General features: G+C 41.8%; 2 protein-coding genes and 1 long non-coding RNA gene across 9 annotated transcripts in view; 1 reads left to right on the forward strand and 2 right to left on the reverse strand.

Moving 5' to 3' along the window:
- The window catches only part of LOC138854581 (uncharacterized), a 38187-nt gene extending 14706 nt beyond the window's left edge, over nucleotides 1-23481 (reverse strand). Inside the window, exons 1-2 of the long non-coding RNA XR_011393762.1 lie at nucleotides 23424-23481; nucleotides 23222-23267 (exon numbers count right to left, since the gene is read on the reverse strand). This is a non-coding gene — a long non-coding RNA (uncharacterized lncRNA). The remainder of the gene's footprint in view (nucleotides 1-23221; nucleotides 23268-23423) is intronic.
- Nucleotides 23482-54434: 30953 nt separating this feature from the next.
- Nucleotides 54435-111090, forward strand: LOC128684275 (protein jim lovell). Of its 6 annotated transcripts, none has more exons than XM_070097226.1 (8): nucleotides 54435-54518; nucleotides 65964-66049; nucleotides 69075-69632; nucleotides 77587-77760; nucleotides 78456-78578; nucleotides 79733-79840; nucleotides 84844-85289; nucleotides 102191-102326. In XM_070097226.1, exons 2-7 carry the CDS (start codon nucleotides 65966-65968, stop codon nucleotides 85273-85275), a joined length of 1479 nt encoding a protein of 492 aa, XP_069953327.1. In that variant the 5' UTR covers nucleotides 54435-54518; nucleotides 65964-65965; the 3' UTR covers nucleotides 85276-85289; nucleotides 102191-102326. The 6 variants fall into 6 exon arrangements, 5 of the variants coding, with proteins under 5 accessions (XP_069953327.1, XP_069953311.1, XP_069953332.1 ...); XR_011393577.1 differs by lacking the exon at nucleotides 84844-85289 and adding an exon at nucleotides 110703-111090 and having other exon boundaries at nucleotides 54437-54514; nucleotides 102191-105433; XM_070097210.1 differs by having other exon boundaries at nucleotides 54437-54514.
- A 16148-nt stretch (nucleotides 111091-127238) lies between these two features.
- Nucleotides 127239-135000, reverse strand: part of LOC128684452 (synaptotagmin-5) — a 231414-nt gene continuing 223652 nt past the window's right edge. For both annotated transcript variants that reach the window (XM_053770617.2, XM_053770616.2), the window contains exons 9-11: nucleotides 132103-132223; nucleotides 129919-130049; nucleotides 127239-128956 (exon numbers count right to left, since the gene is read on the reverse strand). In XM_053770617.2, the coding sequence (XP_053626592.1) occupies nucleotides 128654-128956; nucleotides 129919-130049; nucleotides 132103-132223 (555 nt within the window). In that variant the 3' untranslated portion in view covers nucleotides 127239-128653. The remainder of the gene's footprint in view (nucleotides 128957-129918; nucleotides 130050-132102; nucleotides 132224-135000) is intronic.

Below are 135000 nucleotides of genomic sequence, written 5' to 3' on the forward strand. Positions count from 1 at the left end.
TCCGAACTGCCAATATCCCAAAACCCCTCCTTTAAAGTGCAGGCATTGTACTTCCCATTTCCAGGACTCAAGTCCGGCTATATAAAAATAACCGGTTTCCCTGAAACCCTTCACTAAATATTACCCTGCTCACACTCCAACAGCTCGTCAGGTCCCAAATACCATTCGTCTCCATTCACTCCTATCAAGCTCACGCACGTTTGCTGAAAGTCCAAGCCCCTCGCCCACAAAAATTCCTTTGCCCCCCTCCCTCCAACCTTTTCGAGGACGACCCCTACCCCGCCTTCCTTCCCCTACAGATTTATAAGCTCTCCATGTCATTCTACTTTGACCCATTCTCTCTAAATGATCAAACCACCTCAACAACCCCTCTTCAGCTCTCTGACTAATACTTTTAACTCAACACTTTCTCCTAATTTCCAACTCCGAATTTTCTGCATAATATTTACACAACACATTGCCCTTAGACAGGACATTTCCACTGCCTCCAACCGCCTCCTCGCTGCAGCATTTACAACCCAAGCTTCACACCCATGTAAGTGTTGGTACTACTATACTTTCATACATTCCCTTCTTTGCCTCCACAGATAACGTTCTTTGTCTCCACATATACCTCAAAGCACCACTCGCCTTTTTTCCTTCATCAATTCTATGATTAACCTCATCCTTCATAAATCCATCCGCTGACACGTCAACTCCGAAATATCTGAAAACATTCACTTCTTCCATACTACTCCTCCCCAATTTGATAAAAAAAATTGTATATCTAAATCATTTGATACCCTCATCACCTTACTCTTTTCTAAGTTCACTTTCAACTTTCTACCTTTACACACACTCCCAAACTAGTCCACTAACCTTTAGAATCTCCCATAAGCTCAGTACCATCAGCAAAAAGTAACTGTCAATTCCCATTTTGTATTTGATTCCCCATAATTTAATCCCACCCCTCTCCAGAACACCCTAGCACTTACTCCTTTCACAACCTCATCTATAAATATATTAAACAACCATGGTGACATTACACATCCCTAATATATATATATATATATATATATATATATATATATATATATATATATATATATATATATATATATATATATATATATATATATATATATATATATATATATGTGTCGTGCCGAATATGTAAAACTGATCAATTAGAAAGAAATCATTTAAAATTAATTCCTTTCTAAAATTTTCTCTTATACGTTTAAAAATATACTTTTTTCATTTTTGTTAATGTAAAAATTTTTAATTTTGCACCAAAAGAATCTTAGAAAACTTACCTAACCTTATTATAACAAGAGCAATTTATTTTACCCTAACCCAACTAAATCTATTTTAAATACGTTTACAATAATTTAGTACTAAACAAACACAATCAAATCTATTTTTTTCGTTGGGTTCAGAATGATTTTGGCGAAATTACTGCATACACAAATTTTCACTTGTCCTATATGGCAAGATGAGCGTTGCTATTTAAGCCAAGATAGCAAGTTCTGCCTATTCGGCACGACATATATATATATATATATATATATATATATATATATATATATATATATATATATATATATATATATATATATATATATATATATATATATATATAGTGAGGGAAAAGTTCAACAGATAGGAGTAGCGAGCGAGTATATGGTGACTATAGTTTGATTGCCCGGCAGAGTCAGTCTAGCTCCTGCTATCCCTCCCCCCCTTTTCTTCACCCCGAAAGGTGACGTGTGGGGCTCCGACCAAATGGAAATCAAATGACACACAGCTCCCAACAACTGTTGGAATGTCAGCTTGGGTCATCTGGTAACTAAAGAAACTGTTGAAGGAGACAAACTTTACACATATGGGGCAGGTACTTAGTACCACCGATGGAATGAGCAATTATGCTGATCATTGGTTTAGGGAGAATTTTAAGCAGGGGGAGAGAGGGAGGGAGAGATTCTGGGAGAAGGAATTCGAGGCTTTTTAGGGGAGGAGGAGAGAGCGGTAATGAAGGGTAGGATCAGTGAGGTGGTGAAGGAGGCGGTAATGGGCTTGAGTAGGGGAAAAGCCCCGGGCATTGATGGAATTCCTAATGATTTCTATATTACACATTGGGATTGTATGAAGGAATGTCTGGTCCTGTTGTTTAACTGTATGAAGGAAAGGGGAGTGTTGGGGGAATCGCAGAGCACGGGGGTAGTAGTTTTGGTCTATAAGGGACGGGGGGGGGGGAGACCTTGGGTGCTTTTATGGCGATCTCCCTCATGTGTGCAGATTAAAGTTTTTGCGAAGGTTTTAAGTAACCGTATGAAAAAAGTGCTTGACTGAGTCCTACATAGAGGTCAGTGTGGGATTCCAGGTCGAAGTATGCGTGAGGGGCATGGAAGAATTAAGGATTTTGTGGAGGGTAGACAAGGGGGAGGGATCTTGGGGATTGATTGGAAGCAGGCTTATGACAGTGTAGATAGACATATGTTATGGAGTATTTTACAAAAACAGGATTTTGGGGATGAGATTGTGCGCTGGGCGACTACTTTGTATACGCCTGCAACGGTCAGGGTACAGGTTAATGGGAAGTTAGGGTTGCCGGTGCAGATGGGGATGGGTTTGCAACAGGGTTGCCCCTTGTCTCAAATCCTTTTTGCATGCATGCAGGACCCTTTTTATAGGCTTATAGAGGAAGGAGTGTGGGAACAGGGAGAGGTGGGACATGGGAGATGTGGTATTGTGGGGTATGTGGATGACACCACAGTTTTGGTGGGAGGCGAAATAGGATTGGGGAATGTGGGACGTATAATAGATTTTTGGCGGGGCGACAGGGATGAGGGTTAATGGAGCAAAGTCAAAGTTATTAGAAGTAGGCACGTGGGTGGGGGGGGTTGGGGGAACAGTATGGGTGGAACGTAGTGGACAGAATTAAGATATGTGGGGTTGTGTATATGGCGGACGCTAGGGAGGCGCAGAGAATAAATTCAAAGGAAGTTGTGAGTAGAGCGATGGGTAGGATGCGCGGGTGGAGGGCTGGGGATGTAACATTGCAGCAGAGGGTGGTGGTAGTAAATACACTTGTGTACAGTAAGGTGTGGGGCGTGGCAGAAATATATCCCCTGAGGTCGTGCGATATTCAGGAACTGGAGAGGGTAGTTTTGAGGTATGTGTGGGGTTATGGGAAGCCATGGCTACGGAAGGAGGTGGTGATGATGGGTGTACGGCAGGGTGGGATGGGTCTTATACCTTTGGACACAAGAGTGAAGGCAGTGTATGTGAAGCAGCGGTATTTGAGGGTGGGAGGGGAGAGGGGCAGAAGGGTGGGAGAGGTCATGGAGGATGTGCAAAAATGGTGGAAGGGGAAGGCACTACTGGAGTGTGAAGATATGGTGCGAAATTTGTTGGCAGTAATGGAAGCAAAAAGTGAGGGTAAGTAGGCTGGGGAGGACAGGTTGGCAGGGTACAGTGATACAGGGAGCAGCTACGTACCCGATGTATGATTGGAAGGGCATTTGGGAAGACTTTCGGAAGATCAGATTATAGCCAAGGGTTCGTGAAGTGGTTTATAGATTCTTTATGGGAATTCTAGCCACAAGGTCAGCGCTATATAGAATGGGTTATGTAGGTGCTGGCACTTGTTTGCATTGTGGGGAAGAGGAGACGGCTTTTCATGTTATACATTTTTGTGAAAATTTGGGTTTTGTAAGGACATGGTTAGCGAGAGCTTTGGGTATAGTGGCGGGAGGGGGGAGAAACATTTCGACTGAGGGCTTTGCATTTTGATGTGGGAGGGGTTTCCAAGGACATTCGGAGGGCAGTGATGCATGTAGTGGCAGATTTTTTGTATGTGTCTTGGTGCATGCGGGAGGTGGGGGGTGAATGTAGGGTGCGGGCGCTTGCGGCGAGTGTGTACCGTACAGCATGCAGAAATAGGCTACTATATGGGAGGTTGTGGGTAAAAAGTTTTCCCTTGGGTTATCGTAATCTGACGGTAGGTGTAATGTTGGGGTTGGGTGTAGTTTAGAGCTGGATTGGGCTGTTTTCTCCCTAAACTGGCATTTTTGTTCTTTTTTGAGATTAGTGGAGGATGGAAGGTGGAATAAAAGTGTGTGGTAGTGGAGCATATGGGTGTAAAGTCGTTAGGAATGAGGGGGGCGTAGTGGGGGGTGAACTGGTGACATTTGGTTAAGAAACAGGGGTTTTATGACTTTCGACGTCAGGTACGAACTTGAGCATGGAAAGGAATGTGGTTTTGTGGTTTTTAATACAGATAGCATGGGGTCAGGGGATGGCTTTCTGAAGCGTCTTTTGTCAGGTTGGTTTTGTTAATGATTGAGGTAGTACTGCCCGGTACATGTTTTATTAGGAGCCTTAAGTTATGTTGTGTAACTTAGTGCGTGACAGAGTAAGTCTCATAATGCTCTGGAATATTGCTAATAAATATATACATCTTGTTGAACATGATAATACATAAAAAATGGGAATATGTATTAGTGTGTGAGTTACAATTTCTAGTGTACTGTTACCATATTAGTTGGTATTCTTTACTTTGTCAAATAATTACTATCTATATTTTGTTATAAGTTATTATGTTAGTTCTTATTTTATACGAACAAATGTAATGTGTTGTGACGTCAAGTGCAAGTGGCATTTATCTTGCACTGGGGAAAAAGAGAAATGTAATGTAAATATGATTGGATCATAACGAAAGGTCATTGAATATATGTACACTGTATTTAGAAGGCAGGAAGGATTGTGAGGATTGTCAATATATGTATTAATTCTTATGTAAATTTCATGGAAATCAGGGTGATAATAATGTACACTTATTAGTCGGATGATAAGTATTGATATTATTATGCTTATTGTAATATAATATTGATTGATGAAATGTATAATAAGGTTTTAGCTTAGGACTAAAGAGATAAAAAGCATAGGGGATGGGGGATATTTTGTAAGCCCATTGATTTCGGCACGGCAGCGGCAGCAGCGACTTCCAAGCTCCGTACTTTTCTCCAACTACCAGAGCTACCAATGCTCCTATGATGACCTAGTTACAAGCAAAACTGCACTACCCAACGTAGCACCCAGAATGACCAAAGATTACCAACAGTGAAACCTACAAATCGAAAATAATAGAGATCAAAGGAAGACTGCACACAAACCGAAAGCAACACCCCGCTGCCAGCCGAACAACGTAACCCTAAGCTTTGTATACTACAACTTCTTCTTAACAACAACAATTCCTGTAGTATTATGAGGCGCAATCTAAGAGGAAACAGCACCAAGGCCAGCAAGAAAACACCGAAAAATCAACTATTCAACAAGTGTAGTCAGGAGGACGCCGGCCCAGCAACCACCCCACTCACCACAACTCAAGGCGACACCACAACAATAACAACAAACATGGCTGCCACCAGCCCATCCTCCCCTCTCTTCCCCGGATTCAACCTACCAAGTAGTCTCTCAGGTATGACCAACGGTCCAGATACCCTAAAGTCATGCATCTCCAACTTAGTTATTGAAAATATGAATCTTCGAGAGACGCTAACAAAACAAGACACCAGGATGACACAACTCGAAAACAAAATCCTCAGTCTTGAACAAAAGTTATCAACACCTGGAATGACTAACTGTGACAAGACCATCCAAACAGTCATAGATAGCCATACCCAACAAATAATATCTCTTAATACAAAGGTTGAAGAAGCAGTAAAACAATGGAAGAACAACTTAGATAACCAGTTCAGTGACTACTTTGCTCTCCAAGAAGATAAAACTGAGCAAGATAAACTATCGGACGCAGTAATAGTTAACAGTCCACTTTTTCCCAGTGATATGAACCAAACAAACAGTAAAGAAATTACTCTGCAGATCATAAAGGACCAAACTAGTGTTATTGTACCAGAGTCTGAAATAAAAGAAGCCAGGTTACTAGGATCCCATGGTAGAAAAAGTGTTATGCTTAGATTCCACTCACATGACAGGAAAAAAGACTTAATTATTGCATCTATTAAAGTAAAGAAAGAGGTATACATAAACGAGTGTCTTACCAAAAAAGTCAGAACCTCCTGTATAGAGTCAGAAAACTTAAGCGAGAGAATAATGACACAATACACCAATGCTTCACACGGGATGGGAAAATTCTAGTTAGGAAAACAAATGTAGGTCAACTGTACACAATCACGAACGAGAATGATCTATCACGATTTCTCAGGGATACTAATCTTACAGAGAATAACTAAACAATGTCCAACTTAAAAGCCTACGTAGTGTAGTGTATGTTTTGCTCCATTATTGTTCAAATTTCATTGTACAATCTCTTAGTAATTAAATATTCAACTACCTCATTTTGTAATTTTACTAGTAAGCATAAATCACCTTATGTGATTTTCTTATTTACTATTGTTCGCTTGAACATTAGCTGAATTGATACTTTCTCTGTCCATATTACTACCTCTTATTTTTTTAAATACTGTCAATTGATATTACTTACTAAAATTAATAAATATCATTTTTACTAAAATTTCTATTTACCCTTAACATTTTTGACATTTAATAACCATTACTTGTCTAATTACCTTTACCTGTTTTAATACCACATTTACTATCCTAGATTACTCTTAATTACCTTGTACTGCCATATAACCTCAAGTATAACTACCAGTGCAATATTGAATGAAATAAACATTACTTTTTCACTTTTTTGTAATCATTATTACTTACTAAAATTTTATTAAACACCATATTTACTACCAGTCAATCTTACTTTTGTACATTAAACATTATTTTATACTTTCCATAACATTTTGTTGCCAAATTTTCAAGTTTTTATATTCAACCCCAACCTTTGTATTATCCTTTGTACCTGTGTACCTGGGTACCTGTCTACCATCTTACTATCATATTATAACCAAGACATTACCATTGTGATTTTTTACTATTATTCTTTTGGTACTTTAATTGTGAATTTTATTTTGTCAATTTAAATCTATAGTTATAATCTTGATCTTGTCAACAACCTATACCAGACTCTAGTGCAATTGCAAGTACCATTTCAAATTGTATTTTTATATTATAAGTTTATATTATAATTCCTACCATCTGTCCATTTAACTTTGCTTACCATTACTTAATTTTAGTCCCTTATATATTTTAGCTTTATATAACTATCCTAGTTTATATATCCACAATTTTTAAAATAATCAAGGTGCTATTCTCAGGTGGTAAAGTAGAATAAGTTCACAATTTTGCCATTATATTCCAAAGCTCATTTATTTGATTACCACTTTATTCTTCACCACAACCTATATTAGTCCCTTTTTATTATAATTTTAAACTATAATTCTAACTTTAAAAAATTACCTTTATAGTACTACCTACTATCATATTCCCAAGCTCTATTATATGATCATCACTTTATTTGTATTAGTCCCTTAGCTCATTATTTTTACATTTGTAAAATAATTCAGGTGCTCTTTTTTAGCTTAAGACTATTTACTTTGTTTTATACTTAATTCTAACTATAGATTCACTACAAATCTTATGATTACAAGCATTGATCCTGATACCAACCTCTTATTTAATGACTTAAATGAATCAAACAGTTACTGTAATTACTACACTGCAGAACAATCAAAGGCACTTCTCAGTGCCAACAACAACATAACTGTCTTTAACTACAATATCAGATCTTTAAGCAAGCATTACGATGACCTCATAGCATTACTAAATTCCTTACATGCCAATATGTCCATCATTACACTAACTGAAACCTGGCTAAAGCCTGATAGTACAGATGTCTATGCCATTCCTGGTTACACAGCCATACACAACTGTAGGCCAGACCAACAAGGGGGTGGCACAGCCATATACTACTCAGACCAACTAGAATGTATCACTAATACTTGCACAAGGGATGAACATGGGGAATATATAATAGCTAAATTCAAATCCAAATACCTACAAAAACCTCTCACATTGATAAACATCTACAGAGTTCCACAGTCAAACATTAGCCAATTTAGTCAAAATCTAGGAAGTATGATAACTGATGCACGCATGAACAAAGATCACTTACTACTCTCAGGTGACTTCAATATAAATCTCCTGCAAGACCAGGACCCACACGTTACTGAATTCACAAACACAATGAGTAACTGCATGTTACTACCAACAGTAACAAAACCTACAAGAGTTACAGAGACTAGTGTTTCCCTACTTGACCACATCTGGACCAACACCATATCCCCTTTAAAATCTGGCATAATTACAGATAATACCACAGACCACTACCCTACTTTCCTCATAACAACTCTTGGTAAACTACCCCAAGACACTACTAAAGTCACCTTCAGACTTCACAATGAGGCAGCCATTAATAACTTCACAACAGCATTAGCAAACATTGATTGGCACACTGAGCTAGAAATCTATACAGATATTGACGAATGTATTAATAATTTTCTAAAAAAGACCCAATACCTCTATAACAAGCACTGCCCTAAAAAAACTAAACAGATGACAGCAAAGAGACTGAACAGTCCCTGGCTAACACCCAGCATTCTCAAATCCATAAATACAAAACACCAATATGAAAAACAGTACAGAATGGGTCACATAACCAGAGACCAAACAAAACGTTACTCGTCAATCCTAACCAGCCTGATAAGAAGGGCAAAAAAATTGTATTATGAGAACAGATTATCCAACTTACGAGGTGATATAAAAAAGACCTGGAAAACCCTATCAGAAATTCTGGGAACAAAAAAAATATCACGAAATAGCGAAATAAAATTAGCAAAATCAGATGAACCCCAACTCCCACCAACAGAAACAGCAAACAGACTCAATGATTTCTTCTCCACTATAGGACAAAACCTTGCCAATAAAATACCAAGCTCAGATACCCCACCAAATGACTACCTCACCGGCAACTACCCGAACACACTGTTCCTAGCTCCGACTAACCCATACGAAGTCTCCCTTATTATCAATGCACTAAAAAACAAGGCAGGAGATTTAAGTACCTTACCACCCTTTATATACAAAAAAGTGTCACAAGTGCTATCTCCAATTATTGCAACACTCTTTAACAAATCCATCGAATCCTCCACCTTCCCTACAGTACTCAAAATAGCAAGGGTCACCCCGATCCACAAAGGAGGAGACCAAACAGAGTTGAATAACTATAGGCCAATATCCAACTTACACCCTCTCTCAAAAATCTTCGAAAAATTAATTCATAAACGAATCTACTCCTACCTTATCTCCCAAAACATACTCAACCCCTGCCAATTTGGATTCAGGCCTAATAAAAATACTAATGATGCTATTATACACATGCTAGAACATATATACACTGCAATAGAGAAAAAAGAAGTCCCACTGGGGATCTTCATTGACTTACGTAAAGCTTTTGATACAGTTGACCATGACTTGCTCCACGTAAAATTGTCACACTATGGTATAAGAGGGCACTCCCTCAACTACCTCAAGTCATACCTCAGCAACAGAAGCCAATATGTGTACGCAAATGGGGCAAACTCTTCTGCGCAACCAATTACAGTTGGTGTCCCACAGGGAAGTGTCCTTGGCCCTCTTCTCTTTCTCCTATACATAAATGACCTTCCAAATGCTTCGCAATTACTCAAACCCACACTATTTGCAGATGACACTACATACGTCTTCTCTCACCCGAGCCCAGTCACACTAGCCAATACTGTAAATACCGAATTACAGAAAATATCTACCTGGATGAGGACTAACAAACTTACACTAAACATTGACAAAACCTACTTCATTCAGTTTGGTAACAGAGCTACAGATGTCCCTCTTAACATAATGATAAACGGATCACCTATCACAAAGCTAACAGAGGGAAAATTCTTAGGAATCCACCTTGATAATAGACTCAAATTTCATACACATATACAACAAATTTCTAAGAAAATTTCCAAGACTGTAGGCATACTATCGAAGATACGGTACTATGTTCCACAGTCAGCCCTCCTGGCCCTATATCACTCTCTTATTTACCCCTATCTCACCTATGGAATTTATGCATGGGGCTCAACAACAATTAACCATCTCAGACCACTAATTACCCAACAAAAGGCTGCAGTTAGAATGATAACAAATTCTCACTACAGGCAGCACACTCCACCAATATTCAATACACTAAACCTACTCACCATACAAAACATCCATACTTATTACTGCACCTATTACATACATAGAACACTTAACTCTGATATTAACCCTCCCCTCAAACATCTCCTTGCCAACCTCAACAGAACACATGACCATAACACAAGGCACAGATCACTCTTTGATGTTCCTCGTGTTCATCTCACACTATGCAAAAACTCAATGCACATAAAAGGCTCTAAAATCTGGAATTCATTACCTGTAAATATAAAAGAAACACTACCTGTTTATAAATTCAAGTCTCTACTCAAAGATCACTTACTCACCCAAAACCAAATAAATACTGAATAACTGAACCTTATAAATTGTATATCTTAAATGTTTCTCACAATTATATCACATAAATGTTAAACCTAAAACCGAATCTAACTTTATTATTTTTTAAATACACTACCTAACAGAATCCTTCATATGACTGAATGCAACCATATGACCTGTCTTTGTAATACTCACTTGTGCTTTATAGTTATCTGTTTACATTAATGTTTTATCACTGACTTCATCATTGCTTAGTTAATCTTAAGTTAATTTTAAGCCAGCCCGTAATGCTATGCATAGTATAAGTGGCTTTGGCATGCTGCTCTTATCTGTATTTTTTTGTACCTCTGTATGTGTGCTCAAATTTATAATAAATAAAATAAATAAATAAAATAAATAAATAAATGTATAAGAGATGTCAATGAGTATACTAAGTGGTAGTTTTTCAAGGGGGGGGGGGAGTCTATATTTGTTTAGTCACTGAAGATTATCGTTTTACTGCTTGTATCTTGTTACATATTGACGTACCATTTGAGACGTCATTGCATACCTAAGTGTAGTCAACCCCAGGCAACTACCTCTCATCTTTGCAGTGGTGAAAGACCTGCGTTCCTATCATCTTGACGGACTATTCAAGGCTAGAGACTGAAGAACTAGTCGTTGGGTTGTCACTCAACATGTGAACCCCCCCCCATCAACAACGGCTACAATTTCTACAACACGCGGTGTCAACAGCATCAGACACCAGTCTAACTGTATATATTAGCGTTGAATTCGGATATTTTTATATTTCATTTTTCATTTCTCTTTCAAGTAGGACAAAAATTCATATTTAACTGTTTTATACTTTCATTTCTAAATAATAGTGTTTATATTTGACTTATTATTCTTTTTCTATTCATTAATTTTCCTGAGGAGCAGCCAGCCTTGGTAATACTTACTGAAGTTGTTACAGGGCTGAGTAAGCCTTCATATATATATATATATATATATATATATATATATATATATATATATATATATATATATATATATATATATATATATATATATATATATATATATATGCAATAAGATCACAGTAAACATGTGATTTCAGAATATGCAAAACAACCACTCTGAAAGAATAGACAAATTCCAAGCGCTTTCGTGACTACTCACATTATCAAGGAACTATGAAAGTAAAGCATCCAAGGAAGCTATATAAGGGGTCTGGCCGGCACCTCACTATCAGATCCCACAACGGTTTAAACACCTGACGCGCGCCGACCCAACTTGGATAGGTCCTTGGCACAACTCACCCCACAAACTATTCTACCCAAGAAATAAGAAATTTTAAAGATTATTTGTCCAGTGTATTATTAAATTCTTCCCAAATTCTATTAATTATAAATGGATCTAATTTATATAAACCAAAGGAAATATTCATATTATTGTCAAAACTGCTTTTTATGAAACAAGATTCAATTATATTCCTGTCGACCATGGACTTGCTTGATACTACTTTCTCAACTTTTCGAAAATCAATTGGATGGTTAAAATCTCTTACATGAATAAATAGAGCATTGGAATCTTGTCCAGTTCTAATGCTATGTTTATGTTGTTTTAATCTTAGTTCGAGATTTTTACCAGTTTGACCATAATAAACTTTATCGCAAATTTTACAAGGAATCTTATAGACACATCCATCAGCATTTTGGGGGGAATTCTTTATCAAAAGTTTTTTTACTGTATCAAGATTTTTGAATACAACTTTAATATTAAAAGTCTTAAGAAGAGAAGGCATATCAATTAAGTTTTCATGGTAAGGGAGAACCAACATATTTTTAGTTGAATAAGGCTGGTTGTCCCTTTTTGGATTGTAAAAAGTATTTCTAGCAACTTTAAAAGATTTATCAATTACATTTCTTGGGTATTTTAAATCATTACCTATTTCATAAATTTTGGATATTTCCTCATCTATGAACTCAGGACTACAAATTCGTAAAGCTCTCAGAAACATTGATGAGAAAACAGACAGTTTGACTCTTATCTTGATGCGAGGAATAATAGTGGACATAGGAACAGTTATTAGTAGGTTTTCTGTAAATTTTAAATTTGAATTCATTATTACCCTTAATAATTAAAACATCTAGAAAAGGCAATGAGTTATTTTCTTCAAACTCAACAGTAAAGTTTATTGAATGGGCTAAGCTATTTAATTTTCCAAGGAAATGGTGTATATCTACATTTTTGGGCATAAGACACAAAATATCATCAACATATCTGAACCATTTAGCTCTATTAGGGAGGATTGTGTTAAGTAACCTTGTTTCAAAAAATTCCATGTATAGGTTACTAAGAACAGGTGAAAGAGGATTTCCCATTGCCATACCAAACTTCTGAGTGTAAAATTTATCATTAAATACAAATTTTGCATCAACAATGCAAAGTTTAATAAGTTTAATGATAGTAGGAACTGGCAATGGTAAATCATAGTTAACGAGTTCTTCAGATAAGAAACTTAATAAATCATCAACAGGAACTTTCGTAAACAAGGAAGTAACATCAAAACTAACCATGTTAAAATCATTTAAGTCAGTCAAGGAGCTTAATTTATCAACCAAGTCTATGTTGTTTTTAACATTAAAGTTAGAAATTTTGCCAACAATAGGGCTCAAAATATCAACAAGCCATTTGGATAATTTATATGAAACTGACCCTATGGAGCTAATAATTGGTCTGACTGGATTCCCTGGTTTGTGTGTTTTTATTAGTCCATACATGTAAGGTAAAGATGGATTAGTGGAAGTAAATTGTTTGACTAATTCATCTTTGCCTTTCAGTAGAAGTTTTATTGTTTTATTGAAATTGCTGTTAACGGTTTCTAGGGGATTTTTCCTAAGTTTAGAATAGGTTTCAGTATCATCTAAGAGATTATTCATTTTTTCTTGGTAATCATTTTCTTTCATAATTACTATTGCATTTATTTTGTCTGCTTTAGTAAGGCGCAAATTTTTATTGTTAAGTGTATCATAAGACTTAAAGAATCTTTGAGGGCAATTGGGAATGTTTGGTTTTAACATAGAGCTATATACCATTCCTTTACTAATATTAATTTCATCAGAGGATAAATCAGAAAATTTTTCAAAGTTACAAAAGGCTTTTGCAATTTCAACATTATTAAGTTTTTTTGAAGTTGCAAAACTTAAGCCAAAACCTAGAGCAGCAGTTGTATGTTTGTCTAAAATTTCATCTGATAAGTTAATTACAATTAATGGATACCACACGACTCTTCAGAATGTTCTCGATAAACTTTCCTAATCATATATCTTTTGTTTCAGTTTTCTTCTGCACTGATCAAGTCCCACAAGTTAAAAATTCGACTTAATTTCTTAAAAAATTGTTTAAATGAACAAGTTCTGCCCAAGTCTTTTACCCAATAGACTCCTTGACATGAGAGATCGTCCTTTTGATGATTTTATGAGAATTATTCTTCAGAAACATTGAAATAACTAAAATACAGGAGAAGGAAGCATTCAAAATATTGAGAAAGAAAATTAGACATTTTAATTGAAAATAGTGATTGGACAAAGCATGCTAATAACAATTTTGTAATTAACTTATCAGATGAAATTTTAGACAAACATACAACTGCTGCTCTAGGTTTTGGCTTAAGTTTTGCAACTTCAAAAAAACTTAATAATGTTGAAATTGCAAAAGCCTTTTGTAACTTTGAAAAATTTTCTGATTTATCCTCTGATGAAATTAATATTAGTAAAGGAATGGTATATAGCTCTATGTTAAAACCAAACATTCCCAATTGCCCTCAAAGATTCTTTAAGTCTTATGATACACTTAATAACAATAAAAATTTGCGCCTTACTAAAGCAGACAAAATAAATGCAATAGTAATTATGAAAGAAAATGATTACCAAGAAAAAATGAATAATCTCTTAGATGATACTGAAACCTATTCTAAACTTAGGAAAAATCCCCTAGAAACCGTTAACAGCAATTTCAATAAAACAATAAAACTTCTACTGAAAGGCAAAGATGAATTAGTCAAACAATCAATTTACTTCCACTAATCCATCTTTACCTTACATGTATGGACTAATAAAAACACACAAACCAGGGAATCCAGTCAGACCAATTATTAGCTCCATAGGGTCAGTTTCATATAAATTATCCAAATGGCTTGTTGATATTTTGAGCCCTATTGTTGGCAAAATTTCTAACTTTAATGTTAAAAACAACAGACTTGGTTGATAAATTAAGCTCCTTGACTGACTTAAATGATTTTAACATGGTTAGTTTTGATGTTACTTCCTTGTTTACGAAAGTTCCTGTTGATGATTTATTAAGTTTCTTATCTGAAGAACTCGTTAACTATGATTTACCATTGCCAGTTCCTACTATCATTAAACTTATTAAACTTTGCATTGTTGATGCAAAATTTGTATTTAATGATAAATTTTACACTCAGAAGTTTGGTATGGCAATGGGAAATCCTTTCACCTGTTCTTAGTAACCTATACATGGAATTTTTTGAAACAAGGTTACTTAACACAATCCTCCCTAATAGAGCTAAATGGTTCAGATATGTTGATGATATTTTGTGTCTTATGCCCAAAAATGTAGATATACACCATTTCCTTGGAAAATTAAATAGCTTAGCCCATTCAATAAACTTTACTGTTGAGTTTGAAGAAAATAACTCATTGCCTTTTCTAGATGTTTTAATTATTAAGGGTAATAATGAATTCAAATTTAAAATTTACAGAAAACCTACTAATAACTGTTCCTATGTCCACTATTATTCCTCGCATCAAGATAAGAGTCAAACTGTCTGTTTTCTCATCAATGTTTCTGAGAGCTTTACGAATTTGTAGTCCTGAGTTCATAGATGAGGAAATATCCAAAATTTATGAAATAGGTAATGATTTAAAATACCCAAGAAATGTAATTGATAAATCTTTTAAAGTTGCTAGAAATACTTTTTACAATCCAAAAAGGGACAACCAGCCTTATTCAACTAAAAATATGTTGGTTCTCCCTTACCATGAAAACTTGGTTGATATGCCTTCTCTTCTTAAGACTTTTAATATTAAAGTTGTATTCAAAAATCTTGATACAGTAAAAAAACTTTTGATAAAGAATTCCCCCCAAAATGCTGATGGATGTCTATAAGATTCCTTGTAAAATTTGCGATAAAGTTTATTATGGTCAAACTGGTAAAAATCTCGAACTAAGATTAAAACATAAATATAGCATTAGAACTGGACAAGATTCCAATGCTCTATTTATTCATGTAAGAGATTTTAACCATCCAATTGATTTTCAAAAAGTTGAGAAAGTAGTATCAAGCAAGTCCATGGTCGACAGGAATATAATTGAATCTTGTTTCATAAAAAGCAGTTTTGACAATAATATGAATATTTCCTTTGGTTTATATAAATTAGATCCATTTATAATTAATAGAATTTGGGAAGAATTTAATAATACACTGGACAAATAATCTTTAAAATTTCTTATTTCTTGGGTAGAATAGTTTGTGGGGTGAGTTGTGCCAAGGACCTATCCAAGTTGGGTCGGCGCACGTCAGGTGTTTAAACCGTTGTGGGATCTGATAGTGAGGTGCCGGCCAGACCCCTTATATAGCTTCCTTGGATGCTTTACTTTCATAGTTCCTTGATAATGTGAGTAGTCACGAAAGCGCTTGGAATTTCTCTATACTTTCAGAGTGGTTGTTTTGCGCATATATATATATATATATATATATATATATATATATATATATATATATATATATATATATATATATATATATATATATATATTTTTTTTTTTTTTTTTTTTTTTTTTTTTTTTTTTTTTTTTTTTTTTTTCAACAAGTCGGCAGTCTCCCACCGAGGCAGGGTGACCCAAAAAAGAAAGAAAATCCCCAAAAAGAAAATACTTTCATCATCATTCAACACTTTCACCACACTCGCACATTATCACTGTTTTTGCAGAGGTGCTCAGAATACAACAGTCTAGAAGCATACACATATAAAGATACACAACATATCCCTCCAAACTGCCAATATCCCAAACCCCTCCTTTAAAGTGCAGGCATTGTACTTCCCATTTCCAGGACTCAAGTCCGACTATATGAAAATAACCGGTTTCCCTAAATCCCTTCACTAAATATTACCCTGCTCACACTCCAACAGATCGTCAGGTCCCAAGTACCATTCCTCTCCATTCACTCCTATCTAACACGCTCACGCACGCTTGCTGGAAGTCCAAGCCCCTTACCCACAAAACCTCCTTTACCCCCTCTCTCCAACCCTTTCGAGGACGACCCCTACCCCGCCTTCCTTCCCCTATAGATTTATATGTTTTCCATGTCATTCTACTTTGATCCATTCTCTCTAAATGACCAAACCACCTCAACAACCCCTCTTCTGCCCTCTGACTAATACTTTTATTAACTCCACACCTTCTCCTAATTTCCACACTCCGAATTTTCTGCATAATATTTACACCACACATTGCCCTTAAACAGGACATCTCCACTGCCTCCAACCGTCTCCTCGCTGCTGCATTTACCACCCAAGCTTCACACCCATATAAGAGTGTTGGTACTACTATACTTTCATACATTCCCTTCTTTGCCTCCATAGATAACGTTTTTTGACTCCACATATACCTCAACGCACCACTCACCTTTTTTCCCTCATCAATTCTATGATTAACCTCATCCTTCATAAATCCATCCGCTGACACGTCAACTCCCAAGTATCTGAAAACATTCACTTCTTCCATACTCCTCCTCCCCAATTTGATATCCAATTTTTCTTTATCTAAATCATTTGACACCCTCATCACCTTACTCTTTTCTATGTTCACTTTCAACTTTCTACCTTTACACACATTCCCAAACTCATCCACTAACCTTTGCAATTTTTCTTTATAATCTCCCATAAGCACAGTATCATCAGCAAAAAGTAACTGTGTCAATTCCCATTTTGAATTTGATTCCCCATAATTTAATCCCACCCCTCTCCCGAACACCCTAGCATTTACTTCTTTTACAACCCCATCTATAAATATATTAAACAACCATGGTGACATTACACATCCCTGTCTAAGACCTACTTTTACCGGGAAGTAGTCTCCCTCTCTTCTACACACCCTAACCTGAGCCTCACTATCCTCATAAAAACTCTTTACAGCATTTAATAACTTACCACCTATTCCATATACTTGCAACATCTGCCATATTGCTCCTCTATCCACTCTATCATATGCCTTTTCTAAATCCATAAATGCAATAAAAACTTCCCTATCTTTATCTAAATACTGTTCACATATATGCTTCAATGTAAACACCTGATCTACACATCCCCTACCCACTCTAAAACCTCCTTGCTCATCCGCAATCCTACATTGTCTTACCTCTAATTCTTTCAATTATAACCCTACCGTATATATATAATACAAACTTCTCTGTGCATACCCTTCTACTCAATGCACAAATATCAGGAGAAATATTCGTAAAATAATGTGTCCACTCACTATTATGAATTCATTTTAAGACATAGTGTTAAATAGAAGTTATATTACCAACATTAAAAAAAAAGTTGCAGGGAGAGCCGATTATCAAAACTAAGCGCTAAACCCAGAAGGATCATACAGCGCTGACAAGGAGACCTTGAACTATAGTCAAATCTCAAAGTTCTTACAATAAAACAAAAAACAATTGGTAAAATATCAGGAAAGCACGCAACTTTTTTTTCTTTTTTTTTGAAAATCCAGTCTACCGAGATTTCCCTTCAAGGAGAGGCCGGGGGGGGGGGGTATTTTTTGTTGCTGATTAAGGGCTCTTGATCAAAGGAATTAGAATTGCCATTACTTGCATTAAATCTGATTTTCTGATTACCTCTCACTGTCCATATGCTGAACAACCCCCTAGTGGTTTACCACTTGTGGATATATATTCATTCCCTAGGGGCTGTATGACCCCTTCTGGGTTACCACTTCGGTGGACAAATAATAATATAATAATCCTGGAGAAGCGTCAAACTTATAGGTGATATCTATACAAGAAAAAAAAAAAAGCCTTGAATTATTTAAATTACGAGAAGAGCTAAACCCGTAATCATAGAGAACCTGGGAAATGGCAGGAAATAATGTTTTACAGGAAAGAGGATTGCTTTAACTCTCTGCATAACCCCCCCCCCCTTTCCTGGTCAGGTATTCACAGCCAATTAGATTTTTAATCAGGGAAAGCGTTAATCCCCACTCCACAAAGGGGGCAGTAAAGCAACAGCAAAGAACTACAGACCAATAGCACTAACATCCCATATCATAAAAATCTTTGAAAGGGTCCTAAGAAGCAAGATCACCACCCATCTAGAAACCCATCAGTTACACAACCCAGGGCAACATGGGTTTAGAACAGGTCGCTCCTGTCTGTCTCAACTACTGGATCACTACGACAAGGTCCTAAATGCACTAGAAGACAAAAAGAATGCAGATGTAATATATACAGACTTTGCAAAAGCCTTCGACAAGTGTGACCATGGCGTAATAGCGCACAAAATGCGCGCTAAAGGAATAACAGGAAAAGTTGGTCGATGGATCTATAATTTCCTCACTAACAGAACACAGAGAGTAGTCGTCAACAGAGTAAAGTCCGAGGCAGCTACGGTGAAAAGCTCTGTTCCACAAGGCACAGTACTAGCTCCCATCTTGTTCCTCATCCTCATATCCGACATAGACAAGGATGTCAGCCACAGCACCGTGTCTTCCTTTGCAGATGACACCCGAATCTGCATGACAGTGTCTTCCATTGCAGACACTGCAAGGCTCCAGGCGGACATCAACCAAATCTTTCAGTGGGCTGCAGAAAACAATATGAAGTTCAACGATGAGAAATTTCAATTACTCAGATATGGTAAACATGAGGAAATTAAATCTTCATCAGAGTACAAAACAAATTCTGGCCACAAAATAGAGCGAAACACCAACGTCAAAGACCTGGGAGTGATTATGTCGGAGGATCTCACCTTCAAGGACCATAACATTGTATCAATCGCATCTGCTAGAAAAATGACAGGATGGATAATGAGAACCTTCAAAACTAGGGAGGCCAAGCCCATGATGACACTCTTCAGGTCACTTGTTCTATCTAGGCTGGAATATTGCTGCACTCTAACAGCACCTTTCAAGGCAGGTGAAATTGCCGACCTAGAAAATGTACAGAGAACTTTCACGGCGCGCATAACGGAGATAAAACACCTCAATTACTGGGAGCGCTTGAGGTTTCTAAACCTGTATTCCCTGGAACGCAGGAGGGAGAGATACATGATTATATACACCTGGAAAATCCTAGAGGGACTAGTACCGAACTTGCACACGAAAATCACTCACTACGAAAGCAAAAGACTTGGCAGACGATGCACCATCCCCCCAATGAAAAGCAGGGGTGTCACTAGCACGTTAAGAGACCATACAATAAGTGTCAGGGGCCCGAGACTGTTCAACTGCCTCCCAGCACACATAAGGGGGATTACCAACAGACCCCTGGCAGTCTTCAAGCTGGCACTGGACAAGCACCTAAAGTCAGTTCCTGATCAGCCGGGCTGTGGCTCGTACGTTGGTTTGCGTGCAGCCAGCAGCAACAGCCTGGTTGATCAGGCGCTGATCCACCAGGAGGCCTGGTCACAGACCGGGCCGCGGGGGCGTTGACCCCCGAAACTCTCTCCAGGTAAACTCCAGGTAATCCCGTATGAGTCGCATACCGCCTGTGACAAGAGGCATTATGGTTCAATCCAAGAAAAGTGACGACAAGTCCAGTTCCTTGGATTAAGTCTCTCACTGGCCTGGATAAAGCCTGAGGGTAACGGGGGTGATCCGAAGCCTATGGATTATACGTTCCTTATAGTTCCATATAACTTTCACCACCAGTCAAGAATAATACCTATATCAATGAAGTACACCTGGTGAATAATAATTAATAATAAATATAAGAAATCCATACTGTAAAAAAAAAAAGAGGCCCTCTGAATTAATGAAATTACGAGAAGTGCTAAACCCGTAATCATAGAACACCTGACAAATGGCATGAAATATATTTGATTCAAGCAAGAGAAGGTTAGTTAAGGTTCGTCAAGAAACAGAAGTGTTTCCTGGCGCAGGTCTCATTTGATGACCCGCCGTTGAAGCTTTCGATTATCTGACCGAGGCCTTCCTCTGGCTTGCCAGTCCAACCCTTTAAAAATTATGGTCAATTATAACCATAAGGATTACTTTAAATTCTTTGCATAAAGAGCCCCTCGCCCACATGAAGGACCCCCTCCCCGCCCTTTCCCAGGTTAGGTATTCACAGCAAATATTAATTTTTTAATTAGGGAAAACGTTAAACCCGTAGGAGTCAAATAGCGCCTGTGAAGAGGCATTAGGGTTCGATCCAAGGAAAATGGGGTTGGTTTAAAGCCTATCGATTACACGCGGATCCTAATGGCTCCATGAACTTATTCACGAACAGTTAAGAATACTTTAATACCCAAATTAAAGACCGAAGTACAATTGATAATTATAATTATAATATACATAGACTAACATAGCACCAGTAAATTATGCACCTGACACCAGTAATAACTCGTGCACTTGACACGTTATAAATCGTGCATGTGACGCCACTAATAAAACGTTCACACCAGTAATAAATCATGTACATGAAACCAGTAATAAATCATGCACATGAAACCAGTAATAAATCATGCACATGAAACCAGTAATAAATCATGTACATGAAACCAGTAATAAATCATGTACATGAAACCCGTAATAAATCATGCACATGAAACCAGTAATAAATCATGCACATGAAACCAGTAATAAATCATGCACATGAAACCAGTAATAAATCATGCACATGAAACCAGTAATAAATCATGTACATGAAACCAGTAATAAATCATGTACATGAAACCAGTAATAAATCATGCACATGAAACCAGTAATAAATCATGCACATGAAACCAGTAATAAATCATGTACATGAAACCAGTAATAAATCATGTACATGAAACCAGTAATAAATCATGTACATGAAACCAGTAATAAATCATGCACATGAAACCAGTAATAAATCATGTACATGAAACCAGTAATAAATCATGCACATGAAACCAGTAATAAATCATGCACATGAAACCAGTAATAAATCATGCACATGAAACCAGTAATAAATCATGCACATGAAACCAGTAATAAATCATGCACATGAAACCAGTAATAAATCATGTACATGAAACCAGTAATAAATCATGCACATGAAACCAGTAATAAATCATGTACATGAAACCAGTAATAAATCATGTACATGAAACCAGTAATAAATCATGTACATGAAACCAGTAATAAATCATGTACATGAAACCAGTAATAAATCATGCACATGAAACTAGTAATAAATCATGTACATGAAACCAGTAATAAATCATGTACATGAAACCAGTAATAAATCATGTACATGAAACCAGTAATAAATCATGCACATGAAACCAGTAATAAATCATGCACATGAAACCAGTAATAAATCATGTACATGAAACCAGTAATAAATCATGTACATGAAACCAGTAATAAATCATGTACATGAAACCAGTAATAAATCATGCACATGAAACCAGTAATAAATCATGCACATGAAACCAGTAATAAATCATGCACATGAAACCAGTAATAAATCATGCACATGAAACCAGTAATAAATCATGCACATGAAACCAGTAATAAATCATGTATATGAAACCAGTAATAAATCATGTACATGAAACCAGTAATAAATCATGCACATGAAACCAGTAATAAATCATGCACATGAAACCAGTAATAAATCATGCACATGAAACCAGTAATAAATCATGCACATGAAACCAGTAATAAATCATGCACATGAAACCAGTAATAAATCATGTATATGAAACCAGTAATAAATCATGTACCTGATCAGTAATAAGTTGTGCTCACCAGTAATAAATTGAGCACGACACCGGTAATAAATCGTGCACATGACCAGTAATAAATCGTGCACATTACCAGAAACAAATCGTGCACATGACCAGAAACAAATCGTGCACATGACCAGAAACAAACCGTGCACATGACTCCAGTAATAAACTGTGCACCTGACGAGTAATAAATCGTGCAATAAATAGTAATAAATCATGCACCTGACCGGTAATAAATTTTGCACACCAGTAATAAATCATGCACATGACAAGTAGTAAATTATCACCAGTAATAACTTAAGACTAATAAACTGTATCATACATGACAGTCGTACATCAGTCACCGGTAGTGACATTAATCTTATACACCAGTAAATTTACACACCAATAACCAATTTAGTGTTAAATCATTATATTTGACAGTACCCGGGGAATGGGAAGTAATGGGAGGTAATGGTAATGAGGTAGTGGGAAGTAATGGGAATGGGAGGTAATGGTAGGTAATGGTAAGTAATGGGAGGTAATGGTAATGAGGTAGTGGGAAGTACTGGGAGGTAATGGCAACTAATGGGAAGTAATGGGAGGTAATGGGAAGCAATGGGAATGGGTGGTAATGGTAAGTAATGGTTGCTATATTTCCTCGGGGTTAAAGCCTATCATCGTCGCTACCGGGATGCAGAACAAAATGGCGACTTTCTTCTAGAATTTCTAACGTTTCTTCTAAAATTTCTAACGAAGATAAATCTAGTCATATAAATTTTTTAATAACTTACGAGTTGATAGCGGAGAAAAACCTTCAGTCTCCAACGAAGCTATTTACTGGAAATAAAAGAAATGGGGCGTTAGGGCTTGGAAGTCGAAAAATTACAATCACTAATTTCAGGTATACCTTACATGGTTATTGCTTCAGATACATATGTAGCATATATACTACCCTGTACAAGTATTTTCAACTGTAAAGGACAAGTAACTTACAAGAAATTTGCACAAAAAGTGCTTACCAGGGTAGCGTCCTCCCCTCCGCCATGTTGTCCAGTGCGTGACTGAGGCGGCAGTTCGCCCGGGATCCTTCACCTCCTCACACTATGACGTCAGTTGCATTTTACGCATTCTGATTAGCTGATCATCAATGACGTAATGACTGCTGATTAGTCGGTTGATTTGGAAGTACTTTTCCATGACGTCATAAATTGAAATTCGGGATTTAATTGGTTATTTCTTCCCGCCAGAGATACAGATTGGTGTTTCATTGGTCGTGATCACAGCCATGATATGCAGTCGCCTGCTGAGGCAGGGCTCTTGATCCGAGGAACTGGATAAAGTAGTAATAGCAGTAGTTATTGTAGTTGTAGTAGAATAATAGTGGTAGTAGCAGAGCAGTAGTTGTAGTAATAGTAGTTGTGGTGGTAGTAGTTGTAGTAGGATAGTTGTAGTAATAGGTGTAGTTGTAGTAGTGGTAATAGTTGTAGTGGTAGTTGTAGTGGTAACAGTTGTAGTGGCAGTTGTAGTAGTGGTAATAGTTGTAGTGGTAGTTGTAGTGGTAACAGTTGTAGTGGTAGTTGTAGTAGTGGTAATAGTTGTAGTGGCAACAGTTGTAGTGGTAATAGTTGTAGTGGCAGTTGTAGTAGTGGTAATAGTTGTAGTGGTAGTTGTAGTGGTAACAGTTGTAGTGGCAGTTGTAGTAGTGGTAATAGTTGTAGTGGCAACAGTTGTAGTGGTAACAGTTGTAGTGGTAGTTGTAGTAGTGGTAATAGTTGTAGTGGCAACAGTTGTAGTGGTAACAGTTGTAGTGGCAGTTGTAGTAGTGGTAATAGTTGTAGTGGTAGTTGTAGTGGTAACAGTTGTAGTGGTAGTTGTAGTAGTGGTAATAGTTGTAGTGGTAGTTGTAGTGGTAATAGTTGTAGTGGTAGTTGTAGTAGTGGTAGTTGTAGTGGTAACAGTTGTAGTGGTAGTTGTAGTAGTGGTAATAGTTGTAGTGGCAACAGTTGTAGTGGTAGTTGTATTAGTGGTAGTTGTAGTGGTAACAGTTGTAGTGGTAACAGTTGTAGTGGTAGTTGTAGTAGTGGTAGTTGCAGTGGTAACAGTTGTAGTGGTAGTTGTAGTAGTGGCAGTTGTGGTAGTAGTAACAGTTGTAGTGGTAGTTGTAGTAGTGGTAACAGTTGAAGTGGTAGTTGTAGTAGTGGTAGTTGTGGTAGTAGTAACAGTTGTAGTGGTAGTTGTAGTAGTGGTAACAGTTGTAGTGGTAGTTGTAGTAGTGGTAGTTGTGGTAGTAGTAACAGTTGTAGTGGTAGTTGTAGTAGTGGTAGTTGTGGTAGTAGTAACAGTTGTAGTGGTAGTTGTAGTAGTGGTAGTTGTAGTGGTAACAGTTGTAGTGGTAGTTGTAGTTGTGGTAGTAGTAACAGTTGTAGTGGTAACAGTTGTAGTGGTAGTTGTAGTAGTGGTAATAGTGGTAGTTGTAGTGGTAACAGTTGTAATGGTAGTTGTAGTAGTGGTAGTTGTGGTAGTAGTAACAGTTGTAGTGGTAGTTGTAGTAGTGGTAACAGTTGTAGTGGTAGTTGTAGTAGTGGTAGTAGTAACAGTTGTAGTGGTAGTTGTAGTGGTAACAGTTGTAGTGGTAGTTGTGGTAGTAACAGTTGTAGTGGTAGTTGTAGTAGTGGTAACAGTTGTAGTGGTAGTTGTAGTAGTGGTAGTTGTGGTAGTAGTAACAGTTGTAGTGGTAGTTGTAGTGGTAACAGTTGTAGTGGTAGTTGTAGTAGTGGGAGTTCTTACCTCTCCTAGTGGCCTACGTCTCACCTCTTGGCGCTATATAAGCTCCATCCTTTCACTTCATCTCCATATTGTTTCATACTATGGAACAATGCTCTTCTCCAGACTGAGGGACTGACCACCTCAAAACTTTAAGGGTGATGGACTGATTACATCGTCTTCAAGTATCTTCTGCTTCTATCAACTTTTCTGTACTGGACTGAAGAAGCCTACTGTGTAGGCGAAACGTTTCATAATAAAGATACCTAACTGTTGCATATGTGTCTTACCTAACAACCTGTCGGTATTTTATACCATTTTAATGTTCAATCATTAACGTTGTAATGTTAAGTTTGAAGCCTAGCGACTGCACCATGATCATTAACGTTGTAATGTTAAGTTTGAAGCCTAGCGACTGTACCATGATCATTAACGTTGTAATGTTAAGTTTGAAGCCTAGCGACTGTACCATGATCATTAACGTTGTAATTCTCATGTAAACTGACATCAAGAATACTTTAATATATACAACAATGACATAAGTAAACCAGGGAATGTATATACCGAGAGATATACAACTTACGATGTATATTTTGTGAGATATATACCTGACAGTGTGTAGATACATACCTCAAGGTGTATATATTGATATACACACTTCGTAATGTATATACATACGCACCTCACAATGTATATACATTGAGATACACTCCTTATAATGTATATACATTGAGATACACTCCTTATAATGTATATACATTGAGATACACTCCTTATAATGTATATACATTGAGATACACTCCTTATAATGTATATACATTGAGATACACTCCTTATAATGTATATACATTGAGATACGCACCTCACAATGTATATACATTGAGATACACTCCTTATAATGTATATACATTGACATACGCACCTCACAATGTATATACATTGAGATACACTCCTTATAATGTATATACATTGAGATACACTCCTTATAATGTATATACATTGAGATACACTCCTTATAATGTATATACATTGAGATACACACCTCACAATGTATATACATTGAGATACACTCCTTATAATGTATATACATTGAGATACACTCCTTATAATGTATATACATTGAGATACACTCCTTATAATGTATATACATTGAGATACACACCTCACAATGTATATACATTGAGATACATATCTCACAATGTATATACAGATACCTCACGATGTATATACATTGAGATACATATCTCACAATGTATATACAGATACCTCACGATGTATATACATTGAGATACACACCTCACAATGTATATACATTGATATACATATCTCACAATGTATATACAGATACCTCACAATGTATATACATTGAGATACATATCTCACAATGTATATACAGATACCTCACGATGTATATACATTGAGATACACACCTCACAATGTATATACATTGAGATACATATCTCACAATGTATATACAGATACCTCACGATGTATATACATTGAGATACACACATCATTATGTATATACATTGAGATACACATCACTGTGTATACTGTGGGATACACACATCCCGATGTATATCCTCTGAGATACATCCCGATGTATATCCTCTGAGATACATCCCGATGTATATCCTCTGGGATACACACATCCCGATGTATATCCTCTGGGATACACTCATCCCGATGTATATCCTCTGGGATACACACATCCCGATGTATATCCTCTGGGATACACACATCCCGATGTATATCCTCTGAGATACATCCCGATGTATATCCTCTGAGATACATCCCGATGTATATCCTCTGGGATACACACATCCCGATGTATATCCTCTGGGATACACTCATCCCGATGTATATCCTCTGGGATACACACATCCCGATGTATATCCTCTGGGATACACACATCCCGATGTATATCCTCTGAGATACATCCCGATGTATATCCTCTGAGATACATCCCGATGTATATCCTCTGAGATACATCCCGATGTATATCCTCTGAGATACATCCCGATGTATATCCTCTGGGATACACACATCCCGATGTATATCCTCTGGGATACACACACATCCCGATGTATATCCTCTGGGATACACACATCCCGATGTATATCCTCTGGGATACACTCATCCCGATATATATCCTCTGGAAAACACACTTGGCAATATGTATACTGGGGGATATACACTTGACGATATACTTGCTGTGGTATAATCACCCCACTGTCAATATATTCTGGGATACATGTTTCACGTTGTATATATACTCACGGTATATACATTGTGGGATATACACCACACACTGTATATACTAAGATACTACATCTCAGTGTGTATATGCTGTGGATAACACTTCAGGGTGGTATACTGTAGGATACATATCTCTTTGTGTATATACGTTGAGAAATATGTATACATCCAAATGTATATGCACTGAGATATGTATATGCACGTGTATATACACGTGTTTTTATACTATGGAATACACACCTGGTCATATATACACATTTATATGTATACATCTCCAAATGCATATGCATTCAAATATATACATCAAGTGTATATATACTATAGGAAACACACCTGGTCATCTATATAAACATTATATACCTCCAAATGCATATACAGTGAAATATATACATTACTAGGTGTATATATACTATGGGATATACACATAGTCATGTATACACACTGAGATATATACCCTTTCAATTGTGTATATATATATATATATATATATATATATATATATATATATATATATATATATATATATATATATATAAACAGGGGTAGCCACGACCCTCTTCAGTTCAAAATTAATTTCATGGGAAAGCGCTAAGCCTGTAGGGACTATATACTGCCTGGGGAATGTAAAGTAACCAATTTTGATGTGAGGAAGGTGGAAGGTCACTCCAGTTCCTTGGATCAAGAGACCTTCAACAACAGCCTCAAGCCTAACCCTTGTTTTTAAATCAAACAAAATTAGGCTACTCAGTCGTAAATATACAAATAATTGAAGTAATTGAAACAATTTCAGCCTAAGAATTGTACTATTTGCTCTTTCTTAAGTAAATAATTGTTCGTAGAGATGTATGGAGGTTGATTTTGTATATTTTGATTTAAAATAAAATAAAAATGTGTTTGGGTACACATTTTTGTCATATAACAAGAAAGAGTCCCAGCACTAACGTGCCGCTACCAATCAAAACTCAATTACATTTTCTGGCGCGAAGACCCAGCCAATTAAAACCTGCAATTAATTAAAGACATAAATATATAGAAGAACAAGGTCCAGCAGCCAATCAGCGTTAGTTACGTCACTGATGTTCAGCAAATCAGCATGAACTATGACGTCACGGCCTGGAGGGAGATCAGAGGAGCGCGCGCGCGCGTCCTCACCTTCACAACCTCCCGCCAGAAAATGGCGTCGGTGTCGATGCTCTTCTTGTAAGTGCTGTATAGTCCTTGTGGCGTAGCGCTTCTTTTTTGATTATAATAATAATAATCTTCTTGTAAGCAATTTTAGAAATTCTTTGAAATTGTTGGTTAATATCGGTTAGCGATGTTTCCCACAGTGTAGTGCGTACGATGTTTATCCCAGATGATGTATATGTGAGATATGTGATATAAAGGTGATTATTCTGTGTTAATGTTAGCCATGACATTATTATTTTCAGAAAGTGCTGACCATCAGAGAGCAGATGTCTGCAGCATCACCTGACGTTATTATTGATGTTGACGTTATTATTGACACTGACGTTATTATTGACATTGACGTTATTATTAACATTGACGTTATTATTGACCTTGACGTTATTATTGACGTAAACTAAACTGGTGCTTATAAAGTATTAGTTTTATCCAAGGAGTTACTAACAACATATTTCACTGGGCTGCCAGTTTTATGTGCAGTATTATGGAAGAGTCCAGGTTACGGGGTTTTGATCCAAGGATTTGGAACCACTCGCCATCTTCGAATTAAATTGATTACCTCCTATTCCCCAGATGTATAGCCCATATTCCCCTCAAGGAAGGTTCCTTGATGTTGGTGAGGGGCTCTTGATTTAGGGAATTGGATCTGTGCTCCAGTTCCCAGAATTAAGCCTGAATGCCTTCCACATCCCCCCCCAGGCGCTGTATAATCCTCCGGGTTTAGCGCTTCCCCCTTGATTATAATAATAATAATAATAATATAGCCCATATTGGTTTAGCACTTCTCTAACATTATAATAATAAGCTTCTCTGACATAAATTACAGACCTTTGTACTTACTTAATTTACCGACGATTTATTTAATCTTTATAATTGGCCTTCAAGGGAGGTTCCTTGACGCCGCTGAGAGGCTCTTGATCTAGGGAAGTGGATCTATGCTCCGGTTCCCTGAATTGAGACTTGAATACCTTCCATCCTTCCCCCCACATGTACTGTGTAATCCTACGGGTTTAGAGCTCCCCCATGATTATAATTTATAATTAACATTTTATTTGCCATGGGGATCTGATCACTTGGGGACCTTGATTTTTGTGAAGCGAAGCTTGTAGTGCAGAATGACCCTTGTGGGTTTAGCGCTTGGTTTCCATTGTAATTGTGAAACAGGACAAGTGTTTCCTGACGCGGGTCTTAGATGACCCGCAGCTGGAGCTTTTTGTCATCTGATCGAGGCCTTCCGCTGGCTTTCCCTTCCACCCCTTTAAAAGTTATGTTCATATATATATATATATATATATATATATATATATATATATATATATATATATATATATATATATATATATATATATATATATATATATATATATATATATATATATATATATATATTTGGGGGGAAATCAAGCAACCTCCGTCCATGATGGGAATCAAGCAACCTCCGTCCATGATGGGAATCAAGCAACCTCCGTCCATGATGGGAATCAAGCAACCTCCGTCCATGATGGGAATCAAGCAACCTCCGTCCATGATGGGAATCAAGCAACCTCCGTCCATGATGGGAATCAAGCAACCTCCGTCCATGATGGGAATCAAGCAACCTCCGTCCATGATGGGAATCAAGCAACCTCCGTCCATGATGGGAATCAAGCAACCTCCGTCCATGATGGGAATCAAGCAACCTCCGTCCATGATGGGAATCAAGCAACCTCCGTCCATGATGGGAATCAAGCAGCCTCCGTCCATGATGGGAATCAAGCAACCTCCGTCCATGATGGGAATCAAGCAACCTCCGTCCATGATGGGAATCAAGCAACCTCCGTCCATGATGGGAATCAAGCAGCCTCCGTCCATGATGGGAATCAAGCAACCTCCGTCTATGATGGGAATCAAGCAACCTCCGTCCATGATGGGAATCAAGCAACCTCCGTCCATGATGGGAATCAAGCAACCTCCGTCCATGATGGGAATCAAGCAACCTCCGTCCATGATGGGAATCAAGCAACCTCCGTCCATGATGGGCATGACACTAGATTAAATTAAGAGGACTTTTTTTTCTAAAATATCACATGGGTGTTAGCTTTCTACAGATGCGTTTCCCATAATATATATATATATATATATATATATATATATATATATATATATATATATATATATATATATATATATATATATATATATATATATATATATATATTATATATATATATATATATATATATATATATATATATATATATATATATATATATATTGGTATTAAATGTCCTTAACTGGTGAATATATTGGATACAACTAGAATGGCTTCCGTATAGTTGCTAGACTTGAAGCCTAATTAACACTCGTTCAAAATTTAGGATGTATTGTCTTCAACCTTTTTTTTTCCTCATGTTTGATTATATCACTGGGTGCCCTTTGTTTTAATTAATGTAAAGCTAATTAATCTCCGAAAATTAATTTTTTATGCACTGAATATATTTTGATGATTTTGTAATTGAGTTTTTTATAATAAGGTGATGATAGTGGTGGTGTTGGAAGAAGTGGCTGTTGGTTAGGTTGTGATGGAACATCCTACTCTCTTCTGTTTTCTAGTGCCAAGAGTTCTTGATCTAGAGAATCTGAGTTCCCATTAGATCAAACTAGATCACTTCCCATTTCCCAGTATTGTATGTTCCATATGGGTTTAGGGCTTCTCTGCGTTAAATAATATAATTCTCATTCCTGCGTTTCCACTGTTAACCTCGTCTGCGCCATTTATGTATCTCCACTTCAAATGTTACCATATAAATAATTAACTTTACCATATTTTTTCTCTTTTTCAGACCGTTTTGTGTGCGCTCTCGACCCCAGGAAGATGTCAACAGTAACTTCACAGGACCATTAACAAAACTTTGGGCCTGGTCACAGACCGGGCCGCGGGGGCGTTGACCCCCGGAACTCTCTCCAGGTAAGTAATTAAACATCTGACAAAGAGGTATGAACATTCTCTGCAGTTATTACTTGCTTTTATTGTACAGTAACAGATATTGATTTTATGGTGTACGTAACATTATTGATTTTCTGCTGTATAGCCCTTGTGGCTTAGCGCTTCTTTTTGATTATAATAATAATAATGTTGATTTTCTGATGTAAATCTCCTGTTTATCTTCTTAACTCGTAAGTCTAACTATTATATTGATAATATATATTTTTTTTTAATTTTGCACCTAATTTACAACTTATCCCTGGGCTGCCATCACACCCTGGTAGTGACAGATTATGATAGCCCTGGGCTGCCATCACACCCTGGTAGTGACAGATTATGATAGCCCTGGGCTGCCATCACACCCTGGTAGTGACAGATTATGATAGACCTGGGCTGCCATCACACCCTGGTAGTGACACATTATGATAGCCCTGGGCTACCATCACACCCTGGTAGTGACAGATTATGATAGCCCTGGGCTGCCATCACACCCTGGTAGTGACAGATTATGATAGACCTGGGCTGCCATCACACCCTGGTAGTGACACATTATGATAGCCCTGGGCTGCCATCACACCCTGGTAGTGACAGATTATGATAGCCCTGGGCTGCCATCACACCCTTGTAGTTACAGATTATGATAGCCCTGGGCTGCCATCACACCCTGGTAGTGACACATTATGATAGCCCTGGGCTGCCATCACACCCTGGTAGTGACAGATTATGATAGCCCTGGGCTGCCATCACACCCTGGTAGTGACAGATTATGATAGCCCTGGGCTGCCATCACACCCTGGTAGTGACAGATTATGATAGCCCTGGGCTGCCATCACACCCTGGTAGTTACAGATTATGATAGCCCTGGGCTGCCATCACACCCTGGTAGTGACACATTATGATAGCCCTGGGCTGCCATCACACCCTGGTAGTGACAGATTATGATAGCCCTGGGCTGCCATCACACCCTGGTAGTGACAGATTATGATAGCCCTGGGCTGCCATCACACCCTGGTAGTGACAGATTATGATAGCCCTGGGCTGCCATCACACCCTGGTAGTGACACATTATGATAGCCCTGGGCTGCCATCACACCGTGGTAGTGACACATTATGATAGCCCTGGGCTGCCATCATACCCTGGTAGTGACAGATTATGATAGCCCTGGGCTGCCATCACACCCTGGTAGTGACACATTATGATAGCCCTGGGCTGCCATCACACCCTGGTAGTGACACATTATGATAGCCCTGGGCTGCCATCACACCCTGGTAGTGACACATTATGATAGCCCTGGGCTACCATCACACCCTGGTAGTGACACATTATGATAGCCCTGGGCTGCCATCACACCCTGGTAGTGACACATAATAACCCTGGGCTACCATCACACCCTGGTAGTGACACATTATGATAGCCCTGGGCTGCCATCACACCCTGGTAGTGACACATTATGATAGCCCTGGGCTGCCATCACACCCTGGTAGTGACTCATTATGATAGCCCTGGGCTGCCATCACACCCTGGTAGTGACACATTATGATAGCCCTGGGCTACCATCACACCCTGGTAGTGACACATTATGATAGCCCTGGGCTGCCATCACACCCTGGTAGTGACACATTATGACAGCCCTGGGCTGCCATCACACCCTGGTAGTGACACATAATAACCCTGGGCTACCATCACACCCTGGTAGTGACACATAATAGCCCTGGGCTACCATCACACCCTGGTAGTGACACATTATGATAGCCCTGGGCTGCCATCACACCCTGGTAGTGACACATTATGACAGCCCTGGGCTGCCATCACACCCTGGTAGTGACACATAATAACCCTGGGCTGCCATCACACCCTGGTAGTGACACATAATAACCCTGGGCTGCCATCACACCCTGGTAGTGACGCATAATAACCCTGGGCTGCCATCACACCCTGGTAGTGACACATAATAACCCTGGGCTGCCATCACACCCTGGTAGTGACACATTATGATAGCCCTGGGCTACCATCACACCCTGGTAGTGACACATAATAGCCCTGGGCTACCATCACACCCTGGTAGTGACACATAATAGCCCTGGGCTACCATCACACCCTGGTAGTGACACATAATAGCCCTGGGCTACCATCACACCCTGGTAGTGACACATAATAGCCCTGGGCTACCATCACACCCTGGTAGTGACACATAATAGCCCTGGGCTACCATCACACCCTGGTAGTGACATATAATAGCCCTGGGCTGCCATCACACCCTGGTAGTGACACATAATAACCCTGGGCTGCCATCACACCCTGGTAGTCACACATAATAGCCCTGGGCTACCATCACACCCTGGTAGTGACACATAATAGCCCTGGGCTACCTTCAGACCCTGGTAGTGACACATAATAACCCTGGGCTACCATCACACCCTGGTAGTGACACATAATAACCCTGGGCTACCATCACACCCTGGTAGTGACACATAATAACCCTGGGCTACCATCACACCCTGGTAGTGACACATAATAGCCCTGGGCTACCATCACACCCTGGTAGTGACACATAATAACCCTGGGCTACCATCACACCCTGGTAGTGACACATAATAGCCCTGGGCTACCATCACACCCTGGTAGTGACACATAATAGCCCTGGGCTACCATCACACCCTGGTAGTGACATATAATAGCCCTGGGCTGCCATCACACCCTGGTAGTCACACGTAATAGCCCTGGGCTACCATCAGGCCCTGGTAGTGACACATAATAACCCTGGGCTGCCATCACACCCTGGTAGTCACACATAATAGCCCTGGGCTACCTTCAGACCCTGGTAGTGACACATAATAACCCTGGGCTACCATCACACCCTGGTAGTGACACATAATAACCCTGGGCTACCATCACACCCTGGTAGTGACACATAATAACCCTGGCCTACCATCACACCCTGGTAGTGACACATAATAGCCCTGGGCTACCATCACACCCTGGTAGTGACACATAATAACCCTGGGCTACCATCACACCCTGGTAGTGACACATAATAGCCCTGGGCTACCATCACACCCTGGTAGTGACACATAATAGCCCTGGGCTACCATCACACCCTGGTAGTGACACATAATAACTCTGGGCTACCATCACACCCTGGTAGTGACACATAATAGCCCTGGGCTACCATCACACCCTGGTAGTGACACATAATAACCCTGGGCTACCATCACACCCTGGTAGTGACACATAATAGCCCTGGGCTACCATCACACCCTGGTAGTGACACATAATAGCCCTGGGCTACCATCACACCCTGGTAGTGACACATAATAACCCTGGGCTACCATCACACCCTGGTAGTGACACATAATAGCCCTGGGCTACCATCACACCCTGGTAGTGACACATAATAGCCCTGGGCTACCATCACACCCTGGTAGTGACACATAATAACCCTGGGCTACCATCACACCCTGGTAGTGACACATAATAGCCCTGGGCTACCATCACACCCTGGTAGTGACACATAATAACCCTGGGCTACCATCACACCCTGGTAGTGACACATAATAACCCTGGGCTACCATCACACCCTGGTAGTGACACATAATAGCCCTGGGCTATCATCACACCCTGGTAGTGACACATAATAGCCCTGGGCTACCATCACACCCTGGTAGTGACACATAATAACCCTGGGCTACCATCACACCCTGGTAGTGACACATAATAACCCTGGGCTACCATCACACCCTGGTAGTGACACATAATAACCCTGGGCTACCATCACACCCTGGTAGTGACACATAATAACTCTGGGCTACCATCACACCCTGGTAGTGACACATAATAACCCTGGGCTACCATCACACCCTGGTAGTGACACATAATAACCCTGGGCTACCATCACACCCTGGTAGTGACACATAATAACTCTGGGCTACCATCACACCCTGGTAGTGACACATAATAACCCTGGGCTACCATCACACCCTGGTAGTGACACATAATAACCCTGGGCTACCATCACACCCTGGTAGTGACACATAATAACTCTGGGCTACCATCACACCCTGGTAGTGACACATAATAAGCCTGGGCTACCATCACACCCTGGTAGTGACACATAATAGCCCTGGGCTACCATCACACCCTGGTAGTGACACATAATAGCCCTGGGCTACCATCACACCCTGGTAGTGACACATAATAGCCCTGGGCTACCATCACACCCTGGTAGTGACACATAATAGCCCTGGGCTACCATCACACCCTGGTAGTGACACATAATAGCCCTGGGCTACCATCACACCCTGGTAGTGACACATAATAGCCCTGGGCTACCATCACACCCTGGTAGTGACACATAATAGCCCTGGGCTACCATCACACCCTGGTAGTGACACATAATAGCCCTGGGCTACCATCACACCCTGGTAGTGACACATAATAGCCCTGGGCTACCATCACACCCTGGTAGTGACACATAATAACCCTGGGCTACCATCACACCCTGGTAGTGACACATAATAGCCCTGGGCTACCATCACACCCTGGTAGTGACACATAATAGCCCTGGGCTACCATCACACCCTGGTAGTGACACATAATAGCCCTGGGCTACCATCACACCCTGGTAGTGACACATAATAGCCCTGGGCTACCATCACACCCTGGTAGTGACACATAATAACCCTGGGCTACCATCACACCCTGGTAGTGACACATAATAGCCCTGGGCTACCATCACACCCTGGTAGTGACACATAATAGCCCTGGGCTACCATCACACCCTGGTAGTGACACATAATAGCCCTGGGCTACCATCACACCCTGGTAGTGACACATAATAGCCCTGGGCTACCATCACACCCTGGTAGTGACACATAATAGCCCTGGGCTACCATCACACCCTGGTAGTGACACATAATAGCCCTGGGCTACCATCACACCCTGGTAGTGACACATAATAACCCTGGGCTACCATCACACCCTGGTAGTGACACATAATAGCCCTGGGCTACCATCACACCCTGGTAGTGACACATAATAGCCCTGGGCTACCATCACACCCTGGTAGTGACACATAATAACCCTGGGCTATCATCAAACCCTGGTAGTGACACATAATAGCCCTGGGCTACCATCACACCCTGGTAGTGACACATAATAGCCCTGGGCTACCATCACACCCTGGTAGTGACACATAATAACCCTGGGCTACCATCACACCCTGGTAGTGACACATAATAGCCCTGGGCTACCATCACACCCTGGTAGTGACACATAATAGCCCTGGGCTACCATCACACCCTGGTAGTGACACATAATAACCCTGGGCTACCATCACACCCTGGTAGTGACACATAATAACCCTGGGCTACCATCACACCCTGGTAGTGACACATAATAACCCTGGGCTACCATCACACCCTGGTAGTGACACATAATAACCCTGGGCTGCCATCACACCCTGGTAGTGACACATAATAACCCTGGGCTGCCATCACACCCTGGTAGTGACACATAATAACCCTGGGCTGCCATCACACCCTGGTAGTGACACATAATAACCCTGGGCTGCCATCACACCCTGGTAGTGACACATAATAGCCCTGGGCTGCCATCACACCCTGGTAGTGACACATAATAGCCCTGGGCTACCATCACACCCTGGTAGTGACACATAATAACCCTGGGCTGCCATCACACCCTGGTAGTGACACATAATAGCCCTGGGCTGCCATCACACCCTGGTAGTGACACATAATAGCCCTGGGCTGCCATCACACCCTGGTAGTGACACATAATAACCCTGGGCTGCCATCACACCCTGGTAGTGACACATAATAACCCTGGGCTGCCATCACACCCTGGTAGTGACACATAATAGCCCTGGGCTACCATCACACCCTGGTAGTGACACATAATAGCCCTGGGCTGCCATCACACCCTGGTAGTGACACATAATAGCCCTGGGCTACCATCACACCCTGGTAGTGACACATAATAACCCTGGGCTGCCATCACACCCTGGTAGTGACACATAATAGCCCTGGGCTACCATCACACCCTGGTAGTGACACATAATAGCCCTGGGCTACCATCACACCCTGGTAGTGACACATTATATGTGCACTAAAAATTATATGAAATTTGTTCATGTTAATTTATAATGAAAATGATACATAATGATACATAATGATACATAATGTCGTTAATTTATTATTTGAACGACACTTGTTCTGTTTTGTGATGTTACTAGGGACCCTGGGGCCCGTCGTACTAGGGACCCTGGGGCCCGTCGTACTAGGGACCCTGGGGCCCGTCGTACTAGGGACCCTGGGGCCCGTCGTACTAGTGACCCTGGGGCCCGTCGTACTAGGGACCCTGGGGCCCGTCGTACTAGGGACCCTGGGGCACGTCGTACTAGGGACCCTGGGGCCCGTCGTACTAGGGACCCTGGGGCCCGTCGTACTAGTGACCCTGGGGCCCGTCGTACTAGGGACCCTGGGGCCCGTCGTACTAGGGACTCTGGGGCCCGTCGTACTAGGGACCCTGGGGCCCGTCGTACTAGTGACCCTGGGGCCCGTCGTACTAGGGACCCTGAGGCCCGTCGTACTAGGGACTCTGGGGCCCGTCGTACTAGGGACCCTGGGGCCCGTCGTACTAGTGACCCTGGGGCCCGTCGTACTAGGGACCCTGGGGCCCGTCGTACTAGGGACCCTGGGGCCCGTCGTACTAGGGACCCTGGGGCCCGTCGTACTAGGGACCCTGGGGCCCGTCGTACTAGGGACCCTGGGGCCCGTCGTACTAGGGACCCTGGGGCCCGTCGTACTAGGGACCCTGGGGCCCGTCGTACTAGGGACTCTGGGGCCCGTCATACTAAGGACTCTGGGATCCATCATACTACGGACCCTGGGGCCCATCGTACTAGGGACTCTGGGGCCCGTCATACTAGGGACTCTGGGGTCCGTCATACTAGGGACCCTGGGTCCCGTCGCACTAGGGACTCTGGGGCCCGTCATGCTAGGGACCCTGGGGCCTGTCGTACTAGGGACCCTTCGGCACGTCGTACTAGGGACTCTGAGGCCCGTCATACTAGGGACCCTGGGGCCCGTCATACTAGGGACTCTGGGGTCCGTCATACTAGGGACCCTGGGTCCCGTCGCACTAGGGACTCTGGGGCCCGTCATGCTAGGGACCCTGGGGCCTGTCGTACTAGGGACCCTTCGGCACGTCGTACTAGGGACTCTGAGGCCCGTCATACTAGGGACCCTGGGGCCCGTCGTACTAGGGACTCTGGGGTCCATCATACTAGGGACCCTGGGGCCCGTCGTACTAGGGACTCTGGGGCCCGTCGTCCTAGGGACCCTGGGGCCCGTCGTACTAGGGACCCTGGGGTCCGTCATACTAAGGACCCTTGGGCCCGTCGTACTAGGGACTCTGGGGCCCGTCGTACTAGGGACCCTGGGGTCCGTCATACTAGGGACCCTGGGGTCCGTCAATCTAGGGACCCTGGGGCCCGTCGTACTAGGGACCCTGGGGTCCGTCATACTAGGGACTGGGGCCCGTCATACTAGGGACCCTGGGGTCCGTCATACTAGGGACCCTGGGGCCCGTCAATCTAGGGACCCTGGGGCCCGTCATACTAGGGACCCTGGGGTCCGTCATACTAGGGACCCTGGGGCCCGTCATACTAGGGACCCTGGGGCCCCCTCATACTAAGGACCCTGGGGCCCCCTCATACTAGTGACCCAGGGACCCCTCACATCTATGTACCCCGGCTCCTCCAGGGTCTGCCACCCTGGCTACCCCAGGGTCTGCCACCCTGGCTACCCCATGGTCTGCCACCCTAGCTACCCCATTGTCCCCCACCCTTGCTACCCCGGGGTCCGCCACCCTGGCTACCCCGGGGTCCGCCAACCTGGCTACCCCGGGGTCCACCACCCTGGCTACCCCGGGGTCCACCACCCTGGCTACCCCGGGGTCCACCACCCTGGCTACCCCGGGGTCCACCACCCTGGCTACCCCGGGGTCCACCACCCTGGCTCCCCCGGAGTCCGCCACCCTGGCTCCCCCGGGGTCCGCCCCCCTGGCTCCCCCGGGGTCCGCCAACCTGGCTACCCCGGGGTCCACCACCCTGGCTACCCCGGGGTCCGCCCCACTGGCTCCCCCGGGGTCCGCCACCCTGGCTACCCCGGGGTCCGCCAACCTGGCTACCCCGGGGTCCACCACCCTGGCTACCCCGGGGTCCACCACCCTGGCTACCCCGGGGTCCACCACCCTGGCTACCCCGGGGTCCACCACCCTGGCTCCCCCGGGGTCCACCACCCTGGCTACCCCGGGGTCCACCACCCTGGCTCCCCCGGGGTCCACCACCCTGGCTACCCCGGGGTCCACCACCCTGGCTCCCCCGGGGTCCGCCACCCTGGCTACCCCGGGGTCCACCACCCTGGCTCCCCCGGGGTCCGCCCCCCTGGCTCCCCCGGGGTCCGCCACCCTGGCTACCCCGGGGTCCACCACCCTGGCTCCCCCGGGGTCCGCCACCCTGGCTACCCCGGGGTTCACCACCCTGGCTCCCCCGGGGTCCGCCCCCCTGGCTCCCCCGGGGTCCGCCACCCTGGCTCCCCCGGGGTTCACCACCCTGGCTCCCCCGGGGTCCGCCACCCTGGCTCCCCCGGGGTCCGCCACCCTGGCTACCCCGGGGTTCACCACCCTGGCTCCCCCGGGGTCTGCCACCCTGGCTCCCCCGGGGTCCGCCACCCTGGCTACCCCGGGGTTCACCACCCTGGCTCCCCCGGGGTCCGCCCCCCTGGCTACCCCGGGGTCCACCACCCTGGCTACCCCGGGGTCCACCACCCTGGCTCCCCCGGGGTCCGCCCCCTGGCTACCCCGGGGTCCGCCACCCTGGCTCCCCCGGGGTCCGCCCCCCTGGCTCCCCCGGGGTCCACCACCCTGGCTACCCCGGGGTTCACCACCCTGGCTACCCCGGGGTCCGCCCCCCTGGCTACCCCGGGGTCCACCCCCTGGCTCCCCCGGGGTCCACCACCCTGGCTCCCCCGGGGTCCGCCCCCCTGGCTACCCCGGGGTCCGCCACCCTGGCAACCCCGGGGTCCACCACCCTGGCTACCCCGGGGTCCACCACCCTGGCTCCCCCGGGGTCCGCCCCCCTGGCTACCCCGGGGTCCGCCACCCTGGCTACCCCGGGGTTCACCACCCTGGCTACCCCGGGGTCCGCCCCCCTGGCTACCCCGGGGTCCACCACCCTGGCTACCCCGGGGTCCACCACCCTGGCTACCCCGGGGTCCACCACCCTGGCTACCCCGGGGTCCGCCCCCCTGGCTACCCCGGGGTCCACCGCCCTGGCTACCCCGGGGTCCACCACCCTGGCTACCCCGGGGTCCGCCCCCCTGGCTACCCCGGGGTCCGCCACCCTGGCTACCCCGGGGTCCGCCACCCTGGCTCCCCCGGGGTCCACCCCCCTGGCTACCCCGGGGTTCACCACCCTGGCTACCCCGGGATCCACCACCCTGGCTCCCCCGGGGTCCACCCCCCTGGCTACCCCGGGGTCCGCCCCCCTGGCTCCCCCGGGGTCCACCACCCTGGCTCCCCCGGGGTCCACCACCCTGGCTCCCCCCTCCTGGCTCCCCCGGGGTCCACCCCCCGGGGTCCACCCCCCTGGCTACCCCGGGGTCCGCCCCCCTGGCTCCCCCGGGGTCCACCACCCTGGCTCCCCCGGGGTCCACCCCCCTGGCTACCCCGGGGTCCGCCCCCCTGGCTCCCCCGGGGTCCACCACCCTGGCTCCCCCGGGGTCCACCCCCCTGGCTACCCCGGGGTCCGCCCCCCTGGCTCCCCCGGGGTCCACCCCCCTGGCTACCCCGGGGTCCGCCCCCCTGGCTCCCCCGGGGTCCGCCCCCCTGGCTACCCCGGGGTCCGCCCCCCTGGCTACCCCGGGGTCCGCCCCCCTGGCTCCCCCGGGGTCCACCACCCTGGCTACCCCGGGGTCCACCCCCCTGGCTCCCCCGGGGTCCACCACCCTGGCTACCCCGGGGTCCGCCCCCCTGGCTACCCCGGGGTCCGCCCCCCTGGCTCCCCCGGGGTCCACCACCCTGGCTACCCCGGGGTCCACCCCCCTGGCTCCCCCGGGGTCCACCACCCTGGCTCCCCCGGGGTCCACCCCCTGGCTACCCCGGGGTCCGCCCCCCTGGCTACCCCGGGGTCCACCACCCTGGCTACCCCGGGGTCCGCCCCCCTGGCTACCCCGGGGTCCGCCCCCCTGGCTACCCCGGGGTCCACCCCCCTGGCTACCCCGGGGTCCACCACCCTGGCTACCCCGGGGTCCACCCCCCTGGCTACCCCGGGGTCCGCCCCCCTGGCTACCCCGGGGTCCACCACCCTGGCTACCCCGGGGTCCGCCCCCCTGGCTACCCCGGGGTCCGCCCCCCTGGCTACCCCGGGGTCCACCACCCTGGCTACCCCGGGGTCCACCACCCTGGCTACCCCGGGGTCCACCACCCTGGCTACCCCGGGGTCCACCACCCTGGCTACCCCGGGGTCCGCCCCCCTGGTTACCCCGGGGTCGTCCACCCTGGCTACCCCGGGGTCCGCCCTCCTGGCTACCCCGGGGTCCGCCCCCCTGGCTACCCCGGGGTCCACCACCCTGGCTACCCCGGGGTCCACCACCCTTGCTACCCCGGGGTCCACCACCCTGGCTACCCCGGGGTCCGCCCCCCTGGCTACCCCGGGGTCCACCACCCTGGCTACCCCGGGGCCCACCACCCTGGCTACCCCGGGGTCCACCACCCTGGCTACCCCGGGGTCCACCACCCTGGCTACCCCGGGGTCCACCACCCTGGCTACCCCGGGGTCCACCACCCTGGCTACCCCGGGGTCCGCCCCCCTGGCTACCCCGGGGTCCACCACCCTGGCTACCCCGGGGTCCACCACCCTGGCTACCCCGGGGTCCACCACCCTGGCTACCCCGGGGTCCACCACCCTGGCTACCCCGGGGTCCACCACCCTGGCTACCCCGGGGTCCGCCACCCTGGCTACCCCGGGGTCCACCACCCTGGCTACCCCGGGGTCCACCACCCTGGCTCCCCCGGGGTCCGCCAGCCTGGCTGCCCCGGGGTCCACCACCCTTGCTACCCCGGGGTCCACCACCCTGGCTACCCCGGGGTCCACCACCCTGGCTACCCCGGGGTCCACCACCCTGGCTACCCCGGGGTCCACCACCCTGGCTACCCCGGGGTCCGCCAACCTGGCTACCCCGGGGTCCACCACCCTGGCTCCCCCGGGGTCCACCACCCTGGCTACCCCGGGGTCCGCCAACCTGGCTACCCCGGGGTCCACCACCCTGGCTACCCCGGGGTCCGCCAACCTGGCTACCCCGGGGTCCACCACCCTGGCTACCCCGGGGTCCGCCAACCTGGCTACCCCGGGGTCCACCACCCTGGCTACCCCGGGGTCCGCCAACCTGGCTACCCCGGGGTCCGCCCCCCGTTTAATATTAATTTTTTTGAGCCAAATGTTTTAGCAGTTTTTTTTTTCTTTAATCCAGAAATTTTTTTTCAGTCTAGGAATTTTTTTTCCTCACGGTATAACTTAATTATTTTTCAGCATATTTTTTTTCAACTAATGCTATTTATTTTCAGCCTAATAATTTTTTCCTTTGAGCCCATTTTTTTTTTTAGCCTAATAATGTCTTTCCTTGTACAGCCTAATTATTTTTTCCAGATCAATTTTTTCTTCATTAATATGTTCAACTAATTTTTCGTCAAAATGTTTATTTAGGCCTAACAATGTTTATTTCGGCCTAATAATGTTTATTTCGGCCTAACAATGTTTATTTAGGCCTAACAATGTTTACCTTCAGCCTAAATAGTGTTATATAACCTTTTTTTTTCTGACAATGTTAATTTTATTTTTATAAATGAATTAAAATTGATTTCCTTGATGCAAAAACCAGTTCCAATAATATTAATTTCGTGCGGCAGGGCTAGGCCTAGGATATTAATTTTTCAGTACTTTTCCCTGCAGTTAAATTAATTATTGTTGTGGAAAATACTCTATATATTTTTCTTCTGTTATGTAATTGTGTATATATATAACCATTTATTATTTTTAATATACAGTCCACAAATTTATATATTTACCAGTATTCCTGGTGTATGTATATTTTATTTAATTAATATGTGGAGAGCAACTTGTGGTTACGACAGTGGTAGGTATCGAAGGGGGACATTTTTTGTGACCTAGGTGTGGTAGGTATCGAAGGGGGACATTTTTTGTGACCTAGGTGTGGTAGGTATCGAAGGGGGACATTTTTTGCGACCTAGGTGTGGTAGGTATCGAAGGGGGACATTTTTTGTGACCTAGGTGTGGTAGGTATCGAAGGGGGACATTTTTTGCGACCTAGGTGTGGTAGGTATCGAAGGGGGACATTTTTTGCGACCTAGGTGTGGTAGGTACCGAAGGGGGACATTTTTTGTGACCTAGGTGTCCAAACTTCCTACTTGTCTATGTAACATTGATAAATAATAATTATCTTTGTTATCATTTATTGTTATGTATATAATTAGTTACATTCAGATAAATGCAATTTTCCACATTTAAAATGATTAGACCTTTCAACCTTTTTTCAAATAAATTATATTCAAGTTATTTGCAATATATTTTTGCTACAATATATTTTGGTAAGGATATTTCTTTTACATTATTTTGATAATATGCTGTGATTTTTTCTACTAAAACTGTAATATATACTTTTAAAGAATAAAGTTAAAAGTACTCATACTGGTGACTAGTGATGAACTTAGGCCATTCAAATTATTTTCGATAAGTTACTTAACCTTCACCAGGTATAAATTTTTCTTACAAACAAACACACAATGGGAATTCCTAAATCACGGAATCATTTTGTTAAATAAGTGAGTCATTCAATTTAGAATTAGTGGAGGCTCGATCCTTTGCTGATTATAAGGTAAATATATAAGCTATTATGTATAGATACGGGAGAGGACTCACAAATGTCACAGATATATCCACACCTACTAATGGGGCATTTCAGATGTGATTCAAATGTTGCTGCCACGGTGTAACTGAAATACAGCTAATCTTTATACGGGTTTTCCTACACAAGTTAGATACCGTTTAAAAACATCACAAATGACACTAGGAGTCCATCATGTCTGCACCCTACAAAACTAGGAATTTGTTTATTCTAGGTTGTTAAATCAGGAACGTAAATTAGACAGGTAATATAAATATGGCCCTTAATCTAAAACACCCTTAGGAGTGGACTCTAGTTAAGAATGTCTTAAGTGAACCTTAGTTCACAGCACCTTTATAAGTAGACCTAAGACCAAAGTGTTTGAGTGGACCCTCCCCTCACACAGCACCTTCAGTGGACCCTCCCCTCACACAGCACCTTCAGTGGACCCTCCCCTCACACAGCACCTTCAGTGGACCCTCCCTCACACAGCATTAACAGTGGACCCTCCCTCACTCAGCACCTTCAGTGGACCCTCCCTCACACAGCACCTTCAGTGGTCCCTCCCTCACACAGCACCTTCAGTGGTCCCTCCCTCACACAGCATTAACAGTGGACCCTCCCTCACTCAGCACCTTCAGTGGACCCTCCCTCACACAGCACCTTCAGTGGTCCCTCCCTCACACAGCATTAACAGTGAACCCTCCCTCACTCAGCACCTTCAGTGGACCCTCCCTCACACAGCACCTTCAGTGGACCCTCCCTCACACAGCATTAACAGTGGACCCTCCCTCACACAGCACCTTCAGTGGACCCTCCCTCACTCAGCACCTTCAGTGGACCCTCCCTCACACAGCACCTTCAGTGGACCCTCCCTCACACAGCATTAACAGTGGACCCTCCCTCACTCAGCACCTTCAGTGGACCCTCCCTCACACAGCACCTTCAGTGGTCCCTCCCTCACACAGCATTAACAGTGAACCCTCCCTCACTCAGCACCTTCAGTGGACCCTCCCTCACACAGCATTAACAGTGGACCCTCCCTCACACAGCACCTTCAGTGGACCCTCCCTCACTCAGCACCTTCAGTGGACCCTCCCTCACACAGCACCTTCAGTGGACCCTCCCTCACACAGCATTAACAGTGGACCCTCCCTCACACAGCACCTTCAGTGGACCCTCCCTCACACAGCACCTTCAGTGGTCCCTCCCTCACACAGCATTAACACTGGACCCTCCCTCACACAGCACCTTCAGTGGACCCTCCCTCAAACAGCATTAACAGTGGACCCTCCCTCACACAGCACCTTCAGTGGACCCTCCCTCACACAGCATTAACAGTGGACCCTCCCTCACACAGCACCTTCAGTGGACCCTCCCTCACAGAGTACCTTCAGTGGACCCTCCCTCACACAGCACTTACAGTGCACCCTTCTTCCAAGTGCCGACTGCGGCGATGGAGCAGAGTCCCTGGAGAGCGTTCTTGGACCAGAGTTCATGGTGCTCACTAGCAGTGGACCACAGAATCCACAGCGGTGGACTGGTGACTCAGCGACGGTCTGGACCTGGAGAGTCCGTTGAGTGGCGAATGGAACTGGAGAGTCCGTTGAGCGACGGGTGGACCTGGAGAATCCGTTGAGCGACGGGTGGGCCCGGAGAGTCCGTTGAGCATCGGTGTTTACCTGGAGAGTCCCTTGAGCGACGGTTGGACCTGGAGAATCCGTGGCGCGGCGGGTGGACCTGGAGAGTCCGTGGCGAGGCGGGTGCACCTGGAGAGTCCGTGGCACGGCGGGTAGACCTGGAGAGTCCGTGGCGCGGCGGGTGCACCTGGAGAGTCCGTTGAGCGGTGGTATGGACCTTGAGATTACGTGGTGCGGCAGGTGGACCTGGAGAGTCCCTGGCGCGTCGGGAGGACCTGGAGACTCCGTTGAGTGGCGGTGTGGACCTGGAGAGTCCATGGCGCGGGGAATGAACCTGTAGAGTCCGTTGAGCAGCGGTGTTTACCTGGAGAGTCCGTTGAGCGACGGTTGGACCTGGAGAGTCCGTTGAGCGGCGGTGTGGACCTGGAGAGTTCTTTGAGCAGTGGTGTGGACCTGGAGAGTCCGTGGCGCGGCGGGTGGACCTGGAGAGAGTGTTAAGCGGCGGTGTGGACCTGGAGAGTCCGTGGCGCGGCGGGTAGACCTGAAGAGTCCGTTGAGCGGCGGTGTGAACCTGGAGAGTCCGTGGCACGGCGGGTGGACCTGGAGAGTTCGTGGCACGGCGGTATGGACCAGCAAAGTCGGTGGCGCAGCGGGTGGACCTGGAGAGTCCGTGGCGCGGCGGTGTGGACCTGGAGAGTCCATGGCGCGTCAGGTAGACCTGGAGAGTCCGTGGCGCGGCGGGTGGACCTGGAGAGTCCGTGGCGCGGCGGGCGGACCTGGAGAGTCCGTGGCCCGGCGGGTGGATCTGGAGAGTCCGTGGCGTGGCGGTGTGGACCTGGAGATTCCGTGGTGCGGCGGGTGGTCCTGGAGATTCCGTGGCGCGGCGGTGTGGACCTGGAGATTCTGTGGTGCGGCGGGTGGTCCTGGAGAATCCGTGGCGAAGCGGGTGGACCTGGAGAGTCCGTGGCACGGCGGGTGGACCTGGAGATTCCGTGGCGAAGCGGGTGGACCTGGAGAGTCCGTGGCGCGGCGGGTGGACCTGGAGATTCCGTGGCGCAGCGATGTGGACCTGGAGATTCCGTGGCGCGGCGGGTGGACCTGGAGAGTCAGTGGCGCGGCGGGTGGACCTGGAGAGTCCGTGGTGCGACGGGTAGACCTGGAGAGTCCGTTGAGCGACGGTGTGGACGCGGAGAATCTGTGGCGCGGTGGGTGGACCTGGATAGTCCTTGGCGAGACGGGTGGACCTGGAGAGTCCGTTGAGCGGCGGTGTGGACCTGGAGAGTCCGTGGCGCGGCGGGTGGACCTGGATAGGCCGTTAGGTGGCGCTGTTAACCTGGAGATTCCCTGGTGCGGCGGGTGGACCTGGAGAGTCCGTGGCGAGAGGGGTGGACATGGAGAGTCCGTTAAGCGACATGTGGACCTGGAGAGTCCGTTGAGGGGCGGTTGGGCCTGGAGAGTCCGTTGAGCAGTGGTTTAACCTGGCGAGTCCATTGAGCAGCGGTTGAACCTGGAGAGTCCGTTGAGCGGCGGGTGAACCTGAAGAGTCCGTTGAGAGGCTGGTGGACCTGAAAAGTCCGTTGAGCAGAAGGTGGACCTGGACAGTCCGTTGAGCGGTGGGTGGACCTGGAGAGTCCATGGCGCGGCAGGTGGACCTGGAGAGTCCGTGGCCCGGCGAGTGGACCTGGAGAGTCCGTTGAGCAGAAGGTGGACCTGGTGAGTCATTTGAGCGGCGGTTGGACATGGAGAGTCCATGGCGCGGAGGGTGGACCTGGAGAGTCCGTTGAGCGGCGAGTGGGCTTGTAGAGTCCGTTGTGCGACGGGTGGACCGGATGGACCGGGATGGACCTGGTGGACCGGATGGAGGACCGGATGGACCGGATGGACCGGATGGACCGGATGGACTGGGCCGCGGGGGCGTTGATCCCCGGAATAACCTCCAGGTAACCTCCAGGTAGAGTCCATGATGCGGCAGGTGGACCTGGAGAGTCCGTGGCGCGGCGGGTGGACCTGGAGAGTCCGTTGAGCGGCGGTGTGGACCTGGAGAGTCCGTGGCGCGGCGAGTGGACCTGGAGAGTCCGTTGAGCGGCGTTGTGGACCTGAAGAGTCCGTTGAGCGACTGGTGGACCTGGAAAGTCAGTTGAGCGGCGGTTGGACCTAGAGAGTCCGTTGCGCGGAGGGTGGACCTGGAGAGTCCGTTGAGCGGCTGGTGGACCTTGAGAATCCGTTTAGAGGGTGTAGACCTGGAGTCCGTTGAGCGGCGGTGTGGACCTGGAGAGTCCGTTGAGCGGCGGTGTGGACCTGGAGAGTCCGTTGAGTGGCGGTGCCACCTGGAGTGTTGAGCGGCGGGTGGACTAGGAAAGTCCGTTGAGCGACGGTGGACGTAAAGAGTCCGTGGCGCGGCGGGTGAACCTGTAGAGTCCGTTGAGCGACGGTGGACGTAAAGAGCCCGTGGCGCGGCGGGTGGACCTGTAGAGTCCGTTGAGCGGCGATGGACATCGTCCATTACCATTTATTGGATTGTCTACAAAATTATTGGGCTTGTCCAATATTATTGCTTTATCCAATATATACTAATTCATATCCTTCCCAGCATACACACTTCATAGTTTTCGTTGTATCGATGTTGTTTAAACATTATAATTGGTAAATTCCATATTTTAACGTTGACACAACATTGGTCGATCGTAGGTTATGCAGTGTTTGCTGGGGTTCCATCTTGTCTGTGTCCCCCTCCTTGTCTCTCTCGCGCCGCTCCTTGTGGGCTGGCCGGCAGCATATCATCAGCAGCCTGATGCCCTGGCTGTTGATGAGCGATTTCTGGTGGTAACCTAGCTACCACCGGTTATCAACCGAAGTAACCCTTGGTGTGTGGTTTGGGGTTCCACATAACTAAGGTTTTCTCTGAGAACCTTTGGACGAGTAACCCCGGTCCGGCTCGAAGATCGCAGACCTCAACGTGGTGAGCCGGTGGAACTTGCAATAGCATTTTATCTCTGTATAAAAAAACGTTCACTGATTTTCCATATCTTGAATATTTGCTCTTCAATGAGATAAATGCTGCTTCAAGGCTAGCATGCGATCACTTTGCTCTGAAAAACATTTTAATAATCATTAAAATTTCTTAGTCATTTTAATGACCTTAATAAACCGATGGCTTTAAATATAAATAAATGATTAGTTTAATATGTTTATTATGCACCCCATACCCATCCTGTGGGCGGTAGTCAAAAGATTACAGAGGTACATAATGGGTCCAGGGACTGGGCCTCAAAGTTTTGACAGCTGAGCAAGTTACAGAGGTGGAAATATAAACACAAATGCAGTATAATGTGATCCTTTATTGACTACGTTTCGCCCACACAGTGGGCTTTCTCAAGTCACAGAGGTAATGAACTCATAATTTACAAAGGTAATGAACTCACAATTTACAAAGGTAATGAACTCACAATTTACAAAGGTAATGAACTCCAGGTAGGTCTAGTCACAATTATGACAAGTTACAAAGGTATTTACAGATTACAGAGGTACACAATGGGTCCAGGGACTGGGCTCCAAAGTTTGATAGCTGAACTAGGTACAAAGGTAATGAACTCACAAGTTGCAAAGGTAATGAATCCTGTAAGAATGGTTACTTACGTTTATACATGGGTACAATCATGAACATATTCCAGAGTAATGAGCAATTCACACTTCCACACCCGGTCACAACTGTAGTGAGTTATTGGTGCAAATGTTGATTGTTGAGTCACACACACACACACACACACACACACACACACACACACACACACACACACACACACACACACACACACACACACACACACACACACACACACACACACTCACACACTCACACACTCACACACACACACACACACACACACACACACACACACACACACACACACACACACACACACACACACACACACACACACACACACACACACACACACACACACACACACTCACACACACACACACACACACACACACACACACACACTCACACACTCACACACACACACACACACACACACACACACACACACACACACACACACACACACACACACACACACACACACACACACACACACACACACACACTCACACACACACACACACACACACACACACACACACACACACACACAAACTCGTACACACACACACACACACACACACACACACACACAAACTCGTACACACACACACACACACACACACACACACACACACACACAGCCAGGAGCTGTGACTCGACCCCTGCAACCACAAATAGGTGAGTACACACAGGAGCTTGGACATAAATGATAATAGATGAAAATTTTTACTTTACCTAGCAGACTAAAACTTGCTTTTATACCTAGTAGGTAGATCCTAGTAGGTAGATCCTAGTAGGTAGATCCTAGTAGGTAGATCCTAGTAGGTAGATCCTAGTAGGTAGATCCTAGTAGGTAGATACTTGATACCAATCTGGCTCTCTGGCCCCTGGCGGTATATCGCTTTCCTCTTATTTAATAAATTAACCTGCTTACTGATTTTGTTTATGGATGCTTATGAGAGGCTATGCAAGGGATAGGACTATACCTCCCTGTTGATCTAATCTGATTACCAATTTTCAAGGTACCGTATAATCCCCAGGAGGTTATACAGCTTGGGCTGTTGAGTGTACACCACCCACTGTAGCTCTGGATCTAATTGTATTCACAGCTCTAGCTCCAGGGCTCTTGTATTCTTGTCCAGGTTGTACTTAATTATTCAGATGCAGGGAAATGTGGAAGTATGGTGCAATTTGTTTTGTGCGTGTACTCACCTATTTGTGGTTGTGTGTGTGTGTGTGTGTGTGTGTGTGTGTGTGTGTGTGTGTGTGTGTACTCACCTATTTGTACTCACCTATTTGTGGTTGCAGGGGTCGAGTCATAGCTCCTGGCCCCGCCTCTTCGCTGATTGCTACTAGGTCCTCTCTCTCCCTGCCCCATGAGCTCTATCATACCTCGCCTTAAAACTATGTATGGTTCCCGCCTCCACTACGTCACTTTCTAGGCTATTCCACGGCCTGACTACTCTATGACTGAAGAAATACTTCCTAACATCCCTTTGATTCATCTGAGTCTTCAACTTTCAATTGTGACCTCTTGTGTCTGTGTCCCTTCTCTGGAACATCCCGTCTTTGTCCACCTTGTCTATTCCGCGCAGTATTTTATATGTCGTTATCATGTCTCCCCTGACCCTCCTGTCCTCCAGTGTCGTCAGGCCGATTTCCCTCAACCTTTCTTCGTAGGACAATCCCCGTAGCTCTGGGACTAGTCTTGTTGCAAACCTTTGCACTTTCTCTAATTTCTTGACGTGCTTGACTAGGTGTGGATTCCGAACTGGTGCTGCATACTCCAGTATGGGCCTGACGTAAATGGTATACAGAGTCTTAAACGAATCCTTACTGAGGTATCGGAACGCTATCCGTAGGTTTGCCAGGCGCCCGTATGCTGCAGCAGTTATCTGATTGATGTGCGCCTCAGGAGATATGCTCGGTGTTATACTCACCCCCAGATCTTTTTCCTTGAGTGAGGTTTGCAGTCTTTGGCCATCTAAACTATATTGTGTCTGCGGTCTTCTTTGCCCTTCCCCAATCTTCATGACTTTGCATTTGGCAGGGTTAAATTCAAGGAGCCAGTTGCTGGACCAGGCTTGTAGCCTGTCCAGGTCTCTTTGTAGTCCTGTGTGTGTGTGTGTGTGTGTGTGTGTGTGTGTGTGTGTGTGACTCAATCAATATTTGCACCAATAACTCATTACAGTTGTGACCGGGTGTGGAAGTGTGAATTGCTCATTACACTATATTTGTTCATGATTGTAGCCATGTATAAACGTAAGTAACCATTTTTACAGAATTCATTACCTTTGTAACTTGTGAGCTCATTACCTTTGTACCTAGTTCAGCTATCAAAACTTTGGGGGCCCAGTCCCTGGACCCATTACGTACCTCTGTAATCTGTAAATACCTTTGTAACTTGTCATGATTGTGACCAGACGTATCTGGAGTTCATTACCTTTGTAAATTGTGAGTTCATTACCTTTGTAAATTGTGAGTTCATTACCTTTGTAAACTGTGAGTTCATTACCTCTGTAACTTGCTCAGCTATCCAAATTTTGGAGTCCAATCCCTGGACCAATTATGTACCTGGAGTTTACCTGGAGTTTACCTGGAGAGAGTTCCGGGGGTCAACGCCCCCGCGGCCCGGTCTGTGACCAGGCCTCCTGGTGGATCAGAGCCTGATCAACCAGGCTGTTGCTGCTGGCTGCACGCAAACCAACGTACGAGCCACAGCCCGGCTGATCAGGAACTGACTTTAGGTGCTTGTCCAGTGCCAGCTTGAAGACTGCCAGGGGTCTGTTGGTAATCCCCCTTATGTGTGCTGGGAGGCAGTTGAACAGTCTCGGGCCCCTGACACTTATTGTATGGTCTCTTAACGTGCTAGTGACACCCCTGCTTTTCATTGGGGGGATGGTGCATCGTCTGCCAAGTCTTTTGCTTTCGTAGTGAGTGATTTTCGTGTGCAAGTTCGGTACTAGTCCCTCTGTAATCTTTTGACTACCGCCCACAGGATGGGTATGGGGTGCATAATAAACATATTAAACTAACTAAACAGGTACACATGAATAGTTACATAAATGATCATACTTAACAGCATATGTAGATTACCTAGGCTACCCAAAGAAAGTCAGTGACTTAGTTCCAGTGGTGTCTTGGACTTATTTCCTTCATTGGTAGTGGCTGATCTGGGAAAACCTTAAATAACTTTGTAAGATCTATTCAGTCGTATATGGTAATAATGGAAGAATGTGTACGAGAGACAGAAAACAAGGAAATAGAGGATAATTAAATGACCTGAAAGGAAACCGTTCATCCAAGACTTGAATACTCCAGGTTCCAGCAGCTTTGGAGTTTCTTCCACATATCTTTCTCAGGATGTGACCTACAGTAGTCACCTATCAGCCAAGTACCTACTTACTGCTAGGTGAACATATTTAGATATGTGACGACGATGATGATCCTTTTCGAATCACTTGTTCTCTCTAGGCTGGAATACTGCTGTACACTAACAACTCCAAAGCAAGTGAAATTGCAAATCTAGAGAGTGTACAGAGATCCTGTACTGCACGTATAAGTTCTGTCAAGCACCTTAACTACTGGGAACGCTTGGAAGCACTTGACTTGTACTCGTTGGAACGTAGGAGAGAGAGATACGTATATCATAATCTACACTTGGAAAATCCTGGAAGGAATGGTCCCAAATCTGCACACAGAAATCACTCCCTACGAAAGTAAAAGACTGGGCAGGCGATGCAAAATACCCCCAATTAAAAGTAGGGGCGCCATTGGTACACTTAGAGAAACACCATAAGTGTCGGGGGCCCAAGACTGTTCAACAGCCTCCCATCAAGCATTAGGGGAATTACCAATAAATCCCTGGCTGCCTTCAAGAGAGAGCTGGACAGATACCTAAAGTCAGTGCCGGATCAGCCGGGTTGTGGCTCGTACGTTGGACCGCGTGCGACCAGCAGTAACAGCCTGGTTGATCAGGCCCTGATCCACCGGGAGGCCTGGTCATGGACCGGGCCGCGGGGACGTTGATCCCCGGAATAACCTCCAGGTAACCAGCCCGGAGATTGAACCCGCTACCCTTTTGGTTGAGATCCAAATTCTTAGTAGGCAGGCAATTGCATTATGGCCAAAAAGACGCCTAGGTACAGTTGAGGACATTTAATAAAGTAAACGTTTCGCCACAGGTAGTTTCTTAGCGATAATTTGAAGAAACCACTCTTGGCAAAACGTTTCCTTTAATAAATGTCCTGAAGTGTACATAGTTTTTTTTCTCCACATCTTGTCGGTATCACCATAGCATTTCTCAACTGTGTTATTGATATGATAGTTACACACTGTGGCATGCAATGATCAATAAAACTCGTCGAAACGTCAGAATACAATTTTAAAGGTATTTTGACAGGTATAGAGCTCATTCATATTTATATTCATTCTTTTTTGTATAAAGGAACATTTGTGGCGTTTTAATACACATATACAGTGTTCCCCGGTTAGTTAAAAGCTATGAATTATTCGCTTTCCTTACATGAAATATTTTACAAGAAAATGAGGACGATGAAGGTAAAAAATATATTAGATATATAAAGTTATTTAGTGTGTGAGATGAGTGGTGTTGATCCAGCGGTCGCTGAGGTGTTGTGATGAAGGCGACTGACCCCGAGTGTATTCTCACTATATTGATGTAGGTCTGTGGATACTCTCACTTTAGATGAGATATAACCATCACCATCCCGTCTTCTGGACGTGGGTGTGATAGTGTGAGTGTTGGGGGCAGCTACAGTGATGGGAGGACGCAAAAGAAAGGAAAATTGTTGTGTTGGAGCGAGTGATGGCGGTGTTGGTGGGCGAGCAGAAGCTTACAGGCGACGCTTAAATTGTTACATAGCACAGACGGAGAGATCCATGGCTGTGTTTCCTGGGTTCTTGGTGTCTACGGGCATCGTGCTGAAGGTTAGGCAGGGTATATGTGCCCAGGAGCAGCCCATAGCTGGGGTATTTGTATCACACGAGCCCAACTTTGGCTCCAGGGCTCAGTCTCCTCCCAGGCATGTTGTCTCTGTACACAAGCTTACTTCTTGGTGGCTCTCACGGTCTTCGTTACAAGGAATACTGGGTTATTTGTCACATTAGGTCCCTGGCTGTGTTGTTCTCTACCTGTTAAGTATGTTAAAAAGACAATGGTATTTTATTGATGTTTCATCTACCAGGGATTTCAGTTTTAAATTCGAGGAAAGTTGTTAAATCCCTGGTAGGAAACGTCATATCAGTAATATATCTTGAACTGCATTGTATTATTAATATATTTGTTGATGTAATCTACCATTAATATTCACTATGTGGGACTAGGCTGGAGACTACAGATCAGCAACTCAGGAGGGTTAATGACCCAGGAAAACCTATGAAAACCAAGCAGTGTGCTTATTTCCATTGGGGTCTTTTTGTGTCTTCTTCCAAGATGTAGGTGAGGGGGGCTTTTGATCAAAGGAACTAGATTTTTTAGCTCAGACAGAACTTCAATGCCTCAAAATGCCCCAATGGAAATAAGCCACCTTGACTTTTTGAGTTATTCTAGGTAGTCTACACATATGCTGTTATGTATGATAATTTATGTAACTATTTGTTTACCTGTGCCAGAATAAACTTACTCTACTTCCCCACTAACTCTGATCCATAAGGGCTTAGCACTTTCCACGATTAAAATAGATTAATCTCCTGGATGCCACCTCTTCAAAGGGGGCTCCTTGACATGGTGAAGAGGCTTTTTGTCTAAGGAATTAAACCCTTTGGTCTCTTTCCTCAGACTGAACCTAAGTACCACCCTATCCTCCCTCCCTTATCCCATCCTCACTATCCCCCCCTTATTCTCCCTCCCTTATCCCATCTTCCCCATCCCCCCCTTTTTTCCCCCTTTCCCCATCCCGTTTGTAGTCTCTGGGGGTTCTTCCCTCTGGAATTATGGTTTCTAGGTAGGGGGAAGTATGCTGGGATTCATCCCACTCCATTGGGTCCCTTGGGGGTGGTGTAGTTTGCCAAGGAATCTGAATTGCCTGGAGTTGTGCTGCTCCCTTCCCGGATCTCCAAGAAGTGGGCAGGGTGTCCTGCAGATGATGGGCGTATCTCCAGAGGCTGTCTGTCTGTTCTGGGAGGTGATAGCTGAAGAAGGTATGCTTTGTGGCGGGTTTGCGACCATCTTTTCTTTTGTCCACCGAGGTGGCTCTGTGGATGTGAGGTTGCTCTCCCAGAGCGCTGGTTTACTGGCATGAAGGGTATGGCACGGGTTCCAGGCTGCATCTGCACTGCTCGTGTGCTCGAGGCCCTCTCGGATGAGGGGAAGAACTTACAGCCCTTCCATACCTTCTAGTGACTGTTCTTCTGCTGTCCCTCTTTTTTTTCTTTCCTTTTTTTTTTTCTTTAAAATAACAAGAGGCACCACTGTCATGGAGCTTTGGTTCTGTGATAACCCTCCTCCTCCCAGGCCCCTTTCTGTTCCTACATCCTGTTCTGTAAGTAAGTTAGTTCTGACCCAGCTTCATTATTGGACCATTCTCTAGACTTCTCATACCCCTGTACCTTCTGCTGGTGTTGCTTCGTCACCTGCTCCACATGCTGAGGCGCCACCCGTTTCTGTTAATGCCTCTGCCTCTTGCACACCTTTAACAATGTGTCCCGCTTCCCAGAATGCGGTGCGAGACAGTTTTTGTATCGCCCACCTCCCTCAGGTCGGACCGCCCGCAGTACTACTACTAAACGTTCCAGACCATCTGCTGACAACGGTTCTTTGATGTCTACCCAAAAAAGACCTGTGACACCCACTCCCTTTGCGCGCCATGTTTACAAGTACGCAGTGGACTAAATTCTTTTCCCCACAACCGACATTTCCAATTGATTATCTTTCTGACCATAGTATTGGTAAAGCTCTTTTACAACATATTGGTCAAAATGTATGTTCTTTCACACTCTTCAAAGCGGTTTGTGCGTCATTACAGTTCAGAATTCAGAAAAACTCATGATCTTTCCCATATTACTTCCATAGATAACATTCTAATCACAGTTCATAAGCATGCTACTCTCAGTTCTTGCGGTGGTATGGTGGTTTTACCTCATACCATTGTACAAAGTGATTTTCTGTCTTGCAGTGATGATATTTTAGAGCAATTAGCCCTTCAGGTCCTTTCTATTCTCAAAATGGATACATACATCCTGCCCACTCGTGGGCAGAGGGGCTTTCCCAGTAACATAGCCCGCTTAACCTTCGACTGTCATGAACTCCTGTCCTCCATTTGTATTGTGGGCCATCGCCTTGAAATCTGTAAAGTAGTCCCTTCTCCCCAACAGTGTCGGAAGTGCTGGTGCTTCACCCCGCTAAATACTGCAGATCGGCGGCGGAGTGCCCTATCTGCAGTGCCACAGATCATGCCAATACATCTTTTATAATGAATCTCGTCCTTCCTTTTCATTCCGTTGTCAAGTCTGTTATAATGAACGAGAAATCTGTTACCTCAAAGAGAGTGAAGGCCTTACACTATGGCTGTCTCAGTTCCGCCTTCAGGGAAATCTTCCTTGTGGTCCTTATTCTTGAGTAGTTCGGAGACCTCCAACCTTAATGGTCCTCCCACCCACCAGCTCGTCTGCTACCATGTCTTGTGGGGTCACTCCCGTTTCTAATTCTTTTGTGGTTTTACCCTCTGAAACTCCTGCTTCCGTACCACTTCCTACTTCTGCTTCATCTCGCTTGCTAATTTCTCAGTCTGCAGGACCTTGCAAGCCTACACCTTCGTGCCTATCGCCTGTGAAGGTGAATCTATCTTCTGCCTCGGTGCCTAGTTCTCACCCCATTTCTAACTCGCACATGAAGGTGGAGGTTCACCCCCCCCCCTCCACATGTAGTCCCTTCTTCTCCTGTCGCCTCCCCCAAGTCTTCTTCCCTAGCTACCTTTCCAACCTCCTTCCTCTCCTGTTCCATTGCAGGACTCGCCTGCCTCTGCCAGCACATCTCTCCGGGTTCATACTCCCCGCCCCTCAGACCTCTTTGGTTCCCTCCAGGCCGAGGGTGTCCCACAAGGTTGTGTCCTTAACACTACCCTTTTTCTCTTGGCTATGAATGCCGTTCTTCTGTTCTTCCATTGCATATTTGGTCATCACTTTATGTGGATGACTTTGCTATAGCTTATGCAGGAGCTGACTGTTGCCCGGTAGCGGCCTCCCTTCAGGATGCGATCAACCGGGTTTCCCATTGGGCTACTTCTCGTGGATTTAAATTTTCTAGTACAAAAATCCATTTCATTACTTTCACTAGACATCCTCTTGTCCCAAATATTCCATTGTATTTACACAGTTCACGTATTCCAGAATGTGATATGGTCAAGTTTCTTGGCCTTCTCTTCGATTGCCAGTTGACAAGGAAACCTCACATTTCCTCTTTGAAGGCAGCTTGCCATGGTCAGCTGAATCTCCTGAAAATTCTTGCACATCAATCATGGGGTGCAGATCACCAGACTCTCCTCTGTTTGCATTCCACCCTAGTCTTGTCCAAGCTGGATTATGGAGACCAAGTCTATTCTGTAGCTTCTCCTACCACTCTCTCTAAGTTAGATCCCCTTCATCATCAAGGTCTACGTTTATGCCTTGGTGCCTGTCGTTCATCCCCTGTTGGAAGCCTCTATGCTGAGGCGAATGTCCCTTCGTTAACTGATTGTCCTGATGCTCATTGCCCTTGTTACTTTGTCTGCTCTCATGACCTTCATGTTCTGTGTACTGTGGCTCTGGTGGCCTGGTGGTTAACGCTCTCGCTTCACACGGCGAGGGTCTGGGTTCGATTCCCAGCCAGAGTAGAAACATTGGACGTGTTTCTTTCCACCTGTTGTCTATGTTCCCCATCAGTAAAATGGGTACCTGGGTGTTAGTCGACTGGTGTGGGTCGCATCCTGGGACACTGACCTAAGGAGGCCTGGTCACAGACCGGGCCGCGGGGGCGTTGACCCCCGGAACTCTCTCCAGATAAACTCCAGATATAAGTTGGTCTCATGTTAGCAAAAGCCCATTATTTGTTCTACGCCCCTGCTTACTCTGACTGTTTTCTTTTCGTCTTCACTCACTCCGGTCTTCTCTCCACTTGCCTCCCTTGTATGTCATTTAGTGTCTGCCTTTTCCTTTTCCCCTTGGCAGGTGCCAACAGTTCGTGTCTGTTCTCCACTACCGCCCTGTGCCAAAACTCTCCTACCTACGACTACTTCTCGCTCTCTTTTTCTTGATCACTTCCAAACGCATGCTCATACCATTGCTATTTATTCAGATAGTTCTAAATCTTCTGATGGTGTTGGGTTCGCGGCAGTGTTCCCTGACGATGTTGTCTGAGGACATTTGTTAGACTCGGCTAGTATTTTTATTGCCGAGTTGTATGCCATCCTCATAGTGCTTCTCTGTATCACATATATGTCTCTTTCACTGTCTGTGATCATTTCAGATTTCCTCAGTGCCTTACAAGCCATTAAACAGTTTGATTCCCCTCATCCATTAGTCCTTCGTACTCAACTATGGTTGCACCGTGTGGCTAGCAAAAGCAAAAGCGTTGTTTTCTGTTGGGTCCCTGGACACGTTGATGTGCAGGGCAATGAACAAACAGATGCTGCTGCACAGTCAGCAGTACATGAGGTTCCGGTTTCCTATAGGGGTATTCTGTTCAGAGATTTTCCAGTCATCTCTGCCCGTCTTTGCAGCCATTGGCAACAGTGGTGATCGGGCACGCACCATAACAAATTGCATTTTATTAAACTGCTTTTAGGTTTGTGGCCATCTTCTTACCATCATTGCCGTACTCGGGAGACTGCGCTCTCCTGTCTCCGCATCGGCCATACTCGCCTTACCCATGGGTATCTCATGGACCAACACCCTGTTCTTCTTTGTGAGGTTTGTCGGGTCCCTATTTTGGTTCTTTGCTTTCTTGTAGATTGCCTGGTTTACCAGCGAGCTCGTAGGATTTACCAACGCCGCTGCTGCCCTACCATTCTTACCTTATCTTTCCTTCTTGCAGACGGCCCTGCCTTTGACTTACAATCACTTTTTTACTTTTTGTCAGCACCTGCTTTACTATACAAACTTTGACACACCGCCCTTAGCGTCCCTTCCGCCCCTTTTCTCCCCTCACCTCTGATTCCCCTCTCCACCTAGCTGTTTATAGCCCCAGCACTATTTTCTGCCCTGCAGAGCTGTATGACCCTTGTCAGTTTAGCACTTTCTTTGATTATAATAATAATCCAGGATGTCACCTGCAACAAACGACTTACTTCTAGGTATCTGTTTACTGCTAGGTAATTTGCAGCAGATATACATAGAGGTAGACCTGCCCGTATGACCAAGGCTTGACCTACCTAAATGAGCTTCCACTACGCTTTGAGGTGGAAACCCCCTTTGGTGGGGTTACGTAGTGGGTGACTGATGAACCAGTGAATGCTGGACCAGGCAACATATACCCATGCAGGTTTAGGACTTCCCTGTGATTATACAGGTACCTTCCATTTGAAGGATGGGGTGGGGTAATGTGAATTGTGATGTCTACAGCCTTCTGGTGAGATTGTTATTGAATAGATGTAGAATGTGTTTCCGTTGGAGTCACCCTACCTTGGCTGGTGACAAAGCATATAATTTTGACCGCCAAGGGTGATCTACTGATTTAGCGTTTTGCCTAATTACTCTGGTGCTAATTTGTTGAAATTAAATTGTCTTTAAAATAATTTCAGTTTCAGATTGACTCAATATTTAAGGTTTGATTTTGCAGTTTGCCTTTTTATATAATTAGGATTTAAATACAGTACTCTTTTTGCCGTTCTAAAAATCTCTTGGTTGTAGTCTGCACATAAAAATACAGCACAGTTCTAATTGTTCAAGCAGTGAGAGTAGTGAAGTGTTCTGCAAAGCATCCTTGTCTCACACTGAGGGTCTGGCATCAATCCCCAACACAGGTCAAACACAATACACAGATAACCTACACACAGGGGAAAGGAACTCTTGATGACATTTTGGTGTGACTTGGACCATTAACTAGTCACACACTAACACACAAAGGGAAGGGAGATAGCATTTATACAAGAGGAGGGCAAGGACAGGAGAAAGAGAGAGAGAGAAAAATTAAAGGAAGTGGTATAGTATGGACATGTTTCTTTACACTTGCTGCCCTGGTTCACCTAGCATTAAATAGGTACCTGGTTGTTGGCCAAATGTGGGTTGCATCCTGTGGGACAGGACTAACTTTGGTTTTCCAAAATTCTCTGGCTTTCTATTTATTATGCCAATGTTAGCTAGGTCTGTATCAGTTATGTCATGTACAGTGGAACCTCAAAAATCGAACTGCTCCCAACACGACCAATTATGTAAGTGTATTTTTGTAAGTGCTTTTATAAGTGTATTTTTGAGGGTCTGAAATGGACTAATCTAATTTACATTATTCCTGATGGGAATAAATTCATTCGGTAAAGGCACTCGAACAGCCTTCTGGACCGAAGAAAGTTCGATATTTGAGGTTCCACTGTACTTGTAGCAATGGATTATTTTAGTTGACTGCTAGCCAGTTGCTCAAGTGTCAACAGGTGTTGAACCACATTTCCAGATGTACTGTGTTCATATTAGGTTTCCATGGAGGGATACCTTAAGGAGATTACCTAATTTTTTTTTCTTTCATCGATTCAATTTTATATTGCTCATAACTGACGGCTCCCTGGAGGGTGCTCCAGAGGTCACTGCCCTTGTGGTCCAGTACTTGACCAGGCCTCCCAGTAGATCAGGGCCTGATCAATTAGGCTGTTACTGCTGGCCACACAGAGTCCAATGTACAAACCACAGCCCGGCTGATCTGGTACTGTGTTTAGGTATCTGTCCAGCTCTCTCTTGAAGGCATCCAAGAGTCTATTGGTAATTCCCCATATGCCTGGTGGGAGGCTGTTGAATAATCTTGTGCCCCAGACACTTATTGTGTTTTCTCTTAGTGTACTAATGGTGCCCCTACTTCTCACTGGTGGTATGTTGCACTGCCTGCCCAGTCTTTTACTTTCATGGGGAGTGATTGCTGTTTGCAAATTTGGGACCAGCTTCAAATTTTTACTCATATGGTAATGACAAAATTCTTGGAACATTTGACACTCGTGTGCCCTATGACCTGGAGTGATTCAGATAGCTAACAAAACTCTAAGTGACATGGGTTCAGATGTTTAAAGAAAAGGTGTCAAAAATTAAATGCCAGTGGAGAGTGAAATTTGAATGTGTATGTGCAGATTTGACCGTATATGTAGTGTGAAATTTTTATTCCCATTAAATCATGTTAAATAATTTTTAGTTTACCTCTTCTTAACAGCTTCATTAATTAATGGCTGAAGCATCTTAGGGCCAGGATAGTACCTAATAAGTTTTGTTTGCATTCCAGCAAATTTATTTTATTAAAAAATAAAAAAAACTTGGAATCATTGGAACCCTTGCCATAATCGCAGAATGATTTACGAATTGGCTACAAATTTTCACCACTGGTGTGGTTTTCTGAGCAGAAGCCTTTTTCTGCTTGGCCTCATTTACCATTGGTAGGCTTGTGTCTTAAAATAAGAAGCATTGTATTTTGTATTAATTTTGGGCTGAGTGGCTGCAAATTTATTTGTTGCCAATTTTGTAAGATTGGATTTAAAAACAAAAATCCATTATTTTTCTTACAGGATCATAGAGAATTTTAAATTATAAACAAGAAAGTAAACTGGAAAAAATCCGTGGTTTCACTGTATTTTAAGTTTATTAAGGGGAGATTCCTATTTTGCAGAACATTCTCAGCAATATTTTTGTTTGATTTTTTTTTTTTTTCAAATATTTTTTTATTACTCAAATGCCTCATTCAGTTGTATTCAAATTTTCAGTGCTTGTGTAATGTATCTTGGTAAGATTTATGGGATTTGCAAGTGAGGGTACCCTATGGGTGGCCCGGTGGCCTGGTAGGGGTGGCCCGGTGGCCTGGTGGCTAAAGCTCCCGCTTCACACACGGAGGGCCCGGGTTCGATTCCCGGCGGGTGGAAACATTTCGACACGTTTCCTTACACCTGTTGTCCTGTTCACCTAGCAGCAAATAGGTACCCGGGTGTTAGTCGACTGGTGTGGGTCGCATCCTGGGGGACAAGATTAAGGACCCCAATGGAAATAAGTTAGACAGTCCTCGATGACGCACTGACTTTCTTGGGTTATCCTGGGTGGCTAACCCTCCGGGGTTAAAAATCCGAACGAAATCTTATCTTATCTTATCTTATCTTATAATGTTAAACCATTCCTAAATTTGAGTTCCATGTTATAGGGTGATATAGGTTCCTCTGATTGGCTTCAGAATGACGTGTATATGTATTGGAGTGCATATATGCCATTTTGCTACTTTTAATCTTGAAATGGTGTGGTATAATTTTATCATTGCATTATTTTGCCTTGATGCTGGTGAGGAGTTCTGGATCCAAGGATTACACTTGAATGCCTCCCATTCCACAGGTACTATCTGACCCCTACAGGTTTAGCACCTTCCTCTGATTAAAATGCATATAACAGTTGTGAAGCCTCAATCTTCAATGGCTGATGCATTGTATGAAATGGATGGAACATTTTGTGGGTTTAGGCTGTGTAGGAACAAATTAGAGAATATAACTTGATCAACTTTGTTCTTTTAGGTGTTTATAACATATGTGAGCTCTAAACCATTGTTAAAAATTTGTATGTTATGTACACTGAGCTTACATGAAAACTTAATTGTACTTGAAAGCAAGTCATTCTTACATAAAAAAAAGTTTTGATTGATTTTGGCCTGTGTAGTTTCTAATTTGCATTTTTTTTAACCCTTTCAGAGTCAAGAGGCCCTCTCCTAAACTTGTTCTCAGGGTTGAAAATTTTTCAGAAAAAAAAAAATTATTTTTTCTTATGAAAAGATAGATAATCTTTTCCTGATCATAATGACACCAAAAGTATGAAATTTGATGGAAAACTTACAGAATTATGCTCTTGTGAAGTTAGTGGTCTTGACGATGTTTACGCATCGGCGATTTCACCTACTTTGAGCCCTATTTTCGGCCAATTCCAGTCTACTAGTCAACAAAAATCATAACTATTTCGCTAGAACTCCATTTTTTTCTATTGAATGAGTGCAAGAAACCACCCATTTACCGATTTCAACTGTCCAATATAGTGGTCAGAAATTAGCAATTTTGCCAATTTCACACAAATTTCAGAAGATGCCAATTTCCAAATAGGGTCCAGAATAAACAAGAAAGACATTCCTGGCACTAAAATAACATTTCCTCTGTTCATTAGTCACATCCCAAGGCCCCTCTTACATTTGCTTTCCACTTGAATTTTTATTCTCACAAAAAATAGAAGATTTATAGTTATGCAGACTACTGCATTAGCGTAGAAATGGTATAAATAATATCAGCACACTTGTGAAAGAATATTAGACTCACCAGTTGATGTGTATTGGACGCATGGCATGATTTGTTTACATTTGAACTTTGGCAAAAATCGAACATTTCTGCTACTTTGAGCTCAATTTCAAGGTACTTTTCATTGTAAAACGAGTCAAAATCATCTCAATTTCTGTAATATGTCTTCCATTCTATAAAATGAGACAAAGAAAACTAGAATACTACCATAAATACCATAAGAAAATACAGTGCAAAGTCGCTGTTTTAAACCAAAAACACGGTCAAAGTTTTTTTTTTCTCATTACGCACCGTGTGCTGCAGGATTTTTTTTTATACTGTGCACACTAACCACATAGACCCATTCTTTCATATGTAGGCCTACCAGCTTTCTCTCGCTAGATTTGAAGGTGCTAGAATTTAGGCGTACTAGTAAAGTCAGTTCCTGATCAGCCGGGCTGTGGCTCGTATGTTGGTTTGCGTGCAGCCAGCAGCAACAGCCTGGTTGATCAGGGGCTGATCCACCAGGAGGCCTGGTCACAGACCGGGCCGCGGGGGCGTTGACCCCCGAAACTCTCTCCAGGTAAACTCCAGGTACATCAATAACCTTGGTGTGTAAGCCGTGCTATTACAATACATACCACACTTGATTTCTTACAATAAATACTACTTGTCTCACCCTAGATTAAGACTATAAATATTTTAAGGTAAGTAATGAGTGCACTATGTGTGTATTGTACTTTTTTATTGTTTTTTGATGCCTGGTTCTATTGCTAACATAATATATGTTAGTGTAAACTTGTTATCTAGTGTTTGTATGCATTTGTAAGTGGAAAAAAAGGGTGTTCCACTTTACAGCGGTTTCCGCTTTACGGCGGTAGCCTGGAACCTAACCCGCCGTATAAGTGGGGCCTTCCTGTACCTTGATAACCCTGAAAGGGTTAAGGAATTAAAAATATTGAAATATTGCTTTTCATGCAATGATTTCTGAAAGTTTCATCTGATGAGCTTCAACCTATCCACAGTTATTGCTTGATAGTGCAACATCTGAGTGCAACATCTGAGTGCAACATCTGAGTGGCTACATGGTTAATGTGCTTGTTTATTTTAGGATATTGCTCTCTCTGCTCCCTCAGAAAGATTTTAATTAGGTTTGGTCTGTATTCTAATATACCATTTTTATTGAAGAAATTTGGATATTTGTTTCCATATGATTTGTGAATACTACTTCTGATCCCCTTCATATCTTCGGTACTAATATTTAACTGCATTATCAAATTTTGTTGCATTCTGTATACTGTTCGTTGCATGCATTGAGGCACAGGATGGGTTATGGAATACGGGAATATCTTTCATGGATCGTGCAGCGACCGAAATGCATCTAGTTTTCAGTGTGCTTATTTCTGGTTAAATGTTTTTATAGGTTACTGTAATCTGTATCTCAGTGAGGGGGATCTTAATCCTGACCTTTCTTGTATCAAACCTGATTGCCTTCTATTCCTCCAGGCACTGTATGGCCCCTGCTGGTTTAGTGCTCTTCCATGAATATAATATGTAACCTATAAACTGGCCACTACCTAATTGCCATGTAAAGAGCCTTCAAACTGTTTATTACCCAGCTGCCAACTGAATATAGACATCCAGTAAACTACAGTATAGTGTATATAATATGCATATCATTACCCTAAGTTCTAGGTTCTTTCTTTTCAGTCATGATGGAAGCAGAAGTATTAGCCCTCAAATGGAACAATCACCAGAGTATATTTTATCACATCATCTGTGGGCTCCGAACTAAGGTGGGTGTTTTATCTCGTATATCTTAATTTGTCTTGGTTGTACCTTCTACATATGGAAAAAACCACTACATACACAGGTCATCAACATCAAGTTATCCAGGCGATGAACTATCCAACAAAGTTGTAATAATTTATTTTTATTATTATTACTACTATTATTATTATTATTATTATTATTATTATTATTATTATTATTATTATTATTAACACACTGGCTGATTCCCACCAAGGTAGGGTGGCCCGAAAAAGAAAAACTTTCACCATCATTCACTCCATCGCTGTCTTGCCAGAAGGGTGCTTTACACTACAGTTTTTAAACTGCAACCCCTCCTTCAGAGTGCAGGCACTGTACTTCCCATCTCCAGGACTCAAGTCCGGCCTGCCGGTTTCCCTGAATCCCTTCATAAATGTTACTTTGCTTACACTCCAACAGCACGTCAAGTATTAAAAACCATTTGTCTCCATTCACTCCTATCAAACACGCTCACGCATGCCTGCATGTTTTATATTATTAATATTAACTATTATGTATTTATGGCATTCTTTATCCCTTGATACTGAAGTGTTGTATCTGTATGTATTTTTGTGCAATATGTACTTCAATATACTTTTTTCAATTACTCGATGTTGAAGTGCGGTGTATCAGTGTATTAAGCGACATCAACATACCGTCTCTCCTCATTTAACGACTACTTGGACTTACGACCAGCTCTCTGACCAGTGTGCATAGCTAAGTAATGCATATTCAAAGTTGATTTCCTCTATTATGTTTATTACAGTATAAAGTACACTACTGTATAAACATTTAAAAATGTACTAAAAATGTTATAAATGGTGCAAAGGTGGTATTAAAACAGTGTCTAAAGATGGTTGACACAAACTCACTACTAGTATAATATGCTCCTCACTTAACAACGTATTCGCTTACCGACCTACTCTCATGAATGGAACTCCGTCATTAAGTGAGGAGAGAGAGTATATGTATTTTGTATGTTGCAGGTTTTCCAAGCCAGTAAAGAAAATTGTATGAAGGACAGTATTGTATATAGGTGTTAGTTGACTTTATGTTCTGGGAGTGGGAAGTACAGTGCCTGCACTCTGAAGGAGAATGTTATGGTTGTAGAGTCATCTGAACTGTGATATCAGTGTGCTTTGGTAATGATTATCTTTTTCAAGCCACCCTACCATGGTACGAGACTCCCAATGTGTTTAAAAAAAATGTCAGTTAAGACCACTGACTTGAAAAAACTTTTAACACCATTGAAATATTGTCATTATAGTATGTATTAGTTTTCCTAAACTAACAATTAACTGTACTCTTTCAATATGTACAGAATTGTAGTACAGCCCTGGGCCTTTTTGTTACCCATTCACCTCGATCAGCTTGTGACTACAAGGCCCACTGCCTGGGTGAAATATTTTCAAGGATTTTTTATACACTTCAGTTTTGGATGTTTTTTTTCAATAGAGTTTACACAGTTGCACTATGTGGTGTCATTTTGTATGAGGTTTTACTGTATTAAAGTACAGAAATAACAAATCAATGGCAAATCAATGGTAAAGTATAAAAAAATACATAGTCTTCATAATTCATTAACCCTTTGACTGTTGCGGCCGTATATATATGTCTTATGAGGTACCGTGTTTGACGTATATATACTCATAAATTCTAGCGGCTTCAAATCAAGAAGGAGAAAGCTGGTAGGCCCACATGTGAGAGAATGGGTCTGTGTGGTCAGTGTGCACCATATAAAAAAAATCCTGGAGCACGCAGTGCATAATGAGAAAAAAAAAACTCCGACCATTTTTTTTTAATTAAAATGCCGACTTTGTGATCTATTCTCGTATAGTATTTATGGTTGTATTCTCGTTTTCTTGGTTTCATTTGATAGAATGGAAAATATATTATAGAAATAGAGGTGATTTTGATTGATTTTACTATAAAAAAAAACCTGGAAATAGAGCTCAAAGTAGGGGAAATGTTTGATTTTTGCCAATGTTCAAAAGTAAACAAATGATGTCATTGTCCAATAAATATCCAACTAGCCATTCTAATATGCAGTCATGAATGGGTTGATGTTATTTATACAATTATTACAGTATTGCAGTAGTCTGCATAATAGTAAGTCTTCTATTTTTTGTTTGAATAAAAATTCAAAATAGAAAGCAAGAGTAATATCAGAGGGGCCTGGAGACATGACTGATGAACAACGAAAATGTTATTTTAGAGCCAGGAATGTCTGCATTGTTCATTCTGGACCTTATTTTGAAATTGTCATATTTTTTAATTTTCGTGAAATTGGCCAAATTGCAAGTTTCTGATCACGTTATTGGGTAGTTGAAATTGGTAAATGGGCAGTTTCTTGTACTCAAGAAATAGCTATGAGTTTGGTCGACTGAAACAATGGAATTAGCCGAAAATAGGGCTCAAAGTGGGCGAAATATCTCTGAGGTCGCTAACTTCGCGAGAGCGTAATTCCGTCAGTTTTCAAATTTCGTTTTTTTGGTGTCATTATAATCGGGAAAAGATTCTCTATCATTTCATAAGAAAAAATAATTGTTTTTTTTTTGAAATTTTGCGTCACCAGGAGACACCTCAGGATTGGGGGTTGCGACAGTCAAGGGGCTAATATTCTTACACTAATACAGGTATTATTATATTGTTTGATAACTCAGATATACAGCATTATACTACATGGATAATATAGTGGAGCATCACAGTGCTATGAACACTTGTCAGTAAAAGGAATCAGTCAATATTCTTTTATTATTGTGAAGATTTGTATATGTATTAGCCATTAGTCATATTAATATTGTAATACTGTACTTGTGTATATTGTTGAATTTTTCATATTGACTTCATTACTGTATTTATTGTATATGATTTGGCCATTTTAATTAAATAAGATATATTTATTGTTGTTATTCACGTTTTCTGTATATGGCATTCTGCTTTGAATATTCAGTATGAGGACAAATTGTTAAGTTGTATAGTATTTTTTAACAGTGGCCTTTATACTTCCAGGGCAACTACACTGATGTGACATTGGCATGCGAGGGCAAGTTTTATCCCGTCCATAAGTTAGTTTTGTCCACATGTAGTGAATATTTTAGTGACATATTTGACCGTACTCCATGTAAAAACCCAGTAGTTGTTTTAAAAGACATTCAGTGTCAAGATCTTGAGTTCTTGTTGGACTATATGTACATTGGTGAAGTCAATGTCAGACAGAGTGAACTGTCATCGCTCATTAAGGCAGCAGAATGTCTTAAAATTAAAGGATTGGCAGTACCAGATGAAGAACCAAATCACAAGGTTTCTGATGGAGGAAATTCTAATTCTGGAAGTAGGCATCGTTCAGCAGAGCAGCACTCTGGAGATTGCAAGAGTCCCCCACCAAAGAGACGACGTGCTGAAGACAGAAGAATAAGTGCTTCACTAACGCCAGAGCAGTCGGCAGATGTAGCGCATGGAGAGAAATCCCAGAGTGATCAAGCCAATGATGATGCCTCGCTCCCTACCCCAGACTGTCTTGAGCAGCAACTGCCAGAACCTCATCAGGAAAAGGAAAGTGTACCAGGGGTAAGTAGAACAATAGTTTAGACATAATGCTTATGTAATATATATATAATTGGGAATGCATTTAGAATATGTTGAAGTGCATAATAGGTGACATCTTGATTGAATTTTAATAATAAATAATAATAGGTAGTAGGTTGGTAGACAGCAACCACCCAGGGAAGTACTACCGTCCTGCCAGATGACTGTGAAACAAAAACCTGTAATTGTTTTGCATGATGGTAGGATTGCTGGTTTCTTTTTCTGTCTCATAAACACGCTAAGATAACAGGGATATCTTGCTACTCCTACTAACACTTTGGTCACACTTCACAGACACGCACATGCATATATATATATACATACATCTAGGTTTTTCTCCTTTTTCTAAATAGCTCTTGTTCTTTTTTATTTCTTCTATTGTCCATGGGGAAGTGGAAAAGAATCTTTCCTCCGTAAGCCATGCGTGTCGTATGAGGCGACTAAAATGCCGGGAGCAATGGGCTAGTAACCCCTTCTCCTGTATACAATTACTAAAAAAGAGAAGAAGAAAAACTTTATAAAACTGGGTTGCTTAAATGTGCGTGGATGTAGTGCGGATGACAAGAAACAGATGATTGCTGATGTTATGAATGAAAAGAAGTTGGATGTCCTGGCCCTAAGCGAAACAAAGCTGAAGGGGGTAGGAGAGTTTCAGTGGGGGGAAATAAATGGGATTAAATCTGGAGTATCTGAGAGAGTTAGAGCAAAGGAAGGGGTAGCAGTAATGTTAAATGATCAGTTATGGAAGGAGAAAAGAGAATATGAATGTGTAAATTCAAGAATTATGTGGATTAAAGTAAAGGTTGGATGCGAGAAGTGGGTCATAATAAGCGTGTATGCACCTGGAGAAGAGAGGAATGCAGAGGAGAGAGAGAGATTTTGGGAGATGTTAAGTGAATGTATAGGAGCCTTTGAACCAAGTGAGAGAGTAATTGTGGTAGGGGACTTGAATGCTAAAGTAGGAGAAACTTTTAGAGAGGGTGTGGTAGGTAAGTTTGGGGTGCCAGGTGTAAATGATAATGGGAGCCCTTTGATTGAACTTTGTATAGAAAGGGGTTTAGTTATAGGTAATACATATTTTAAGAAAAAGAGGATAAATAAGTATACACGATATGATGTAGGGCGAAATGACAGTAGTTTGTTGGATTATGTATTGGTAGATAAAAGACTGTTGAGTAGACTTCAGGATGTACATGTTTATAGAGGGGCCACAGATATATCAGATCACTTTCTAGTTGTAGCTACACTGAGAGTAAAAGGTAGATGGGATACAAGGAGAATAGAAGCATCAGGGAAGAGAGAGGTGAAGGTTTATAAACTAAAAGAGGAGGCAGTTAGGGTAAGATATAAACAGCTATTGGAGGATAGATGGGCTAATGAGAGCATAGGCAATGGGGTCGAAGAGGTATGGGGTAGGTTTAAAAATGTAGTGTTAGAGTGTTCAGCAGAAGTTTGTGGTTACAGGAAAGTGGGTGCAGGAGGGAAGAGGAGTGATTGGTGGAATGATGATGTAAAGAGAGTAGTAAGGGAGAAAAAGTTAGCATATGAGAAGTTTTTACAAAGTAGAAGTGATGCAAGGAGGGAAGAGTATATGGAGAAAAAGAGAGAGGTTAAGAGAGTGGTGAAGCAATGTAAAAAGAGAGCAAATGAGAGAGTGGGTGAGATGTTATCAACAAATTTTGTTGAAAATAAGAAAAAGTTTTGGAGTGAGATTAACAAGTTAAGAAAGCCTAGAGAACAAATGGATTTGTCAGTTAAAAATAGGAGAGGAGAGTTATTAAATGGAGAGTTAGAGGTATTGGGAAGATGGAAGGAATATTTTGAGGAATTGTTAAATGTTGATGAAGATAGGGAAGCTGTGATTTCGTGTATAGGGCAAGGAGGAATAACATCTTGTAGGAGTGAGGAAGAGCCAGTTGTGAGTGTGGGGGAAGTTCGTGAGGCAGTAGGTAAAATGAAAGGGGGTAAGGCAGCCGGGATTGATGGGATAAAGATAGAAATGTTAAAAGCAGGTGGGGATATAGTTTTGGAGTGGTTGGTGCAATTGTTTAATAAATGTATGGAAGAGGGTAAGGTACCTAGGGATTGGCAGAGAGCATGCATAGTTCCTTTGTATAAAGGCAAAGGGGATAAAAGAGAGTGCAAAAATTATAGGGGGATAAGTCTGTTGAGTGTACCTGGTAAAGTGTATGGTAGAGTTATAATTGAAAGAATTAAGAGTAAGACGGAGAATAGGATAGCAGATGAACAAGGAGGCTTTAGGAAAGGTAGGGGGTGTGTGGACCAGGTGTTTACAGTGAAACATATAAGTGAACAGTATTTAGATAAGGCTAAAGAGGTCTTTGTGGCATTTATGGATTTGGAAAAGGCGTATGACAGGGTGGATAGGGGGGCAATGTGGCAGATGTTGCAAGTGTATGGTGTAGGAGGTAGGTTACTGAAAGCAGTAAAGAGTTTTTACGAGGATAGTGAGGCTCAAGTTAGAGTATGTAGGAAAGAGGGAAATTTTTTCCCAGTAAAAGTAGGCCTTAGACAAGGATGTGTGATGTCACCGTGGTTGTTTAATATATTTATAGATGGGGTTGTAAGAGAAGTAAATGCGAGGGTCTTGGCAAGAGGCGTGGAGTTAAAAGATAAAGAATCACACACAAAGTGGGAGTTGTCACAGCTGCTCTTTGCTGATGACACTGTGCTCTTGGGAGATTCTGAAGAGAAGTTGCAGAGATTGGTGGATGAATTTGGTAGGGTGTGCAAAAGAAGAAAATTAAAGGTGAATACAGGAAAGAGTAAGGTTATGAGGATAACAAAAAGATTAGGTGATGAAAGATTGAATATCAGATTGGAGGGAGAGAGTATGGAGGAGGTGAACGTATTCAGATATTTGGGAGTGGACGTGTCAGCGGATGGGTCTATTAAAGATGAGGTGAATCATAGAATTGATGAGGGAAAAAGAGTGAGTGGTGCACTTAGGAGTCTGTGGAGACAAAGAACTTTGTCCTTGGAGGCAAAGAGGGGAATGTATGAGAGTATAGTTTTACCAACGCTCTTATATGGGTGTGAAGCGTGGGTGATGAATGTTGCAGCGAGGAGAAGGCTGGAGGCAGTGGAGATGTCATGTCTGAGGGCAATGTGTGGTGTGAATATAATGCAGAGAATTCGTAGTTTGGAAGTTAGGAGGAGGTGCGGGATTACCAAAACTGTTGTCCAGAGGGCTGAGGAAGGGTTGTTGAGGTGGTTCGGACATGTAGAGAGAATGGAGCGAAACAGAATGACTTCAAGAGTGTATCAGTCTGTAGTGGAAGGAAGGCGGGGTAGGGGTCGGCCTAGGAAGGGTTGGAGGGAGGGGGTAAAGGAGGTTTTGTGTGCGAGGGGCTTGGACTTCCAGCAGGCATGCGTGAGCGTGTTTGATAGGAGTGAATGGAGACAAATGGTTTTTAATACTTGACGTGCTGTTGGAGTGTGAGCAAAGTAACATTTATGAAGGGATTCAGGGAAACCGGCAGGCCGGACTTGAGTCCTGGAGATGGGAAGTACAGTGCCTGCACTCTGAAGGAGGGGTGTTAATGTTGCAGTTTAAAAACTGTAGTGTAAAGCACCCTTCTGGCAAGACAGTGATGGAGTGAATGATGGTGAAAGTTTTTCTTTTTCGGGCCACCCTGCCTTGGTGGGAATCGGCCGGTGTGATAATAAAATAATAAAAATAATTGGTATTGTAAGGGGTAACAGTAATTATTATAATTCTCTGAAAAGGACATGTCTTGATGCTGGTGAGAGGATCTTGATCCAAGGAATTAAACCTACCCTGTTCCTTGCATAAAACTTGATTGCCTCCCATTTCCCTAGGCACTGTATAATCCCTACAAGTTTAGTGTTCCCCCATTAATAAATTAAGAATTCTTTCTTTCAACACACCGGCCGTATCCCACCCAGGCGGGGTGGCCCAAAAGGAAAAACGAAAGTTTCTCCTTTTACATTTAGTAATATATACAGGAGAAGAGGTTACTAGCCCCTTGCTCCCGGCATTTTAGTCGCCTCCTACAACACGCATGGCTTACGGAGGAAGAATTCTGTTCCACTTCCCCATGGAGGTAAGAGGAAATAAACAAGAATAAGAACTAGAAAGAAAATAGAAGAAAACTCAGAGGGGTGTGTATATATATGCTTGTACATGTATGTGTAGTGTGACCTAAGTGTAAATAGAAGTAACAAGACGTACCTGAAATCTTGCATGTTAGTGAGACAGAAAAAAAGGACACCAGCAATCCTACCATCATGTAAAACAATTACAGGCTTTCGTTTTACACTCACTTGGCAGGTCGGTAGTACCTCCCTGGGCGGTTGCTGTCTACCAACCTACTACCTAGGAAATTAAGAATTATGGTTAGAATTATATTTCATTTTTCAAAAAGGTATCTTAAGTGTTACAGGGATGTGCTAAGAGAATACTTGTACCCTTTAAAGAGAAGATCATTATTATGCACTGCATTTTGGGCAGACTTGATCTAATGTAATGTATGCTAGGACTTTAAACTATTATTTATTTTTTATTATCACACTGGCCGATTCCCACCAAGGCAGGGTGGCCCGAAAAAGAAAAACTTTCACCATCATTCACTCCATCACTGTCTTGCCAGAAGGGTGCTTTACACTATAGTTTTTAAACTGCAACATTAACACCCCTCCTTCAGAGTGCAGGCACTGTACTTCCCATCTCCAGGACTCAAGTCCGGCCTGCCGGTTTCCCTGAACCCCTTCATAAATGTTACTTTGCTCACACTCCAACAGCACGTCAAGTATTAAAAACCATTTGTCTCCATTCACTCTTATCAAACACGCTCACGCATGCCTGCTGGAAGTCCAAGCCCCTCGCACACAAAACCTCCTTTACCCCCTCCCTCCAACCTTTCCTAGGCCGACCCCTACCCCGCCTTCCTTCCACTACAGACTGATACACTCTTGAAGTCATTCTGTTTCGCTCCATTCTCTCTACATGTCCGAACCACCTCAACAACCCTTCCTTAGCCCTCTGGACAACAGTTTTGGTAATCCCGCACCTCCTCCTAACTTCCAAACTACGAATTCTCTGCATTATATTCACACCACACATTGCCCTCAGACATGACATCTCCACTGCCTCCAGCCTTCTCCTCGCTGCAACATTCATCACCCATGCTTCACACCCATATAAGAGCATTGGTAAAACTATACTCTCATACATTCCCCTCTTTGCCTCCAAGGACAAAGTACTTTGTCTCCACAGACTCCTAAGTGCACCACTCACCCTTTTCCCCTCATCAATTCTATGATTCACCTCATCTTTCATAGACCCATCCGCTAACACGTCCACTCCCAAATATCTGAATACATTCACCTCCTCCATACCCTCTCCCTCCAATCTGATATCCAATCTTTCATCACCTAATCTTTTTGTTATCCTCATAACCTTACTCTTTCCTGTATTCACTTTTAATTTTCTTCTTTTGCATACCCTACCAAATTCATCCACCAATCTCTGCAACTTCTCTTCAGAATCTCCAAAGAGCACAGTGTCATCAGCAAAGAGCAACTGTGACAACTCCCACTTTATGTGTGATTCTTTATCTTTTAACTCCACGCCTCTTGCCAAGACCCTCGCATTAAACATCTTCAACACACCCAGAGAAGACACTGCCGAGAAGAGATACATAGTCCTCCCCACCAACTCCATTGCCAAACATGTTTCCAACATCTTTTCCAATACCTCATTTCAAGTATCTACCTCCACAACCATGACCATCAAGGACATTACCAGTGATAGACAGGACAAGCTTCCACCCTCTGCAGGGGTATACATAATCCCTTGTAATGACTGCAACAAGTTATATGTGGGCGAAACATCAAGGGACCTCCAAACACGTATTTCAGAACACCAATACGCAAGCAGGTCTGACGACACAAGGAATGCCTGCGTACAACACCGTAATTCACACAACCACTTGATAAACTACAGAAACTCAAGACTTATCGCCACAGAAGACAACACTCAATACCGAAGAATCCTGGAATCGTCACTTATTTCTATATCCGACAACTTCAACCAGAATAGTGGCTTCTATAACATAGCTGAACCACTTGCCAAGAAACTTCTTCATCGCTATCCCACATAAGAACACTGTAGAAGGTCTGCTCACAAACTTATCCAATCTCCTTTCCAAGCTACCCAAGATTTTAGACTCTATAACCCCACTCGGTACATCATCAGATGCAGCATTCTCCACCTGACCTCAGCATTCTGAACCTGACTATAAATACTCGCGTTCCTTCCACCCCAGGTAGTTCTGTTTGTGACTTGGAAAAGCCCACTGTGTGGGCGAAACGTAGTCAATAAAGGATCACATTATACTGCATATGTGTTTATATTTCCATTCCCTCTTTCCTACATACTCTAACTTGAGCCTCACTATCCTCGTAAAAACTCTTCACTGCTTTCAGTAACCTACCTCCTACACCATACACCTGCAACATCTGCCACATTGCCCCCCTATCCACCCTGTCATACACCTTTTCCAAATCCATAAATGCCACAAAGACCTCTTTAGCCTTATCTAAATACTGTTCACTTATGTGTTTCACTGTAAACACTTGGTCCACACACCCCCTACCTTTCCTAAAGCCTCCTTGTTCATCTGCTATCCTATTCTCCGTCTTACTCTTAATTCTTTCAGTAATAACTCTACCATACACTTTACCAGGTACACTCAACAAACTTATCCCCCTATAATTTTTGCACTCTCTTTTGTCCCCTTTGCCTTTATACAAAGGAACTATGCATGCTCTCTGCCAATCCCTAGGTACCTTACCCTCTTCCATATATTTATTAAATAATTGCACCAACCACTCCAAAACTATATCCCCACCTGCTTTTAACATTTCTATCTTTATCCCATCAATCCTGGCTGCCTTACCCCCTTTCATTTTACCTACTGCCTCACGAACTTCCCCCACACTCACAACTGGCTCTTCCTCACTCCTACAAGATGTTATTCCTCCTTGCCCTATACACGAAATCACAGCTTCCCTATCTTCATCAACATTTAACAATTCCTCAAAATATTCCCTCCATCTTCCCAATACCTCTAACTCTCCATTTAATAACTCTCCTCTCCTATTTTTAACTGACAAATCCATTTGTTCTCTAGGCTTCCTTAACTTGTTAATCTCACTCCAAAACTTTTTCTTATTTCAACAAAATTTGTTGATAACATCTCACCCACTCTCATTTGCTCTCTTTTTACATTGCTTCACCACTCTCTTAACCTCTCTCTTTTTCTCCATATACTCTTCCCTCCTTGCATCACTTCTACTTTGTAAAAACTTCTCATATGCTAACTTTTTCTCCCTTACTACTCTCTTTACATCATCATTCCACCAATCGCTCCTCTTCCCTCCTGCACCCACCTTCCTGTAACCACAAACTTCTGCTGAACACTCCAACACTACATTTTTAAACCTACCCCATACCTCTTCGACCCCATTGCCTATGCTCTCATTAGCCCATCTATCCTCCAATAGCTGTTTATATCTTACCCTAACTGCCTCCTCTTTTAGTTTATAAACCTTCACCTTCTCTTTAAACTACTTAGTAAATTATACAATTGAAGTCCTAACAATTTAGATGATGAGTTACACTGTTTAATTTGGGAGATTTAGAAATAATATTGTGAAAATCAGTCAAGTGTTAATTTAGTTCATGGTTCACTTGTAGTGCTTGCAGTTGTTTCACTTTTGTTGTGGAACTTGTAGAGAATGAAAATTTTAACATACTGCAAAAGAAAAGTAAAATGTAAGTTAGATATTTTAATTGTTTTCACCTAAATGTGATTAAAAAATACACACTGATGCTGTTGTAAACAGTTTTTATTGGCATCTCAAGTGGTTTTCCTTTCACTGTCATCAGGGTGTGAGTGGTGAGGCAGTATTAGAGGAAGTAGAACATCCACCTTTGCCACATATTAAAGAAGAGCAAGATATAACTTATCACGATAATTACGATGCCCCTTTACACTCGGTTCAATCGAGTTATGATGGCGATTCCTACATGCAAGAGAAAGAAGAAGAAGGAGGCCCTAAGGTATAAATTAGAGTTTATATGTTGTGAGAGTTTTATGTTTTGCTCACTTATGTATTTACATATAGCTTTAGTTAACCCTTTCACCACGTAGATCCTGATACTGAATGGAGCTGTGTTTCTTTAAAAATTAATTATTTCATTCTGGGCATTAAAAAATGTTTTTAATATCTGTACTGTGCTTTGATGACTTATGGACCATGAGGTGCAATGGAGTTGCTCCCAGCCAGTGGCTTCTTCAGTCCTGTACGGAGAAGAGCAGTGGAAGATGAGGAGTTTGAGGAAATTAGTCCCTCAGCCTGGAATTGGACTGAAGAAGCCACTAGCTGGTGAAATGTTTCCTCAGTAAAGGTTTCCAAATGTTGCACAAGTGTCTCATTCTTCAACCTGGAGTTTACCTGGAGAGAGTTCCGGGGGTCAATGCCCCCGTGGCCTGGTCTGTGACCAGGCCTCCTGGTGTCAGTTTTCTAAACCCTTTACATTTTCCATTTTCCTGGGTTGATAAAAAAATAGATACAATAGTGAAAATAAAAACAGTTCATGAGTTTCATTGAATTGTTTGTTTTTTAGTCATGTGACCTAGACTTTTCTTTGTTATTCACTTATTTACAATGCAAAATATAATACAATATTTTTGTTACTTAGTTATGTACATGTACTGTGCTTTTACCTTCGAGCATTTGTTTAATTTTTTTCAGGTGGAAGCAGAGGACTCTTCAAGTGTGATGGGGGAAGATCTGGGAGTAACCTTCTCGAACATGTTGCAGTCAACTTTCCCAAGTGCAGATGGTGTTGATCATCACTCTTGTCTGCCTCCACATGTATGTTGCTTTTATTTTGTTGACTTACTGTGGAAAGTAAGAAGTTTATCCATAGAGACAAAAGGAGGAATGTAACAGTGTAGTGGTACCAACACTTTTTGTATGAGTGCAAGGAATGGGCTTTAAATATTGCAGCAAGGAGGTGGCTAGAGACAATGGAGATGTCATGTTTGAGAGCAATGTGTGCTATGAATATTATGCAAAGAATTTGGATCATAGAAATTAGAAGAGTAGGGGCTATCAAAGGTATTCAGAAGCCTGAGGAGGATTGGTTGAGGTGGCTTAGACATTTAGAAAGGATGGAGCTGATGAGGATGACCAAGAGGGCATATAAATCTAGGGTGGAAATAAGGAAGGAGTAGGGTCATCTTTGGAAAAGCGAGAGGGGGGGGGGAAGGACCTATGAACTTTTGCATCCAGCAGGCCTGGCTTGATGTTTATTTGGAATATGAGCAAGTTAATATTTATTTAGGGATTCAGGGGAACTGGTTAGCTGGACTCGTGTCCTGAGATGAGAAGTGCAGCACTTGTACTCTGAAGTTGTCCTCCTTTTGTGGTAGACTGCCATTGTGTTAAAAAATCATTAAATGCAGTAGTAGGCACTCTTGATGGGTGTGTCAGCTTTTAAAGAAGTTGAATTTCTAAAAAAATTGAAAGAATGGAGGGAGCTGCTTCTTAGCATTTTTTCTTTAAGTAAGCAATCTCTGTAACTGTTTCGTGCTATATGAATAAATGATTAATGCAGTAATAGACGTATGAATTTGCCACTTTAAAACTGAGGGTATGTAGTGTATATTTGATCATCTTGTTAAGAAAGGGGCACTGGGGACTGAGGTATTGAATTAATGCCTCTAAAATATTAAGTAAAGGCAGAGGAGTGACTTCCAAACAAGGAGATAAAGCTACAAGTGGGGAAATCAATTTTTGATGAACATTTGGATGGTACAAGATATTTTTTCTAATGTTTTAAGATTATATATAAATACTATTGTTAGTATCTAAAATGGTTTTGGGTTAAGGTTTGTAGGAAATTTAAGTTTAAATAATACTGATTGAAAATAATGTTGGTAGAAACTTGTGAGAATCCATTCCCTGAAAATTGAAGTTTTTGATAATCATAATGAAATTTTAGAACAAGAATGTTTCCTACCTAGGTGAGCTTAGATCCATGGGATGGTGGAACAACAGCTCGCAGTCTCCCTGGTCACAATCTCCAGACAACTGCTGCCTCACACAACCCTCTCAGTCACCACCAACAGAAGGTGAGTCACTTTGCTTTATGGGTTATGGCCTATTCTTGTATCTTATTTGCTACACTAGATGCTTTGAGTAGCAAAGGAAAGTTTTCACCTGGAAATAAAATTGTGGGCTAGAGTATTATAAAGGTGTGAAATTCTATACCGACACCTTGACGTCTAGATTCAAATACAGTACATGAATGTTAATTTTGTTTTTGTAATTGTACAGTATGTTACTTTGTGTGTGTGTGTGCATGTGTGTGTGTGGGTGTGGGTGGGTGGGTGGGTGGGGTTTTTAAACAGGATACGGATGCTTAGTGACTTTCAAACTTCAGAGTTAGAAAACGTGGTACATACTAGCAAGGTGCATGATAAATATAAAAAAATAGCTAAATAGTATTGATAATACTGGTCCACAGTCCAAGCATAAGAACTTTCAAACAAAGTATGTGAACTACTTACGATGGGGGAGTAGCGGCTCATAGTATGCATTAGTGCAAAAAGCAGTAGTATTCCAGTATTTTATTCTAGCCATCTTTAGTTCATAGTTTATCCTTTAATTAACAATCCATGTGTGTTATAAGAAAAAATAACTTTCATTGAGCAAGACAGCACCAGCATTGTAAATATTTTTGTTTCATTAACCTGATAGGATTGCAAAGAGTACTGTACCATGTGTTTGTATTGCCTTTATTTGCAACTGAATAGGCACAACACCTAATATAAATTAGGTAAATATGCTTTCTTATCTAATGTGGAACAATACAGCTTTTATTCTTTTGTTTTCTAATGGGAAATAAGTTTCATGTTCTGAATAGCCAAATTACATATGACCTATAAGAATGCAGCTCGTTCATACATTTAAGAATGCATATATTTGTATTAAGAGAATAATTAACCCTTTCAGGGTCAACAGGCCCTCTCTAAGACTTGTTCTCAGGGTCGCCCAAAGTTCCAAAAAAAAAAAAATTTTTTCTTATGAAAATATAGAGAATCTTTTCCCGATCATAATGACACCAAAAGTATGAAATTTGATGGAAAACTTACAGAATTATGGTCTCGTGAAGCTAGCGGTCTCGACGATGTTTATGCATCGGCGATTTTGCCCACTTTGAGCCCTATTTTCGGCCAATTCCAGTGTACTAGTCGACAAACATCATAACTATTTCGATAGAACTCCATTTTTTCTATCGAATGAATACAAGAAACCAACTATCCAATACAGTGGTTGGAATTTAGTAATTTTTGCCAATTTCACACAAATTTCAAAAGATGCCAATTTCCAAATAGGGTCCAGAATAAACAAGAAAGACATTCCTGGCATTAAAATAACATTTCCTCTGTTCATTAGTCACGTCCCCACGCCCCTCTTACATTCTTTTGCTTTCCACTTTGAATTTTTATTCTCACAAAAAATAGAAGATTTACTGTTATGCAGACTACTGCTTTAGTGTAGAAATGGTATAAATAATATCGGCTCACTTGGGAAAGAATATTAGACTCACCAGTTGATGTGTATTGGATGCTTAACATGATTTGTTTACTTTTGAACTTTGGTAAAAATTGAACATTTCTGCTACTTTGAGCTCAATTTCAAGGTACTTTTCATTGTAAAACGAGTCAAAATCATCTCAATTTCTGTAATATACCTTCCATTCTATAAAATGAGACCAGGAAAACTAGAATACAACAATAAATACCATACAAATATACAGTGCAAAGTCGCTGTTTTAATCCAAGAACACGGTCAAAGTTATTTTTTTCTCATTACGCACTGTGTGCTGCAGGATTTTTTTTATACTGTGCACACTGACCACACAGACCCATTCTTTCATATGTAGGCCTACCAGCTTTCTCTCACTAGATTTGAGGGCGCCAGAATTTAGGCGTACTAGTACGTCAATAACCCTGGTGAGTAAGCTGTACTAGTACGTCCGAAACCCTGAAAGGGTTAATAGATTATTTAAAAAAAAAAAGGGGGGATTTAGCATTCAAAGGTATGACAGATAAATCTGTAAGTGGAAAATTAATCTTGGTCTGATCTTCTAAGATGGTACAGTACCAGGGGTATTAACAAAATCCAAACATTTCAAAGGAAAAATCCTTCCTTTATTGCCAACATTTGGTTAAAAAGATATATAGTTAACTATTTTTATAAGTGGTCTTCTCACAGAAGATAATGCAAAATTTAGAACATTTACAGAAACACATACATGGAATGTTTTGGACATTGCAATATGGGGGTGAAATTACAATATCCTGTATATAGATATGAGAGAGTAAGTTAAGGAGTAGCAGCACTCTTTGTAAGAAATTTTTTTTTTGTACCAAACTTAAATTCATTGATAATACAGTAGAAGTATTGTGTATTTAAGTGGAGAATAAGTATAGTATGTGGTAATTATCTTTGTATATAAACCATCATCGTCAATGACTAAAGAATTCGTGAAACAGATGAAGAAAGGTAGCTGCCTTGAGAATCCTTTACTAAATATTGTCCTTGGAGATTTTAATCTTTGAAATGTTAAATGAAAGATGGTAGACAAGTATTGTACAGTACTAGAAATGTTCCTGGAATCATATTAACCCAATAAATACTTGCCAGAGAGCTATAGGGGCTCTGTGAAAAGTTTGCCTTTAACCAACAAATATTAGAATCATTCTACTGGAGATGGAAATACAAGATTTGCCCTTCAACAGCAATTTGGAACTAATCAGAGACATAGCAATCTCAAATACAATATACAGTTCTTTGATCATAATCTCACTGTAGTACAAAAAATGTACAAGTTCAGGAGAAATCTTGAAGGGATTTTCAGTAAATTTAACTTAAAAAGTCGGAGGAATGGCAGACAAAATAGTTCAATTAAAGTTTCTTTAACTAAAAGTCGTAGATGGGTTGCTGCCGAGAAGATTTGCCACAAATTGCGTTAGATCACGCCAACAAACTTTTATACAGACTATTTATGCTGTTATTTATGCTTACAATGTGAAGGTCTTTCATCATCATCGTCATCCTCATCGTCTTTGTTACTATGACCATCATCATTGCCATCACCATCACCAGCATCATCATTGTAATGAGGTGTGGTACACCATTTCCGCTTCACAAGGCATAAAACAAAACATTGTAGTGCTTAGTTGTACAGGCAGTTGACAGGGAAGCTTGGCTTCAGGTTGTCCTACGAGAACCCTCAAAACCAGTCACAGGTATGTCATACACAGGTATGATGATGATATATGATCAGCTTTAAAGTGGCAAATCCCTGAGATAGAAATAAAGTTTTACTGCAGCTTCTTATTATATACTTATTAACACTTTACAAAAGTATTTGCGAATTGTTGCAGATCTTTCTAAATAATTGTCATTTGTAAAGCTGTTAAAAATTACTCATTTGCTTTGAGCAATGGGGATATCAGTTAAAAATTTTAATTTATTTTTTTTAGAGCAAGGAGGAATTAGTTTTGAGTTGCTATGATTGTATGAGCTTGTTTCATAGAAAGTCATAAAACTGAATTAAATACAGTGGACCCTCGGTTATCGGCCATAATCAGTTCTAGAAGCTCGGCCTAAAACCAAAATGGCCGAAAACCGAAATAATATTTCCCATAAGAATTAATGTAAATACAATTAATCCGTTCCAGACAAAAATATTCACAAAAACTTTTTTTTAACACGTAAATCAGTATTACATACCTTTATTGAAGACTAATGCTGGCTTCTAGAATGCCTGCTACACTTTCTGCATGTCTACAACACTTTCTGCATGCCTGCTACACTTCCTGTATGCCTGCTACACTTCCTGCATGTCTGCTACAGTCCCTGCATGCCTGCTACACTTCCTGCATGTCTGCTACACTTCCTGCATGCCTGCTACATGTCCTGCATGCCTGCTACACTTCCTGTATGCCTGCTACACTTCCTGCATGCCTGCTACACTTCCTGCATGCCTGCTACACTCCTTGCCACTATGTCTGCCTGCTTTGAATTCTATCATGTTTCTCACTTTCTTTACCAAAGTACCTTTACTAAGAACTTTCTTTGGGGCCATGGTGACTTATTTCGCAGTTGCACTTGATAAATAACCACCAAAAACAATGGTTTATAGTGAAATGCTTGGATGAAAGAGCAGAAGCTTCCTCACTCGCCCTGAGACACAGCCAGACTGACGTGAGCGGCTGCTGGCAGGTGGGTGTGTGTGTGTCCTCTATGGCCGATAAGCGAAATAACGGCTGATAACCAGAAGCCGAAAAACTGGCCTATAACTGAGTTTTAACGTGGTGGTTCCAGTTAAATAGTTGTCCATAAGTGAGGCACTGTATCTGTGGCATAATTTGTTGCAGGAAGACAAATTTTATATTTATAGAAGCCCATTTTATATACACATATATATTAACATTGAGTTCATTAAGCATGAGCACTGTGGTTCAAGGAAACTTCAGTCCCTAGTAAAGGACTCTTCTAAAAATTATGCAGTACAGAATAAAACTTCAAAAGTACCTTTTAATATAGGTACTGTAATATTTTTCTTATGCTGTATTGAAATTATTTGTATACTTGATATGTATATGATTTAGGTAGGTTTGCAACACCATTTGACTATTTTGATAATCACATTCTGTAGAATATCTTGCTAAATATTGGCAAGTACAATATTATATTCAATATTTCAATAGTTAATTAAGATTTGTGCATTTTGCTTTATAATCCAGTTATACAATATCATCAGATAGTGTCTAGTTTAGCATTTATACTTGGTGCTTCAGTCAAGTTGATCTTTGCTTTTGTCAGTTTTAAGGTACTTTTTGCGAAGCTTGCTAGTGTGAATCTCAAAGCACAGTACAGTACAGTATTGGGAAGATAGGGAGGAAAATAAATATTTAAAAGGATTTTTTCTCAGTTATAAAACTGATATTTTAATTACTTCATATAGTACATGAGCAATATGAAGCAGACAGTCAAGCTTATGACAAGTTTAAAGAGTTAATGAAAGTGGACCGAAGGTGACTCTCCCGTCCTCCCTCAGGCTGCTGTAGCTGCTCTGGGCCTCCTTCACTCATCAGGGGACTCTCAGCCACCACTTCGCCTCCTCCCACAGCAGCATCGGGGCACTGGAGGTTCGCCTTTTGCGCATCAACAGAATGTGATGGTGGGTGAAGGCCTTCTTCCTGGAGAATATCTCCAACAAAAGGATAAACCACAGCGAGATTATGTGTGTCAGTTCTGTGGGAGAGAATTTAGCCACCGGACTAACTTACAGGCCCACTTGAGGATACACACTGGTGAGAAGCCATTCCACTGTCTGTACTGTCCTTACCGTACAGCCCTGAAGGGAAATCTAAAGATGCACACTATCTCCAAGCACAAAGCCGACTGGAAGACCATCAAACACTTAGTACAACCTGTGACTGATGAGAAAGGTGTATGGAATGTGGCCAGGGAGGAGGAGGTCACCTAAGGTCTTACTTTATGGTATGTTAAGTCATGATGTATCTGATGGCATGTGTATTACTGGAGTAGGATGTTTTAAGTGACGTACTACTTTTAAAAGAAGTATTCAGATGTAGTTGCTTTTAATGGGATCAGGTGCACTGGATGTTTATCAAGAAAGTTCCTTACAGTAGTAAATTTAGGTAAGAAAATGTTACCTAATGGTATGCTGGTCTTGTGGGCATTCAAATTAGGGCTATATTTCAGAGTTGATTGTGGAATAGTGTTACAAATGAAGATCTTGTATGTAATAAGCTTTATGTACACCACAGTTTGTTGTGAAGTACATTAACTTCTACCTCCCAGAATATAAATGATTAGTTAGCTTGGGGTGGTAAGAACTCATCTTAATGCACACACTGTATATATGTAGATCTCTTGGATTGGAATAGAAATCCTGAGTACGGTGTTTAATTGTTTTAATGTTTTTTCTAGCTCTGATTATTAGTTTTCTCTTCAGCAAGAAAAGATTACTTAGTGGGAACAGTATGGAATAGTGTGTAAAATGTGTTGTCAGATATTTGGTAATAAACAGTCTTACTATTTCCATAAATACAGTATTCTATTAATATATAAACTTGAAATTAGTGTGTAAAGTGCAAATATAATAAGTTTCCATGTGGAGTTGACAGGAAAAAATTACAGACCTACTGTGTTATGTCTGTTCATCAGCAAAATATTTATCTGCATTTAGTACCATACTGTATTGGGAGTACTTTGTCTTGTTTATTTGGAAACTTTATATGTATTGTTAGTGGTATCACAATTTTTAATATAATCAGCCTTTCTTATTAATTCAGTGTTATTGTACTGTCTGTAGTTCAAGAACAATTTATTTATTTCATTGATTTAATTTATTCTTAAAATTGTTGTTATTATGCACTGCATTCAGAATCCTTGCTGGAAATGTTTTTAACGAGCACCAGAATTTGCCTAATCTTTTCATTATTTTACAGTATACTAATTAACTGTTAATAACAGCTTATATGGCAATTTTACAAGTCATTAAAACTGTACACATGATGCAACTATGTACATTACTGCAATAGAGTGCCAGCCATAAGGTGATCTTGATCTTTAGTTGGGTGTATACCTGGAGACGGTTTTGGGCATCAGCATCCCCGCAGCCCGGTCTGTGACCAGGTCTCCTTGTAGATATAGAGAGAGAGAGAGAAAAATACAAGTGCTAAATCCACTAGAATCATACAGCACTGATGATAGAGAGACCTGGTCATTATATGGTTCAGCTAGGAAGAGGTGAACGGGAGTGGAGATGCCATGTTTGGGAACAATGTGTGGTGTGAGTATTATGCAAAGGATGTCCTTTTCCCCCAAAATAATTTTTCTTGCCATAAGTTGAGGGGAATTCTTTTCCTCTGAAAGACATTGACATTAGTGATTTTTAGTTGTGGTTAGGTTTGTCTTTCAGTTTTGTTTAACCCTTTCATTGTCAGTCCCATTGTATCACAGCTTTGAAGCCAGTGTAAATCCTGTAGTATGATGCCATGAGCTCGACTCACTCAGATAAGCTGTGAGAAGTAAATTTGGGCCTAGATGTGAGAGAATGGGTTTGTGCGGTAAGTGTGCAACACACAAAAAAATCCTGCAGCACGCAGTGCATCATGAGAAAAAACTTTGCAGTGTATCTTTGTATGTTTTTTATGATTGTATTCTCAGTTTCTTGGTCTCATTTGATAGAATGGAAGATATATTACAGAAATAGAGATGATTTTGATTAGTTTCAGGACTGAAAGCAACTTGAAATTGGGCTCAAAGTAGCAGAAATGTTTGATTTTTGCCGATATTCCAGGGTATACAAATGACATCACTTGTCCAATACACATCCAACTGGCCAGTTTAATACACATTTAAAAATGCACTAACATTATTTATACAATTATTGCAATAATGCAGTAGACTACATAACAGTAAATCTATTTTTTGTGTGAATAAAAATTTGAAATGAAAAGCAAGTCTGTTATAAGAGGGGCCTGGAGACATGACTAAGGAACAGGAAATGTTTATTTAGGGCCAGGAATGTCTACATTGTTTATTCTGGACCCAGTTTTCATATTGGCAAGTGTTGAATTTTGTATGAAATTGGCCAAATTACCAATTTCTGATCATTTTATTGGGTAGCTAAAATAGGTAAATGGGGGTTTCTTATACTCAGTCGATAGAATAAAAGAAATACTTGTGAAATAGCTATGAGTTTGGTGGACTGGAACAATAGAATTGGCTAAAAATAGAGCGCAATATCAGCGAAATCACCGATACATAAATATCGCCGAGAGTGCAATATTTACGCAACGATATTAATGGAATTAAGCGAGAGCATAATTTCGTAAATTTTCCATCTTATTTCGTACCTTCATTGCCTTCAGAACAAGATTCTGTGTCATTTCATAAGATTAAATAATATTTTTTTTTTTTAAATTCAACACTGAGAGCAAGTTTGAGAGCAGGGGCCTTGACAGTGAAAGGGTTAACCCTTTCAGGGTTTCTGACGTACTAGTACGGCTTACGCACCAGGATGATTGATGTACTAGTACGCCTAAATTCTAGCACCTTCAAATTTAGCGAGAGAAAGCTGGTAGGCCTACATATGAAATAATGGGTCTATGTGGTCAGTGTGCACAGTATAAAAAAATCCTGCAGCACACAGTGCGTAATGAGAAAAAAAAAAACTTTGACCGTGTTCTTGGTTTAGAACTGACTTTGCACTGTATTTTCGTATGGTATTTATGGTTTTATTCAAGTTTTCCTGGTTTCATTTTATAGAATGGAAGATACATTACAGAAATTGAGGTGATTTTGATTGGTTTCACAATGAAAAGTACCTTGAAACTGAGCTGAAAGTAGCAGAAATGTTCGAAGGTAAACAAATCATGCCAAGCATCCATGTCAACTGGTGAGTCTAACATTCTTTCACAAGTGCGCTGATATTATTTATGCCATTTCTACATGAATGCAGTAGCCTGCATAACATAAATCTTCTATTTTTTGTGAGAATAAAAATTCAAAGTGGAAAGCAAAAGAAATGTAAGAGGGGCCTGGGGACGTGACTGATGAACAGAGGAAATGTTATTTTAGTGCCAGGAATGTCTGTCTTGTTTATTCTGGACCTTATTTGGAAATTGGCATCTTTTGAAATTTGTGTGAAATTGGCAAAATTGCTAATTTCTGACCACTTTATTGGATAGTTGAAATTGGTAAATGGGTGGTTTCTTGTACTCATTCGATAGAAAAAATGGAGTTCTAGAGAAATAGTTATGATTTTTTTGACTAGTACACTGGAATTGGCCGAAAAGAGGGCTCAAAGTCAGTGAAATTGCCGATGCGTAAACATCATCGAGACCGATAACTTCGCGAGAGCATAATTCTGTATGTTTTCCATCAAATTTCATACTTTTGGTGTCATTATGATCGGGAAAAAATTCTCTCTTCACAAGAAAAATTTTTTTTTTATTTTTTTTCTGAAAGGGTCAATTTAGTAAAGGTTTCAGTTTCACTCCTTGGATTTTCCTCCACAAGTTCTTAGTCACTGACCACAATTGCTCCATCTGTATGGGGGACCTTTGATCCGCCAGAATAGACAAGGCCAGTGACAGGCTGCAAAATGGCTAAGAATTAAACAAAATTTGACTTTAGAAAGACTAAAATTGTTATTATTATAATCCAAAAAGAAGTGCTAAAACTAGAAGGGTCAAAGAAAGGCTAAAAGCATTAGACTTGATCTCACTGGCTAATAGGTGGAAAACAGGAAACACAATAACAACATACAGTACTACATTATAAAATGATGCAAAAGAAGATTTAGGGATTACAATATTTCATTCCAAATATATACAATATCACTGTAGAAGGCATAGTATAGCTCCATATAAATTATGGCATTAACCCTTTGACTGTCGTAACCCCCAATCCTGAGGTGTCTCCTGGTGTCGCAAAATTTAAAAAAAAAAAAAAAATATTTTTTCTTATGAAATGATAGAGAATCTTTTCCCGATTGTAATGACACCAAAAAAATGAAATTTGATGGAAAACTGACGGAATTATGCTCTCGCGAAGTTAGCGACCTCGGCGCTGTTTACAAATCGGCGATTTCGCCCACTTTGAGCCCTATTTTCGGCTAATTCCATTGTTCCCGTTGCCCAAACTCATAGCTATTTCTTAGAACTCCATTTTTTATATCGATTGAGTACAAGAAACTGCCCATTTACCGATTTCAACTACCTAATAATGTGGTCAGAAATTTGCAATTTGGCCAATTTCACGAAAACTAAAAAATATGACAATTTCAAAATAAGGTCCAGAATGAACAATGCAGACATTCCTGGCTCTAAAATAAAATTTTCTTTGTTCATCAGTCATATCTCCAGGCCCCTCTGATATTACTCTTGCTTTCTATTTTGAATTTTTATTCAAACAAAAAATAGAAGACTTACTATTATGCAGACTACTGCAATACTGTAATAATTGTATAAATAACATCAACCCTTTCATTACTGCATATTAGAATGGCTAGTTGGATATTTATTGCACAATGGCATCATTTGTTTACTTTTGAACATTGGCAAAAATCAAACATTTCCCCTACTTTGAGCTCCATTTCTAGGTTCTTTTTATAGTAAAAGCAATCAAAATCACCTCTATTTCTATAATATGTTTTCCAATCTATCAAATGAGACCAAGAAAACGAGAATACAACCATAAATACTATACGAAAATAGACCACAAAGTCGGCATTTTAATTAAAAAAAACGGTCGGAGTCTTTTTTTTCTCATTATGCACTGCATGCTCCAGGATTTTTTTTATATGGTGCACACTGACCACACAGACCCATTCTCTCACATGTGAGCCTACCAGCTTTCTCCTGCTTGATTTGAAGCCGCTAGAATTTATGAGTATATATACGTATATATAAGTTAGCATATGAGAAGTTTTTACAAAGTAGAAGTGATGCAAGGAGGGAAGAGTATATGGAGAAAAAGAGAGAGGTTAAGAGAGTGGTGAAGCAATGTAAAAAGAGAGCAAATGAGAGAGTGGGTGAGATGTTATCAACAAATTTTGTTGAAAATAAGAAAAAGTTTTGGAGTGAGATTAACAAGTTAAGAAAGCCTAGAGAACAAATGGATTTGTCAGTTAAAAATAGGAGAGGAGAGTTATTAAATGGAGAGTTAGAGGTATTGGGAAGATGGAGGGAATGTTTTGAGGAATTGTTAAATGTTGATGAAGATAGGGAAGCTGTGATTTCGTGTATAGGGCAAGGAGGAATAACATCTTGTAGGAGTGAGGAAGAGCCAGTTGTGAGTGTGGGGGAAGTTCGTGAGGCAGTAGGTAAAATGAAAGGGGGTAAGGCAGCCGGGATTGATGGGATAAAGATAGAAATGTTAAAAGCAGGTGGGGATATAGTTTTGGAGTGGTTGGTGCAATTATTTAATAAATGTATGGAAGAGGGTAAGGTACCTAGGGATTGGCAGAGAGCATGCATAGTTCCTTTGTATAAAGGCAAAGGGGATAAAAGAGAGTGCAAAAATTATAGGGGGATAAGTCTGCTGAGTATACCTGGTAAAGTGTATGGTAGAGTTATTATTGAAAGAATTAAGAGTAAGACGGAGAATAGGATAGCAGATGAACAAGGAGGCTTTAGGAAAGGTAGGGGGTGTGTGGACCAGGTGTTTACAGTGAAACATATAAGTGAACAGTATTTAGATAAGGCTAAAGAGGTCTTTGTGGCATTTATGGATTTGGAAAAGGCGTATGACAGGGTGGATAGGGGGGCAATGTGGCAGATGTTGCAGGTGTATGGTGTAGGAGGTAGGTTACTGAAAGCAGTGAAGAGTTTTTACGAGGATGGTGAGGCTCAAGTTAGAGTATGTAGGAAAGAGGGAAATTATTTCCCAGTAAAAGTAGGCCTTAGACAAGGATGTGTGATGTCACCGTGGTTGTTTAATATATTTATAGATGGGGTTGTAAGAGAAGTAAATGCGAGGGTCTTGGCAAGAGGCGTGAAGTTAAAAGATAAAGAATCACACACAAAGTGGGAGTTGTCACAGCTGCTCTTTGCTGATGACACTGTGCTCTTGGGAGATTCTGAAGAGAAGTTGCAGAGATTGGTGGATGAATTTGGTAGGGTGTGCAAAAGAAGAAAATTAAAGGTGAATACAGGAAAGAGTAAGGTTATGAGGATAACAAAAAGATTAGGTAATGAAAGATTGAATATCAGATTGGAGGGAGAGAGTATGGAGGAGGTGAATGTATTCAAATATTTGGGAGTGGACGTGTCAGCAGATGGGTCTATGAAAGATGAGGTGAATCATAAAATTGATGAGGGGAAAAGAATGAGTGGTGCACTTAGGAGTCTGTGGAGACAAAGAACTTTGTCCTTGGAGGCAAAGAGGGGAATGTATGAGAATATAGTTTTACCAACGCTCTTATATGGGTGTGAAGCATGGGTGATGAATGTTGCAGCGAGGAGAAGGCTGGAGGCAGTGGAGATGTCATGTCTGAGGGCAATGTGTGGTGTGAATATAATGCAGAGAATTCGTAGTTTGGAAGTTAGGAGGAGGTGCGGGATTACCAAAACTGTTGTCCAGAGGGCTGAGGAAGGGTTGTTGAGGTGGTTCGGACATGTAGAGAGAATGGAGCGAAACAGAGTGACTTCAAGAGTGTATCAGTCTGTAGTGGAAGGAAGGCGGGGTAGGGGTCAGCCTAGGAAAGGTTGGAGGGAGGGGGTAAAGTAGGTTTTGTGTGCGAGGGGCTTGGACCTCCAGTAGGCATGCGTGAGCGTGTTTGATAGGAGTGAATGGAGACAAATGTTTTTTAATACTTGACGTGCTGTTGGAGTGTGAGCAAAGTAACATTTAAGAAAGGGGTTCAGGGAAACCGGCAGGCCGGACTTGAGTCCTGGAGATGGGAAGTACAGTGCCTGCACTCTGAAGGAGGGGTGTTAATGTTGCAGTTTAAAAACTGTAGTGTAAAGCACTCTTCTGGCAAGACAGTGATGGAGTGAATGATGGTGAAAGTTTTTCTTTTTCGGGCCACCCTGCCTTGGTGGGAATCGGCCAGTGTGATAATAAAATAAAAAATATACGTCAAACACGGTACCTCGTAAGACGTATATATACGGCCGCGACAGTCAAAGGGTTAAAGGTAGCTAGCAGGGATGATCATTTGTACAATGTGATTTTTGTTATTTTACCATCTTTGTTCCTGTTTCAGTTGACCTAAGGGTTTCCAGCTGTTTAACACTTTAATGATTTTATGCTTTTGCAAAATAAAAAATTGAATAGTATTTAAGTTTTGTAATGCAGCATTCTATAACTTCACATTAACAGAAACTATGTACAGTATATTCTTAGCTTTAACATTATTAAGTTATGAGTTATGACAGAAGTGTGGCTGGCATATGTATGAAAACCATGTGTGAGTTATGTTATTATCAGGTGCAGTAGGTAATAAATGGATTGTTTTGTGGAAATCCTTGTACAACACAGCTGGAACTTACTGTAATTCACAGGTCATGAATCTTCTGAACTTAGTCATTGGTACAGTGGTTAACATGGTGGCCTTTGATTCCTCAGCACCCAAGGTTAAATCCTGCTACTTTTCTATTTTTAAAAATCAGCCCACCAGCATTTGTGCATTTAAATCTCATAAAGTGCAGTGCAGTTTAAGAATATTTAAAACCAGCATGGATTCTCAATGGCCCAAAAGATCTTGTTTTTTATTTAAATTTTAAATTTAGATTTCATTTACCAATGCAGCTTCGTTTTTATACTGAATAAGAGAGCGAGAACAAGATGATGATTGTTGAATGCTAATACTTTTTGTTTTAGAGTGTTTTATTATTGAGGTACAGTGCTGTATCAAACTTTTTTATGCACTTGTCATTGTATAAATATTTTAAAAAATTATGAACAGCTCTACTTTTGTTAAAAATTAAAAACTAGTATGAAATAAAGAAGATAAGTTTAAAAATATTTTCAGATACTTTTAACCTTAAAAGTGTACAGTTTTGACTAGATGTACTTGAACACATAGGCTCACCCAATGTTGACAGTCTTTATAGATAAAAAAAATGTTAGCTTGCCTGTAATATATGTTTACCTTAAATCCACCTTTATTATTCAGAGTGTGATTTAACTTTTATAGGAATTGACACTGAACTTTCCTTGCTTATTCAGTGTGGTGCAGTTAAAACGTATTCCTTTATATCAGATTTTCTCCAATACATTATCCTTTTTACATATTGAAACTTGGTTTAACACCCCACACATCAGGAGTTGGCTGGACCATGTCCTCTTAAGGACTTGTACTGTCCATATCCTTGAAATTTTAACTTTTTGCTCATTTCAAGTTTTTTAAAAACACAGCCACTACTATTGTAACTTAATGGGAAGGGGTCACTTTCAGTTTTGAGTTTTACCAATTGCCCTGACTGTGTTGCAGGAAATATAGGTATAGAGTCTGTGACCATTGAAAAAAATTGGACAACAATTAACTTTTGCTTGTAAAAGATTCCAGGGAAATAAATGGAAAGGAAATTAAAATGGGAAAAGAGTGTGCTTGTTTAAAGTATTTCCAGCATAGTGGTAACTTTAATTTAAATTAGACATTCTCATTGCCATGGATAAATAAAAACAAAGTTTAAGATTAAAACTTTGAAGTCTTGGGATCAGACTAATGCAAAGGCTGAAAAGGAAGGAAGCTTAAATTATATATATATATTTTTTTTTTCAACAAGTCGGCCGTCTCCCACCGAGGCAGGGTGACCCAAAAAAGAAAGAAAATCCCCAAAAAGAAAATGCTTTCATCATCATTCAACACTTTCACCACTTTCTTTCAACACACCGGCTGTATCCCACCGAGGCGGGGTGGCCCAAAAGGAAAACGAAAGTTTCTCCTTTTACATTTAGTAATATATACAGGAAAAGAGGTTACTAGCCCCTTGCTCCCGGCATTTTAGTCGCCTCTTACAACACGCATGGCTTACGGAGGAAGAATTCTGTTCCACTTCCCCATGGAGATAAGGGGAAATAAACAAGAATAAGAACTAGAAAGAAAATAGAAGAAAACCCAGAGGGGTGTGTATATATATGCTTGTACATGTATGTGTAGTGTGACCTAAGTGTAAGTAGAAGTAGCAAGACGTACCTGAAATCTTGCATGTTCATGAGACAGAAAAAAGGACACCAGCAATCCTACCATCATGTAAAACAATTACAGGCTTTCGTTTTACACTCACTTGGCAGGATGGTAGTACCTCCCTGGGCGGTTTCTGTCTACCAACCTACTACACTCGCACATAATCACTGTTTTTGCAGAGGTGCTCAGAATACAACAGTTTAGAAGCATATACGTATAAAGATACACAACATATCCCTCCAAACTGCCAATATCCCAAACCCCTCCTTTAAAGTGCAGGCATTGTACTTCCCATTTCCAGGACTCAAGTCCGACTATATGAAAATAACCGGTTTCCCTGAATCCCTTCACTAAATATTACCCTGCTCACACTCCAACAGATCGTCAGGTCCCAAGTACCATTCGTCTCCATTCACTTCTATCTAACACGCTCACGCACGCTTGCTGGAAGTCCAAGCCCCTTGCCCACCAAACCTCCTTTACCCCCTCTCTCCAACCCTTTCGAGGACGACCCCTACCTCGCCTTCCTTCCCCTATAGATTTATATGCTTTCCATGTCATTCTACTTTGATCCATTCTCTCTAAATGACCAAACCACCTCAACAACCCCTCTTCTGCCCTCTGACTAATACTTTTATTAACTCCACACCTTCTCCTAATTTCCACACTCCGAATTTTCTGCATAATATTTACACCACACATTGCCCTTAAACAGGACATCTCCGCTGCCTCCAACCGTCTCCTCGCTGCTGCATTTACCACCCAAGCTTCACACCCATATAAGAGTGTTGGTACTACTATACTTTCATACATTCCCTTCTTTGCCTCCATAGATAACGTTTTTTGACTCCACATATACCTCAATGCACCAATCACCTTTTTTCCCTCATCAATTCTATGATTAACCTCATCCTTCATAAATCCATCCGCCGACACGTCAACTCCCAAGTATCTGAAAACATTTACTTCTTCCATTCTCCTTCTCCCCAATTTGATATCCAATTTTTCTTTATCTAAATCATTTGATACCCTCATCACCTTACTCTTTTCTATGTTCACTTTCAACTTTCTACCTTGACACACATTCCCAAACTCATCCACTAAAATTTGCAATTTTTCTTTAGAATCTCTCATAAGCACAGTATCATCAGCAAAAAGTAACTGTGTTAATTCCCATTTTGAGTTTGATTCCCCATAATTTAATCCCACCCCTCTCCCAAACACCCTAGCATTTACTTCTTTTACAACCCCATCTATAAATATATTAAACAACCATGGTGATAATTACACATCCCTGTCTAAGACCTACTTTTACCGGGAAGTAGTCTCCCTCTCTTCTACACACCCTAACCTGAGCCTCGCTATCCTCATAAAAACTCTTTACAGCATTTAGTAACTTACCACCTATTCCATATACTTGCAACATCTGCCACAGTGCTCCCCTATCCACTCTATCATATGCCTTTCTAAATCCATAAATGCAATAAAAACTTCCCTACCTTTATCTAAATACTGTTCACATATATGCTTCAATGTAAACACTTGATCTACACATCCCCTACCCACTCTGACACCTCCTTGCTCATCCGCAATCCTACATTCTGTCTTACCTCTAATTCTTTCAATTATAACCCTACCATACACTTTTCCTGGTATACTCAATAAACTTATTCCTCTACAATTTTTACAATCTCTTTTGTCCCCTTTCCCTTTATATAAAGGGACTATACATGCTCTCCGCCAATCCCTAGGTACCTTCCCCTCTTTCAAACATTTATTAAACAAAAGTACCAACCACTCCAACACTATATCCCCCCCCTGCTTTTAACATTTCTGTCATGATCCCATCAGTTCTAGCTGCTTTACCCCCTTTCATTCTATGTAATGCCTCACGTACCTCTCCCACACTTACATTCTGCTCTTCTTCACTCCTAAAAGATGGTATACCTCCCTGACCAGTGCATGAAATTACCACCTCCCTTTCTTCCTCAACATTTAAAAGTTCCTCAAAATATTCTCGCCATCTACCTAATACCTCCCTCTCCCCATCTACTAACTCCCCTACTCTGTTTTTAACTGACAAATCCATACTTTTTTCCCTAGGCATTCTTAACTTGTTTAACTCACTCCAAAATTTTTTCTTATTTTCATTAAAATTTCTTGACAGTGCCTCTCCCACTCTATCATCTGCTCTCCTTTTGCACTCTCTCACCACTCTCTTCACCTTTCTTTTACTGTCCATATACTCTGCTTTTCTTATAACACTTCTGCTTTGTAAAAACCTCTCATAAGCTAACTTTTTCTCTTTTATCACACCCTTTACTTCATCATTCCACCAATCACTCCTCTTTCCATTTGCCCCCACCCTCCTATAACCACAAACTTCTGCCCCACATTCTAATACTGCATTTTTAAAACTATTCCAACCCTCTTCAACCCCCCAACTACTCATCTTTGCACTAGCCCACCTTTCTGCCAACAGTCGCTTATATCTCCCCCGAACTTCCTCCTCCCTTAGTTTATACACTTTCACCTCCCTCTTACTTGTTGTTGCCACCTTCCTCTTTTCCCATCTACCTCTTACTCTAACTGTAGCTACAACTAAATAATGATCCGATACATCAGTTGCCCCTCTATAAACATGTACATCCTGGAGCCTACCCATCAACCTTTTATCCTCCAATACATAATCTAACAAACTACTTTCATTACGTGCTACATCATACCTTGTATATTTATTTATCCTCTTTTTCATAAAATATGTATTACTTATTACCAAATCTCTTTCTACACATAGCTCAATTAAAGGCTCCCCATTTACATTTACCCCTGGCACCCCAAATTTACCTACTACTCCCTCCATAAAATTTTTACCCACTTTAGCATTGAAATCCCCAACCACCATTACTCTCACACTTGATTCAAAACTCCCCATGCATTCACTCAACATTTCCCAAAATCTCTCTCTCTCCTCTACACTTCTTTCTTCTCCAGGTGCATACACACTTACTATAACCCACTTTTCACATCCAATCTTTATTTTACTCCACATAATCCTTGAATTAATACATTTATAGTCCCTCTTTTCCTGCCATAGCTTATCCTTCAACATTATTGCTACTCCTTCTTTAGCTCTAACTCTATTTGAAACCCCTGACGTAATCCCATTTATTTCTCTCCATTGAAACTCTCCCACCCCCTTCAGCTTCGTTTCACTTAAAGCCAGGACATCCAGCTTCTTCTCATTCATAACATCCACAATCATCTCTTTCTTATCATTTGCACAACATCCACGCACATTCAGACTTCCCACTTTGACAATTTTCTTCTTCTTATTCTTTTTAGTAATCTTTACAGGAAAAGGGGTTACTGGCCCATTGTTCCCGGCATTTTAGTTGACTTTTACAACACACATGGCTTACGGAGGAAAGATTCTTATTCCACTTCCCCATGTGTGTATGTATGTATGTATGTATATATATATATATATATATATATATATATATATATATATATATATATATATATATATATATATATATATATATATATATATATATTTATTATTATTTTTTTTTTTTTTTTTTCAACAAGTCGGTCGTCTCCCACTTCCCCATGGATATATATATATATATATATATATAGATATATATATATATATATATATATATATATATATATATATATATATATATATATATATATATATATATATACAGTGGACCCCCGGTTAACGAACTTTTTTCATTCCAGTAGTATGTTCAGGTGCCAGTACTGACCGAATTTTTTCCCATAAGGAATATTGTGAAGTAGATTAGTCCATTTCAGACCCCCAAACATACACGTACAAAAGCACTTACATAAATACACTTACATAATTGGTCGCATTTGGAGGTGATCGTTAAGCGGGGGTCCACTGTGTATATATACAGTGGACCCCCGGTTAACGAACTTTTTTCATTCCAGTAGTATGTTCAGGTGCCAGTACTGACCGAATTTTTTCCCATAAGGAATATTGTGAAGTAGATTAGTCCATTTCAGACCCCCAAACATTCACGTACAAACGCACTTACATAAATACACTTACATAATTGGTCGCATTTGGAGGTGATCGTTAAGCGGGGGTCCACTGTGTATATATATATATATATATATATTATTATTTTTTTTTTTTTTTATTTTTTTTTTTTTTTTTTTAACCAGCCGTATCCCACCAAGGCCGGGTGTTTTTCTTTTTAAATTTGATAATTTATACAGGAGAAGGAGTTACCAGCCATTTGCTCCTGGTATTTAATCGCCTCTTACGACATGCATGTCTTATGGAGGAAGAATTCTTTTCTGCTTCCCCACAGAATTAAATTATTTTATTACTGTATATTTTCTGCAGCTTAACCTGTATTAGTTAAACTGTGAGTGAGTGCATGAAGCTGTGCATGACATAGGCTATTTGCAACACAATTTACTGCATATAGGTTGGGAGGTGGGACATGCTTAAAGTTATTTACAAGTAGCAAAGAATCATGTGAGTCACAATGCCTTACTTGTTCTGCTAAAGCTCTGTGACCTAAAGAAGGAAACTTATTCACTATCTGTTATCAGTAGCCTTGCATCAGGTTTTTCAACCAATTGCAGGTTGTTTTCATGCCAGAGACAGTAAAAGACATGGAAAATTAATTTGAAGAAGTTCACTCCCATACCTTTGATTAAAAGTGTTAGTGCAGGTTCGAGAGTCGAAAAATGAGGACTTGCAACCAAGAACAATTGAATTGCCTTTGTTCAAAGAAAAATGACAGCAGATTTAAGAGGTCAAGACAAGATAAGAGTGTCAAGAAGGGTGATGATTCTTAGAAATAAAGGCTATCATATACAGGAGGGCCCCACTTATACGGCGGGTTAGGTTCCAGGCTACCGCCATAAAGCGGAAACCACCGTAAAGTGGAACACCCTTTTTTTCACTTACAAATGCATACAAACACTAGATAACAAGTTTACACTAACATATATTATGTTAGCAATAGAACCAGGCATCAAAAAAACAATAAAAAAGTACAATACACACACAGTGCACTCATTACTTACCTTAAAATATTTGTAGTCTTAATCTAGGGTGAGACAAGTAGTATTTATTGTAAGAAATCAAGTGTGGTATGTATGGTAGTCAGCCAGGCTACCATACCAGGCCACCCCACCCACATATACTATTCTATGATATTTAAGCATCCTAGAGCGATAAAATGTATATACAGTTCACTCATTACTTACCTTAAAATATAGGGTGAGATGAGTAGTATTTATTGTAAAAAATCAAGTGTGGTATGTATGGTAGTCAGCCAGGCTACCATACCAGAGAGAAAGAATGAGTGCATGAGAGAGGACAGGCGCAGAGTTATGTAAACAAACCAGGCGAAGGTAAGTTTTGTAAACAGTGTACATGTCTGGTTTGTGTACAAGTTACATTGTGTACAGGTTGTCTCTACATTGATACGGTAGAATAAATAAAGAAGAACACTCCCATTCTCATGTAACATCATTTTGAGAAGAAATGATGCTCTGAGTGAAGGCAATGGAAGTAAGTCACTCTGACTTTTTTGGGTTATCCTAGGTTCTCTACACACATGTTGTTATGTATTTATGTTATGTATCGTGTTTATTATATAATTTTGAAAAAAAATATCACGGATGGATTAATGAAAATGTGTATATTAACGTAATATACAACATTTAATGATACACCGAGCTCAGACAGTGTAAACAAACAAACTGAACAGGTTGTGGACGATCACTCGGTCAGGCGAAATAGACGGTATTAATACGTGTCCAGTTTTAGTTCATTCATGTACATTTGTAAGAGTTTGTGAAACTTTTACCTTATAATATTTTTATTATTATTATAATAATTAAATCACGAAACAAATACTCTTACACTGTGTACAAGTTAGTACAGAATTATAGCTATAAAGTGAAGGCATACGAAAGGAATATTTTTCTACAGTTATCCCTAGTAACAGGTGACGGGCTAGAGAAAACGTAATTCTTCCGACACTTCTACAAACCGTTTGGTAAACATCTCATATATATTTGTATAAATTTTTATACTGTGGGTGCATGTATCATGTTTGTGTGTTACATAATGTGTTTCTTATATAATTTTGAAAAAAATATCATAGATAGATTAAGGGAAATGTCTATATTAATGTAATATGCGACATTAATGCGCCCAAGAGATTATTATTATTGCATCAAGAGTAGAGAGACTCTTAGTGATTTTAATGTGTACCTACATGCCAGCACAGTGTGTAAGTTTATTTAGGTACAGGTGTACACAAGTTTAATTATCAAGTACAATACATATAAAATATACAATAACTTTAAAACACTTGAAATTTTGGAAAGTTTCCAGACATAATAAGGAGATGTGCTCAGGGAGAATGTAAACAAACTCGGTGGGCCGCTGTGACCGTATTAGAAAGACAGGTGGGGGGAGCCGTATAGCGAGTTTTGGTCATAATTTGAAATGTCCGTATTAGCGGAACGCCGTAAAGCGAAATGCCGTAAAGCGGGGCCCTCCTGTACAGGGATGAGAGCACCACGAATGGTAGACATGTCATGAATACCATGAAAGTGATGATCGTAAAAGCTGTACATCTACAAGTTACACTTTTTTTTTCTTTAACCACATCATTTCCCATCAAGGTATGTGACCCAAAGAAGGAAATAAGGTACATTCACTACTTGCCAGAAGTGCAAGAACTCACAGTTCAGGTGACCGTTTGAACCACATCATTTGATTCTCATTTTCAGAACTAAAGTTTGGCTAGCTCGAAAAAATATTGCTAAAAAACACCACCTGAACTTGATGTATAATCAGCCCTGACTCGCTGCACATGTTTAACATCTTTAATACAACCGTGCTAAATGTGCCTCACATAAGCTTTCGTATTCATATCTCAAATGTCACCACTATATTTCTACCCTAAGTTATTACTGCTACAGATTTTTAAATGGACACTACTGCTAATTTATCTATTTTACTCAGAATTATTGCTTCAGATATTATAAATGTTAATACTCATTATCTTAAGATATGCATGCATTATTCTCATAATTTAAATACCTTTACATCCATTGTTTAACTGTACTGTATTAATTATTAAGTACTCTTAGCCCTAGTTTAACCCTTAGACTGTCCAAACGTATATATACGTTCACTCGCGTAGCGCCCCAAATTTTTTGAGGAAAAAAGAAATCTTTTCTTTTAAAAGGAAAAAAGAGCATATGGTACCCAGGCATCCCCAATTATTTTAATATGGAACACAGTGAGTGCACACACCCATTCTCTCATGTCTAGGTGCCTCAGGCTTATTGTGGCAATGTTGAATGAATGACAAAGAAAACGTATATATACGTTTGGGGCGCTACATGCATGAACGTATATATACGTTTGGACCGTTTAAAGGTTAAATCTATCTGAAATTCTGTATAAATATAGGTTTTTAAAAAACTGTAGAAAACATATTGCTAACTTCAATCTTGTAACATTTATGTACATTTTCTTAATAAAATTGTTAATATTTATTATTAAAATTATTTTTGTTATGATGCTTTCATTTTTAAGTATTGAAGCTGGGTAATATTTTCTTGATAAAGCTTCCAGGAGCTTATCTTTCATTTTTGGCAATCACTAACCATCACAGATTTTATTATTTTTATCCCAAATATTAAAAATTTCCAGTTCGGTGCTGGTGGAGAATTACATTGCCCCATCTGTGGCAGAGCGAGTAGTCGACGCGACAACTTGGAACGTCATATCCGCAGTCACCTGGGAGACAAGCCTTTTAAATGTCCCTACTGTACCTTCCGTTCTCAGCTAAAGTGGAATATGAAATCTCATATAGAACGAAGACATCCTCACACCTGTATAACTTCTTCACAATGACATTCTTTTAATAAAAAAAACTGCAAAAATTCCACATATTTTTCAAAGCTCACTAAGAATATGTAAAGTTTAAGGTATTTAAGATACTGTAATTATAGTTACAACTTTCAGTGGTAGAATAAAGTAAACCCTCGATTTATCGGACTAGATTGTTCATTAGTTACAATGATAGCAAAACAGTTTTGAGTTTATCCACCACAATTACCACTACTAGCCACCTGATCCCCTTTATTAGGCCATTAAATTGAGGGTTTTCTGTACTTGTAATTAATCAATGATGGAGTCCACATAGGTTCACAGCTGACCTAGAAATTGTTGACGAAGCTAGTTTGACACTCGGTCCATTCTGAACCATTACTGTATCGAGAATCAGGGTGGACAAGCATACTAATTCAGATTCATTTCCAATTTGTGGGTTAGCTGTGATTTGTTTTGGTCATGGTACTGACTTATTTTTTTAGATGTGTTTTTCTTCTCCTAACAGTGTCATGCAGACTTCTAAGTTTCTCCAAATTTATAAACAAGACTGATGTACCTTAGTATACCTTACCTTTTTTTTTATTGTTATCTTGCTGTGTAAGTACCGTATTTGTGTGGCATTTGACCACAGCACATTTGTTTTACATCACCAATGCTAATCAAATATTTGTTTTTGTCCATTTGGAAAATACTGTACCAGTACATTTCCTCGTTTTCATTAAGAGTAAAATTATTCTCAGTATCCACAAATGCTGATTACCACATAGCATTACTTGCTTGGATATTTAGAGAATGTAGTATTGTAAATTCTCAGGGTTTGTGTTTGATTAATAAATTTACATTATCTTTTAAGTTAGTGTAATATTCATATTATTACATGAAAACAACTTGGGTTTTCTTTCATAAATTCTACAGCAGTTATTTGAATTTTAGTATTTTAACACTTGTAAAAAAAAAATTGTATTCTGGTATACACTTGTGTACTTATATTTTAACTTAATGTTCAGGGAGATCAAATTTATTTACAGATAGTGAAGGGTAACTTCAGTTAATATTTTTTTTACATTCCAATGTAAACTGTTTATCTTGAAGTGCATTTGGCATGGATTTTTTTAAAAAATGCTGACATACTTCATTATGAAAGCTTCCAAAAATATGAAGCATAGGCAAGACTAACAACAAAGATGTAAATAACACATGTGATCACCTGGGTATTTGTTTTGATATACATTTCACTTGCACAGCAGACTTTATCAAACTAATACAGAAGCATGAGGATGAAGAGTTTTATATTGGAGTTGAGAGATGCAGCAATTGCAGACATGGTCACGTGTGGGTGATGCCCATTAGAGAAAGTAGGTCAAACCTATAAGATTTAGCTATGGCTTGTAGATCATCTGGAGAGATGCAGCAGTTGAAGTTGTCACATAGGCAATGCCCACTAGTAAAAGTAAGTCAGGCTCCATAAGGTGGTCCAAAGAATTAGCAATAGAATTGTAGAATATTTTCTCCACCAAGATTCTATGCTGTTGCTGTCTCAAACAGGTATGACAAGATAAAAGTATAATACCAACAAGTTTTTTGATGACTAGACATGTGTGCAATACTTGATTATTGAGAGACATTTTGTCTTCTCAGCATTCTTTCTCAATCTAATAGATTATTTGATAATGCCTGCTCTGCAACTGAAACATCTGAATGAAGCTACCCAGGTGTTGCACATCTCTTAGCCATATACTTATTGGCATTATACCTTTGATTTAAAAGAATGTAAATAAAAGCCATTATACTGGGGCATGTCTTTATTGTTGACTTTCTCTCTTGGGTAAGCTTCATAAAGCCAGTTGAAAAGAATAAAAAAATCAAGCTTATATATATGATATCTTGTTATAGGAGAAAGTAGATTAAGTGGGTGAGGGTATACTAGGTTAATTAAGAAATTAGTGTTCCTTGTTGATCACAAGATAGATACTAAAGAAAATTGGAGTTTCAACACTTTAGAAAAGAATCAATTGGCACTTAATATTGATGTGCCTATTATAAAACTACTGCAGTACTGAGCAGAGTTAATGTAATTAGTTTGATGCAGCAAGGACCAGTGAATCCCTTCTCACCTTGTTTATCCCTCATTATGGCATTGTACAGTAGGCATCATACATGTGCGTGCTCATTAATTCTTCACACACATAATGAGCAAGCTCTCCATAAATTATTGGTTTAAACATAAAATATTGAAATATGTATGGGCTACCTACCCTAGTATTTTATAGGACTGCCCTTCCTCATGATGCACTGTTTACATCTAAAGTATATATTACTATTATTATAATCAAATAAAGCACTAAACTGTCATCTAAAGTATAGAGGATAGTAGTTTAATACTTTCCCACACCTTAGTTGTATATCCTTGCAGTTTAGCGCTGCTTTTGATTATAATAATCCCACACCTTAACCACACTCAAGAGTTTGGGGAGAGTGGACACGTCCCTGCCACAAAACTTATGCTTAATCAAGTTCAATATGTTCTCTATTGAAGTCCGGTGAGTTACCAGGGCACTTATTAAAGATTGAAATTTCACAATCATTACCTAATTGTCTTCAGCAGTATAGCATATAAAAGTTGCCCTGTGCCCTGGCACTTTTCAAAACTGTCAACAAATAGTCTGCTAAAAGAGTACTTGTATGTGTGCATATTTATGATACCTACTGTGTAAACTTTATGGGTACATATTTTGTTTCCCTGTGAATTTAACAATCAGTCTCATTGTCCACATCCTACCCCTGATACATAAGCCTGTATTTTGCTGTACTTTTCAGTTATCTCAGTAGGCTTATCCCAGGTGAAATGTTCACATTAAAGACAGGCTTTGTGTGGTTTTTTTTTTTCACATAAATAACATGACATTTTTTGTACCTTTGAATGCAGATTAACAGTTGTAATGAAATATTCTTAATACAATTAGCATCGTCTGATGTTAGAGTTGACTACAGTTATTGCCAAGCAAGGACTTCAGCCAAGGGTTCACCTGTTCTCTTGACTGGGACCAGTTCTTCCTATAGGTAAGGGAAATTCTCTTTACTGTATTTGAAACAAAAACTTCCTGTGACAGCTAACTTATGCTTATGGTGAACTAAATTATAACTTGTGTAGACAAATGTGTCTTGCAGCTGAGATAGATAGTACACAAAATGTATATTGTCACAGTACTTAACATTACCAATTAATTTATTTATGACCTTTATTTATGGTAAATATTTTCTAGCATTTAAATACGTACTGACCATAGAATATGTACAATTGAAATGTATTCACAGACATTGTAATCTATATGAAGAATTCAAGTACAAGGAATAAATTGACTGGCATTGTTACGTTTAAGGTTAGGAAGTTATTAATATTTTTATATTAATGGGAAGTGCTAAGCTCATAAGGGTCACACTGCATCTGGTAGAGGGATGTTTGGTGAATAATCACGTTTGACCCCAGGAAGAGGCGTGTAGTTTAAAGTAATATTCACATGGAAGTGCTGAACCTGTAGAAGTCATCATGCCAGGAAAATGGGAAGCAATTATGGTTGATCTAATTAAGGGAAGGGGCAGCTCCAGTTCTTTGAATCAAGAGCCTTTCATTAAGCCTCCCCCCCTTTAAAGGGTGTAGATTCAGTTCCTTGGATCAAGAGTTTCACAAGAATCCAGGCTTTCTTGTCAAAGTGTAAGGTTAGGGAGTTGAAACTGGGAGTTTATTAGTACACTGCAGCTAAAATCAACAAAAGAAACATTGATATACAAATATTTATTTTCTAATTTATAAATATTAGGTATTATAATTACATATAAAAATTATTCGTAACCATTATGTTTTCTTATTAAGGCTGAAGTATAAGTGTTAATGATGAAGTTAAGCTCTGTTTCTTGATGTTATTCTGCCAAGAGTAACATTAGAAGGACGAAGCTTTTTATGATGTGTTCACACTAAGTAGAAAAGTTTTTAATGACAAAAAATATATTGGAGACCTACAGTAGCTGACAGCTTATACGTGTTTTTTTTTTTTTTTTTTTTAAACTTGTTAGAATTTTCCTTTGTAAAGAGTTTTAAACATAAAGTATTTTTTGCTACCAGCCTATGTCACTGCACATTGATGTTAATAGCTTTGGAGAGTATAAGACTGTTTTTAGTTATCATTATACTCTTTAATATTTCCCACACTTTCTGCATTTTTACACATCAGTTCTTACCTTTTTTCTTACACTTTGCAAGTCATGTAGTCATGAGCTCATAAGGAGAATGACAAAACACTTACAAGTGAAAAATTCTTTCATTGTCTGTTGGTGCTTTGTATTACCATACTTTACCATTAATGTTATTTTGACACAAAAAATGTCAAAAGCTCTGAACTGCCAGTAATACTAGCTAAGATCCCACAAGGTGTGAAAACCAGTCTAGAACAACAGATTGTTGTACATATATTATCTAGTGGTTTATTTCTTTTGGTCATGTACTGTATAATGGCACTTCTTCAAATCCTAAACAACCAGATCAAGAATCTTTTAAAGTTTTTCCAAAAAAATTTTAGTTCATTGGTTTTGTAGGGCAAAATTCTATTCTCATATATGCATACACTCGCAGCATCTTAAGAGTTATTCAAAATCAGATCCCATAATGTTTTATACAAACCATACCACGGGTGGGGCCACTGGGTCAGCTGGCTACAATAAGATTCATCCAACTATTACGTTTTTGCGAATCATGTTTTATACAAATTTGTGCTTGTGGTGATTTTCTTAGTGTTTAATTGGAAATAGAATACAGTATATTGACATGTGAATAATGCTGAAACTGTTCTCAATTCCTAAGAGATACTGAACATAATTTGCCACTGGTGCTAATTATTTTCAGGTAATGCAGTAGCACAAGTAAATGTTTGTTAATAGCGTAGAGGAATACTTCACTTATCCAGTACTAGTTTAACAAATATCATTGATAATGTAATGTTATAGTTTTCTCACAGTATAGCATTGGAATAGAAGTATGAACATTTACTGGTTCCCTTTTAATTTATATTACCCTGACTCTGTCCTGCTCTTAAAATTATTTATGCAACACTGATTTTCCTGCACCTCTGGTTCCTGAGCTTTGCTGGTATGTTGATTTTGTAAAGTAAAAGGACACAAGTGCAACTAATGTGACATTTATTGTGGCAACGTTTCACTCTCCAGGAGCTTTATCATGGCTTGATAAAGCTCCTGGAGAGCGAAACGTTGCCACAATAAATGTCACATTAGTTGCACTTGTGTCCTTTTACTTTACATATTGTCGGTAATTCTACCAACTTTATTACAATGTTGATTTTGCCAGACCAACAGAGGTCATGTATTAATAATTCAACAATATACCTCTGACCCACCATGGTCTGCTGCAAACTTAAATTAAACATTAGCATAAATAAAATAGATTTATTTAGTAGTGTACTTAGAAAGAATGTTGAAGTTCTACCACTCCCAAAGTGGTAAATTTTAGAGTTTTATTGGATCTGCAGAGCTAATCACTAGCTGTAGAGTTAATTGTCAGCAAAATATGCTAATAATTGCATAGAATTAAAGGATCCCTACCAACTGCAGTGTAAACAATAAAGGTGAGCACACACTTCATACAATATCATCTGTGGCTGCCAGGTCAACTGTTTTGGGGACAAGGTAGTCTCGTAAATTTATCCAGACTAAAAGAGGTGCTGGCTGATCTGTTGCTGGTAAATCAGCGTTGAACCTATATTGCAGTGTGTAGCCTCTAATGATAATAGATTATTATTATTATTATTATATTAAAGGAGGTGCTAGATCTGTACAATCATACAGTATTTGGGGAATGAAAAGTTATCATTTTTGATAAGAGGAAGGGAACAGTAGCTCCAGTTCTTTGAATCAAGACCTCTTCACAAGCATTAAGACACTCCCTTAATCCTTAAATTGTCCAAACGTAGATATACGTTCACGTGTGTAGCGCTCCGACTTTGATTTTCCCCATTTGAAAGCATGTAAAAAAAAATAGATCTATGTTCGGAGACCCCTGCACGTAGACGTAGATATATGTTTGGACGGTTTAAGGGTTAAAAGTATTGCTATTTGTTGCTTCTCTGATGGACTATTTAGAGCTACTTTTCACTTTTTCAGATCAAACCTGATTTCATTTTTATTCAAAGGGAAGCAACGCTGTATGACTTTGGTGGCTTAGCACTTAGTTTTGATGATAATATAATTAATATTCAAAGGGAAGTGCTAAACCTGTAGGGGAGATCAAGCCTTCCATTCACTAGGTGCTGTATGACCCTTAAGGCTTAGGATTTCCTATGATTATAATTATAATAACCCTTGTAGCTTTGAGTTTGAGAGGCATTCTTAAAACATATTAATACTGGATGAAATGCTGGAATTATCATTTTAATTTAATGCAGTAGATGTACTTTTTTGTTTTGTTAGTAACTGAGAGGCTGTGAAAGCAAGTTTGATTAAAATTTATGATAATTTATGTATTTCTACACAATATAACATCAATTGTCTTATAGGCATATTGTAGCTAAAATGCCATACATGTGAGAAAAGCCAGAATCTGCTCTGAAATGTCAGAATACGCAATAAAACTAAGTTGTCTCATATTGTTCTAATTAGAGAAGTTATGCACATAACTGATAAATATTCCTTTGAAGGGATCCTTCCAGGGTTGGCACAGACGTGGGTAACCCACTTTTCCCCCTTCACTTTTTTTTTTTAAATAACCCATTGGAAAAAAAAATCAAATAACTGATACAGGCTGATTTTTTTTTAAAAGGTTTCTGCTTTTTCAATGGCTGACTTTTTGCAAGAAAATATTTATGAATTTGTTTTTAAATTTAAAATTACCAGTTTATTTTATCTGCAGGACACAAATTGGTCTGGTCAGTAGCAGTTCAGATGTATACGTATTTCCTAACTTATGATGCTTCAAAAGTCTTTATCAGGCATAAAAAAGGTAGCATTGAAGTTACCATTTACCAGCCTAGGTGGGCTGTTTTTTTTTTTTTTTAAATCCTTAAACTGTCCGAATGTAGATCTATGTTTTCATGCGTAGCGCTCCAAACTTGATTTTCCCCATAAGAAAGAATGTAAAAAAAAACGTAGATGTACGTTCGGAGTGCTATGCGAACGAACGTAGATCTACGTTTGGACAGTTTAAGGGTTAAATAAGTGGACAGTTATGCCAACCCTGGGACCTACATTAGGTATATTACTGTCAGCTAAATGGGATGATGTACAAAGTATAGTTATGACCTAGCTAATGGTGTACTTAAATTAGATATAGGTAACAACACAACTTTTAAGTAAACCCAGATACTCAACTTCAATGCCATTTTTTATTTTAATATTTTTGTATATTTTTTTTTTACCATATTCCATGTTTCGTGGTAAACAAAATACATTACAGTACTAACCCAACTTACATTTGCCTGAATTACGCTGATTTGCACTTACAAATGAGGACCAATACTGTATTTTTTTATGAATGAAAATTTGCAGTGTAACACAACAATTCTAGAGGTTGATGAGCTTGTAAGGTGGGGTAATACTGTATATTTTACCAGTACAGTGGACACCCGGTTAACGAACTTGTAAGGTGGGGTAATACTGTATATTTTACCAGTACAGTGGACCCCCGGTTAACGAACTTTTTTCATTCCAGTAGTATGTTCAGGTGCCAGTACTGACCGAATTTTTTCCCATAAAGAATATTGTGAAGTAGATTAGTCCATTTCAGACCCCCAAACATACACGTACAAACGCACTTACATAAATACACTTACATAATTGGTCGCATTTGGAGGTGATCGTTAAGCGGGGGTCCACTGTATAGCTAAATACCACTTTAAGTGATTGATCTTATTCACCTACCAAATCATTAATCTTTTTAATATGTGGTTAGTTTCCCCCATTTTATTGTATACCATTTAAAAAGTTCTAAATTTGTGCGAGTCAAGTTATTTTTCCCATAAAACATTACTCTCAACACTTTGAATACAGTGGCGTTTTTATCTCGCTTTTATTTTGTTTTCTTTCACTGCAGAATATTTTTTCGAGAAGTCTTCATTGATTTTTCATATTTTTAAGGCACTTATCTGTTGATTGCTTCATTTGTGTGATCAAGCCTTTTAGGATGCAGTAACAATATGCATAATATTAAGTAATATTACACATATTGTTCTTGAAGAAGGAAAAAATTATGATCACTTTTCCCTTTATCGTATTAAATCTCACATTCATAGTGTGTGAATGTAAATTAATTTTTTAAATAATTTTTCAGGTACAGTATCTTGAATGTTTGTAAATTTTGAGGCATGAAACGTAGAAACGAGGAAAATTATGTCCTAGTTTATATGTAAGGGATATAAATCTCATTTCATTAGTGAAGGTAAGCAGTACTTTTGCAGTTTTATGCAATAGAAATCTTGACTTTCAAGCAGCAGTCTGCTTGTTTAAGGATACCTTTCAAAATATGGTTGTAATATTTGTTAACATTTGTACACTTTCAAATAGCATTGTACAGGTTGCCCATTATGACACTTAACAATGGAGAACATGTAGTGTACATGTAGCGTAGCTGTGGTTAACACGCTGTTTCAGTAATTTAAGTGAACATTGATGAGATGTAATAGGTAGTACAGAGACAATAAGGTTTAAGAACATTTTTATTATTTGTTTCACTATACCTAAAATTAATTGTAGTACAGATATACATATTAAACAGAATTCTAGAAAACTCTAGAATTATGTTACTTATTACCAGTCTATTAAAAAAGAAACACAAATGCATTGTGGGTCATTAAGCTGCTATTAGAATAAACAAGAAAGCTTACTCTTGTCAAGTTTATTTGAAGGTAATATGCTTCTATTTGATGTTGAGAAATTACTGAACTTGTCATTATATTCACAAAAAGAGTTATTACATTCTTAGAGCACTTAACTCGGGGGTAATATAGTGCCTGAGGAAACAGTAGTAAGATTCAATACAAAGCAAATTAGTCATTGTTCAATTCCTTGGATCAAGAACCCCTCACTGGCTTTAGTAAACCTTTGAGGGGGGACACGAAAAGCTTGTGTGTGTGTGTGTGTCATTCCCCCACTTCCAGGTGTTGTTTGTGACAGTTTTGTTTGTTCTCTTTCTGATTATAAAATATAAACTTACCAGGCACTGTAAACAAGTTATGGTGAACATCAGGTGCCTATACAGTATTCCATGTTCCGGAAAGGTGCATCTCTACGTACACAGTTTACTTTTTTTAAAGAATTAAAGTATCCATGCTGTAAGTAGGCTAGCTCCATTTCTTTGGCTTCAAGAGCCTTTCACCGCTATCCTTTAAGGAATTTCAATTTTAACCCTTTGAGGGTTTTCGTCGTACTAGTACGTCTTACGCGTAGGGGTTTTTGACGTACTAGTACGCATAAATTCTAGCGGCCTCAAATCTCGCGCGAAAAGGCTGATAGGCCTAGGTGTGAGAGAATGGGTCTGCGTGGTCAGTGTGCGCGGTAGAAAAAAAATCTGGGACCCAGTGGTGCATTGTGGGAATGCCCTCTTAGTAAACAATGTCCACCATGCCTCGCGGTAAGAAGCTCCTCACTCCTCGGCGAATTGGGACACTTTTGTTCCCCAGTGACAGTTCTAATAGTGATGGAAGTGCCAGTGAAGATGAGTTTCGTGGTTTTAGTGAGGTTTTGACCGAAACTAATGACCATAATATCGGTAATAGTGAAGAAAACCCAGACGACCCTCAGCCTTCCACCTCTGGTGCTGGGCCCTCGTGTTCACGTTCAGTTGTTCCAGAACCCAAGAGGAAACTTCTATTTTCCCAAATCCCAGACTCAGATGAGAGCATGGGTGATGATAGTGATAGTGAATATGAACTACAAGCTCTTCAAACTAGTTCCAGTAGTGATAGTGAAGTGCAATATTCCCCAGTGAAGCGTCAGTATATACGACGATATATGCGCTCTGGAAGTGTGCCATATGCTATTCCAAGGGGAAGGAGTGTATCTCGGAGTACATCCCGTGGCTGTACAACAGGAACAGACAGTGAAAATGACGAAGATACTGTTGCAATTGGGATGGAAAATGTGCGTGGTGGTAGTGGTGCCGGCGGTGAGGCACCAGCAGTGGGCCATGCTGCCACCCACGCTGCCACCCACGCCGCTGCCTCAGCTGATCTAGAACAAAGGCCACCATCCCCCACTCCCCCACCACACCAGCCTCCACAACCACAACCTCCACAACCACAACCTCCACAACCACAACCACCTGTCATTGTCCAGTACCCACCAGCAGACCGCACCTGGGATTGGCAGGAAGCTGTCAATTTTGTTCCAAATCCCCACCAGTTTGATGGCAGCCAAAGTGGAATACGGCCATCTTGTACACTTGGGAACAATGCCACTGAACTGGAATGTTTCGAGTTATTCTTTGACGAACCACTGATGAAAAGTATTGTCATGGAAAGCAACACATACTACGAGTACACCATGGCAAACACAATACTTTCACCAAAATCACGTCTACACCAATGGAAGGAGGCAACTGTGGCTGAGCTGTATCTTTTCTTTGCCACAATAATGCTTATGCCACATGTGTATAAGCACAAAGTGAAATCATACTGGTCAACAGACCCCCTGATTGCAACACCAGGTTTCAGTGATATAATGCCAGTGAATCGATTTGTGCTAATGTTACGTATGCTTCACTTCTCAGATAAAACCAGGCCTGACAGAACTGACAGGTTATATAAGATTAGGAATGTGTTTGTGTATCTGAAACAGAAATTCAGTACTCATTTTTATCCCTTCAGGAAGCTTGTAATTGACGAGTCTTTGATTCTGTTCAAAGGAAGACTCTCTTTCAAGCAGTACATACCAAGCAAGAGGAAACGCTTTGGTATAAAGTTGTTTGTGCTTTGTGATTGTTACAGTGGTCTGGTATTGGATATTATTGTGTACACTGGAAGTTATACATTGCAAAATACCAGGAAGTTATTGGGCATCTCAGGTGATGTGGTTCGAACAATGATAGAACCATACCTTGGTAAGGGGCATATATTATATACAGATAACTGGTACACAAGCCCCTCACTCAGTGATTTTTTGCGAGTGAACATGACAGATGTGTGTGGCACAGTGCGTGCAAATCGAAAACATATGCCCAGGTTTGATGCTGGCACTCGCAGAGGTGAGGTGCAGGCGTTTGCTGCCAATGACATCATGGCATTTCGGTGGCATGACAAACGAGATGTCACACTGTTGTCATCAATTCACCCTAATGAAATGGCAGACAGTGGCAGGCAGCATAGAGAGAGAAATGAACCCATTCTAAAACCTGCAGCTGTGATTGATTACACCTTCAACATGCGTTCAGTGGACAAATGTGACATGCAGATTGGGTTTGCTGATTGTGTTCGCAAGAGTTATAAGTGGTACATCAAACTGTTTTTCCATCTTCTGGACATTTCCATGCTCAATGCTTATAATATGTATAAGATGAGCACCAGAAACAAACCACAGTACGGCGAATTCTGTTTGTCTGTCATCAGACAAATAGTATTCAAGTACCAAGGAAATGCACCTGCAATTGACCGCCCACCAAATTATCAACAACTACCTGCTCGTCTGAAGCATGGTGATCACTTCCTGGTAAAACTGCCTGCTACTGCTTTGAAGAAAAAGGCTCAGAAGAGGTGTTACGTCTGTTCACATACAAAAAAACGCCCACGACAACGCAGAGACACTCGTTTTATGTGTGAGGAGTGCAAAACTCCACTGTGCATGACACCATGTTTCAAAGACTTCCACAGGCTGCAGAACTTCTAGAAACATGTCCTGTGACTGTATATGTGTATATAAAATATAGAAAAATAGTAATAAACAACATTTCATATTGTTTGTTTGTGTAAATATTTTCTGTAAACAAAATAATGACAACAGTGTTTACGCCCTTATTGTGTAGTATTGAAAAAGAAATAACTTACAAAATACTGATCATGTTGGCCTCAGAGGCCATAAAAGTTACTCAGAAAAAGAAAAATTGAAAAAAAATTGAAAATAGTACATAAAAAAGTAAATAGAAAAATACCGGGTGACGGCAGTCGGCGATGTTACCATATGCTGTTCAATTTTGGGAAATTTCACACCTCCATATCTCGGTAAGTATTGACGCTAAAATTTTTTTGTTTAGCCTATAATGTTTAGAAAAAAATACTCTATTTTTTCATAAGAAAAAATAATTTTTTTTTTTTTTGAAATTTGGCCGACCCTGAGAACGAGTTTCGGAGAGGGCCTGTCGACCCTCAAAGGGTTAATGACCCTTGTACAGTGGTTTCCATCCTTGACCCTCCAGTGAAGGTGCCTTGACACTGGTGAAATGGCTCTCAATGCAGGGAATTGGAGCTACCCTCCATTTCACAGGTGCCATTTAACCCCCTATGGTTTTAGCACTTCCCACAATTATAATTGTAATACATCCTTGTGAACTTAAAATTTAACCCTGGCTGCCCTCCTCTCAGAGCCACATTTTCAGTACTCACTGGTTTTTAAAGACTTTTTTTGTGATGTAAATGGTTTAGAAAATCAGTTTCTTCAAGGCTTGGACCAGTAAGCCAGTGAAAGGCCTCAGTCAGATGACTAAAAGCTTCAGCTGCAGGTCATCGTATGAGTAAGACCCAGGCCAGGAAACACTTGCCCTGTTTCCTGACAAACCTGCCTAATCTAACATTAGCCCACCCTTCTTTCCATTGATTCTTATTACGGTATATTCACTGGGAACTGCTGAATGTCTAAGGGTCAGTGTCAAGGGAATGGGAGGCAGGCAGGTTTGACCCAAGAAGAGAAGGATAGCTCATTCCTTAGATCAAAGGAGAGATTGTGTTTGAAATACTTAGAGGCTCACTTCTACCAGGACTTGATCCTGACACCTTCAGATGGGAGATATGAGCATAACCACCTGGCCCTTCACCAGCAGCTAGGCACCTCCCTTGAAACTGCTTTTTTAATGTTTCCATTTCTAGGCTTTACTCCCTGATCCTGTTACATATGTGACCCTTTAAAGTTTTCATAGCTATAGTACCAGGAGCTTGGGTAGTATATCTTAGGACGTTTTTTGTAACCAGTCGAAGTAGAATAACTGCTGTTCCCTGGTAAATTCAACTTTGTGATTATTATTATTACATTATGGGGGAGCGCAGAACCCATAGGGGATCATACAGCGCTTGGGGAAATGCTAAAAATGCACACTATCTAAAGCATTGGGAGCACAGGTTGTTCCTTAGTTCAAGAGCCCTTCACCAGCAAGCAACCCAATTTTGTGAGTAAAGAAACCGGAACAATGAAAGCAGTAGGTTTATTTTATTTAGCAAGATGCACTAAATCCATAAATCCTGGAACATATGCAATCAAGATTGATCCAAGGAAGGGGAGGGTAGCTCTAATTTCTTACATGAGGAATTCTTTGGCAGCATCAAGGCAACATTCCTGACTGGTGATACAGAGCTTAGATGTAGCCTTAATTAAAGACCCCTTGTGGGTTTAGCACATGGTTTTGATTATAATAATAAAGACCTTTAATAGTAATAATAATTTTAGGTTGGCTTAGCGCTTCTTTTTTGATTATAATAATAATAATAATAATAATAATAATAATTTTAAGTGCTCAACCCCGATTGGCTTTAAACCCAAGAAATTAACCAAATACGTAACTAGTTGTTCAGTATGACTTATCTTGACCCTTTTAGGCTTAGCACTTAATTTGATTTTGTTATTATAACTGGTTTATAACCAACCATACAACACAACTTCACAAAATTTTTTTAAATAAATATATAAATTATGTATCTATACATATAATACACACACAGTGGAACCTTGGCACTCGAACTTAATTGGTTCTAGAAGGCTGTTCGAGTGCTGATCTGTTCGAGTACAGAACAAATTTTTCCCATCCAGTTTTCTTTTTGGTTGGCTGTTATCACTAACACTTTTAGGTCCCATGGTGACTTATTTGTATAAATAATATAAAAACACTAAAAATGCGAAGAAACACGAAATAGTTTACAGCAAAGTTCTGGCAGGTCTTGTTTGTTTGGTCGAGTGCCAAGCAAACGGTGTACTACAGAACAATTTGTTTACTGAACATAGCGTTCAAATACTGAATTGTTAGAGTACTGAGGTTCCAACGTATATATAAAATTATAAACAAAATGAAAGCAAAACAACTTTAAGCTCTTTCATGATGTATTAAGCTCATTCTCGAGGAATACAGAGTTCACTTATTTTATATACATTTTATGTGCTGCTGACTTAACATTCAAGCAATTCTTGAACCTGTTAAAAAGTCGGAACTCATTTACCCCACGGTTTGCTGCCTTAAGAAGTTGAAATAGCTTTGGTAATAAAAACTATACAATCTGTGAAAAACTCATTAAGGCAAAAAAGTGAAATACAAATATACAAGTGAAAAAGTAATAACATCTTTAAGATGTAAAATAAAATGATGTACATTAAATAAATACAAAGTCTGGTACAAATAGACACGATACTCTTCATATTTTGAAAAAATATTCTGACAGGAGTGTGTAGACTAGTTTGCTTTTGGTTGAGGCATGATGGTAGTCCCCTGATCCTCTTAGACACGTGCAATGTTAAGACATTTACTGGGAAGATTAGTCTCTTGAGGAAGGTGTTGCTGTCTTTAGAAAATAAGCCCGTGTGTGAGAGAGACACCAACTGATGGCTCAAAGTTCCTCGATGTTGAAGGGCTCTTGATCAAAGGAATTGGACCAATGCTGTAATTCCTTGAATCAAGCCTGAATGCCTTCCATTCCCCAAGGCAGTGTATGACCCCTGTTGGCTTAGTACTCTCCCATTAATGTAATGTATGTGTATGAGAGAGGCGACAGTATTGTAAGCGAGTGTCGTAGGCCAGTGTTGTAGATGACAGTGCTGAAGGAAAGTCTTCCAGTGTTACTATTCTTCAATAAGTAATTTTTAGAAACATCCATGTCTATTCATTAAGATCTAATGCGAGTATCACACCAACATGTTTATAGAGCTCCTGACCACCAAACGTAATACCCTGCTTATTCTCACTTCTGCATAGGATTGCAAAAATACAATCTTCGTTGAGAGACATGGCTCAGTAAATATTGTAGTACTACACAAGTGTTATTGTCATGCTATCCTGTATCTGATACCATCTCTTACCTTTAAGGGAGTGATTTGATCCAAGGAAATGGAGCTATTCACTTTCCTGTTATCTTGAGAGAGCTCTGCATCCCCAGTTTCTTCATTCTTCCCCACAAGGGAGGTTCCTTGAGGGTGGTGAAGGGCTCTTGATCTAGGGAATCAGATCTGTGCTCTCGTTCCCTGAATTGAGCCTGAATACCTTCCATTCTCCCCCCCACGTGTGCTGTATAATCCTATGAGTTTAGCGCTCCCCCATAATTATAATATAATCCTTTGTTCCTTTTCTGGTTTTCTGTTCCCTTTCTTAATTTTCATATTATTATTATAATCAGAGAAAGCGCTTAACCGACAAGGGTCATACAGTGCTGCGGGGCAGAAAATAGTGCTGGGGCTATAAACAGCTGGGTGGAGAGGGGATCAGAGGTGAGAGAAAAGGGGCTGAAAGGGGCGCTAAGGGCTGTATATCAAAGTTCGTACAGTAAAGCAGTTGCTGACAAAGTCAAAAAGTGATTGTAAGTCGAAGACAGGGCTGTCTGCAAGAACGGAAGATAAGGTAAGAGCGGTAGGATGGCAGCAGCACTGGAGGTAAATCCTGCAAGCTTGCTGGTAATTATTATAATCAAAAAGAAGCGCTAAGCCACAAGGGCTATACAGTGCTGCAGGGTAGGGAAGGAAGCGAGGGTATTGGATGGCAGAAGGGAGGAGGGATGATCAGTAGGTTACAGAAAACAGCGGGGCAGGGGATAGTACGGGGGTAGGGGGTAGCAAGAGATAGAAGTAGAAAGGGCTGAAGGTATCAGAATTTGTGAAGTAAGTCAGTTGTTGTCAAAAAGTCAATGAGAGAGTCTGGATGAAAGGTGGGTCCATCAGCGAGAAGGGAAGGTAAAGAGAGAGCAGCAGAGCGAAGACGACGACGGAGGTAAATTCTGCGTGCTCGTTGATAAAGTGGGCAGTCCAACAGAATGTGGCTGACTGATAATGGAACTTGGCAATTCTCACAGAGAGGAGCAGGGCGCCTCTCCATGAGATATCTATGAGTAAGACGAGTATGGCCAATGCGAAGACGGGAGAGAGTAGTCTCCCAACCTCGACACTGGTGATAAGAAGACGGCCAGTAACCTATACTCGGTTTAATAGATTGAAGTTTGTTGCCGAGCATAGTAGACCAACGTTGTTGCCAACGGGTGTGAAGTTGGGAAGATATTGCAGCAAAATAGTCCGTAAATGGATTATTATTATTATAATCAAAAAGAAGCGCTAAGCCACAAGGACTATACAGCGCTGCAGGGCAGGAAGGAAGCGAGGGCATCAGGTGGCAAAACGGAGATGGATGAGTAATAGGTTACGGATGACAGCGGGGTAGTGGATGGTGAAAGGGTAAAGGGCAGCAAGAGACTGAACTAGAAAGGGTTGAGGGGAGTGCGAAAAGTATCATCAGAGTTTGTGGAGTAAATCAGTTGTTGTCAAGAAGTCAATGAGAGAGTCAGGATTAAAGGAGGGTCCATCAGCAAGAAGGGAAGGTAAAGAGAGAGTAGTAGAACGAAGACGACGTTGGAGGTAAATTCTGCGTGCTCGTTGATAGAGAGGGCAGTCTAACAGAATGTGGCTAATCGATACTGGAACTTGACACTGCTCACAGAGAGGAACAGAGTGCCTCTCCATGAGATACCCATGAGTAAGACGAGTGTGGCCAATGCGAAGGCGGGAGAGAGTGGTCTCCCAACCTCGGCACTGATGACAAGAAGATGGCCAGTAACCTATGCTCAGTTTAATAGAATGAAGTTTGTTACCGAGCAGAGTTGACCAACGTTGCTGCCAACAGGTGCGAAGGTGGGTAGCTATTGCAGCAAAATAGTCCAGAAATGGAACACCTCGATAGGAAATTGGTAGGTCATGTACTGCTGACCGCGCAGCAGTGTCTGCCTGTTCATTGCCCTGTACGTCAACATGACCAGGGACCCAACAAAAAACAATATCTTTATGCTTGGTAAAGATGCGGCGTAGCCAAAGTTGGATACGGAGGACTAAGGGGTGAGGTGTATCAAATTTCTGTATAGCCTGTAAAGCACTAAGGGAGTCTGAGACAACCACAAATGATGACACAGGCATAGATGCAATACGGATAAGTGCTGTAAGGATGGCATACAATTCAGCAGTAAAAATGCTAGCCGAAGATAGTAAATGCCCTTGTACTACGCTGTCCAGAAACACTGCTGCGAATCCTAAGCCGTCAGAAGACTTAGAGCCATCTGTGTACACAGCAATGGCATGAGAATGAGAGTGAAAGTGGTCAAGAAAATGAGAGCGGGAAGCTTTCGAGCAAGGGAGAGAGAAAGAACAGACTCGAACAGCTGGAACTTCCCAGGGGGGTAGGGAAAAGTGAGATGCTACATGTACATAGAAAGGTGGTAATTGAAGAGAAGACAAGAGCGAATGAAGGCGAAGAGAGAAGGGATGGAGTAAACAGGGGCGGCGAACGAATAAAGAATGTCTACTAATATCAGTGACCATTCTATAAATGGAAGGATTGTGGAGATCATGAGAGCATACATAGTAGCGAAGGCAATGGGCATCACGGCGATCGGATAAGGATGGAACGTTCGCTTCTGCATAGAGGCTCTTGACAGGGGAAGAGTGAAAAGCACCTAGGCATAAACGTAATCCTTGGTGATGAATGGGGTTAACTCTAGAGAGAGTAGCAGGAGATGCCGCTGAATAGATCTGGTCACCATAATCAAGTTTTGATAAGATAAGGGTGGAATGTAGGCGAAGGAGGGTTCGACGATCAGCTCCCCATGAAAGATGAGCAAGGGTTTTAAGGAGGTTCAGCCGGCTGTGGCAAGTTGCCTTCAGAGAGGTAATGTGAGGTTTCCAGGATAACCTACGATCAAAGAGGAGGCCCAGAAACTTGACTGTATCACGTTCAGGGATATGGGAGCCATAGAGGTACAAAGGATGATCGGAGATGACAGAGCGTCTAGCGAAAGTAATTTGGTGGGTTTTAGTGCTGGAAAATTTAAACCCACGTGTGGTGGCCCAATTGGAAACACGGTCGACTGCATGCTGGAGAGAAACTGTAATAAGGTGACAGTCAGCGCCTGCACAGGCAATAGTGAAGTCATCACCGTAGAGTGATGACCAAATATTTGATGGAAGACTAGAGGCCAAATCATTAATAGCAAGGAGAAAAAGTGTTGTGCTCAGAACACATCCCTGGGGGACACCTTCAGCTTGGATAAAGTCCGGGGAGAGCACATTATTAACCCGAACACGGAAATGCCTGTCAGTTAAAAAGTTCTTAAGGAAGGATGGTAGATTGCCTCGAAGGCCTAAGGAGTGGGCTTGGGCTAAAATATTATACCTCCAAGTTGTGTCATATGCCTTCTCAAGGTCAAAAAAATATGGCAATAACTGAGTGGTTATTCGCAAAGGCATTACGAACATACGTATCCAAGCGTAGTAAGGAGTCTATGGTAGAACGTCCCTTACGAAAGCCATATTGACGAGTGGAGAGACTGTTGTGTGTCTCTAAATACCACACTAAACGTCTATTTACTAGGCGTTCCATCACTTTGCAAACTGCACTGGTAAGAGCAATGGGATGATAGTGGGAGGTTTCATGTCCTGTAGTGCCTGGTTTGCGGAAAGGGAGAACAATGGCGGATTTCCACAGCTGTGGAAGAACTCCTTGTGACCAAATAAGATTGTAAACACTTAATAGGACTGCAAGGGCTGACTGATGTAAATGTTGTAGCATACGAATATGAATGTCGTCGGGCCCAGCTGCCGATGATTGGCAAGCTGAGAGTGTTGCCTCCAGTTCTTGAAGTGTAAAAGGCACATTATACTGTTCTTCTCTGAGAGAAGAAAAGTCCAAGGGTGCTAACTCTCTGGCAGACTTTGAGGAAAGAAATGAGGGGCATAGATGGAGTCCCTGAGAAATACGGACCAGATGATTGCCAATTTCATTGGCAACATCTAGTGGGTTTGCTATATCAACACCGGCAACCCGCAGAACAGGAGCCGGGTCAGGAGAATATTTGCCACTCAGTTTTCGTACTTTTTTCCAGACTGCACTCATAGAGGAAGCAGAGGTGATGGTGGAGACATAATCTCGCCAGCAAGTGCGTTTAGCGTCACAGATGACACGGCGAGCGATCGCACGCTTCTGCTTAAATTCAAGAAGTCTCTCTGTGGTTCTATTGTACTGGTACCTGCCCCATGCAGCACGTTTCAAACGTACTGCACGAGCACAAGCAGGAGACCACCAAGGCACGCATTTCTGAGAATGCCTGCCCGAAGTTTGGGGTATAGAATGAGAAGCTGCGGTTAAAACGGAGGACGAGAAGAGGTGTAAAAGCTCATCGATGGAGGACGAAGAAGGAACCTCTCTAAAAACAGTTAGGTGTGAGTAAAGGTTCCAATTTGCCTGATCAAATTGCCAGCGTGGGATGCGAAGAGGTGGTGAATATGAAGGGGAAGTAAGAATGATTGGGAAATGATCGCTGTCATGTAAGTCCGGAAGAACAGACCAAGTGAAGTCTAATGCGGCGGAGGAAGAGCAGACTGAGAGATTGATGCAAGAGAGAGTGTGAGTCTGAGGATCAAAATGGTTGTGAGTACCTGTATTTAAAACATGGAGGGGGTGGGCAGCAAGAAAAGCCTCTAACTGAATGCCACGGGAATCACAGTGAGACCCCCCCCAGAGGAAATGGTGGGCATTAAAATCACCAAGTAACAGAATCGGTGGTGGTAATGACGAAACAAGAAAGGCAATATCCGGAATAGATAATGTCCGAGAAGGAGAGAGATATAAAGAACAGAGCGTATACCACCTATGCAAGTGGATACGGGCTGCTGTGTAATGCAGCGAAGTACGAACAAATAGCTGATGGTACGGAATATCAGTGCGTAGAAGAAGGGCACTTTCATTAAAGGTCCCATCAGGAAAAGGATCTGAAGAATACAATAAATTATAGCCTGAGATGGGAGAGATAACAGCAGAGTGTAATTTTGGTTCCTGTAAGCAAACACCAACAGGGGAAAACTGGGAGAGTAACATCTGAAGCTCACCCCGATTACCCCTGAGGCCGCATATATTCCACTGTAAATAGGCCATGATTGGCAATGATAGAGATACCTGAAATCCCCAGGTAAGGGTTCCTACGGACTAGAGGGGTTAGAAAAGTCCACATGCGGAGGCAGTGGAAAACGTTCAAGCAGCGAAGGAACGGTGCGCTGTGAAGAAAGGAGTTGCACAGATGGAGTAGAGGAGAGAGAAGGAGTGGAGGGTGGATCAGTGTCCATTGATGGTTTGGTCTCTGCAATATATTCAGAGATTGCTTCAAGTGTTTCAGAATTCAGAGACGTCGTATGGGAGACAATATTGGAAATGGTAGGGGGAGGATGAGTAAAGATTGGAACTGTAATGGACTGTACCAAGGTAGGGGGGGACGGAAGGGTGGAGGGAACTGGAGAAGCGTGGAAGGGGACAGAAGAGGCAGAAACCTGGGAGGTGGCTGAAGAAGAAGAAACTTGGGAGGGAACAGGGGAGGAAGGTACAGTACGAGGAGGAGGGTGAACCTCTACACTTGTAACAGAGCCAGTGAGAGGGGGAGAACCAGGTACAGAGACAGGGAAGGGAAAATGAGGTGGAAGATGGGTAGGAGGTGTTAACGGACCTTTTTTTGACTTTTGAGAAGTAGAGGGACGATTGGGAGGAGGTGTCATACGAGATCTCGTCGCTACTGAGGCTTGTGAGAGAGAACACGAAGAAGCAAGATCAGACTGAGACGTTGAAGTAGGGACGTCTGAGCCGAGGACAGCAAAAGAATTAGCTACAGGAGTGACTATGGGAGAGGTAACCACAGAGGTGGGTGCAGAAGATGGGATACCAGAAGTGGGGGGACGTTTTGAAACATGGGAATAAGAAACACGAGGTAGTCTCCCTTGGAGGCGGAGATGAGAAACTGCCATGGCATAAGGGAGACCTTCTGCCTCTTTGAGGTAACGGATTTCCCGCTCGTTTAAGTAGACTTGACAACGGCGAGAGTACAAAGGGTGAGCCTCATGACAATTAAGGCAAGAGGGAGGTCGATTGCAAGACGTATTAGAATGGTCATCAGCACCACAGACTGGGCATTCGGCGATAGATCTGCAATATTTTGCTGGATGGCCAAATCGCCAGCAATTTCTACACTGTTGCGGTGTAGGGATCACCTTTCGAACTTGTAACCGATGTCCTGCTACATAAACTGAGGATGGGAGTTCACGGCTGTCAAAAGTTAAACGAGCCACATTGCTAGGGTATCGTCTCTGCCCGCGGGCAGGAAGAACGTAAGTGTCTATCTTGAGGATTGGGAGATCTTGGAGTTCCAGCTGTTCAAGAATGTCAGTGCCACATGTCTGGAAATTTTGTTGAACTATGGTATGGGGCAGAATGACGGTACCACTACAAGAATTGAGGGAATGATGCTTTTCAATAGTTACAGGAACAGTATCGATATGGGAAAGACGAGAAAGCTCATGAGCCTGGGTAGCATTCTGTACAGTGACGATGCGCGTACCGCTCTTAAGAGCATGAAAAGAAATATCTTTACCAACATGGCGTAGGAGTGCCTTGCCAATACTGTAATAGGCAGTAGAGGAAGTCGGTCATAAAGTGAAGAATTTAGTCCATTGTGCAGTCTGAAACTGAGCGTGGAAAGGTAGTGAAGGACGTGTCGATCTTTTCTGAGAAGAACGAGAAGGTGGAGAAGTATCATCAGCAGGTAATTGTCATTGTCGTTTAGGCGTGGGACCAGAGTTGGTCTGACGTGGAACGGGCCGGCGATTTGAAAATTGCCGCACCGTAGAGGGAGAGGCCGGAAGCATAGTCAGAGGAGAGCGAAGGTCAGATAAATCGAAGGAGTCAGTCGAGGCCTCAGTACCTGACGCGGGTGAGGAAACAGCACCGGCAAGAGGTACAGAGGCATGAGGAGTGTCTGAAGAGTGGTCCAAAGACGAGGCGGGGTCAGAACGGGGTGCGGTATCAAGAAGGGGCCCAGGGGTAGCAGGTTCATGGACTAGGGCTGCCATGGTTAGGTTACTTCTTTCTTTTTGTTTATAAGAAAAAAAAAGAAAGAAAATAAAAATAAAAAAAAGAATAAAAAAAGGGGGGACCAGGGAGGGATAGTTCCTAGGAGGAATGAAAGGGCCAGAAATCTCCCTCCATGCCCAAGAGGACCTCAGCACTGCAAGTAGCGCAGATGCAGCATGGAACCCGTGCCATACCCTACCCATCATGCCAGTAAACCGGCAATCCGGGATAGCAACCTCACATCTGCCGAGCTACCTTGGTGGACAAAAGAGAGGGCGGCTGGAAATCCACCACAAAGCATACCTCCTTCGGCCACCACCCCCGGAATCCGAAAGGTGGCTTCCAGAGATACACCCGTCGCCTGAGAGACACCCAAAGCCACCCTTCGGGATACAGGAGAGGGATCAGGACATCCCCAGGCAATCCAGATTCCACGGCAAACTACGCCACCGCCAAGAACCTCAACGGAATGGGATGGACCCCGGTACCCTTTCCCCTACCTAGGAACTAGCGTGCCTGTGGGAAAAAAAAGGCCAAAAAGGAAAGGAAAAAGGGGAGGATGGGGAGGAGGAGGAGGAAAGGAAAAAGGGGAGGATGGGGAGGATGGGATAGGGAACGGGGGATTGGGGGGTAATTAGGTTCGGTCTGAGGAAGTAGACCGACAGGTCTAATTCCTCAGACCAAGAGCCTCTTCACCACGCCAAGGAGCCCCCCTTGAAGAGGAGCTTGCTGGTAAACCGAGCAATATACAAAAAAGTGAAGAACTGAAACAGGGACTCGACAAACCTCACAGAGAGGAATAGGATGTCGTTCCATGAGACACCTATGGGTTAGACGAGTATGGTCAATGTGGAGATGGGAGAGCACCGCCTCCCAAGTACGGCAACAGTGGAGAGAAGATGGCCTCAAACCTAAAAGTGGTTTAATAGAGTGCAATCTGTTATGGTGCATGCCTGACCACCGTTGTTGCCGACAGCCATGAAGACGGGCCGAGATGACCGGAAAATAATCTCTGAACTAATTTGAATGTTATCAACGGAAGTAAGTTGGGAAAGAGCATGAGGTTGTTCTGCATTCTGGATTGTAACGATGCACCTCTTCGAAGAGCATGGAAAGATATACTTTGGCCAACTTGTCGTAAAAGAGCTTTACCAATGCTATGGTCAGAAATATAATCAGTTGGAGATGTCTGTTGCAGGGAAAAGAATTTAGTCCACTGTGTACTTGTAAACATGGTGCGTAAGTGAAGTGGGTGTCGCGTAGGTCATTTTTCAATGGAATAAGCAGATGTTGAAGAACCGTCGTCAGCAAATGGTCTGGAACGTTTAGGGGTAGTACTGCGGGCGGCTCAACCCGAGGTAGGTGGGCGATCCGAAAGCCGTCATACTGTATTTGGGGAAGCCGGACACATAGTTAAAGGCATGGAAGAGGTAGAGGCACAATCAGAAACAGGCGGAGCCCCAGCACCTTGAGCAGGTGACGGAGCATCACCAGTAGAAGGTACAATGGTATGGGAAGAGCCTGGAGAATGGTCCAATAACGAAGCCGGGTCAGAACAGGATGTGGGAATCAGAAGGGGCCTGGGAGGAGGAGGGTTATCACAGAATGAAGACTCCATGATAGTGGTACTTTTTTCTTATTTAAAGAAAAAAAAAGATGAAAAGAAACAAAAAATGGGGAGGGACAGTCACTAGAAGGCATGAAAGGGCTGTAGGTTCCCCCTCCCCCCTCATCCGAGAGGACCTCGAGCCCACAAGTAGTGCAGATGCAGCGTGGAACCTGCACCATACCCTACCCTTCACACCAGTAAACCAGCGCTGATAGCAACTTCACGTCTACAAAGCCACCTCGGCAGATAAGAGGGCAGTCGGAAATCTGCCACCAAGCATACCTCCTAAGGCAGCCTCTGGAGATACACTCGTCATCTGCAGGACACCCCGCCCACTTCCCAGAAATCCAGAAAGGGAGCAGGGCGCCCCCAGATAATCAAGATTCCACTGCATACTAACCACACCCGAGGAACCTCACGGAGTGTGATGAACTCCGGCACACTTCCCCCTACTTAGAAACTGTAATGCCAGAGGGGAGGACCCAAGAGGCTACAAACGGGACGAGGAAAAGGGGAGGGTTGGGAGGTGGGAAAAAAGGGGAATGGGGAAGATGGGATAGAGAAGGGAGGATTAGGGGGTAATTAGGTTCGGTCTGAGGAAGAAGACCAAAAGGTCCAAATCCTCAGACCAAAAGCCTCTTCACCTCAACAACTTGAAGAGGTTAATTTTCACAGCATTGCACTCTCTGGGGCCGAATTACATTAGTTCGGTGTCTATCAATGCAGTTTTTCCTGTCATTTTGCAGCATTTCTATGTCCTCTGCGAAACTTGTAGCATTTCCAAGTAGTCTTCGAACTGCTAAAGTGAGACTAACGACGTGTGATTATCTTCTCCATGACCTTGTATGTCATACATGACAGGATCTATGATTGCAGTTCAATGCTTCTTACTTTCCTTGCTTGAATATTGTACCAACATTTGATGTTTTCCGTTGTTCTGACAATTGTCATGTTTCCAGATTGACTTGAATTTTTTTTTTTTGTTCTGTGCTCCGGTTTTTCCATGTTCTTGTGCTGTTTGCCTTTGCTTCTCTTCCCTCGAGAGAGGTTACTTAATGTTGGCAAGGAGCTCTTGATATAATGAACTGTTTTTTCTCCATTTCATGAGATTAAACGCTCCTCTGTACGTCTGTAAGAAACACAGATCTTAACGTTCTTCGTTTGGGTGTAACTTGTCATTTTCATTGTCTTCCTGCTCTTTACGGCTTAGATCTTTTTTCACCTTTCCCGCTACACTGTTTACAAGTATCTCCTGTAGTCTCCTCTCTTCCTGTACTTCTGAGAGACATACAGACTGTGTGTACTCACTTAATTGTGGTTGCAGGGGTCGAGACTCAGCTCCTGGCCCCGCCTCTTCCCACTCCATGTGGTTTATCATACCTCTTCCTAAAGCTGTGTGGATCCTGCCTCCACTACATCACTTCCCAGTGTGTGTGTACTCACCCAGTTGTGGTTGCAGGGGTCGAAACTCAGCTCCTGGCCCCGCCTCTTCGCTGGCCGCTACTAGGTCACTCTTCCCGCTCCATGAGCTTTATGATACCTTTTCCTAAAGCTATGTATGGATCCTGCCTCCACTACATCACTTCCCAGCCTATTCCATCTCCTGACAACTCTGAAGAAATATTTCCTAACATTCCTGTGTGTGTGTGTGTCTGTGTGTGAGTGTAAAATTATCTATATAACACATACACATGGAAAAAATGTATTATGTACTAATTTCTAAACATCAACTAGTGACATTTCACATTTAATTACTGTACGTACTCAAAATAAATGTTTCCAGCTCCGCCCAACACCAAAACCTTTATGTATGCTTCCACAACAGTTTTTATGACAAAGGTGCTACAAGAGTGAGCAACCTGTACTCACCTATATGTGGTTGCAGGGGACGAGACATAGCTCCTGGCCCTGTGTGAGGGGTGAGGAAAGCAGGTCAGCTGCACCAACCTTGCCCTTCTAACACACCCGATTATCGTACGCAATTTTACACACACTTACAAATGTAAATGTTTGAGCTGCTCATTACTAAATAGGAGAAAATTATGGCCTAATTCCCCTAATTAGCAAAGTGTCTCAAATGGCACTTTCTGTTTTAATTTACCAATTTTATGGTTTCTTCACTTTTTAATTTAAAAATTTCGTCTTGCTTCATTTAATAGCGTGTCCATATTGGCGAGTCTATTTTCTCCAGCTTAGTTTATTCATTTACATCTTAAAGCACCGATTTAACCTTTGGTCGACTAGATTAAACTCTATTACTTCACATCTCTATACTTTTACATCACATTGCACATCTCTCACTATTTCTTGAATGGGAGATTATATTTTCTAAGTTACAAGACGATGTTGTCTATTTGAGGGCGTGCCACTGGGAGACGACCTTCCTGGGAGAAGCCATGATGGCCATCCAGTGTTGACGTTGTTCCTCACCCCGGACATTGCAACCCAGCGCCAACTTGCCCACGTATCTGTCCTCCTTCTTATTTTGGTTCTGGTCGTGGATGGGTGAGTTGGCGATGTCCGGGGGTACCAGGACATCGTGGGTGTCGGGAAGGGCGTTGGCGGAGTGGTTGGAGGCATCAGAGCTAGTGGGGGTAACTGGGTACTGTGGTGACCGTGTACACAACACCAGCAGGAAGGTCACGTGCTCAACCTGCCAAGGAACAGGAAGATCACTTTGCATCAGTCATGTAAGCAAGGTAAGGCGGAGGCGATCTGCGCGAGATAAATTATCATAAAGCTTTGAAAATGAGGATACCGTTCCTACACTCAGAAGGATTGGGTGGGGATGTAATAGGTGGCTCATCTGAGCTCTATCTATAATTTTATGGCTAGCAAGCTACTGAATGAGTAATGGTGAATATGCTTCCTTCTCTGGGTTACCCTACCTTGGTGAGAAGCTGTTAGTATAGTAGAGAATCAGTGCAATCAAATCACAACGCTGGATACTCCTCAAGGACGGTTCCATGATGTTGGTGAGGGGCTCTTGATCTAGGGAACTGGATCTGTGCTCCAGTTCCCTGAATTAAGCCTGAATACCTTCCATCCCCCCACAGGCGCTGTATAATCCTGCGGGTTTAGCGCTTCCCCTTGCTTATAATAACAACGTTGGGTAAATCAGATATCTCTACGTGGGATGAATGATAAATTACACAGGTGTTGCTCGTCTGACACAGCAACACCATGTCTGTTCAGCATGACCTACTTCTACTAGAGGGCTCCACTCACCTGTGCCTCCTCCTCCAGCTGCTACACGTCACTCTTAGCTCTAGTATACGAGTCTGACCTCATGCCTCTGCTTTCTGCTAAGGAAATGTTCTTCATCTGTCAAAATGATGGAGTGATTACCTCCCAATCTCCACTGTCTCCAGTGTTGTAATTGGCTGTGTGTGACTGAAGAAGCTTGCTACACAAACGAAACGTTTCGACAGCAAAGATACCCAAGTCTCTCTCACTCGTCAATACAATAAGTACTCCAAACATTAGCTATGCAAAGACTAGAACTAGGACCAATATACCAGGAGCCAGGACCAACATACCAGGAGCTAGGACCAATAGAGTTGGAGCTAGGATCAACATAATCGGAACTAGGACCCGAGACCAAGACCAACATACCTGGGGTTGAGTCAGGTCGAAGATAAGGGTCTCGTTCCAGATGGGAGAGACGGTGTTGGACCGCCAGGTGGTCTTTTTCTTCTTCAGGACCCGTCCAGACCCACTGATCAGCAGCACCCGGATGTATGGACCTGGAGACCACAAAATACACAAGATTACTCAATGAATTAATCAGCTAAATTGCTTATTAATCAAGCCAGGTGCAGGTCATCCTATGACTCACGACGGGGAACACTTGTCCCGTTTCCTGACAAAACTTACTTAATCTAAGCCAGCAACTCAGTCAAATATATATTAATCAAATAATGAATTAGCTAACTTAATCAATAAACTAGGAATAAACTAATAAATTAACATATCAATTAATAAACCAAACAACTTGCTAATTAATCAATAACTCAGATCAATAGAACAATTAAGAATTAAATATACGAATCAACCACTCAATCCATTAACTTATTAACCAAGTCCATAAATCAATATTAATCAGTTGATTAATAAAAGTTTGAAGTAATATAACCAAAGATATAAATACAAGGAACATTTATTGAAGTCTTAATTGTCACATCTATATTAAGACTAATTAAAATTTATTATAATAAATTTTAATTAATCTATAAAATATATAAAGAATAAATTAAAGTTTTATTTTAACAACAAACTTAAAAAATAGTAATAAAGACGAATAAAGTTTAGTGGAGGTGAAGTTGGAGGTGTCCTCACCTTCCTTGGATCAAACCTGATTGAGTGCCATTCCTCAACGGGTTTAGAGCTTCCCGTGAATGTGATGACACTTGTCACTGCTTCCCCTCTTCGGAAACAACTGCCCTCTCATCCCTCTCATGTTTCTTCCCTGGATGCTATACCTGCCCTCTCATCCCTCTCATGTTTCTTCCCTGGATGCTATACCTGCCCTCTCATCCCTCTCATGTTTCTTCCCTGGATGCTATACCTGCCCTCTCATCCCTCTCATGTTTCTTCCCTGGATGCTATACCTGCCCTCTCATCCCTCTCCTGTTCTTCCCTGGATGCTATACCTGCCCTCTCATCCCTCTCATGTTCTTCCCTGGATGCTATACCTGCCCTCTCATCCCTCCTATTCTTCCCAGGATGCTATACCTGCCCTCTCATCCCTCTCCTATTCTTCCCTGGATGCTATACCTGCCCTCTCATCCCTCTCCTATTCTTCCCTGGATGCTATACCTGATCTCTCATCCCTCTCCTATTCTTCCCTGGATGCTATACCTGCCCTCTCATCCCTCTCATGTTTCTTCCCTGGATGCTATACCTGCCCTCTCATCCCTCTCCTATTCTTCCCTGGATGCTATACCTGATCTCTCATCCCTCTCCTATTCTTCCCTGGATGCTATACCTGCCCTCTCATCCCTCTCCTGTTCTTCCCTGGATGCTATTCCTGCCCTCTCATCCCTCTCCTATTCTTCCCTGGATGCCACACCTGCCCTCTCATCCCTCTCCTGTTCTTCCCTGGATGCCACACCTTCCCTCTCATAGATCGCAGCAAATTATAAAGAAACATGATCCAACATCTGCTGACGACAGCACTGTTCGCTTCTGGCAACAATGGGAGCAAACGTTTACACTGCTGCGAAATTGGTTATACTGCAGCCGGAGAGAGAGAGAGAGAGAGAGAGAGAGAAAGAGAAAGAGAAAGAGAGAGAGAGAGAGAGAGAGAGAGAGAGAGAGAGAGAGAGAGGTGGTATTATCTGACAGTGACGCCATCAACGCTGCCTAGCACAAGGATGACGGTGCTTTTGGTTGAAGGTAAAAATGGAAAATGATAAATATCGCTGCACTTCGTAAAAGACAGTGGTGGTTGAGAAGTGCTGTCAGCCCGTCACGTCACTGCTGTCAGTCACTCCACTGCTGTCAGTCACGCCACTGTCAGTCACGTCACTGCTGTCATCCAGTCACGTTACTGCTGTCAGTCACGTCACTACTGTCAGTCACGTCACTACTGCCAGTCACGTCACTACTGTCAGCCAGTCGCGTCACTGCTGTCAGCCACTCCACTGCTGTCAGTCACGTCACTGTCAGTAAGGTCGGGAGGAAAACAAGGAACAGCAGCATCAGAAGAAAAATAATAAAATAATAGATAGGTTCCATTTCTGCAAATTGAATGACATGGAACGTGTGGAAGAGCACGTTTCACCCGCTGCTACTCACAGAAGTCTTTAAGATCGTCGGTCACGTTGGTATACTTGAGGTTCTGCGCCTTGATGACGGACACGGAGAGCCTCTGCGCCGTGGGCAAGTAACTCAGGCCGAAGAGCACCTCCCCGAGGTCCTGGGGGGGGGGACACAGGCCACATTAAATTATTATTATAATCAAGGGGGAAGCGCTAAACCCGGAGGATTATACAGCGCCTAGGGGGGGGGATGTGGAAGGCATTCAGGCTTAATTCGGGGAACTGGAGCACAGATCCAATTCCCTAAATCAAGAGCCCCTCACCAACATCAGGCCACATTAAAACCGCACATGAGACAAACTTTTAAGACGATGTTTCGGTCCATCTTGCACCATTAACTAGTTACAGACATTAACATATGTTAACAGAAGAGAAGACTAAATCGACATGAGTCTATCTACTACGCGAGGGTCGTTATTAAGGCTGCCTGTCAGCTGTTATTAAGGCTGCCTGTCGGCTGTTATTAAGGCTGCCTGTCGGCTGTTATTAAGGCTGCCTGTCGGCTGTTATTAAGGCTGCCTGTCGGCTGTTATTAAGGCTGTCTGTCAGCTGTTATTAAGGCTGCCTGTCGGCTGTTATTAAGGCTGCCTGTCGGCTGTTATTAAGGCTGCCTGTCGGCTGTTAAGGCTGTCTGTCAGCTGTTATTAAGGCTGCCTGTCGGCTGTTATTAAGGCTGCCTGTCGGCTGTTATTAAGGCTGCCTGTCGGCTGTTATTAAGGCTGTCTGTCGGCTGTTATTAAGGCTGTCTGTCAGCTGTTATTAAGGCTGCCTGTCGGCTGTTATTAAGGCTGCCTGTCGGCTGTTAAGGCTGCCTGTCGGCTGTTATTAAGGCTGTCTGTCGGCTGTTATTAAGGCTGTCTGTCAGCTGTTATTAAGGCTGCCTGTCGGCTGTTATTAAGGCTGCCTGTCGGCTGTTATTAAGGCTGCCTGTCGGCTGTTATTAAGGCTGCCTGTCGGCTGTTATTAAGGCTGTCTGTCGGCTGTTATTAAGGCTGCCTGTCGGCTGTTATTAAGGCTGCCTGTCGGCTGTTATTAAGGCTGTCTGTCAGCTGTTATTAAGGCTGCCTGTCGGCTGTTATTAAGGCTGCCTGTCGGCTGTTATTAAGGCTGCCTGTCGGCTGTTATTAAGGCTGCCTGTCGGCTGTTATTAAGGCTGTCTGTCAGCTGTTATTAAGGCTGCCTGTCGGCTGTTATTAAGGCTGCCTGTCGGCTGTTATTAAGGCTGCCTGTCGGCTGTTATTAAGGCTGCCTGTCGGCTGTTATTAAGGCTGCCTGTCGGCTGTTATTAAGGCTGCCTGTCGGCTGTTCATCACCAGTCAAGAATTTTCAGCACCTAAAATAGGGATTAAAGTGGACTCTCAGTGTACATACAGTGAGAGACTTGAGTGTCTCGGTGTACCTTACCTGGAGTATACCTGGGGAGTGTTTCGGGGGTCAACGCCCCCCGCAGCCCGGTCTGTGACCAGGCCTCATGAGGCAGTTGTGGGTAGAATGACAGATGGGATTAAGAGGTGTTTCAAGCAGGTGGGAATATAATTTTGGAGTGGCTGGTATAATTAATCAATAAATACATGAAAGAAGGGAAGATACCTAAAGGACTGGCAGAGAAATATACAGTTCCTTTGTATAAGCGAAAATGAGATGGAGGAGTGTTTAGAATTATCAGATTGAAGGGAGTATGGAGAATATAAATGTATTGAAATGTGTGGGAGTGGACATGTTAGCAGACGAGTCATGAAAGGTGGGCTATAGAATACATGAAAGTAAAAAGTAGACGGAGTGTTGAGGCAGCATCAGTGGAAAAGCTTATCTACGGAGACACAAATAGGAATGTACTTTTCATATGGACGCGAACCATGCGTGTTGAATTTTGCGGCTGGAGGCTGAGAGAAATGTGTGGAGTGAATATTTTGCAGAGAATTCGGAGCATAGAAATTGGATAGTGTGGGATTAAAAAAATGTATAATTCAGAGAGGAGGAGAGGTTGTCGAGAACGTCTGGGTTGGAAGGAGGAATAAGAGTCATCGCAAGAAGGCTTGGGGGATTGAAGTCGAAAAGGAGGTTTTGAGAGCTAGGGGCCTGAACATGCATGCGTGAGCATTTTGGACAGAAGTGAAGCCAACTGGCTTTTATGACTTTATGTGCTGTTGGAGTGTGAGCCAATGCAACATTTATGAAGGCATCCAGGAAAATCGGTTAGGCGTGCTCGAGTCCTGGAGGTGAAAAGCACAGTGCCAGCATTCTGAAGGAGGGTTGAGGGGATGGGTAATATGTTACGTGACAGCTATTGATTGAATGACGGGGGCTTTCTGGGCCACTATATCTTGGTGAGCAACGGCAAGAGTGGTAAAGAAATTAATTTTAAAAATAATAAAGTACACAGGAAATAAACAAGATAAGAATGAACTTAAAAAATGACTGTTTGATAGCCGCCTCAAGACAGGAAAGACTGCCAGAGTCACAATGATGTTGAGAAAAGTTTATGATGGTCAGTACATGTACACCAAGAAGTGTCTATCAGTGTATGTACACCAAGAAGTGTCTCTCAGTGTGTACAAAGACATGTGTATCTCTTAGTTTACATGCACCTAGAGAGAAGTATCTCAGTGTATGTATACCGAAAGGCGCCTCTCTCTCTCTCTCTCTCTGTCTCTTTCTCCATAAATCGAGAGGTGAGCCTCTGTGTATATGTACCAAGTAGTTCATATTGTGTACATACAACAAAAGATATTCATGTTATCACATATACACCGTGTATCATGTACACCGTGTATCATGTACACCGTGTATCATGGCAATAATGGTATATACCAACAATATGAGGAATTACGGATGCGCAACACTCGGCCATCTTTATTTGAAGACGTTTCTCTAA

The sequence above is a fragment of the Cherax quadricarinatus genome, chromosome 4 (assembly GCF_038502225.1).
Source record: "Cherax quadricarinatus isolate ZL_2023a chromosome 4, ASM3850222v1, whole genome shotgun sequence".
Classification (NCBI taxonomy): domain Eukaryota; kingdom Metazoa; phylum Arthropoda; class Malacostraca; order Decapoda; family Parastacidae; genus Cherax; species Cherax quadricarinatus.

Coding starts and splice junctions, on each gene's coding strand:
- LOC128684275 (XM_070097226.1), top strand. CDS start 65,966: ATGATGGAAGCAGAAGTATTAGCCCTCAAATGGAACAATCACCAGAGT. Junction 66,050..69,074: donor TCTGTGGGCTCCGAACTAAG/GTGGGTGTTTTA, acceptor TTATACTTCCAG/GGCAACTACACTGATGTGAC. Junction 78,579..79,732: donor ACTCTTGTCTGCCTCCACAT/GTATGTTGCTTT, acceptor TTTCCTACCTAG/GTGAGCTTAGATCCATGGGA.